Raw genomic sequence first — 141544 nt, forward strand, 5'->3', positions numbered from 1 at the left:
GTTGTCCAGTAGAGTCTGCAGCACAGACACTGTGGCGTTACCTGCAGCACGGACACTGTAGCGTTACCTGCAGCACGGACACTGTGGCGTTACCTGCGGTACAGACACTGTGGCGTTACCTGCGGCACGGACACTGTGGCGTTACCTGCGGTACGGACACTGTGGCGTTACCTGCGGCACGGACACTGTGGCGTTACCTGTGGTACAGACACTGTGGCGTTACCTGTGCCACAGATGCTGTGCAGACTCCTGCAGCATGACAGAAACAGGAGCAGCCTGTTTTCAGGAGCTTCACACCAACTTCCCACTCCTGTGATATTCGTGGAGACCGAAGTGTAACCCTTTACTTAAAGCCTGAGTCTGTTCTTTAGGGTTCAGGTTCCTTTCAGTCAGCTGGTGTTCTGGCTCTCAGGTAACCGAGTGGTTAGGACCATGTTGGATCGGTACTGAAGCGATGGTGCTGTTCTGTGTTCAGTCTGCTCAGAGGTTTCTGAACCAGGAAGAAACCTGGAGTATAACTGTATATGAGTAATGATGAATCCACTGTACACTCCTCTCTTAGCTCTACCACATTAATACATCATCTTTCCATAACACCATTGTTACAATATACATCATGTACACAACAGCATTCATTTACATGCATGTTTTAGCAAACAGCTGTTTTTAGCCGAGGTAAATAAACATGATTTTCTGTTTTTATCTATTTATCAACGTATCCACCATGAAATTATGATTCATTTGAACCAATGAAACCTGTTGTTTTAGCTGGCAGGTAATAAACCGTAACAGCACTGTTAGCACTGTTTGTAGCACACGTTAAAAAAACAGCCATAAGTGCTGCATCACATTGTTATGAGTTCAAATATCACTGAGTGACTTTAAAATAATTTCAAATAATATTTCAGATGTGTTTGTAGCTAACTGGCACCCACAGTTAGCATGCTAATAGGTTAGTTAACAGTTAGCATGTTTTCCTCATGCATTAGCTATTAGCTTAGCATATAATGATAAAAAGGACAGTGCTTTAACATAATGTGGTAAGGATGTCGCCGTGCAGACTGGAAAATGACTGCTTTCTGTCAGTGAGGTCATTACCAACCAATAGGATGTCAACTTCCTCCTTTTCAAAATAAAATGTGTGCATAAAACAGAGAGGGAGAGACACAGGGCTGCTTTCTCTGGAGGGTTACATAAGAGCGAGGACACGTACAGCTTGTTTTTACTGTGAGTTAACGTGGTGAGGGCAGAGATGGGCGTTTTATGACGACCTGTACCTGCAGCAAACACAGTAGGGACCAGACACACCTGTGTCCTCAGGGTCTCAGGTACATTCACAGCTCCCTGGGAGCCTATAAAATACCAACTGTCAGAGAGAATATGTAATGATGCACATGAGGTGAGCTCCATTTTCACACACAGCAGCTGCATGTTTACCCCTCAGCTGTGCAGCACACACACCTCACACACAGTGATGCTGTGAGTCACACAGGCCTGTCTGAGCCGGTCAGTGTGGGGCAGTGAGCACAGGAATAACATGGAGGCAGCACAATGAAACTTCCTCTGAAGGCCTTCCACACAGGAAGTGACAGCCAGAGGCCGCAGCAAGTCATCCAGAGACTTCAGGTGGAAAAGCTGCAGGTGATGCAGAGTGGGCGGGACTGAAGTGACTACCAATGAGAGTGCAGGATGCTGGTGACTGACATGTGACGGGGTGGTAAATACATGAGAGGGTTACCTCAGCAGCTCTTGTGCAGCCTAAAATGCTGAGTGTTCACACAGGTGTGACTGCTGTCAGTTTGGTGGGAGGGGCCTCCTGTCTCTGTGGGGATGATCTGATGTTTCTGTCTGCAGGCGGACCTCCCGTCCCCTCCTGTCCTCTGACAAAACATCGGAAAAGTGTCCAAACTTTTTAAAATCTTTACTTTTACTGCCTCGTCCGTCCCTGAGTCTGTCCCTGAGTCCTTCCTTGAGTCCGTCCCTGAGTCCTTCCCTGAGTCCTTCCCTGAGTCCGTCCCTGAGTCCGTCCCTGAGTCCTTCCCTGAGTCCTTCCCTGAGTCCTTCCCTGAGTCCGTCCCTGAGTCCGTCCCTGGTTTACTCACAAAGAGCTGGTGGGATTTTTCCACGGTCACATGACTTCACCTGAACTTCTGTCACCTCCTTGAGTCTCATTGAGCTGTGTGTTAGCAAACGCCTTCTCTGGGTCACATATAGATTCATTCAGAGCGTTTGCAGACGTATTTCATGAGAACACAAGGTGAAAGTGTCTAAGCCCGTGGTAACCAATGGAACACAGAGCAGAAATGCTCGTTTCTGGGTTTTGGACTCTTTTCTGCAGCCGTTATTTTAAATGCAGGTGAGGTGTCAGTGTTTGCTGGAGGCTTTCTCTCAGGTCTCAGAGTGTGTGTGCACCTTTAAACTCCTCCCCCTCTCTCTGTGTCCTCCTGCAGACCCGGCTAAAAACTCTCCGGCTGACAAGAAGTCCAAGAAGGCAACTCCGACCTCAGAGAGTGAGTTTCCAAAATATGCAGCAACAGCCTCTTTCCTTTTGTCCCAATAAGGAGCTGCAGGCTGGGATCACTGGTTCCCACACACACACACACACACACACACACACACACACACACACACACAGGCTGGTGGTTTCTATTTTAAAGCGTCTCTGTGTATCAGTGGAAACATCAGTTCGTTCATCACTGTCAGGTTATTATTCCTACCTCCAGAACAGTAAACCTTCTGTCTTCATTAACACCACGTTTCCCATCACACACACACACACACACACACACACACACACACACACGCGCACACACACACACAGCCCCCCTCCCCTGTGTGTAAACATTCCCTCAGCCTTTCATGGAAGACGACGTTCTCACTGACGTCACGAACCTCAAACAGGAGAATCTCACCTGTTCCTGAGGATAAAGCTGCCCTGAGTCCCGTCTGCAGGTTTTTGTGCAGGGTCACCTGCGTGTAACATGTGAGGGCAAAGGTCACAACTGTGCATCACTCAGTGCTGCTGATGGTGCAGGAATTAGACCTGGAAGAAGAATCCTGATTAAACAAATCTTTGACTGGTTACAGATTTTTTTCAACACTAGTTTAAATGGAAGGTTTGGATTGGTTTGCAGCTGTCTTCTGATTATTGGGCTGGTGGCTGATTGGTTGGTTGACTCTGATTGGTCAGTCGGTTTGCAGTGTGCAGCATTTGGTGAAAGTTGTGGGAGTGATGGGGGCCAAAGACAGACAGCGATATCAATAACGAGTTTTGAAATTTTAAGAGATTTGAGTGTGTTTGGGATGTGTACTTAGTGTACTTAGTGTGTACTTAGTGTACTTAGTGTAGTTAGTGTGTACTTAGTGTACTTAGTGTGTACTTAGTGTAGTTAGTGTGTACTTAGTGTACTTAGTGTGTACTTAGTGTAGTTAGTGTGGACAAAAAGCCACCAAAGGCAGACTCAGATGTAAACGCTGTCTGCAGGTGTACCACAGGAGGAGGGACACACCTGTGTGTGCGGCCTGTGATGGCGCCCCCTGTCTGTGCTCGTCTGTCTGTGCTCGTCTGTCTGTGCTCGTCTGTCGCTCCCTCAGAGCCGTCATACCTCAGAGAATCTGAGACGCTCACCGAGCAGCAGCTTCATGTTTGTGTCTGCAGTGGAAACTCTGCTCTTATCTTTATGATCGCTCTAAGTCCTCCCTGCTCTGTATGTGTGTGTGTGTGTGTGTGTGTGTGTGTGTGTGTGTCTGTGCCTCAGTGGATGGATGTCCTGTTCTGTCTCATCTCTGAGGTTCTGTTCTGGACTCGGTTCTCCACGTCTGCCTGCAGAAACTCATTTTGCATCCACAAAGCTGAAAAACCGTCTCCATGGCTGCGACCTTTGACCTGGAACTGTTTATTCATCTGTGAGTAGAAATGGTTAGAACTGACTGCTGTTTGTTGTTTGAATATTGAGAGCTTCTCAGACTGAAGCTCGACTGGTTTCAGTCTCGGAGACGCTGCAGAGGTTTAGCTGCAGATGTGAGCTGACCCGTGGAGGAAGGCCGGGGGTGGGGGTGGGGTGATGGTGTTGGGGAGGCGGAGGGGGCGCCGCTCCTCTCCCACACTTCCATTTAAGGCCTGGTTTCTGACTGCCTGCTCCGGCAGACTTTGTTTTACTTCACGGCGCTGATTAAAAGTATGAAAGTGTCGAGTGAAGCGGCTCGCCTTTTAAGAAGCTGTAACCGCTGGGCCTCAGCAGTTACAGACGGGCTGAAGCGCTCACTGTGAGACCGCTGCTCAGCCTCACACTCCCAGCCGCCTCCTCTCTCCATCAACTACCTTCCTTTCCTCTGTGTTAGCTAGCTCGTTAGCCCATAGGTGCTGCAGAGGTGCACCTGTCGCTTTAGTCTGCAGCTGTGAGTGGGCGGGGCAAAACCTTTTTAAGATCTTAAAGGGACATGTGGTCTGGATTTGTCCACAGCCCTTGATGCATGACCCCAACAGGCAGCGACATGGAGGTGAACTGGGGGGAGGGAGGGGGGTATGCAGCTGGAATTCTGGGACAGTGTGTGCAGGAAGTCTGAGGTCTAGAGTGTGTGGTTGTTGTGTACTTTAACAGGTTTCTGAAGTTTGTGACTGACGGAGCAGGGAGCCAATCAGAGTGCAGCTCTGACAGTCAGGTGTACTGAGTGTTGCCGCGTCAGGCCGCTGAGCTCTGCTGAAGCTGCTGATCCAGAGTCTGTGTGCCTGTTCGTCTTTGGGAGCACGTTTGGATCTTCGTGGCTCAGCTGAGGGTTCTGGTTCTGAGGGTTCTGGTTAGAACCCGGTTTGTTAGTCTGTAAGGGAAAGCACCAAAAACACAAAGCAGCCGCAGAAACTAAAACTCAGCTCACTTTGAGTTCCTGCTTTTTTATCCTCAGTTTATGTTTGTCTGGAGTTTTTCTCGGGCTACGTTCACACTGCAGCCTGAAGTGACCCAAATCTGATTTTTTGCCCTTATGTGACCCGTATCCGAACGTTTTATGACAGTCTGAACAACACAGATCCGATTTTTTTCAAATATGACCTGTGTCTGTACGGCCAGGTCCCATTTATCCAACCTGCACGTCACTGATACTCGACAAACGTCAAACGGGAAGAAAAACAAACTCACTTCCATAAACACTGAGCACGCTCACTATGTGTGACGTTATTGCGTCCTCTTTTAGGTTGGTTTGCAGTTCACACACAGATCATATACAAGTCGCATATATTTGGAAATGTGAACAACCACACAAAAAAATCGGATTTCACAAAAAATGGGAACTGGGTCACTTCAGGCTGCAGAGTGAACGTAGCCGTAGTTTCACAGTTTTGTTCCTTTGTGGTTTCCTGAGCGCAGGTTCAGGGCTGCATCCCTCAGAGGCCACACAGGAAGGTGCAGCTTTCATATTTTGGACATGTTTGTATGTTAGTCAGCTGATGGTTCTGGTTCCTGTCAGCCGTCTGCTGATGGAGGCGCATTTTTAAACTGATGCTCAGCTGGAGGAAGCTCTGCAGACTGCACCAAAGAGGCAGAGAAGAAGAAGAAGAAGAAGAACTTGAATTCAAATATTTGGGAATCAGGTTCGTGAATATTTACTGAGGAATGAAACTCAGTGACTCAGTGAGGTGTTCAGTGACCTCTGACCTTTGCTTGGCCTGAAAACAGCACTCTGACCTTGAGCATGAAGGTGGAGCTGCTCTCTGATTGGCTCAGTTTATATCGAATGCATGAGCTTCCTTTCTCCCGAGCTGCCGTCCAGGTGTGCTGAGCCCGCCCTCAGAGGTGGAACAGTGTGTGACAGCATTAATGTGTGTGACAGCATTAATGTGTGTGACAGCATTAATGTGTGTCCTCATGTGAACGTATGAGCTCTGCTAATTATGGACGTGCTCCTGAGTTACCAGCAGACCGAGTTATTTCCTAAAGTGTCCATAAAAAGGCAAAGCGTGCCTCAGAGGCACGTATCCGCTTTCTGTCCAGATAAACGAGCCATCAGGGCAGAGGGGAGGGGTCATTTGAAGCAGCCAATCACAGTGAAGTGTGACTGAGCGTGGTTACACACTCTGAAGGTCGCCTTCAGCTTGTCTCGGCCGTTCGTTAGTCCATGAATGTGTTTTTTAATGTCCTGCAGCAGCACGTCAGGGCCACGGTCAGGGTTCGATTCTGCGGCTCCTCAGAGCGTGTTCAGGGCCGCAGATATGAAAGTTAAATGATGCACGTCAGTCACAGCTGAAGGTTTAATGACCTGCAGGGTTCGGCTCAGCTTTATTGTACCTGACAGGACACACAAAGCCTCCTGCCTCCAAAGCACTTTATTTACGTCCAGCCGACTGTCTTCAGGTTTCATCATCATCATCATAAAACTAAAAAACCATCGAGGGCCTCATTCGTCCTGGAACACCTCGAGAGTCAAAGGAGCGACTGCTCTGACCCTTCTTACTTCAGAGTCGTGTTCCAGCACAGAGACCCACACACAGTGAACACACTCTGACTGTACATGCAACACAGTATTAGCTGCAGTATTCACGCACACACGGGCTTGCTCCTGCTCCATAGAGGGCGCTCTCCAGAATAAAGGCAGCTGTAGAACAAAGATCGCAGTTTTTTGCAGTAAATATTTTTTCTTGTTTTTAATAGAAAAGCTCGAGACAGCAGATTCAGATATTTAACTGTTTTACATGTTTCTGTTGTTGGAAAACACGTTTCTGTGAGCGTCAATGATGTCACAGCACAACGAGATGCTTTACGGCATCCGCCATTTTGAGTTGGGGCGTGAAGCGAGCAGCAGCCTCCTGATAGCTTCAGCTTCATGACTGAGGCAGTGAGTCTATTTCCTGAGTTTCTGTGAGAGCAGAAATAAGTTTGTGGTGGAAATTCTCCTGTTTGTGTTTCTAAGGAAAAACTTCCCAGAGCTGCTGGAAGGACGGCCCTGGCTCTGCGGAGCAGACTCTTCATCGCTTTGGTCTCAGGTGGAAAGTGTTAAACATGTGAGGAGGAAACAAAGAGAGCAGACAACATGAACTGATTCCCTATCAGCGCCTCCCCATCTGCAGCCAGCTGGAGAAAAACAAACTTCAAGAACTATTTCCTGCATCCAGGGGAACTATTTTTAGATTGTCCATGTATGGTCATCAGAGACGCTCTTCTTCTGTCTCACATTCTTCTCCTCCTCCTCCAGCTGCTTCTGTCTGACGCTCTGTGAGGACAAAGTTTCTTACAGTCAAAAAGAAACGCAGCTGATGACAGAAATATTTCAGAGAAGAAGAGAAAGAGTAACGAGCAGCTCAGCAGGGCTGATCTGAGCCTCCTGCAGCGTCCTCACCTACAGCACACCTGTGCATTTAAATGTCACACTCTGCTTCATACAGAGCTGCGTGTTTGTGCACATCTTATTAAATCTGTGATTTTTCTGCACAGACTGCAAACGTCTCACTTCAAATCTGTTCTTTAATCATTCCAGTGATGCTGTTTCCACTTCCTGTGGATGTTTGATGCTGTTCTCACTGGTTCAGGTTTAGTTAATAACAGCATGGCTGTGTGTGTGTGTGAGTGTGCGCTTCTGTCTGAGCAGATGTTTTTGGGGGCCTCTGCTGGGGTTAGGGTTAAAGCTGGTGAAGGTTTGAAGTTCAGGAGGTTTTAAAGGTCCCCGTGGAGGTTGTAGAGGTTCTAAAGAAGCTCCTGAGGACCATGAGGAAGGTTCAGCGGTCTTGAAGGAGTGCTGAGACATTTTGCAGAGATACCAGGAGTGTTTTAAAGGATGTTTAGCAGTCTCAGTGAAGTTTGCCGCCCCCTGGTTTCAGAGAACTTTTTGACTTCGTCAGTGTCTGTGGGGGTCACAGAGGTCTTAACGACATTCCAAAGTAGTCCTGGGAGCTGTTGGAGGGTCTTTGGGTTTTTTAAAGGTGTCAGTGGAGGTTTTAATGTTCCTTGTGAGAGTTTAAAGTTCAGCAGTTTCAGAGGCCTTGAAAGGATGTCTGAACATTTGACAGAGCTCTGTAAAAACTTTCAAAGGATATTTAGTTGCTCTTGTTTCATGGGGTCTAAACAGGTTCTGGCCCAGGTCTCGATTTGTGCATTAAAGCATCATTCATCCCTGGAAGGCTGCAGAGGTCTTCAGAAGGTGTCTGAGGACTCTGGACATTTAGAATAGATCTCTGATAGGTTCCCAGTTTGATGCAGTAGGTCTGATTCTGCTTCATCACTGCAGGAACTTCCAGCCTGTGACTGGCTGATGTCAGGTGTGTGATTCAGGTGTCTGACTTCCTGCTGTGTTTGTCTCCATCAGGTGAAGCCCGAATAAAGAAGCCCACTCCAAAGACTCCGCCCAAACAAGGTGAGACATACTGCAGTGTTTGCCTGTCTGCACATGCTGGAAAAAACACCTGAAAGTACAAATGTTTACTAGGCAGGGAGGGCCTGATGGGACAGGTGCATGATGGGAAGTGATTACAGTCAGTCGGTAATTAATAATGAAAAAAGATCGAGTCAAAGAGACGGCAGAAACTTTAAACCTCACAGGAACAACGCTGTGTTAATCTGAGTGTGATGATGATCAATAATCAACAAAAGACAAAAAAAAAAGCAAAGTCAGAAAGTTTAAAGATCTTTTTTTATCAAGTTCATCTAATGCCTGGCAGACAGCAGGGGGCGCTACAGCTCCTGCTGAAACTCACATTTTTCAATCTTATAAAAATAATAAAGGCTCATGCAGAGACGACTTCTTTTTTTCCTGTCATTGATTATTGATATGTGTGCGCAGCTCTTCCTCCTCAGATACTGCAGTTCCCAGAGGACATGAAGATCCTGGCGGGGGAGAAGGTGGAGATCCTCTGCAAATTCTCGGGAGCGCCACCCATCACCTGCACCTGGCTGAAGTTCAGGAAACCGGTGAGACAGCCACACACACACACACACACACACACACACACACACACACACACACACACACTGATGCTGTGGCAGTAGATCACTGAGATCTTAAAGGGTCTTTAAGCCTCCTCCTGTCTCTGTCCGGTCTCTGGTGCAGATCCAGGAGGGTTCAGGTGACATCTCCATCGAGAGCAGCGACAGCAGCAGCAGACTGACCATCAGCAGCGGGCAGCAGGAACACTGCGGCTGCTACACCATCGAGCTGAAGAACAGCTATGGCCTCCGACAGGCCGCCCTCAACCTCACCATCGTCGGTAAGAAACACCTGCAACACGTGCACTTCCTGAAAAAACAAAGAAGCTGCTGCTCAGATTGATCAGCTACAGAAAAATATTCAGTTTTATGCAGATTTTAATTTAAAAACTTTCAGCTCTTCAGGCTCTAAATGTTCTAGTGTTCACACCAAGGTCAGAATCCAGGCTGAGGGCCACAAAGAGATAGATTCAGTTTAATTCTGTCAGTCATATCTGATAGAACATAAAAACAAACTGAGGTAAAAAAAAAAAAAATCAACTAGCAGAGCTGCGAGCTTCAGTTTGAGAGGCAGCAGAGGGTTCCTGTGAGAATCACTGAGACTCTGACAGCTGCCACCAGTCTGTGATCCTGTAGCCTGCAGGACTCTGTGTACCTGGATCACCTGCAGTTATTTGTCCCCTCCCCTCCTCAGATAAACCCGACCCCCCAGCAAAGGTTCCCGCAGCCTCAGACATCCGGCGGTCCAGCCTGACACTGTCGTGGTACGGGCCAACCTACGATGGTGGCAGCGCCGTGCAGTCCTACAACCTGGAGATCTGGGACTCTGTGGAGCAGCAGTGGAAACACCTGGTGTCCTGCAACAGCACCTCCTACAACGTACAGGTGAGTGCTCCCTGGCAGCACAGCCCTGGAGTTGTTAAATGTGTGTTTAAAGGGTCAATAAAGTGTCCATTTGTTTCTAGAACCTTCTCCCAGAGCGGCAGTACAAGTTTCGTGTCCGGGCAGAGAACATCTATGGAGTCGGAGAACCAAGTGCCGAGTCCGAGCCCGTGACTGTGGGACTGGTGGAGGATGATGGTGAGAAAACACGACTTTCTTCTTTGAGCTGTTTTCACTGGTAATGAATTTATAACAGGCTTCATGAAGTCCTGCAAGTTGCAGGGACCATTCTGCACACATCGCAGTAGGGACTGTTTTCTGTCTACCAAACTGCATCTGCCAAACAAATGACCCTGAAGAAGGAAGTGCATCTATCCACAGAGAGAGGCTCGTGGTGGTTAGAAGCATAAAGATCGTCCTCTTCAGCCGAGCTCTTCTTCTTTTGGTTGGTGGATATAGAAAGAAACAGTTCCTACGTGAAACTGTTCTCAGCAGTGGTGTTTGGATGTTTTTATTAAGTCGGGTGTGATTTCTGAAAAGCTTGCTGAGTTTTTCAGATCAGTGTTTGGTGCTTTGAGCTCAAATCAGGAGCCATTTAAGTCCATTATACTGAGGAGGAGGCAGACATCACCACAGCTGAGATAACTGGGCAGCTCACACCAAAACAAACTGGACTACCCAAACACCAGAGGGATGGAGAACCCTCAGAAGAGTGTTCTCTTCATTTGGTTCTGGATGAATGTTTTAAAGGGAGGACAGTGGGCACTGGGAAGCATACTGCTGCTGCTTTGTAGGATTTGGGAACCTCAGATCCATGCCCAGTGGAACCAGACCTGCTGTACCTAATGAATCTTGTAAGGCTGCCTAAATAATATCATTTACTGGGCAAGTGTATGAGTTCTTATATGCTTTGGATATTGGTGGTGTCACTGCAAACCTCCAGACTGTCTGTACAGAGCCCACTTTGTGTTTATTGGATCTCTTTGAGAGATTTTCCAGATGAACTGAGGAAGATGAAGCCTTGTTGCTCTGTATCAGGGAACCATTTATTCCAGGTTCCGTTAACACAGAGTGGCTGCTTGTTCTGGTCTGTGTCAGTGTGAAGTTTGAACCTGTAAATCTTCCTAAAATCAGTTTGTTTCTCCAAGAATTTGGGAATGCTTATAAACTTGCAAACACCATTTATAAAAGTTTCCATTACTAAAAAGAAAATGAGACTAGATGCTGTACTAGACTTTACAAGTTTTCATTGGTTACTTAAAGACTTTAAGATTTCTTGGTTCTAGTCCAGTAGAGTCCTGGTAGTGTTCTTGAACCAGGCTTCATGGCCATGAGCTGCTGAAATGTGATTTCCACTAAGGCAGAAGGGGTGCCAGTTACCTCAGTGAGACACCAGACTGATGTTTCCAATGGAAGACCTGGTCCACTACCATTCCCACCTTTAACTAAACCAGAACCAACTAAACTACATTCAGTTAAACTGCATCTGGATTATTGTGACTGAACTAACTAGACTAACTGAACTAACTCTGCTCTATCTGACAGCAAACCAAGAGGAGGTAGAGGAGGATGATGAAGGTATGACACTTTGACTTCCTGTATACCTACACTGATGTCAGCTGATTATCCTTCACACAACATTCACACATGCTTCAGACCTCCCATACCTGTGACCTCTGACCTCTGTGTGTCTGTGCATCAGACTCAGAGAAAGAGCCAGACTACAGAGATGTGACAATCAGAGCAGATGTGAAGGTGAAGGACCTGTATGATGTGGAGGAGAGGCTGGGAACGTAAGGCTCCACCCACTCTCACTCCCATTTCCGACAATGCACCTTGACCTTTGTAGAAGTTCTCACACTGTTTTGTTTGCTGGGCAGGGGGAAGTTTGGTCAGGTCTTCAAGCTGGTGGAGAAGTCCACAAAGAAGGTTTGGGCCGGAAAGTTCATCAAAGCGTACTCTGCAAAGGAGAAGGAGAACGTCCGGCAGGAGATCGGCATCATGAACAGCCTCCATCACCCCAAACTGGTCCAGTGTGTCGACGCATTCGAGGGAAAGTCTGACATCGTCATGGTGCTCGAGATGTAAGTGATCTTTTACCTATAACTCCTTACATCACTTCAGGTGGCCGTGAAGAACAAGAGATGAGTTCACTGCTGATGGCTGGAAGGGAGTCAGTGGAAGAACTGATACGCAGACAAAAAACCAGGTCTGGAAACAGAATCGAGTCTATTCGTACTCACACGAGATGTTTTTGCTTCAAAAAATAATAATCAGAAAATAATTTTGTGACCAGCTATGAGAGAATTTGAACTCGTATCTGTTGTTGTACTGTCAGCTGGACTCTTCCATGAGGGTTTAATTTACAATAGCCTTCATAATGTCTGTGGTTTAGTTGTGATAATAACGGGAAACGCTCAGTGTTTATTACAGAATATTTCCTCAGATAAACAATCTAAATGAAGGAAAAAGCAAATATCTGCTGACAGGATCCAAACTGATGGAGAGCAGGAAGAGAAGCATTTACCGTCAGCCTGGTTTTGTTTTTTTACCCGTCCTCTCAGATCTGATAACGTTTTCTCAGCAGCTTCATTACTGCGACAACCATCATCACACTGAAAGGAAACAGAAATGGGCCACATCGCAGAAATATGGTTTCTTCTTCGAAGCTTCATGGCTTCTATAACAGCCCACATGGTGGTGCTATTGATACTGTACTGTTAAAGGCTGTAGACAAAATCATAGAACGCTTTTGGACCAAGTGTCGTAACTCTGGACTTTGCAGTTTTTTAAATAAAGATATTTAGTTTACTGTGATTAAAGAGTATAAAACATCAGAGAAATAAATGATGTCAGCAGTTATAAAGTCAGATTTATATAAAATAACAGTAGTTGGAATTAGATGTGGAGGTGCTTTGGGTTTATTTTAACATCAGTGTTGTTCACAGATGTAAAAATAAGGCATTAGAACCTTCCTGTCTGTTTTACAGTTTAAAACATTCAAATGTTCCTTCTGTTGTTCCTATCGCTGCCTGCAGGGGGCAGAATTTCTGCAGTTTCAGCTATAGTACTGTAGAGAGTGCTGTTGCATCAAAATATACTGCCAATGTAGAATTGCATTAATTAAAGGTTTCAAAGGAGCAATGATCGTGTCATCTGCATATAGAAGAATATTGGAAATAAATGTATTTAGTTTAAGTAAAATTCTTGCACTGAGCATTTTATATAACAACATATGTTCTGTTGTAAATTTAACCAAAGAAGACCTCCGTCCTCATTCTGTCTGCAGGATCTCAGGCGGGGAGTTGTTTGAGCGAATCATCGATGAAGACTTTGAGCTGACGGAGAGAGAGGTGATCAAATATATGCTGCAGATTATCGATGGGGTCAACTTCATCCACAAACAGGGCATCGTGCACCTCGACCTCAAGCCAGAAAACATCATGTGCGTCAATAAGACCGGCAGCAAAATCAAACTCATCGACTTCGGCCTCGCTAGACGGCTAGGTAACCCTTCGTTTTCACTAAATACTTGTTCTAGAAGGGACATAGAAGCAAAAAGCTTTTATTTCCTGGGTCCATTTAGTTCTGTTAAACAGGTGTTTAACTGTGAGTGATAGTCCAGCAGATAAGCAGTCCATCTGTAATCAGATGTTTGTTCCTCCCACAGAAAACGCAGGAACTCTGAAGGTTTTATTTGGGACTCCAGAGTTTGTGGCTCCAGAAGTCATCAACTACGAAGCCATCAGTTACCCCACCGACATGTGGAGTATAGGAGTCATCTGTTATATACTGTGAGTGCTGTAACTGCCTGTTGCAAACTGTGTACAGCTTGCTTTGGCCTGGTTTATTTTGGTTCACTTTGTGCTGGGTTTGTCCTCTCAGGCTGAGCGGTCTGTCTCCCTTTATGGGCGATAACGACAACGAAACTCTGTCCAATGTGACCTCGGCCACCTGGGACTTCGAGGACGAAGCCTTCGATGAAATTTCTGACAATGCCAAAGACTTCATCACCAAGCTGCTGAAAAAAGACATGAAGTAAGACAAAGTGTATCATCCTGTTTTCAGTCCCAGTGAAACTGTTTTAGTAAGTAAACTGTGAGCTGAAAAAATTGAGAATTCAGTAGCTGAAAGTCTTATGCAGGAGTAACTGTGCTAGTATAAATAATGATGAAATCAGTGCATCTGTAGCTCATGAGGACACAGAGTATGTGAAGTATCCCTGATCCATCATCAGAGCTCGGCTGACCTGCGCACAGTGTTTTGAACACCCCTGGCTGAAACAGGACACAAACACCATGAAGGCCAAGAAGCTCTCCAAGGAGAGGATGAAGAAGTACATCCTGAGGAGGAAGTGGCAGGTAAACAACAGCAGAGACAGACAGAGGACAAAAAGTCTCCCTGGATAACAAAGACACATTTATTCAATAATCAAACTCAGTAAAGTTCAGCTTGGTAAATAATTCAGATGAAAGCAGACCTGCATAATGTCTCATTCCTTTTTGCTGTGTAGGGTTGAGGGTTGTTCTCAGACACGGAGATCCTGATCCTTCAGGATCAGTGAGTCAGATTTAGCACTGTGGAAGTGCAGAGGTCTCCACCCACATCAGAGTCCTTCCATTTTCCACCTGTTGCTTTTTTTCTAACCAAAATATTACCAAGTAGCTGTTTTCATTTATTTCACTGGTTGTTGGACTGATATCAGCCGACCTCAGTCACTGCATCTGTCCTCATATTTAAGAAATGCAGGATTGGAATGTATAAACAGTTGTGACCCCTGTGACCCTTCTTCTTCTTCTTCTTGTTAGAAAACAGGTCACGCTGTTCGAGCCATTGGCAGACTGTCATCCATGGCCATGATGGCTGGAGTCAGCGCCAAGAAGGGCTCCCCCACTGAAGGTAGAAAGGCCAGAAAGCAGCATAAGCTCTGTTTTAGTTATTGACAGCCTGTCCGTGGTTACACAGGCCTGCTGATGTCTGCTGTGGGAAAGCTGGTCTCAGCAGCAGAGACCTTCAGGCTGAGGTTCCTGCTCTTCTGTAACATTTATGGATCAGCTGTTTGATGTCTCTGTGTGTGTGTGTGTGTGTGTGTGTGTGTGTGTGTGTGTGTGTGTGTGTGTGTGTGTGTGTGTGTGTGTGTGTGTGTGTGTGTGTGTGTGTGTGTGTGTGTGTGTGTTTTCAGAGGATAACCAGTTCCTGGAGTGTTTAGAGTACGAGCAGAAGACGGAGTGTAAGCCGAGCTTCAGCACTGTCATCAAAGACGTGGAGGTGGTGGAGGGCAGCGCTGCCCGCTTTGACTGCAAGATAGAGGGTATGTGAGATCAATATTTATACCCCAACAAGCTCATGAAAAGACTGATGAGTCAGTTTAACATCAATATTAATCCCTCTTCTTGTAAAAACTGAATAACATTGTGGAGAGTAACAAGAAGAAAATGTGCTGCTGAAACAGGAAAAATAAGATGTAGATTTTAATAAAGAAACAAACGGTTGCTGGCTTCAGGTTATCCTGACCCTGAGGTGGTGTGGTACAAAGATGACCAGCCCATCAAAGAGACCCGACACTTCCAGATCGACTACGACGAGGACGGAAACTGCAGTCTAGTCATTTCAGAGGTCAGAGGTCTGAATTTTAAGCTGCCTTTAAATTTCAGTCTAAGTGGGACTGATTTGAAGGTAGCCAAGTACAGAAACCGTGATTTTGTGCATATGAAGTGTCATGGACTGTCATTATTATATTTCATTATTACAAGATTTTTGATGCATAAATAATTAAATCATCTGCATATAGACTAATATTGAAAATTAAAGTATTTCTATCTGTTCTACATTTCCCAGCATTAAAACTTTGAACTGTCTCTGCTTATAGAATACAGCACAGTAAAAAAACATACTGACATCAGTTTACAATGTAATAAATTCAGGATTTTAATGTATAAACGATGATGTCATCTGCATATTGATGAATCACAATATTCTCGCTTTCTTTTTATTTGTCATGTAAATTATTTTAGAGGACAGATTTATCACCAAGTTCAATCTGATATTTTATCATTTATTATAAAGATAATGTATGAGTCACAGTTCTGGTACAAATCTGCAGGTGTCAGGAGATGATGATGCCAAGTACACAGTGAAGGCTGTTAACAGTCTGGGGGAGGCGACCTGCACTGCTGAGCTGTTAGTGGAGGTGATGGCTGGAGAGGAGGAGGAAGAGGAAGAAGAAGAGGAGGAAGAGTAAAGGAGAGACTGGACTCCCACAGGAAGAGGAGGAGGCGACATTGGGCAATAATCTGTCTTCCTCAACCTATCAGACCTGAGCAGGAAAAATTACCCACAGATAATAAGTAGTGATTGGAGGAGCAGGTGGGGAGAGTTTGCCACACCTGTCCTCACCTTCAGAAGCAGTTTTCCACTCTGATTTAAGGGCTTTTAGCACTTGTGTTTGAAGCGCTGTGCTAGTGCAAAGCTGCAGCCAGGTTAGAAAAATTTTTGTTGTATGTTTCATAAACTGATCAGTGGTGATCTTTAAATTTTTGGAGCCTCCCAGGATCATATTTATTCCAAAATCTGAAAAAAAGAATGAATAAGATGTGATTTAATGTCCTGGTCTGAGCGTTAAAGATATTTAATGATGAATAACCAGCGTGTATTACTTATGTCAGATTACATATTTTCCTGGGGCTAAAGTCAGGATGTTAAATCTGTGTGGATGTGACTTATTGATCCATTTGGGGAAAAATCTGCACCATAATAATACTTTTTATTAAACACTCACAATGTTGATGTTTTACACCCAAAAGTCTTTAATCTTTTTCAAACTGCCCCCTTCAGCCTTGCACCATACACTGGGTTAAAGCCACCTTCAAACCTGCTGAACAGAAGCTCCGCCCCCTCAGCTTACCTACTTTGCATACGTAGGTTTCAACTTTAATTCATTGGTCATTCTAGAAGAAACAAAACTGCTGCGATTTTCTGCCCAGTTTTCAAAATTATTTAAACTCACTGCTGGATTTTTTTTTTTAACCACTAATTGTGCTGTTGAACACACACACACACACACACACACACACACACACACACACACACACACACACACACACACACACAGATTTATGATGGCTGAAACAAACACCTGAAAGTTGTTTTTATCTGAGAACATCAGTGACTGTGTTCACTGGAAAACTCTGCAGATGTTAATATTTAACAGCATAAACTCTGTGGTGTGTTTGATAAATAATATCTGAGAATCTAGGCAGAAAATCTCAGGATTGTGCTTCATTGAAGAGGGTTCAGTCCCAATTATAAACATGCTTATGCTGTATGACCTTACGCTTCCAGAGCTCCTTTTGAAAAGTCTCATGGGAGATGTAGTTCCTGCAGCCGAAGTCAGTCATGAGAGCGTCCTGTATGTGAGACCCACTGTGGGAGTCCAAGTGAGGAAGGCAGAGGTGAGCCAAATACTCACAGAGCTGGGTCACAGTGAAGTGACTTACTGTGAATCAAAGCTCCTGGTAGACGACGACTCGAGTCAGGAAGTAATTTATCGTGTTAGTGCTGAAGCTAACGTGGCCAAAACGACCAGAATGGGTATTAAAGAGGACCTGTCCTGCTTTTCCTTCCACGCTGGCTTCATGCTAGATGAGACACGCATGTACAAACACATCGTGCTTTTTCTGCTGTCTCACTGAGCTAACATCATCTCATCACTCATTTCTTTACACAGCTGCCCTCTACAGGCAAACAGCTCAGCTCACAGGCACTGAGTGCTGCCCCTCTGCAGGCTTCCAGAAATCAGCCAGTCAGAACAAAATGGGCTATTTGGTAGGGGGGGCTTTAAAGAGACAGCACATGAAACAAGAGAGATGCCGGTCTAAATTTTGTTGAATAACAACAGTAAAGACTTTTCTGTCCTGTTCTCCATCCATTTTCTTCTGGGCAGCAATCTAAGCAGAGAAGCTCAGACCTCCCTCTCCCCAGCCACCTCCTCCAGCTCATCCAGGAGGAGACAGAGGTGTTCTCAGGCCAGAGATATAATCGCTCCAGCGTGTCCTGGGTCTGCTCCGGGGCCTCCTCCTGGTAGGAGCTTGGAACACCTCACCCAAGAGGTGCCCAGGAGGCATCCTAGTCAAATGCCTGAACCACCTCAACTGGCTCCTTTCAATGTGGAGGAGCAGCGGCTCTACTCTGAGCCCCTCCTGAATGACTGCACTCCTCACCCTATCTCTAAGGGAGAGGCCAGCCACCCTTCAGAGGAAGCTCATTTCTGCTGCTTGTAGTTGCGATCTTATTCTTTCGGTCACTACCCAAAGCTCGTAACCACAGGTGAGGGTGGGGATGTAGACTGGCTGGTAAATCGAGAGCTTTGCTTTCACAGCAGACTCCGCTCCGATCCATCTGTCGATCTCCCGCTCCCTTCTCCCGTCACTCGTGAACATGACCCCGAGGTACTTGAACTCCTCCACCTCCAATAACTCGTCCCTGAGCCGGAGTGAGGACCATGGCCTCAGACTCAGAGTCTGTTCAGTTGTGAGGGGCTGCACCACGAAGATAAAGAGAGATTATTATGAACTGTGAATCATGCATACAAAGCAGGAAACGAGCAGAATAAGTCCGCTTTAGTATTTGACAGAATCCTTAGATTATTTTTTATTCTTAGAGGTCAGCACAGGTCACCCCCCAGAGGGTTTCTGGGTATTGAAGTCCTTCAGTTGTGTCACCAGACGCCTTAACACTGATGTGTGCAGCTCTGTGAATATGAGGCTGACGATGTGTCCGAGGCGCTGAGGCGTTCAGCGGAGAAACACTCGACTCCTTTCTTCTGTTTGAGCACTTTTCTTTCTTTCTTTTCTATTTGTGACAGCAGGTTTCAACAGGGAAACACCCGGGGGCTAAAATCCACTCCGCCTTACGCTGTGAGCCTTAAAGCATCACTTTGAGCAGCAGTCAGTGATTTTTGTGTTAGTTTTTTTAATCTGTCTGACACACTGAGGGACCGTGAAACTGCTGCGAGCTCCACACAGTCCACAGCGAGCTGACAAACGAAGGGACGATGTCTGAGGATCGTGGTTTCTGTATCCTACACCATAAAATCTTTCTTCACTGCATTCACCTCAAATTAAAATGACATTTTGTCTCACAGCTTCAAGAGAAGATCAAAATAATCTGGCTGGTATCTTTAAAATTACAATCAAAGATTTGTTTCTCTTATTGCTAAAGACGTGATCAGAATTACACTCTGACTTTATCCTGTAAATAAAATATATTTCATATTTTGACTGAATGCAGGGTCTTAAATTATTTAACAGTCACACGATACAGCTCTAAACATTGTGAGCTCAGTCAAAATAATAAAAATAATATAAATATTCCTGGAAATATTCGGTTTCCATCTGCAAACAGTGCTGTTTTCAGACGAGTCTACATCATGGGCGGCTTTAAAGATGGAAATATGTTTTCAGAGATCACAGACACCTTTGAGCGCTTCTCTGTGAGGACTCGAAGCTTCATCTTCTGTCGTGTCAGCAGACGAAGGTCGAGCACGGAGAGGTCTGATGTCGGTCCCTCGGTGTGTCGGCCGCCGAGTTCAGGTGTCGGAGTCGTGACCTTTTGTTGCACATTCCAGCTTTTTGCTCGCGCTCGAATCGGCTTCTTTAAAGCTTTGCGGCCTCATTCGGCTTCAGCCTGAAACCAAAGAAACTCACCGTGTGTTTGTGTGTGATCATCTGCTTTTTGTCTCGATGATGTTTGACCTGCCGAGCCCGTTTGTGTGTTTGTTTTCAGAATGTTTTATTTTTAGATTATTTAATGCACAGATTTATAATGATTATCTTTGGAGCATCTGTCTTCTTGAAGGTGTCGCCAGCACTTAATGTTGTTCACAGTTATTAAACCCAGACCAGCAGTGGACTCACTCTTAGCCCGACGGTTTTTGTATTAGATGTATGTAGATTATATTTCTCTAATTTTTATAAATATATATGGTTTGATGAGCTGCAGATGACATGTATGAGAACACTACAACTGTAGTTACTCACAGATACCAAATAAATTTTTATCACAGAACCAAAGTGTTGCTGTTTGAAGTCTGCATTAAATACATGAACCGTTTATCTACAGGTCTGTAAATTCAACAAACAAATATTAAACTAAAACTTCCAGATTTTTATTCAATAGAACAAAATATGTAGAAAATTAATAGTTATTTCTGACTGTGCTAAAAATACAATTTATTATTCTAAAGCCATTTCTAATAATATGATCTACCACTTACACAATACTGAGAGAAAGCCCCCCCCATTTATTAGTTGGGGGTGGGGGGCTATCCAAACCTACCTGCCCTGTAGGCAGCCTCACTGCCACACTCAGGCCTGATCACAGCAGACCTGCTGAATGAAGAAGTCCCTTAAACAGAAGCTGTTTGACAAAGTGAAGCTGAAAGTTCTCAGAAACACATCATCCACGATCTGAAGAAGCAGCTGAAGAACAAAGTCACGACATCTATCAGTCTGAAAGGGTTACAGAGCCATTTCTGAGGCTTTGGAACTCCAGAGAACCACGGTGGGAGCCGTTATCCACACATGGAAAAAAAACTGGAACAGTGGGAACCTTCCCACGAGCGGCCGGCTACCAAAATTCCTCCAAGAGCATCGAGGACTCATCCAGGAGGTCTCAGAAGAACCCAGAACAACATCTAAAGAAGTGCAGGCCTCACTTGGCTCAGCTAAGGTCAGAGTTCATGATTCAACAATGAGAAAGAAACTGGGCAAAAATGGGGAGAACTCCAAGGAGAAAACCACTGCTGACCAACATGAACACAAAGGCTCATCTCACATCTGGATGATCCCCGAGACTTCTGGGAAAATATTCTGTGGACCGACGAGACAGAAGCTGAACTTTCTGAAAGGTTTGAGTCCAGTTACATCTGCAGAAACTAACACAGGGTTTCATAAAGAACACCAACAGTCAGACGTGGTGGCAGTGTGATGGTCTGGGGCTGATTTGCTGCTTCAGGAACGGCCTGCTGTAATTGATGGAACCATGAATTCTGCCCTCTACCAGAAGTCCTGAAGGAGAACGTCCACCCATCATGTTGGGCCATGAAGCTCACTTGAGTTATGCAGCAGGACAATGATCAGAAACACAGCAGCAGGTCCACCTCTGAGTGGCTCAGAAAACCAAACTGAAGTTTTTCGAGCGGCCAAATCAAATTCTTAAATCAGACTGAGATGATTTGACCTTAAACGGGCCGTTCATGCTGGAAAACCCTGCAATGTGGTTGAATTCAAACAATCCTGCAAAGCAGAGTGGGCCAAAGTTCCTCCACCATGATGCAAAACACTCACTGACAGGTATCACCAACACCTGATTTCAGTTCTTTCTGCCAAGGGTGAAACAACCAGGTATTAGGTTTAGGGGGCAGTTACTTTTTCACACAGGGCAGGTAGGTTTGGAGTTTGTTCATATTTATTTAGAAAAATCAGGAAGGAGGCAGAAACTTTTTCACAGCACTGCACACGACATGCAGTCCTGTGAAAAACTAAGTACACCCTTACTGCTTTCATAGGATTTAAGAGGGTAAGTAGCAAGAGAGCAAGTGTTTCAATATTTGAGTTTTATGGCAGCATCCTCTACTGGTGAATAACAGCATGCCAACCCCCCCCACCACCACCACAACTCTTGTCTGGGACTGTTTTCTGGACTGTCTCAGTCCTTAACAAGGTCTTTAATTTCAAGAGCTACTAAAGAGGAAAACATATTTCCTCTGCATCCAAATTCAAGACAGTCCACATGTAAAAACTTTGATAATCTTAATCATAATAGAGGCTGCCAGGATGATGATACCCTCCAGTCCAGAATGTGCACAAAGGTTTGGGCCAACCTAAAACCAAACAGTCCCTGCAGTAGAAACTGGCCTGAACCCAGACCCAGTCTGTCTGCAGTCAGCTTCAGCTCAGAGCAGCGTTTCCTTTGATGGTGGTAGATTGATGATGACCACAGATGAAGATGTAGTTGAGGCTGCTGAGGATGAATGCAGGTTTGTTTCTGTGCTGTTCATTAATGAGCTTTTAAGAGCAGAACTTGAGATGAAAATGACAAAGATATTCAGTTTCATTTGGTTTACAAATGTTGAACAAATGTTGGTTTAACACAAAGTTCTGAATGAGGCCCTTTTTTAAATGTTCATGCAGTAAGATTGAATTAAAAGAGGACCTAGAACTGAGGCACTCCAAACCTCACTGCACACCACAATAAAAGTGCTGTTTTTGGCTGCCTCAGTTATGTGTTATTATAATTTCTCACTAAACATATTGTTGTTATAGTGAACAGAAAACTAAAACTGTGGAAGATAGAACATTTTACTTACTAAAGTGGAAAAACTAGGAAAATAAAAACTGACTGAAACAATATTGTAAACTTAGAAAACTAAATGTCAGGTTCAGACACAGACCAGCTTTGGATCATCTGTTTAAGACTGGGACATACATGTGACTGTATATACGCTTAATAAAAAAATACACCGAACTTACTCTGAAACCAATTTAAGCTGAACCGATGCTGAACATTTTAAACAAAAACTAAACTGAAATTAAGACAAAAATATATAAAATTTAACATTAAAAATATGTGAAACACATTCAGCAAAAAAACCTTTTGATGCCAAACTGACAGCTCGAGTTTAAACTACGAAAGACTGATGTGTGTGTGTGTGTGTGTGTGTGTGTGTGTGTGTGTGTGTGTGTGTGTGTGTGTGTGTGTGTGTGTGTGTTTTGGCTGCTGGTCAGTGTTTGTCACAGTTAATGAGCTCACCTGAGAGCAGCTCATTAATGGTCTCTCATTAGGAGCAGCAGCTCGTTAGTCCGTCCTCTCAGGACAAACTCCAGCACAAACACTGTTACATCATCACCTGCTGTTTATCAGCTCTTTGACCTCTGACCTTCAGTCTCCTGGGCTCACAGGTACACATGCTGAATCCAATCACACCAAATACAGCAGTATTTCTTCATCTAATGCTTCACAGGTGCTGGTCATAAAATTAGGATATCATGAAAAAGTTGATTTATTTCAGTAAATCCATTCAAAAAGTCAAACTTGTATATTATATTCATTCATTACACACAGACTGATATATTTCAAATGTTTCTTTTAATTTTGATGATTATAACTGACAACTAATGAAAACCCCAAATTCAGTTGCTTACCTGGGCTCTCAGAACACCTGAGCAGTGCCACAGACTGATCGACTTCATGCCACGCTGCATTGCTGCAGTAATCCAGGCCAAAGGAGCCCCAACTAAGTACTGAGTGCAGTACATGCTCATACTTTTCAGTTGGCCAACATTTCTAAAAATCCTTTTTTTGTATTGGTTTTAAGTAATATTCTAATTTTCTGAGATACTGAATTTGGGGTTTTCATTAGTTGTCAGTTATAATCATCAAAATTAAAAGAAACATTTGAAATATATCAGTCTGTGTGTAATGAATGAATATAATATACAAGTTTGACTTTTTGAATGGAATTACTGAAATAAATCAACTTTTTCATTATATTCTGCTTTTATGACCAGCACCTGTAGATTAGTTTCATGAATATGTCTGACTCATAAATCATAAAGTGGATGATTTTGTTTCTGTGTTTCTTCTTCATACAGATGTTACTCAGATATGTTCACAGCTGTCCATCATGTTTGTTGCTCGCTGTCATTATTATAAAATTAAAAGCTGAAGTATTCACTTAATTATTAAAACTCTTTGCTGACATTTGAAATTCAGCTCATGTGATTCCAGTTTCTCTTCATGATCTTTGAACCTTTCTCCACCTCACCTGGACTCCACCTGTTGGTAAACTCAGTAGACCTGATTGGAGCAGAAACTCCTGCCTGAATTTAGCATCCCTGAGGTTGAAGGAACTGCTTACAGTAAATCTGCTGCCCTAAAGATTTCCAGCAGCATGGTGGCCTCCGCCATTCAGAAAAGACAGTTTGAAACAGTCAGTGCTCTTACTTCTCAGCCACACTGAGCGGTTACGGTGAAAAGGTGGTCGGGTACTTTATGGTCATTCTGGCTGAGCTCCAGAGAACCTGTGGGAGAAACTTCACCCCACCAATCTGGGCTCCATATCAGACAGAAGCCTGTACTCAGAGAAAGATACAAGAAAGCACCCGAAGGATTCCCAGATGAAACTGTTTGGCCTCACGTCCCAGTCAGAAGGAAACCCTCACCTGCTCTCTGCCATCTCAACAGTGAAGCAGGATGGTGATAGTGGTTAGGGGTAAAGTACAGAGCGATCCTTACTGGAAACTTCCTCCTCTACACCGAGGACCTCAGTCTGGGTCAGAGCTTCACCTTCTAAGAGATGATGACCCAAAGCCAAAACAAGCTAGAGCCCAGACCTACACCAAGCTGAACATCTCTGTAGAGAGCTGAAAACAGCTGACGGACCTTCAGGGAGTCTGCAGGTCTCCAAAGCTTGTTGCTTCACACTGTTAGCACACTGTAGTCATTGCCATGAATCCTTTAGTTATGCCGACATTTTTCTGGCTGGAAACCTGACTGTGGTGTTCTGATTGATGAGGCCTAATAATTTTAATGATTTTGGTGTAAAAAAAGAAAAAGTCTGCGCTTCACAGACACCCCCCCCCCCCCCCCCCCCCCCATTTGCATTTGAACATTGAGGCTTCAAATGCAAACGATCCAGAAACAACAGGCAATTCAATTCAATTTTATTTATATAGCGCCAAATCACAACAGTCGCCTCAAGGCGCTTTGTATTGTGGGTAAAGACCCTACAATAATACAGAGAAAACCCAACAGTCAAAATGACCCCCTATGAGCAGCACTTGGTGACAGTGGGAAGGAAAAACTCCCTTTAAACAGGAAGAAACCTCCATCAGAACCAGGCTCAGGGAGGGGGGGGGGGCATCTGCTGAGTGGGGGAGAGACAGAGATTAATAATTAATGATTAAATACAGAGTGGGGTATAAACAGAGTGAAAAGGTTTAATAAAAAGAAAGCGTGCATTATGTGAACCCCCCAGCAGCCTAGGCCTATAGCAGCATAACTAAGGGATGGTTCAGGGTCACCTGATCCAGCCCTAACTATAAGCTTTATCATAAAGGAAAGTTTTAAGCCTAATCTTAAAAATAGAGAGGGTGTCTGTCTCCTGAATCCAAGCTGGAAGCTGGTTCCACAGAAGAGGCGCCTGAAAGCTGAAGGCTCTGCCTCCCATTCTACTCTTAAGTATCCTAGGAACCACAAGTAAGCCAGCAGTCTGAGAGCGAAGTGCTCTATTAGGGTGATATGAGACTATGAGGTCTTTGAGATAAGATGGGGCCTGATTATTCAAGACCTTGTATGTGAGGAGAAGAATTTTAAATTCTATTCTAGATTTAACAGGGAGCCAATGAAGAGAAGCCAATATGGGAGAAATCTGCTCTCTCTTTCTAGTCCCTGTCAGTACTCTAGCTGCAGCATTTTGGATCAGCTGAAGGCTTTTCAGGGAGCTTTTAGGACAGCCTGATAATAATGAATTACAATAGTCCACCCTAGAAGTAATAAATGCATGAATTAGCTTTTCAGCATCACTCTGAGAAAGGATGTTTCTAATTTTAGAAATATTGCGCAAATGCAAAACAGCAGTCTTACATATTTGTTTAATATGTGCATTGAAGGACATATCCTGGTCAAAAATGACTCCAAGATTTCTCACAGTGTTACTGGAGCCCAAAGTAATGCCATCCAGAGTAAGTATCTGGTTAGACACCATGTTTCTAAGATTTGTGGGGCCGAGTACAAGAATTTCAGTTTGATCTGAATTTAGAAGCAGGAAATTAGAGGTCATCCAGGCCTTAATATCTTTAAGACATTCCTGCAGTTTAATTAATTGATGTGTGTCATCTGGCTTCATTGATAGGTAAAGCTGAGTATCATCTGCATAACAATGAAAATTGATGCAGTGCTTTCTAATAATACTGCCTAAGGGAAGCATGTATAATGTAAATAAAATTGGTCCTAGTACAGAACCCTGTGGAACTCCATAATTAACCTTAGTGTGTGAAGAAGACTCCCCATTTACATGAACAAATTGGAGTCTATGAGATAAATATGATTCAAACCACTGCAGTGCAGTACCTTTAATACCTATAGCAAGCTCTAATCTCTGTAATAAAATGTTATGGTCAACAGTATCAAAGCTGCACTGAGGTCCAACAGGACAAGAACAGAGATGAGTCCACTGTCAGAGGCTCTAAGAAGATCATTGGTAACCTTCACTAATGCTGTTTCTGTACTGTGATGAATTCTGAAACCTGACTGAAACTCTTCAAATAAACCGTTCCTCTGCAGATGATCAGTTAGCTGTTTTACAACTACTCTTTCAAGAATCTTTGAGAGAAAAGGAAGGTTGGAGATTGGCCTATAATTAGCTAAGACAGCTGGGTCAGTGATGGCTTTTTAAGTAGAGGTTTAATTACAGCCACCTTGAAGGTCTGTGGTATATAGCCTGGGGTTGTTCTTATTTTCTTCAATTAATGATGAATAGTAAGATGTCCTAGCTTTACGGAGGGCTTTTTTTATAGAGCAACAAACTCTTTTTCCAGGCTAAATGAGCATCTTCTAATTTAGTGAGACGCCATTCCCTCTCCAGCTTTCGGGTTATCTGCTTTAAGCTGTGCGTTTGTGAATTATACCACGGAGTCAGGCACTTCTGATTTGAAGCTTTCCTTTTCAGAGGAGCCACAGTATCCAAAGTTATACGCAGTGAGGATGTAAAACTATTGACGAGATAATCGACCTCACTGGGAGCAGAGTTTAGGTAGCTGCTCTGCACTGTGTTGGCACTGAAGAGCATAACAATGAAGGAATTAGATCCTTAAACTTAGTTACTTTCAGAAAGACTTCTACTGTAATAAAACTTATTCCCCACTGCTGTGTAATCCATTAAAGTAAATGTAAATGTTACTAAGAAATGATCAGACAGGAGGGGGCTTTCAGGGAATACTGTTAAGTCTTCAGTTTCTATGCCATATGTTAGGACAAGATCCAGAGTATGATTAAAGTGGTGGGTGGGCTCCTTTACATTTTGAGAGAAGCCAATTGAATCTAACAATAGATTAAATGCAGTGTTGAGGCTGTCATTCTCAGCATCTACATGGATGTTAAAATCACCCACTATAATTATTTTATCTGAACTGAGCACTAAATCAGATAAAAAGTTTGAGAAATCAGACAGAAACTCTGAGTAGGGACCAGGTGGACGATAGATAATAACAAATAAAACATGTTTGTGATTTTCCCAATTAGGATGGACAAGACTAAGAGTCAGGCTTTCAAAAGAATGAAAACTTTGTCTGGGTCTTTGATTAATTATTAAGCTGGAATTGAAGATTGCAGCTAATCCTCCTCCTCGACCTGTGCTTCGAGCATTCTGACAGTTACTGTGACTCGGGGGTGTTGATTCATTTAAACTAACATATTGATCCTGCTGTAACCAGGTTTCTGTAAGGCAGAATAAATCAATACGTTGATCAATTATTAAATCATTTACTAATAGGGACTTGGAAGAGAGAGTCCTAATGTTTAACAATCCACATTTAATTGTTTTATTTTTTGGTGCAGTTGATGAAGCTGTATTATTTATTGTTTTTGAATTTTTATGCTTAAATAGCTTTTTGCTGATTTTAGCTTTGTTTTTTGGTGGTCTGGGAGCAGGCACCGACTCTATGGGGATGGGGTTTTGGGGGGATGGCAGGAGGAGAGAAGCTGCAGAGAGGCGTGTAAGACTGCAACTCTGCTTCCTGGTCTCAACCCTGGGTAGTCAGTTTTTAGGAGGGTTAATAAATTTGGCCAGATTTCTAGAAATGAGAGCTGCTCCATCCAAAGTGGGATGATGCCGTCTCTCCTAACAAGACCAGGTTTTCCCCAGAAACTTTGCCAATTATCTATGAAGCCCACGTCATTTTTTGGACACCACTCAGACAGCCAGCGATTCAAGGAGAACATGCGGCTAAACATGTCGCTCCTGGTCTGATTGGGGAGGGGCCCAGAGAAAACTACAGAGTCCGACATCGTTTTTGCAAAGTTACACACCGAGTCAATATTAATTTTAGTGACCTCCGATTGGCGTAACCGGGTGTCATTACTGCCGACGTGAATAACGATCTTACCAAATCTACGATTAGCCTTAGCCAGCAGTTTCAAATTTCCATGAATGTCGCCTGCTCTGGCCCCTGGAAGACATTTGACTATGGTCGCCGGTGTCTCTAGCTTCACGTTTCTCAAAACAGAGTCGCCAATAACCAGAGTTTGTTCCTCGGCGGGTGTGTCGCCGAGTGGAGAAAAACGGTTAGAGACGTGAACAGGTTGGTGGTGTACCCGGGGCTTCTGCTTAGGACTACGCTTCCTCCTCACCGTCACCCAGCCGGCCTGTTTTCCCTGCTGCTCGGGATCTGCTGGGGGGGAGCTAACGGCGGCTAAGCTACCATGGTCCGCACCCGCTACAGGGGCCTGGCTAGATGTAGGATTTTCCAGGGTGCGGAGCCGAGTCTCCAGTTCAGAAAGCCTGGCCTCCAGAGCTACAAACAGACTACATTTATTACAAGTACCGTTACTGCTAAAGGAGGCCGAGGAGTAACTAAACATGTGACACCCAGAGCAGGAAAGTGCAGGAGAGACAGGAGAAGAAGCCATGCTGGTAGTGAGTCGGCTAAGGGCTAAGCTACTAGCTGAGCTAAGCTAGCGAATTTCTAAAAACAAATAAAGTGAGTAATGTGAATACAGGTGATTCAGCACAGAGTATGCTATTTAAAGTAGGTGAAGATTACACTAAAATATGTTATTATCCAGATAAATCGAGTTATACAGATATAACAGCTAACAGACAGCAAAACACTGTGCTCCGAAACAGGAACAGGAAGTGATACAATACCGCAGTGAGAGCCAACACCAAGTGACAGCCAAGCGGGAGGGCGGGGCCAAGATGGCAGCGTGATAACGCGTAGTTTGTTGAGCTCTCGGCACCAAACTTTAATATAAACTTTCCACATTTGTAAGCAAAGTTTATTCTGAATATACTCCTGCTTGAACTAAGTCTGACAACCTTTGGAGCCTTAAAAATGCCCAAGTCAGCCAGAAAAAGTGATGCCTGCGGTGAGAAACAAAACCAAGCTAGCATCGCAGCTAACGACCACAACTATAATGGCAGCATGGACTGCACGGTGCTTCCGCCGAATGAAGAGGACTTCCCGCCACTGCCGATCACCCCAAGTAAGCCTCCTCCTGCCAAGAAACCCACTCTACTCAAATCCCATGACACAGACGTCTTTGGCTCGGACAATGCTGTCCGCACATTATCAAACCTGATCAACTCCAGAAGCGACGCGCTCGAAAGCTTGGTAGACACCATTCGCACTGAGTTAAAAGTGATGAACGAAAAAATGACTCTAATTGAAAAACGAGTGGAGAAGAATGAGGCGTCAGCTTTGAAATGCTTTATACGCATCGCTGACCTGGAAAGCTATGGCAGGCGGTGGAACCTGAGGCTGCAGGGACTTCCAGAGGACGAAAAGGAAAATGTACGTGCGGAAGTCATCAGTATATGTCAACAGGTGCTTCCATCTGAGAAAGAGAAACTTCTCGACGCCATAGATGTAGCTCATCGGCTGGGGAAAAGGCGCCATGACAACCCGAGGCCTCGTTGTGTTATCATCAGGTTTGTGTCCCGGCGGCACAGGGAGGAGCTGTGGAAAGCAGCGAAGAACAGTGCCTTTCTACAGTCAAGAGGTCTGCGCTTCACGGAGGACCTGACCATGGAAGAAAGGGAGCACAGACAAAAACTGTGGCCCGAGATTAAGAAAGCAAGAGAGGAAGGGAAGACGGCCTACTTCGTTGGGGGGAGAGGTTTTATCAATGGCGCAGAGATACGGCCATAGTGGTGAAGAGAATCTATTTATCCTAAAGAAGTACGGCAGCTGTTTAACCAATTTTGTCAGGCTCATTTTGTTCTTAGGTTCGTCTGCCTGGAGTATAGTTAGCCACCATTTTCTTTAAAAAAAAAATAAATAAAAAAATTAAGAAATAATAACGAGGGGGGATTAGAAGTCGTTAACACTGTTTATTCTATCCCTAATAGAGCTGTGTTTTCTAAAAAGAGGGGCTCTATATACATATTTAACTGTTTAAGGCTTTATTATAAATTTAAGGAACTCAAAAGGAAAATGAAGGTTTCACTGAGTTACTGTTTAATCACTTTTCCTGTTTAGTGTAATATAGCATATTGGTGCTGATCTCAACGTTGCACACTAAAACTACTTAAAGTTTACTCGAAGTTTTTTCTTTGTTTACTATTGCTTTATTCTGTTAAGTCTATCTCTAATATCTCTTAATGCTAGGGGTTTGCGTAACAATGTTAAGCGCAAAGCTTTATTTCTTTTTGCCAAGCAGTTCAGAACAGACCTTGTCTATCTACAAGAATCTCACTCTGTGCCAAATGATACCAACTACTGGAAATCGCAGTGGGGTAACTCCATTTGGCTCTCTCATGGCACAGAGCATTCAGCGGGGGTCACTACATTAAAGAACAGGTTTAATGGGGATGTTTTATGTACTAAGTGTGACCCTGCTGGTCATTTCATTTGCCAAACCATACAATGTAACGACCAGATATACATAATATGCAACATGTATGGGTACAATTCAAGACAGGAAAATAACAATCTCATTGCATCTATAGAGGATATACTGCTAAGCTGTTTATCCAAATTTCCAAATGCTAAGTTACTGTTAGGAGGTGACTTTAATATTGTACTTGATAGTGCCATTGATAAATGGCCTCCAAGGTCAACAAATAGAACAAATACAAATTTCACTGCATTCATGGATAAATTTAATCTTGAAGACATATGGAGAGTAAAATATCCTAATAAAAATGCTTTTACATGGAGCAATAAAACAGGGTCCAAGCAATCTAGAATTGATTTTTGGTTAATTTCCCAGGGTTTTAACAAAAATGACATTGAGGTGGGCATACACCCCACTCCCCTCACAGATCATAAGGCTATATATGTTAAAATAAAATTATCCGTCTCTCAATTAGGTGCTCTCCATTCAGGATACTGGAAACTTAACAGCTCAGTACTAACGAATGAGGTGGTAAAGAGAGAGGTGATGCGTATGATTTCACACTTTTGGTCTAAAGCCAGAAAAGAGGAACAATTTGGCGTCAACTGGGAGCTTCTGAAGTTCGAGCTTGGTACTTTTTTAAGAAAATTCAGCAGTGATTTAGCCAAATCTAGAAAAATTGAGGAGTTAAATGTGGTGTCAAGGATCACTTGTTTGTCTAGTAAAACCCCAGATACATTGTCAGAGGGTGAAAGACTAGAACTCTCAATTCTGCAAACTAAATTAGACACACTGTATAATCTGAAAGCTAAAGGTGCCTTTGTCAGATCTAGAGCAAGATGGCTGGAGGAGGGAGAACAAAATTCTCACTACTTTTTCAATTTAGAGAAACACCACTCCAAGATTAACAGTCTCAATAAGCTAAATGTGAATGGGGTGCTTACAGATGATCATAAGATAATATCCATATACTGTAGTCAATTTTATGCAGAATTATACAGTTCCAAATTTTGCCAGAGGTCGGCTGATGCCTTTCTGAACTCCGTAACAGCTAAAAACATCTCCGAAGATGAGATGGAGCTGTGTGATGATCCTATTAGACTTGAGGAGGTTATAGATGCAATCAATCAACTAAAAAATAATAAGTCACCTGGCACTGATGGTCTGGTCTCAGAATTTTACAAATCTTTCACGGAAGATCTGGCTCCCTTTCTCTTTGAGGTTTATTTGGAAAGTATAGAAAATGAACAACTTCCTCCAACCATGACGCAAGGACTAACAACACTAATTCCCAAATCCAATAAAGACACTTCCCTGATTGATAATTGGCGCCCAATATCATTACTTAATAATGACTATAAAATATTTGCTTTAATTTTTGCAAGAAGATTGAAAATGGTACTGGGCTCAGTAATTGAAGAAACACAGTCAGGTTTTATGTCTAAAAGACACATAACAAACAATATTAGGCTAGTTATGGACATTATAGATTACTCTGATATTCTAGATGATGATGGATTTATTCTGTTCCTAGATTTCTATAAGGCCTTTGACACAGTGGAGCACCAGTTTATCCTACAGTCTTTGCATAAATTTGGCTTTGGTACTTATTTTTCTTCTGCTATAAAGACACTTTATAAGAACAGCAGCAGCTCTATTAAATTACCAAGTGGCACATCCCCCAGATTCAATCTTTCTAGAGGAATAAGACAGGGCTGTCCTGCCTCCCCCTACCTCTTTCTGTTGGTGGCACAGCTTATGGCATATCATATCAAAAATAGTACTGTGGAAGGCATCTCCCTCCTTGGCAGAGAACTAATTTTAACACAACTTGCAGATGACACAACACTCTTTTTGAGAAATGAAGGCCAGATCCCTGTAGCCATTAATGTAATTCAGGAATTTTCAAAGGCATCTGGTTTGTGCCTCAATCTTAATAAATGTGAACTTATGGCTATCAAGAACTGTACAAAACCTGAACTGTATCGCATTCCCCGCGGAAAGCGGGGAGGTATCGCGGTGCGGGTCAAAACTTACCTGAGACTCCTAGGTTTGTCTGTTCATTACCCCCTGGATGGTGGTCTTTGCCGCCTCAAGGCTGTTGGGCTGCCTGTGGATTTCGGGCGTCGCTGGATCAGGCCGATTGTCCCACCTGTCATCCTGGAGACTCGGCGTCCCTCGTCCTGGCGCAGGATGCGGGATCGTGGAGGCGGCGTAAACCATGCTAACCTTCGCCTGTTGAAGCGGGCCCCGGCCTCAGCTAACAAGGATCTGGTCATCCGAATGGCCCTACTAAATGCTAGATCGTTAGCCAACAAAACTTTCCTTCTCAATGACTTTTTCATCGCACAGCAGTTGGATTTTATGTTTGTGACTGAGACGTGGCTTCATGCTGGTGAGTCTGCACCTTTTTCCGAACTTTTACCTCCCGGCTGTTCTTTCTTCAGCTCCCCGCGGATCTCTGGAAAAGGTGGAGGACTTGCTTCAATATTTAAATGCAGTTTTCGCTGTCGTCAGGTCTCGGCAGACCTGTACGCCAGCGTTGAACTGCAGCTGTTGGAGATAAACTCTTCCCCCTCGGTGCTCTGCGCGGTGATTTACCGACCACCGAAGTGCACGAAGGACTTCATCGGTGACTTTGCTGACTTGCTGACGGGTCTCATACTAAAATATGACCGTATTTTAATTGTTGGCGACTTTAATATTCATGTGTGTTGTGAGAGTGGTCCACTGGTTAAAGAATTTGCCTCGCTTATTGACTCTTTTAACTTAACACAACTCGTGTGTGGTCCCACTCATGAAAAAGGTCACACACTGGATCTGGTGCTGTCTTACGGACTTAGAGTCTGCATCACAGGGATACGTGACTGTGGTATATCGGACCATTTTCCTGTTTTATTTACAGCAGCGCTCCCCAGCTCTGGGATAAATAGAGTATCCTCTACACGTCGTGTGCGCTTGGTTAACTCTTCATGCGCTGCTGATTTTGCAGCTGCTTTTAAAAACTCTGACTTAAGCAATTTGGATTTTTGCTTGAGCCTGAATACCGAGGACTTCACTAACTCTTTTATATCTGCTGTACTGGACTGTATTGCCCCTTTTACAACCAAACGCACCAAACCTTCCTCCCAGCCCTGGCTGGATGAGACAACCCGCGCTCTCAGACGTGAGTGCAGACGCGCTGAGAGAAGGTGGAAAAAGGATAAGCTCCATGTCTCCTTAGAGATCCTGCGTAACTGTTTATTGAAATACCAGAAAGCAGTAAAATATGCAAAGTCTGCTTATTTCTCTAACATTGTTTCAAGTAACAGTCACAGGCCTCATTTTCTTTTAGTGTTTTTAATTCACTCGCTGATCCTCGCTGTAATGTGAACCAAGCGAAGGTCTGTCCTGCACTGTGCGAAAACTTTAAGAAATTTTTTGTGGAAAAAATTTCTGCCCTCAGGCCTTCATCACCTCAGGCTGAAACAGACTCATCTGCACCTCCTCCCAGCAGAGCTGTCTTTGAGCAGTTTGAGCCTGTCACACTCTCCACACTAAAGGAGGTGATTCAAAATATGAGACCTGTAAACTCTCCCACAGACTGTGTTCCGTCTCGCCTTTTTAAAGAGGCTTTTGATTCAGTGGGACCAACTATCCTCGCTCTGATTAACAGTGCGCTTGCATCTGGTTGTGTTCCAGCTGCCTTTAAACATGCAGTTGTACAGCCTCTAATCAAGAAGAAGAACCTTGACCCTGATGTTCTTTCAAATTACAGACCAATTTCTAAATTACCATTTTTATCCAAGGTTCTTGAAAAAGTTGTTTTTAAGCAACTTCAAGCATTTTTAAGTGAACATGGAATGTGGGAAAAGTTTCAGTCAGGTTTTAGAATGCGTCACAGCACAGAGACGGCTCTTTTAAGAGTTTTTAACGATCTGCTTTTAACTGTGGACTCTGGTAGTCCTGCAGTTTTAGTACTTCTAGATCTGTCAGCTGCCTTTGACACTGTGGACCACGAGATCCTTCTATCCCGCCTAGAACATGAAATTGGCATTAAAGGCACGGTTCTGACTTGGTTCAGATCATATCTTACTGATAGAAGTTTCTCTGTCCATCTAGGAAACTGTTTTTCTACCACAGCAAAGCTTTCTTGTGGAGTGCCTCAGGGGTCCATTCTGGGCCCAATTCTTTTCTCATTGTATATGTTGCCTCTAGGGTCGATTTTTAGGAAACATAATATTTGTTTCCACTGTTTTGCTGACGACATCCAGGTGTATATGCCCATCAAACTGAACAGCAGAGATCCATGGGAACCCCTGCTGAACTGTCTAAGTGACATTAAGTCCTGGATAAGAAACAATTTCCTAAATCTTAATGAAAGCAAAACCGAGGTCATATGCTTTGGTAAATTTGACCCCTCAAGCTACTCCTCTGGCACTCCGAGTCATTTGGCTCCTCACTGTCGTGATGCTGTGAAAAATCTGGGTGTCATTTTAGATAGTAGTTTTAAAATGGAGAAGCAAGTAAGTGCTGTTACCAAAATCAGTTTTTACCAACTCAGAGTCATTGCCAAGGTAAAACCTTATCTCCCACAGCAGGACCTGGAAAAAGTTATTCATGCTTTTATTACTTCCCGCCTGGACTACTGTAATTCTCTGTACTTTGGCATAGATCAATCATCTGTGCGCCGCCTGCAGGTAGTCCAGAATGCGGCAGCTCGTCTTTTAACCGGTTTAAAAAAGCATGAACACATTACCCCAGTCCTGTCATCCCTTCACTGGCTCCCTGTCCGTTTTAGAATCGATTTTAAGATTTTATTGCTTACTTTTAAAGCCTTAAACGGACTGGCACCTTTGTATCTGTCTGAGCTGCTTCACTGTCACACCCCTGTAAGAGCTCTGAGGTCATCGAACCAGCTGCTCTTACAGAGGCCTAAAACTAGACTAAAACAGAGAGGTGATCGAGCTTTTGCAGCAGCAGCACCAAAGCTATGGAACGATCTACCTCTCCATATCCGCACAGCTCAGACGATACACACATTTAAATCTCTATTAAAAACACATTTCTTTTCCTTGGCATTTGGCTGCAGTGCTACCTCATTTTAGATGATTGTTTTATGGTATTTTATGGTACTTGTTTTAAATGTTTTAATTTTTAATTTTCTTATGTTATTTATTGTTCTTAATGTTTTTATTTATTTATTTTTATTTTATTATTTTATTTATTTATTTATATATTTTTATTTTTATTTAGTATAGTCCTTGGGGTTACAGATCTTGTACAGCACTTTGGTCAATGTCGTTGTTTTAAATGTGCTTTATAAATAAACTTGACTTGACTTGATTCCCATAAAGGAGGAAGTGCAATACTTAGGAATCTCAATAATAAAAGATCAAAACAAAAAAAGCACCGCAAATTTCAACCCAATTATACAGAAAACCCAAAGTAAATTAAATCAGTGGCTCTTACGAGACTTATCACTGAGAGGAAGAGTTTTGCTCAGCAAAGCAGAAGGAATATCTCGGCTAATATATGCAGCCTTGGCTCTGCATCTCTCTGATGAGACCCTAAAAGTTATTGATAAAATGCTCTTTAACTTTGTCTGGAAAAATAGGAATCCCTATTTGAAGAAGTCAGTTGTCATGAATGCATGTGAAAATGGTGGTCTCTATATCCTGGATTTTTACACTTTAAACAATACATTCAAAGTTAATACTTTAAAGCAAATCTTTAGAAACCCAACTTCAATTTGGAATATTATTCCTCTCCATATATTGTCTAAGCTGGGTGGTATTGAGTTTTTTCTTGTTTGTAACTATGACATTGATAAAATCCCTGTTAAGATATCTGCTTTTTATCGCCAGGCCTTTCGCTCATGGTCCCTCATCTACAAGCATAATTTCTCTCCCCACAACTTTCTGATTTGGAATAACAAAGACATCTTATATAAACAGAAATCTCTGTTTTTGGAACACTGGTTTCAGAACAACATCATATGGGTTGACCAGCTATTCAATAGCAAAGGCCTTTTGCTCACCTATGAAGAATTTCTTAGAAAATTTAATATCCCTGTAACTCCTGGAGACTATGCCAGGGTATTTGGAGCCATCCCCTCTGGTGTATGTATGCTTTTTAAGGGCCAAAAGAGACTTGACGTTTATGACCTCACCTGTCTGTCTCCAGCAGACACGCCTGTAGGGAAAATTTGTCTATCTGATCAGCGAAGAAATAACAGAGCTATAAGAACATTATTTCTAGATAACCGCACAACACGACCGGATGTTATTCCATACTGGAATGGGTTTGTGGATGGGATACCATGGAGAAAGGTGTGGCTTCTCCCAAATACATATCTGATTACAAATAAAGTTAAAGAAGTCTCTTTTAAAATTATCCATAAGATATATCCTGCTAAATCTTATGTAAAAAGCAGATTCAAGAAAGATATAGATACTAACTGTAGCTTTTGTGATACATGTCCTGAAACTGTTGTTCACCTGTTTTGGTATTGCCCATTTGTTAATGCATTTTGGCAAGAACTGTGTGACTTTATTCACAGTAACATAGAAAAAAACTTTGTCTTATCGTGGAAGGCAGTACTGTTTGGTCTTGTTAAAAACTGTACACAGAGAAATAACTCTGGCTACTTGATAAACCTTCTGTTGTTAATGTCAAAATATCATATTCATTGTTGCAAATACTCTGGAAGGAAACCACTTTTTATTGCTTTTCACAATGAGGTCAAGCAATACATTCGGACAATCAAAGACTCAGACAAACAAAAGGCACTTCGAACCATTGAGGAATGTACTGCTTTGAATGTTTTCTTATGATCCTGAACCCCCCTAGCATTCTCTTTTCTTTTTTGTTAAGTTAATTATCTCCTTGGACTGTGCAGTATGACTATTGTGTGTAGAATTGTTTTTTCTGATACTTACTGTATGCTATTTCTTTCTGTTTGTATCAGTAAACAGTCCGAATTAAAAAAAAAAAAAAAAAAAAAAAAAAAAAAAAAAAGTGACAGCCAAGCGGAAACAGCTGGGAGAGAAGACACCATGTTTCTAAGATTTGTGGGGCCGAGTACAAGAACTTCAGTTTGATCTGAATTTAGAAGCAGGAAATTAGAGGTCATCCAGGCCTTAATGTCTTTAAGACATTCCTGCAGTTTAACTCATTGATGTGCATCATCTGGCTTCATTGATAGATAAAGCTGAGTATCATCTGCATAACAATGTATGTAAATAAAACTGGTCCTAGTACAGTCCTTTACATGTCGTATCATAATTGTATGTATTTATATAATTTAACCTGTGATGTCTTAATTATTGATGATTTAAATAATCTGAATTTTATTTTGAATAACTTAAAGGATAAAAATATAAAATCTGATAAACAGTGATTTAATCAATAACTGATTCTGATGTTTATGAGTGTTTCTGATTTTAAACATTGAGAATATAAATGTTCATTTAAATTTGGGCATTTTCAGATTGATTTTAATAATTAAAATGTTTCTAAGTTAAACAGTTAATAATTTAAACTGTTTTTAGTGATGACTTATAGTTTGGATTTTTTGGTGGATTTTTACCTTCAAACACATTTAAAGCTGAAACCTTGAAATCCATCCATACAGACATGATTTATAAACACATATTTTTACTTTTGAATCTTTTATTGTATGAAAAATCATTTACCATAAAATGTCATCAAAGATTCAGACCTCCGGACAACTAAATCAGTGACTGTAAGGAGCGGTCTGAGGAGGAGGATGGAGACGATGAAGATGAGGGTGAGTTAATGAGCTCCGCTGAGGCAGAGGCTCATAAAAACAGCTGTAACCCAGCACTGCTCAGCCTGCAGGATCCAGATGTTGTGTGTGTGTTTAATGTTTCAGGCTGTGAGTGCGACACTGATCTAAATGTCTCTGTTCATATTTAAAATTATGATTTAATTCTTAATTTAAACTTTAAAGAATGATGAAACAATGATTTAACAGTTCCCACTTTTAATGTTGATACTTTAAACACTCTGAGGCGATCACATCTGTGCTGATTAAAGTTTCATCATTTAAACTCTGATAATTAACACCATGATTTAAATCACACCTTCAATGTTAAAGTTTTAACACTAATTTAAATCTTGAACTTCATAACTTCTATATTTAATTTAACTTTTCATCATGTTGATACTTTAAAGTGATCATTTTATTATTAATCATCAAAAGTTTGATCATTTACTTTTTAATATGTTGATAATTCAAATATTGATTTAAATGTTTGTATTGTAAGTGTTGATAACTAAAATATTGATTACATATTTTTAACTGATAATTTAAACACTGATTATTCTTTAAATTCTCTCATTTGTATTTTATAAACATTCATAATCCAAACTTTGATCATTTCATTACTTAAGTGTTGATATTAATTACATCATTATATTTAATTTAAATGCTGATATTTTAATAATGATAATTTACATTTTAATGTTTTGAAGAGCAGAAATTTGAGGCTGAAACTTTAAACTGTGAGTTAATCAGTGATGTTTATGTGTTGATGTTTGAACGCTGATTTTAATCACTGATTTAAAGGTTAATTTCAGTTTTGTTTCATGATTATTTAAACGATAACAATGTTCATGTCAAACAGCGCTTTAGATTAAACTGTGTGTTGATTTAAAGGGTTATGATATAAATGCTGATGACTTAAATATTGGTGATGATCGGCTGAAGATTGATGATCTAATTATTTAAATGAATAATACTTTGATGTTTTTATGGTGATTTGATGGTTTGAATTTGTTTGCAGCTGTTCCAGATGTTTCTGTGAGGCCACGCCTCCATCGGGCTGTTGTCTCCCATCATGATGTCAGCAGGGGTAAACGTGACCTCACTGCCCATCCGGGTGACATCACTGACGCTGGATGGCCTGGCCCAGCTGTCCAGTCAGCGGTTCTTCTTTTTCTTCTTCCTGTGCGCCTACCTGTTCATGCTGTGCAGCGACAGCCTGGTGGTCTACGTGATCTGCTCGGAGCGGAGCCTCCACCGGCCCATGTTCGTGTTTGTGGCGGCCCTGCTGGTGAATTCTGTGGCGGGCGGCACGGTGTTTTACCCCAAGCTGCTGGTGGACCTGCTGGGCGGAGGCCGCTCGGTCCAGGTGACTCTGCGTGTGTGTGTGTGTCAGGCCTGGCTGCTGTACTCGGTGGGCACCTCCAGCTTCCTGCTGTTAGGGGCCATGTCCTTTGACCGCTATGTCTCCATCTGCCGCCCGCTGCGTTACACCGCTCTCATGTCTCCCGCCTCGGTGGCGGCGCTGCTGCTGCTCTGCTGGCTGCTGCCCGTCGGGCTGGTGGGCAGCGCGGTGCTGCTGGCAAGCCAGCTGCCGCTCTGCCGCTCGCAGCTCAGCAGACTCTTCTGCGACATCTACAGCCTGGTCAGCCTGAGCTGCGGAGGCCGTGAGACGCTGCTGAGCGAAGCCTACAACCTGTCGATCATCGTAGCGACTGTTCTGCTGCCCTCCGTCTTCGTGCTCTTCTCTTACAGCGCCATCCTCTCCATCTGCCTGCGACGCTCGCGCAGCTTCAGCAGCAAAGCGCTGAGCACGTGCCTGCCACACCTGCTCGTCTTCTGTAACTACAGTGTGAGCTCGGGGGTGGAGGTGCTGCAGCGCCGCCTGCAGGCTGACAACCGGCTCACAGCCTCCGTCCTCACCTCCATCCTCCAGGTGATGATCCCGACGGTGTTCAATCCGGTGGTGTACGGCCTGAAGGTGACTGAGATCAGGGCTCACCTGAGGAGGCTGCTGGGCTTCCAGAGAGCTCATTAACCCACAGAGCCTGATCCTGAGCTCAGGGCTCCATTAGACTCTCCTGCAGTCCTGATTCAGCTGCTCAGGGACACATGAACGCATCACAGAGTTTAAATCTGCTGCTGCTTCAGAGACCATCAGACCTGTGATGGAGGAGCTCAGACCTCCCTTAGAACCCGATTCAATCTGTCCACATGGAAGGAAAATAAAGCCTCTCATTAAATGCAGCGAGCTGCTATAATCACCCAGAACCAGGGGGCCACAGCCAGAGTACTCCTACTGCTGCTCCAGGTAACTGGGGAGTCTCACATCAGGAAAGACATTTGTCATAAATCTTGTCCAAATCAAACACCATAATTATCATAAAGAATGAGATTTCTATACCAGATCTGTCAGGGCCCAGGTTAGCAACAACCACCTCCAGTGGGTGCTGGTGGAAAGTGTGCTGCTAACACAAAGGAAGAGGAGAGGGGGAAGGTGTGTTAGGAGGCAGTGAGAGAGAAGGAAAGGCTCCTGCGTAGGACAGGTAGCTGTCTGATACGATGGAGAGAAGGAAGGTAGATAGACTGTATGTGCAGGAGAAGGGTAATCTTGAAGAGTATGGGAGCCGTGTTGAGGAGGTGAAGACTGTCAGAGAGGATCAGGAGTTAAAGCTGGAAATTGAAGGAGGTGATGCTGAATGTTGTCAGTATGACCCACAGGTTGGAGGTCAGTTAGAAGAGAGGGAGGAAAACTGGAGGAAGCTGGATGAAGTGGTAGAGAGTTTCCTGGGGGGGGGGTGTGTGGAACAACTCACTTATACTGAGTTGAATGTGAGGCAGGAAGGATTAAAGGACTTGTATTGATTGGTTAGGCAGAGAGATTGAGCTGGAAAGGATGCACAGCAGGTTGGGAAAATTAACTAACGAGTGAAGGTGGAAGGAACACTTTGAAAAGCTCATGAATAAAGAGACAGGTGGAGGACAGTTAGTAAGCAGGAAGTGAGGGCAGGTATGAAGAGGATGGAAAGGCAGATGGTCCAGATGACATACCTGTGGAGGTGTGGAGCTGTGAGGAGAGAGGACAGTGGACTTTTTAACCAGATTGTTTAACACGTTCCTGGAGGGTGAGAAGATGCCTGATGGATGGAGAAGATGTGTACTGGTACTGATTTTGAAGAACAAGGCTGATGAACTACAGAAGGATGAAGCTGATCATCCACACCATGAAGATTTGGGAAAGAGCTGTTGAAGCTCGGTTAAGGAGAGAGGTGATGCCGAGAGAGAGCTCTGCAGATGTGATGTTTGTGTTGATGGAGAAGTTAGAGAAGGTCAGCAGGAGCTTCACTGTGTCTGTGGATCCAGAGACAGCAGATGAGAGGCTGCTGAGAGAGGAGCTCAGTAAGAAACTGTAATCTAACTGAATGTTCCTGATTTTTAAATATGTGACATATTAATAAAATGACAAAAACAGTGAATGAACACGTCTAATGTAAAAATATGTGAAAACAAACCTGTGAATAAACATGATTTTAAAATTATTTTTACACCAACGGACTGAAATACAGTTTAACATAATTTCATGAATATGTCGTGTTTATTTAAATTCTAGTTTATTGCTGTAAATACATCTCTAACATCTGATGCACTGACTGTAAAATGGCACAAACATTTTGTATAATTTCTAGGGGTGGGACTTTAACGCGTTAATTTCGGTTAATTAATTACGGGGAAAATAACAAATTAAAATTTTTAACACATTTTAATCGCACTTTGCACCGTGGAACATTTCTCAGTGCACGAGTTCCAGGCATACAGATTATATCGACGCACGATGTCAAAAACTCAGGGGCCGCATCCTTTGAAGGCCGCATCCTTTGAAGGCTGCATCCTTTGAAGGCCGCATCCTGAGCTGTGAATTTGGACACAGCCCGGGTCCTTCACAGCCCACATAGACCGCAAAGACCGGAAGTGAGCGGCTAGCCTTCATATCAGCGTCACCTGCCCTCACCTCTGCGTAGCTCATGTCGCCTAGCAACGTGAGTGCGAAGCACAGCTGTGTAAAAGCAGCTGGTTAAACAGAGAACGAACTTTTGCTCCTTTTTGTGGTTTCATTTTAAGTCTTTAATTCAAAATAAGCTGTTAAAACAAACAGGACAACATCAAGGAATACAGCTGAGAGAATGATTAATTTCCAACTATATTAAGTGAGACATTAATGTTGAATAAAACATTAATTACCCCCCAAGCTCCTCAGCAACTTTTACAGATGCACTGTGGAGAGCATCCTGACAAACTCCATCACGGTGTGGTATGGAAACTGCACCAGTCAGGACAGGAAGGCTCTCCAGCGTGTCATCAAAACAGCACAATTCATCTGTGGAGCTGCCTTCCCATCACTACAGGACACTTATAATACCCGGGTAATAAAGAGGGCACACAACATCATCAAGGGCCGCACCCACCCACAGCACACACTGTTCACACTCCTGCCGTCTGGCAGACGTTACAGGAGCGTAAAAGCAAGAACAACCAGACTGAAAAACAGTTTCTATCCACAGGCCATCAGGCTGCTGAACCACTGACTGATTATCAAACTGTGTATCTGTATATATCTGTATATATTGCACTTGCTTTATTATTTATTTATTTTTATTCTCTACTTTTACTTTCCTAATATACTAGTTCTTAAATTTTATTTTAACTTAGTTGCTTATTTCAATTGTTTGTAAGGCAGTCGCAATAAGAATTTCATTGCTCAGCATAACCACAGTGTTTTGCGGTGTACATGACAATAAACTTCTTGAATCTTGAATCTTGAATAAAACTATCCAGTTATGATGCTGAACTTTAATGTCAGGAGTTTGCTTATCACAGGAGCACTTGTAAGCTTATGTATATTGATTCATTCATCAACCAAACTTAAATTAATATTTATCATGTTAAATATTGAAATGTGATTAAAATGCGATTAATTTCGATTAATTAATTACAAAGCTCCTAATTAATTAGATTATTTTTTTAATCGAGTCCCACCGCTAATAATTTCACATGGATTTGTTCATTAAGTAACAAATACGCTTATGGAAGTCTTCACCACAAAATGGTGGGAAAAAAACTATAATTATTACTATTCCATCCATCCATCCATCTTCTCCTGTTTATCCAGGCCTGGGTCGTGGGGGCAGCAGCCTAAGCAGAGGAACCCAGACCTCCCTCTCCCCAGCCTCCTCCTCCAGTTTATCTGGGGGAACTCGGAGGAGTTCCCAGGTCAGCCGAGAGACATAATCTCATTAGTTCAGGGGGTAGAGCAGGTCACCTGTTAAATGGAAGATTTGTATTCAATCCCTGGCTGCATCAATTAGTTGGGATATTAGTTTTTTGCTTTGTTTGTTTTTCACTGAACAGAAATTTTCTGTTTTATTTATTAGCTGCTGGAATATTTCTCCATTTTTTAAAAAGATTTTTTACCTGAGTTGATTTTAAGAAGTTCGGTCATCTCTGAGTGTGTTCACTCTGAGTGAGGAAAGAAAGCAATCATCGATGGAGCTCTGATCCCAGGATTCACCATGGAAACAGGTAAACACAGAGCAGAGCCTCCACGTCAGTGCTGAGCGTGATGATGTCAGAAACAGGAGGGAGGAGTCATCGTAATCCGCTCAGGCCCTCTGTCATCATCACAGGCTGAATAAAGTTTAAAGTATCATTTCTTTTATGATGTCTGCTGTCATCATTTACCCAGCCTAAACTTTCATCACATGAAGCTGAATCCTAATTTTGATTTTTATCTAATGGCTCAGCTGCAGCCTGAAACATCAGTCAGGTCACTGATGGAGCTGTGACATCAGTGACAGCAGCAGATCTGACCTCAGATCAGTTTATTACTTAATAAAAACTGTTTTGGGTGCAGTTTATGACCATTTTATTGGTTGAATAATGATTGAGTAAAAATGTAATCTATTGATGGGATAGCGACCTCACTTTCTTAAATTGATAACATCATTTCTGCCGTCACTGGATAAAACTGCTTTAATGTTTCCAGTATAAGTATTTCTAATCTGATCTCAGATCAGCTTCACTGAGAGATGACGGCCCTCTGACAGCAGAGATGTTTCACTGAGTTGCTGTTAAAGGTCAGAGGTCAGTCATAGTTTCACGTTAACAGAAATGTCTCAGCTTTTTAGGTTTTAAATATTTCAGTACAGTTTGGGAGGATGAGCCATTTTAATCGAATCCATTTAGTTCAGTCATTTCATTTCAGCCTCATCTTCACTCAAACATGCCCATCATCTCCAGGATCCAGACATGTTTCCATCAGTGAGCTCTTCCAACACGACCAATGATCAATCATTGATCACTGATCAGTGTGTTCTGTGTCTAAAGCTTCATCCAGATCAGTGTGATGTAACAGTGATGCTACAGTAACTACAGTAAATGTTTCAGAGGAACTGCCTGACAGTCAGCTGCAGCTGCCTCATTATAAATCCAGAAACCCGCGTGTCCCTCATGTTAGGGTTAAACTCACAGTTGGAGCTACATCTACTTCCTGGAATACACCCCTGAACGACTTTTACTGCTTTTATTTTACTGTTATTGTTTTTTATGCAGACAGGGGGCGCCGTCTACTCACACGCACTTACCGGAAACCCATTTTGCGCATGCTCAGTCGGATCAGCTGTTGGTCCGTTGCAGTGAGACTCTGGGGCGCTTTTTGTTTATTTGTTTATTTGTTTGTTGTTTTACCCGGTAAACACGATGGCCGGCACAGCGCTCAAGAGACTCATGGCCGAGTACAAACGTGAGTGGCGCGAGCCGCTTTCAGCCAATAGGAGACATTTAAATGTTAGCTAGCAGGCTAAGCTAACAGCTCCGTAGCTCTGCGCCAAACTCCGTTAGAAGTTCCGCCTGTTCGAAGTTTTCTTTCCCTCCGCGGTTATCCTGAAGTCCCCGCAGCACGCAGCGCTCAGCCTGATGGATATGCGGGCAGTGTGGGTCCTCCGGCGGCGGCTGTGTGCGCCTGCACCTCCGACTGCGGCGGATTTCGGAGCTTATATAACGCGTTTGCGGCGCTACCAGAATGTTCCGCGGGGCCGCTCGGATCTAACTTTAAAATCATCCGTAAGTGTCAGAAATGAACTCTAACGGTGGACGCAGGCGGCGCTTCGTTTTTCCGGTCTGAAAGTGATAAATTTGACGGTTTTTAAATGGAGTTTGGTGCACTGAGGGCTAACGATAAGATTAGCCCGAGTCCAGATTCATGTTTAGGTCTGTTATTACTTTAGGGGTGATAATAACGCGAATAATGCACAGATAAACTGATTGATTGATTAGTCTGGTGAATCTGATTGATGCATTGATTCGTATTTGAAGTATTTGGCAGCTGCTCTCTTTTTTTTTTTTTAGTAATTTCTTTAATGTTAAATATCAAATATTTGCTGTGACATATGCCTGCTCACAGAAGAGGTCAAAGGTCACGCCCCTATCTGTATTTATGTTTCAGAGCTGACTCTAAACCCACCTGAGGGCATCGTGGCAGGTGAGACCAGAACCCTTCAGGTGTTCAGAGGACTGAGACGTCCACAGAGCCGAAGACTTTAACCAGTTTGTGTTTGTTGTGCAGGTCCAGTAAACGAGGAGAACTTTTTTGAGTGGGAGGCTCTCATCATGTGAGTACCTCGTCTCTGTGGAAACACACTGTTGATATTTTGTGTGTTTTTATTTGCTCCCGTGCGTCAAACAGAGGGGTAGTGAGGTGTACGCTGTCCTCGCTCGTACCGGGTCGGACTGAGTTTGCCTTCAGAGCTGCTTTGATGTGCTGTGTTCTCCTGCTGGAAGCGGTCATCAGGAGCCATGAGGCCATAAAGGGATGCACAGCAGCAACACTCAGGGAGGCTGTGGAGTTTAAACGATGCTCAGCTGGTACTGAGGGGCCCAAAGTGGGCCAGAAAAATCTCCCCCACACTACCACAGCAGCAGCAGCCTGAACCTGTGCCACGGGGCAGGATGGATCCATGCTTTCATGCTGTTTACTCTAAACTCTGACCCAACCATCTGAATGCTGCAACAGAAACTGAGACTCATCAGACCAGGCAGCTTTTCCAGTCTTCTGTTGTCCAGTTTTCCAGTCTGTGTGAACTGTAGCCTCAGCTTCCTGTTCTCAGCTGACAGGAGGGGCACCTGGTGTGCTCTGCTGCTGCTCTTGTCCATTCAGAAATGCTCGCCACGTTCAAAGTCACTCAGATCACCTTCGTGAGCTCCAACTTTTGTCTCATTCGGCTGTTGCACAGATGAGTTAGCACTTCTGTTGCCAGGATGCGGGATGCTTTTAAAAGTCAGGACCAATAATGAAAGCATCTCCATAACTCCAATAATTATTCTAACTGCATGTTTGTAGTTTGAAAGTTGAATTTTTAAGATTAATCGGAGGACAACAGTCTGCCATGGAGCTGTGCAAGTAATTGAAATTTGATTTCAGTTTCGATGTTGGCTCCAAACGATCACAAAAACAGTGCAATCGACAAAAAAACTATTATTATTAAACTTACTTTGTCACGTTGCTCCATCTGCTCTTAGCCCTGATTTATGCTGCAGCCTTGAGTCTTTGTCTACAGCATCACCTACATAAGTGGCCTGCAACATTGCCGCCATTTATGCTTGTGCAAGTGCATTATGAGTTAATTAGCGATTAATCTATGCTGTAATCTGACCTGCACCTCCCAAGAAATATGTCCCTACCAATCATAGAGCATGACTAGCGAGGGACGGTTCCCTGTTGATGTTCATGTGTGTCCTTAATATTACACACATTTAGCACGTAGTGCTGCTCTCTGAACAGTTGGTTGTTGAATATATTTCTTCTTGTGTCTTTTTTATTTATTTTTTATTTTTTTGTATTTTCAGTGAAAGAAATCAAACACATCTCAACATACAACCATCAACAAAGGAAGCATACCATCCATTGCAAATCAAAGTTTTAAGTCCTGAACTATATTCTTAAAGAAAGTCCATCCGAAGAGGTTTCACGTACTCAGTCCACTTGGTCCAGATTTCATAGAATCTGTCTTTTTGCATCCTGAGGGAGAAAGACAACTTTTCCATGACATATGTATCGTGTAATATGTTTATCCAGTCTTCAATGGTAGGGGGCTCCACTTTCCACCATTTTCTTGTGATAGCTTTCTTACTTGCGACAAGTAGCATATTCAGTAGTCTTTTATCTCCATTGCTCCATTTGGACACAGGTACATCACCCAGGTACATTGTTTCACATTTGAGGGGAATTTTAGCCCCAAATATATTATTAACATGTTCACCTATTTCTTTCCAGTAGCTGGTTATAACCTGACAGTCCCAGAAGATGTGGTAGTGGTTAGCCCCTTTGGTCCCACACTGTCTCCAACATGCGTCTCCGCTACCTAGGTGGCGTTTTTGGATAGGTCTGATAAAATATCTAATTATGTTCCTCCAACTGAATTCTCGCCATGTCATGTGTTAGACCCCGTTGTTGTCCATTGTAGTTGGCATATTTTAGTCCAACTTTCCTTGGAGATAGTCATATTTCCCTCATTCTCCCACTTTTTCTTTATACTTTCAGTGCTGTCATGTTTGCTTTGCTGGATTCCTTTGTATAGCCTAGATATGTTGTTATGTGGTTTGAGCTCACTTAAGAATAGAAATATCTGCAGAAAGCCAGGCTCCGTCTTTTCAAAGATTACTTTCAAGTTATGATTGAAATGGTGTCTCACTTGCAAATATCTATAAAGGTCATTCTGTGCTAAACCATGTTTTTTCTGTAGGGTCTCAAAGCTTGAAAAAACCCCTTTGCGGATGAAAGAGAAATAGGTTGTTAATCCTTTTGGTATCCATCTTTTAAAACCATCGTCCTGTGTATTGGGTGCAAACTCAGAATCGTAAGCACACCACCTCAAAATTTTTGAGAGCTCACCTAGTTTACACTTTTTGACTGATTTATTCCATGAATTTAGTAGGGAGTCAAATATCAGATCCTCCGCAAGCGTTGTGGTCTTTTGCAGTTTGATATCTGTCAATATTGCCATAAGTGGAAATTTTAACACCTTGACTTCTATTTCCTTCCATCCCGTGGAGTAGGAAGGGGAATTCAGACAGACTAGGGGTTTAAGCTGGGCAGCGAGATAGTATTCCTTAAGGCATGGGAGGCCCATACCGCCTTTTTCTTTTAGCAGTTGAAGTGTTTTGTATTTTATCCTTGCCCTTTTATGCTGCCATAAATATTTTGCTATCAACATGTCCCATTCATCAAAATGTTTTGGAGGTATTTTAATTGGTAAGCACTGAAAGAGGTAAAGCATTCAAGGAAGGATATTCATTCTTATGGATTCAACTCGGGAGTATAGATTTAAGAAGGGAACAGAATTCCATCTTTGTAAGTCAGATTTTATTTTGTGGGTCAAGGGTCCGTAATTGGCCTCGAATAATTTAGATAGGTCTTTTGTCAGGATTACTCCTAAGTACTTAATGTGTTTTGAGTCCCACTTCCCATTGTACTTATTCCTTATTTCAGTTGTCGGGTTATAGTTTAGGCTTAATATCTGGGTTTTGTTAATGTTAATTTTGTATCCAGAGAGTGATCCATATTCCTCTAGTCCTGTCATTACGCTGGGGAGTGTCTGGTTGGGCTGTGTTAAATACATCAGCACATCGTCTGCGAACAAGGCCAATTTATGTTCACCTGATGCCATTGTAGCCCCTTTAATATCGGGCCTTTGTCTGATCCATTGAGCCAGTGGCTCTAAGAATAGGGCAAACAGGAGTGGAGAAGCACCGCAGCCTTGTCTTGTTCCTCTCTGTAAGGTAAAAGCATTCGTCAGATCTGCATTTACTTTGGGTTTGCTGGTCAGAGTGGCAAAAGTGTCAACTATGTTGGGGTGGAAGCCGAACTTTGATAAAACTTTATATAAGAACTCCCTGCGTACCGAATCAAAAGCTTTTTCAGCATCCAAGCTCTGGAGTACAATCTCCAGATTGTTTTGTTTAGCGTGTTTCATAATGTGCAGGGTCTTTCAAATATTATCTAGGGTTTGCCTCTGTCTAATAAAGCCTGTCTGGTCAGTATGTATAAGAAAGGTGTCAATTTGGTTACTGTTACTTAGCTGTGGCTGGGAGTAAAGTTTCTGATAGTATTCTTCAAAACACTGTTCTATCTTCTTCTAATTAGCTTTAGCTTCGGCTGTCGGGCGTAATATCTGTGTTTCTCCTCACACCTAGAAATGAACTTCTCAAGGTGATGTATGCCCCCTTTATATAGACACTTTTTAAAGAATACTCGTCCTAGAAATGGGCTTTAAGTAAACTTCGCCAGGATTCTGTCAAGAGCTCAGTCAACGCGCTGCCATTTTGGCGATGTTCCACCGGAAGTCTTCTTGTGTCTTTTGTCGAGTTTTCATTGCACAGTAGTTACTTTTGCACCTTGAATTTTGCACCAGATTGAGTGTGAAAATACTGAAACTAGTTAAAACTAACTGAATTAGAGAAAAAAGTAAAAACAAACTAAAACTAAACTATAATGTAAAATCCAAAACTATTATAACTGAACCACAGTAACTGGAGTCAACAAGCAGATTCACAGTGTGTCTCCAGCTGCTGCAGCTGTAATGAGTGACTGAGACCAGCAGGTGTCGCTGTCCTCACACTGATGTGTGAACCTGTCAGAGAGGCAAACGGCACAATCTTGGAAACACAAAGAATCGGTGCTCGTTCTTCCTGAATTGTGGACACAGATGAAGCTCTGCACGTGACTTATTTCAGCTGTTTGTATTTTTAACACTGGCAGACAATAACGTGTAATCATTTATTAAAGCTGCTGTGGTTTCATGTCATACCATCCACGGATCCTCAGACCCTCCAGCATTTAGAGAAACTCCTTCCAGACCTGCAGTCAGTGCGATGAGACCGAGCTGTGGAGAGCATGTGAAGCAGCAGGAGTGTTTCTCCTTTTACTGCCATAAGCTGCTTTCACAGTGTTAGAACATGATCCTGGGATCAGATGCAGGTCAAAGGAGACCCTTCATCTGTTCTGACTTACTCTGAGCAGCCACTGATCCCACAAAGTTCACCCACAATGCACTTATTTAGGTTTCCTCCTGTGAGATCCAGGGTACCGGGGCTGGATTCTGCAGACGTCAGACTGCTGCAGTTTGTTCAGACTGTGATGGATCACCAGTGATCCTCACAGCTGCTCAGAGAACAAAACCAACGGATCAGGAATGCTGGGAAAAGTAATCACAGAGCTCTGAATCTGGACCCGCCCTGTGTGCTCTGAGGGCCTGTAACCCTGAGACCTCAGCCTGACTGCAGTAGACGTACTGAAGTTATTGTACAGAACACATCAGCATGAACGGGGCGTCAGTGAAGGCAGCAGCTTGAGTCACCGCCATTACCTGTAACTGAGCCTCTTGTTGTTGTGGTTGTTGGCGTGACAGCAGCTTCAGTCTGCCCTTCAATTTAACCTGCAGCTCATTCTCCGTCCAACTGTCCACATACCTGCCGTCCCCCTGACTGATGACATCACCGCAACCACACCCTGTCATTACCTGGGCAGGTCGTCCCTCCTCTGAGCTGCACTTCTAGATGCCGTTTCTTCATGTGAACTCCTGGAAGTGAAGTAGTCTGAGTAGATGTTCATGATCACTGACTCTCTGTTAGCTAATCTTTAAACTGTAAAACGTGCAGGTCACAGTGTGTCCATCACACCTCAGAGTCCGCGTTCCTAAGTCCACGCAGGCTTGGGTGCTAGCTTTCCTGATGTTACTCTGAGCACCTGGTGATGATGACCCTCACAGGGTTATTGAAGCAGAGGGCGTGCTCCTGCAGCTTAGCCACTGAGTTTTCTTAGACTCGCTGACTCGTCATCGATTCAGGAACAAGTTGGTTGGCACGCTCTCACCTCCCTCTGCTGGAGGCTCAGGTGATGATCAGCTGAACTGCAGCGTGTTTCCCCTTTAGAGGCAAACACTGCTCAGCTTTGTCAGTGGACAAAACCAAATACACTCCCAAACAAGCTTTTTGGGGGTTTTGGTGCAGTTACTATTCCCTGTTCCACCATATACAGCACCCTCTGGTGGCTAAGCTCGGCAGTGCACTACAGTACATGTCATCAGTACGCTGTAAAGCTGCAGTAGAACGAGGAGGCCTGTGCTAAAAATCACAGGAGTCTGAATATGAGTAACAGTTATTTTGAACCTCTGGGTGGCCGACTTGTTTTATTCTGTTGTTTGTTAGCAGTCACATATTCTGGTCTGTGATGGATAAAATGATGCGGGACACTCGGTCCAAACCATAAAATTATAGTGTAATTTTAAGGTGTAGAAGCACCACTGTTTAATTCCAGGTGATGAAACCCTTCAAGATTTGATCAAACTGATAAAGGAACGTGCCTCAGACGAGCGTTGATCCTCTGCTGATTGGCAGCACAGATAGCCAATCACAGTGCATGTGTGGTCAGTGATTAGAGTAGCTGATGGTGGAGGAGGTGAAGCTGCAGACAGATGATCAGACAGATGATCAGATCAGCTGACTGACTGACCTCTGTGATGTGCTCAGATATTCAAACATCCTCTTGAACTGTGATGAGTCAGAAGCTCCACGACTGCATAACAATCAAACACATTCTGATACCAACGCCAAGTCCTCACAACTGATACCAATCGATGAGCGAGGCTTCAAACAGCCGCTGCTCATCGACCTGCAGGTGAGAGCAGATAAAGGTGTCAGGAACAAGGATGGCAACCAACAGACTCCAGAACAGCTTCAGTACTGACTAGAACCCGTTCTCCAAGTCTGTACAAAAATTCACTTCACTGTTGGAAAAGTAGAAGATCTAAACGAACCGTTAGGCCTACTCACAGAGTTCTTGAACCTCCTCAAGGAGCTCTCCAGCCAACAAGGATCCACTTTGGCTTTAGTCTTTTGGCACAGTGTTTTTATGGTTGAACTTTGAACCTTTTTCAAGCTTCAAGGTTCTTTTTCACTTCAACGTGTAAGACAAGCTGAGACCAAACAACAGCAACAATAAATAATGAAATAAAGTAAGACAATAAAATGAGTCTAAGTAAACTTCACTGTGAACAGAGTAGCAGCATTTAGGGTGGCATTCACAGCATTAGAGTAAGCTGCATGTTTAATGTCCAGAGTTCCCTTTAAGATCATCATCTGGTCTCATGACTGCTGCGTGGGTATATGTTGTGAATAACACAAGGAAAATACAAGGCTAACTATTGAAGTATATCAGTATTTCCTGTCATCTTGCTTTTATGCTTGTGAAGCCCAAGACCAGGCTCAGACCAGCTCGAGATCAGGCTCAGACCAGCTCGAGATCAGGCTGTGTTCTTTCGATTGTAATAAGTTGGTTCATCTTCAGTTTTCTTCCGAATTGAGAACAAAGTTTGGGGTATTTCAGCAAAAGATTTTTTTGCTTTCCAGCTGGAAATATTTGAATCCCAGTGGAGGTCTGTTAAACTGTGACAACAAACCAGTGAAATGAGATGTACATGCTGCATTTCAGCAGGAGCTCGAAGGCTCATTGGAAAGCAGCTTGTATTAAAAGTTTTCTGAGTCACGAGTATGGCCTCAGTGCCGTCTTGGAGCCGTGAGCTGATGGGCATTATGGAAAAGGCCGGCTGTACGGTGGTGCAGCTGGGATGTCTGGATGTGTCCTGTTTCACGGGCTGTCTGTGTTTACAAACCCAGATTCTTTAAAAAGTTCAGTCATCGTCAGATTTGGTTTCCAGATTTCATTTCCACAAACATGATCTCTTTGGACACATCCAAAGAGATCATGTTTGAGCAGTCTTTGGACACATCCAAAGACTGCTCAAACATGATTGGTCAGTAGGACTACAGACAGAAACCTGCAGGTTTCATATTCATATCCAGATGTGTGTTCATAGAGATCACAGGAACCAAGCCGGCTCTCTGCTCAGGTGAAGTTTGCTGTGAGCCTTTCAAGCTTCAGTTGAGCAGATTCTCCTCAGAGCTCACAGGAACCTCCTGATGGACCGCTATAACTGCATGAAGCACCTTTGATGAGACATGAACCCCACAAAAAGCTGCACTGAGCCAGTTATTAGAGGAGGAAGATAAAAAGTTACAGGATCATTAAATCAGAGGATTTCAGACTGAGGGCAGAGGGACAGGTGTGTACAGGTGTTATGGGTACAGGAACAAAAACAGCTGGAGTTGCAGCAGGGAAACAGATCATGGAGAAGATTAAAACCCTTTAAAAGTCGCCCTGCTGCTCGGATGAAGTAAAGCGCAGATTAACAGAACATTGAGCCGTGTTCTCCGGGTTTTTCAGGTGCAGTTTGGTTCCGTATTCTCTGATTTCACCTGCACTTCCTGTCTGTGTTTCAGGGGTCCTCAGGACACTTGTTTTGAAGGCGGGGTGTTTCCAGCAATCCTCAGCTTCCCCTCCGATTATCCTCTCAGTCCTCCAAAGATGAGGTTCACCTGCGACATGTTTCACCCTAACAGTAAGTCCACCTGAGGCTGGCGCATGCTCCGCCCCCTCACCTGCACACACAGCTTCTGTTCTCACGGGGATTGTAAAGGTTAAAGCTCCGTTCAGACTGCATGTCTGTGTGTAGAGAAGGTGATTTGATGGTGATCCTCTTTCCCTCTCAGTGTTTTAATCCAGTGCAGGTAATTCCAGGTAAATCCATCTTTTTCCCCCAGTGTTTTAATCCTGTTTGGAGCCTCGTTCTCAGATTCTAGTCAAACACTTAAAGCTGAGGCCTACCTCAGGTATACGTATTTACCTGAAGTAAGCAGGTACAGGTATGTGTTTCACACATGGTTTCAGTCTGTTCTGAGAGGGAAACGCTGACACAGCGGTGACTCTTCATCACCTTCACTGCCTGCTGGGGAACAAAACTGCACATCAGTCATGTGACACGAGGCTGCATTGACACATTAACAGGAGAAACCTGCTGAGAGTCAGTTTGACTTCAAAGCCATCATTTGACGCGTCGCTGTGCAGCAGCGCTACACACGCTGCTAGCATGTTGTTAGAGTGCTGTCATTAGTGCACTGAGTCCTGATGTCATAGCAGGGAGACAGTCTGAGCACGCTCTGTCCTGATTAGAGGACAGGCTGCTTGCTGCTGGCCCATCATCATCCTGCACCAGCATGGCCCTGAGCTGAACTTCCTGCTGCAACTGTATCATCTGCTCATCCATCAACAGCCTGCAGCCGCCGCAGATGAAACACACGAAGAAGAAAACATCCAGCGGGCTTGAACCTCCTCAGAGGAGTCAAAAAAAAACGGGCTCAGGTTTCAAAAGAAGAAAAAAAAAATGAGTCAACTTTCTGAGCTGAACACATTCAAGTTCTTCAACTGAAGGTTTACTCAGCATCAGTACTCTGTGTCGCAGCTCGGACAGGTGAGGGCCGGGCAGGTGAGGGCCGGGCAGGTCAGTCTGGGCTTTCAGCCTGTAGCTCAGTGAGAGCATCACTGTGAAACCGAAGGAGGTGCAGTGATGGTTTCTGTCACTTATCTTGTTTCCTGAATTGTTGGAAGCTGAGATTATATTATATGATTATACTGTATGATGATATGAAATCAGATTAATTGCTCGGCTCTCGTATCATGTGTAACAGCAGCTGATAAAAGCTGCAGCTGTCAAAGCAGGAACGACAGCAAGCCGACAGGAAGCACTTTGCACGCTGATAACACGGCGAGATGTTTGATGGAAACTGATAACCGCATGTTTCCTCTGTATGCTTGCCTCACCTGACAGGTAAACATGTTGTTCTTCTGCACCTGTGAGGACTCGACAGCCACCCCTCCCACGCCTGAACAGTCACGCAGCACTTACAACATCCCATTTCCAAACGTGTCCTCACCGCAAGTGTTCAGTAAAGCTTTTACTTTCAGTACATGAACGGGTTTCCTAAAAAAGTCAACATTAAGCCCCCAAAACACCCAGCATATATGTTCAGGTGAATAGAACAGAATAGGTAGGTTGGGTGGATGGATGGATGGGTGGGTGGGTGGGTGGACGTCACTTTTGAAGAACCCTTGTGTCTAAACCTTTAACACAAAAATGTTCAACAGCACAAAAACAGCTGTGAGCAGTGATAATGATCTTCCTCCTCCTCATCTTCCTCCTCAGTCTATCCAGACGGTCGGGTCTGCATCTCCATCCTCCACGCTCCGGGCGATGATCCGATGGGATATGAGAGCAGCGCAGAGAGGTGGAGTCCAGTCCAGAGTGTGGAGAAGATCCTGCTGTCTGTGGTCAGCATGCTGGCAGGTAATCATACACCTGTGTGTGATGTCATCAGGTGTGAACCACACCTTACCTGTTTGTTAACACCTCCTCTGTTTTCCCCTCAGAGCCCAACGATGAGAGTGGCGCAAACGTCGACGCCTCCAAAATGTGGCGGGAGGACCGAGAGCAGTTCAACAAACTCGCCCAGAAGATCGTACGCAAGTCTCTGGGCCTGTAGAGATGATGTCATCAACCATCGGCGTGCGTGCGTGTGTGTGTGTGTGTGTGTGTGTGCGCGTGTGTGTGCAGCAGAAACAATTTGTATAGACACAGAGAGGCTGAGATGGACAGACCAATAAATAAACTGATGGACGGAAGCCAATCAGAGGTTGCAAACCAAACGCTATGTCATCACCAACACGATGACATCATCACCACCTTCACTCTGACTGCAGCAGCAGAAACGACATCACCACCGTACCTCCTCTGTCTCTACAGGAGAATATTTCTCAATAAATTGATAAAAATCTAAATTTAGACTTGTTTTTATGAGATTGGATGAAATCATATTTTCTGCATGAAGTTGTGGGTGCCCCGTGGCGCCCCCTGCTGTGCTGTCAAGGTAGAGCGGGCAGTCGTCTGCGTAGAGGAAGATCCGGTTTGAAGTCCAGGAAGTTTCTCATCATTCCGATCAGTTTTAAGCTTCAGGGAATCAAATGTATCATTTGGGATTGTTTGATGTCTTCAGTCAGACTTGATGATTTGCTGCTTCTATTTCTGTCAGGAGGAACAGAAGCAGATTTCAGGTCAGTTTTCACACGGGCAGCTTGAAGAATGAGGACTGATACCCTTGGTCATGTGATGCTCTTTATTCTCTGTAAAGGCGTGTCAGTGTAACGGGGCTGCTGGTCGGGCGGTCGTCTTCATGCGGCTCCCGTTTCTGTTTGTTCACTGCTGTCGGTGTGAAATCACTTCTGGTCTGACCGTTTGGTAAACGTGGACTCAGATTGGACGTCTGATTGGACAGAAGTTCTGCGGCTTTTCTCAGTGGGACTTCATGCACTTTATCTCTTCCTGAAGAAGGACGTCACAATGTTTTTTGGCCCGTCACACCTGAGTTCACAGGTGGATCATCTAAATGATCTGACAGGATTGTGGAGCTTTAGTTTGAAGTTTCTTTGAATTTGTCTGACTTAACAAAAATAAAAACTACTAAGGGAAGCGTGTGAGCTGGTTACTCATCGACCGTTTGGTGAAAATCGAGTTTATTTCTGAGCTTAAAGGTAAAAGACTGAAACCAGGTCCATATAAATTTATTAAAGCTGTTTTTTCTCTCAGCAGCAGAGACATTTTTATAAATGTGAAGAAAGTTGGAAAGAGGAACAGGTAAAAACAGGTGTACTGATCTACTAAAGCAGCTAAATTACTGTCATCAGAGCAGCAGGTGAACTTTCACAATAGAAACTGAAAACTAGAAGTAAAATCTGGGTTTTTATTCACTCAGAAAAAATGAGTTTCTCTGCTGCTTCAGTTCATGTTCACGTGTCCTTTCTGTGGAATGAAAAACCATCTTTATTCAAATATTAAGGATCCTGCAGTTCCTCTGGTGTCCAGCAGAGGCAGCAGTGAGTCAGCCCCCATAAATTCCCATGTTAAATAAACATGTTTACAGCTGATACACAAACTGCTTTCGTCTCTGTGGACTATTTCCACCTTCATAACAGCTGTACGGGCTGTATAACTTGCCTCTTTAAATAAAATTTTCATTATTTGGGGCGTGGCCTCTCTGACTAACAGGTGGATGGCGACACAGGTGGCTGCTCGCTGTCTGCTAGGCTTCACCTCAGCTACCTGGACCTCTGGACCGTGTTTGTGCTGTTGGAGCCTTTTTCAATGCAATTATCTGACCAATAATATGGCTGCAGTGGCTTCATTGGACTAACAGACCGTCCAGCAACTGAAGGACAAACAACAGAATTTGATGCATCTTAACAAGAAACGTCATTCAGAGCTCAACATCCTCAGTGTCTGACATTACGCTGTGTGATCAGTAACACGTGAAGACTTCATGTGAAGACTGCAGGGCCCAAAGCCTCAAATTCACCTGCTGCCTTTGTGCGGTTTAACGCAGAAAACCTTGAGTGACTCAGGCTCAGCTGCCTGCTGTGGGCTCACATACGTCACATTTCTAAATAAAGTGGCATTTTATCCAAGTACCACTAAAGCACAAACATCTATAAACAGCTGAGATCACATGCAGATTTAAACCTGCGCTTATCCTGGATCCGTTTGTCTTAATTTCACTGTGACTCTGACTCACGGCTCACATCACAAACGTAAGAAGTCTGCAGATAAAAAGGAAGAAAGGAGGGAGCCGGGCGCAGATGAGAGGGGTCGGCGAGGGAGTGACGTGTGATGGCGGCAGCTTCCTGTCTGAACCTGCCTCAGACATAAAGACATGAAAGAAAGGGCAGCATCAGTTACAGAGCGCAGACAGCCCCACAGCTCACACAGGTACTCTGATTACCTGCTGTGTGCTCAGACACCAGCACGCCCTCCCAGCACACTCAGGTGGACCTCTGTCAGCTCCATGTTCTCAGTGGACTCTATTAGAGCAGCTTTGCATGATTCACAGTTCACAATAATCCTTCATCCTAAACTGGGTCTCTGTACTGCGCAGGAGTCTTAGGGCCACATGAGAAAAAAAATTCAAATTGTGCATTTTGAGAATAAAGATTAAAGTTGTTGTTTCAAGTCGAACAACTGCCACACCACGTCTGCTCCAGAATGTGTCGTATTATCAGATAGTGAAACTATACTTTAGAATCAGTTTTAGTAACAAGGAAATGATTTCTCTTTTAGTACACAAACACGATGCAGTGATAAGTATGAGGACGTTAAAGTGATGGTGCAGAAAGCTGCATCTGCTCAGAGGGAAAAACATACAAACTGGCAACGGAGAGACGCGAGGATCTCGATGGTTCGTGCAGTACTGAGGGGACGTGGTGATTCACAAGACACAGTAAGACATCTAGCCGAGGCATTTTGTAGAGGGTACATCAGCTGTTATATGACTTGAAACAACTTTAATCTCCACATTTCGACTTTTTTCTCGAAATTTTGTTTTTATTCGCAAAATGCACAATTTAATCATTTTTTTCCTCAATGTGGCCCCAATACTCCTTCATATGGTACGCACCCTCAGTTCATCTCAGTCTGAAACCAACTATTTTAGCTCCTGTCCCTTTAAAGCTGGGCTCACCAAAAGCCCAGTCTGTGGTTGGCCAACTTCAGGGACCCTGCCGAGGGGCAGCACCCAGTGCTGTGCCTTCTTATGAAGATAAAAGTCATTACAGAACTCGGAGAGCCGCCTGAAGCCTGACAGAGCCTTCAGCTTTCAGGCCCCTCTTCTGTGGAACCAGCTCCCAGCTTGGATTCAGGAGACAGACACCCTCTCTATTTTTAAGATTAGGCTTAAAACTTTCCTTCATGATCAAGCTTATAGTTAGGGCTGGATCAGGTGACCCTGAACCCTCCCTTAGTTATGCTGCTATAGGCCTAGTCTGCTGGGGGGTTCCCATGATGCACTGTTTCTTTTCATTCACCTTATTTACTTTGTTTATACTCCACTCTGCATTTAATCATTAGTTATTATTACTGTCTCTCCCCCCTCAGCAGATGACCCCCCCCCCCCCCCGAGCCTGGTTCTGCTGGAGGTTTCTTCCTGTTAAAGGGAGTTTTTCCTTCACCAAGTGCTGCTCATAGGGGGTCGTTTTGACTGTTGGGATTTCTCTGTATTATTGTAGGGTCTTTACCCACAATACAAAGCGCCTTGAGGTGACTATTTGTTGTGATTTGGTGCTTTAAAATAAAATTGAATTGAACTGAACCTCTGACTCAGACCGTTTTGCACTCAGTGACAGTTCAGATTCCACTGCAGGTCAGCCACAGCTGTGCTGGGATTCTCCCACACTGAGCAGGTCTGAGACAGCGCCTGCTCTCTGGGAGAAAACACTCCAGTGATGTCAGAGGAAAATGGGCAGACTGCTGCAAGCTGATAGGAAGGAAACAGCAACTCAGAAAACGAGTCCTTCCAACGAGGGATGCAGAAGAGCATCTCTGAACCTTGAAGCAGATGGGCTACAGCAGCAGAAGAGCACACCAGGTGCCCCAGGTAAGAACAAGAAACTGAGGCTACAGTTCACACAGACTCAACAACACTGGACAACAGCAGACTGGAAAAACGTCGCCCCGTCAGATGAGGCTCGATTTGCGCAGCGTTCAGATGGTCGATCAGTTCGGATCCATCCTGCTTCATATCAGACGTTCAGCCTGCTTAAACTTCTGAATCATTCATAGTTTGGCCACTGAGCAGATCTGGAACCAGCCTGATTATTTATGGTCAGTAAAGTTAAAACTGACCTTGGATCTGCTGCTAAAGACCCAATCACATCTCAGCAGGTTAGAAAGTCTCCATCAGTGCTAACAACAGGTAATAAAGTTTCTTCTTTTTAATACAAAAAAGCTGTGTGTGTGTGTTTCAGCACAGCTTTGTGGAGTCGTGTGCAGTCAGGTTTCATACAGCATGAGTGCAGACGAGTTTTCTTTAGAAACTCTTTGAGAGATCTTATCAGATCACCACCATCACAGCTAACATTCCTCGGCTCACACACACACACACTCAGACACACACGTTTCTCCTCTGTGTTTCTGAGCGCTCAGGTTCAGGTTCGAGTCTGAAACCTTGTTGACAGTAAACACTTGACTTCTTTAACCCCTCGGCCCCTCCTCTGTGTGTCTGAGGTCCTCACAGGCTGTGAGCTGATGTGTCTCCCTGAGCCGGTGCAGATCAGAGCTCAGAGCAGCTTCGTACCTGCGACCAACAGAAACTGCCACAGAACATTACCTGCTTTCAGTCAGTGATACAGGTAAATGCAGGTGTGTTTAACCCGAATCACGTTTAAAGCAGCCGCGGCCTCCACACTGAGGTTTGAGCCTTGGTGTGTCTCCCTGTGAGGTTCCTCTGGGTTCATTTAGTCCAGAGCAGAGTTAACCGAACCTTTACCTCTGGTGTCAGTGAGGCTTTTGACATTTGACCTGTTACAGTCTCTGCTGCCGCTGTGGTCCTCAGGCACATGTTCAGGCACACCTGTCCTTCAGTGCAGGTGAGCATCTGCTGATGTTTGCTCAGTGATTGCTGAAGGCTGAAACCAGCGTCACACACAGATATTTGCTGTATTTCATCAACAGGGTTTTAATTGTTTACTGATATTTTATAAACCAGTCTGAGAAAACAGGGCGGAGCCAGCTGGAGGAACAGCACTCAAATATTTTTACCTGATGGAAGTACTTCCTAATATGGGTTCAGGTTATAGGTTTTGCATAAACTAATAAAAATAAGCTCCGTGAGTGATTATAATGGTTATTTCCATGCTTCTGTGCTGAGCCTCCTGCAGAGTATTTCTTCACTGTAGTATCAGTACTTGTAGCGGTACTGCACTCAGACGGCGTTACAGGCTGAAGCTGCTGTGGCTCTGGTCACATGGGTGCAGTGATGTGAGCCTGAAAGGTCTCTGTGGGTTCATTCGTGTCTCTGCCTGCTGGATCAGATCCAGGCTCACGTTTAAACTGGGATTACTGGGATTTAAACGTCTCCTACATCAGAACTGCTTTTCATGTCTGAGTAAACTGCACCCCACCCACTCAGAGCAAAGTCTGTGAAAAAACCCAGAAACCCTGATTTTAATTTGACCCTCAAACTCTGACCTCATGCAATGCACGCTGGATCTTCTCCAGAGGGTCCCAGTAACAGGTTTTATAAAACACATGAACACATCTGCATTTGGATTTTAAACATTTTGATCGCTGCTGTGTTGATGTTTTGGAGCCAGGAGTGATCAAACCTGGGAAAGAGGGTGGAGTGCTAAGTTATTACCATATGTTAGCTAGCATGGTGATGCTGCTGCACCCACAGGCTGAATGTGAGCGTCACACAGACACAGGTACCTGCTGATTAAACACAAAGGCACCAATACTGTCCAGAGGTCCAGTTCAGGGGCTCCAGTTAGCTTAGGTGAAGCCTAGCAGACAGCTAGCAACTAAAACCGCCTGTCACCATCCACCTGTCAGTCAGAGAGGCCACGCCCCTAATAATGCAAATTTTAAACAGGTGAGTTATAAACAGCTGACCAAAATAGTTTCTGTATCAGGCTGCAAACAGACAGGTCAGAGTTTCTTCTCTTTGTATTTCTCTTCAATAATCTCAGACTGATCAGGTGACCCTGATGGCAACTGATGATGGTGGACAGGTGGTAGGCGGAGCTATGCGTCACCTGAGGAATTCCTCTCTGGGATTATCCGGTGACCCTGTGCAGGACCCCAGCCCTCAGCTTGGAACCACTGTGCTGAACCATGAGACAAATACTGGAGGAGAGTAAAACTGTGTGTACTTTGTTTAGCTGATAATGTTGCTGAATGCAGTACTTTCAACAGTAACAGAGTATTTATCTGTTTTGTTTTGTTTTTCTTTTATCAACAGACAGATGCATTCTGGGTAATTAAACCCATCTTAAACTCGCCTGTGTGTGTGTGTGTGTGTGTGGCCTCAGGTGTGATGGCAGCTGATGTCAGGGAGCAGGTCAGACAGGTAGGAGGCGGGGCTCTGGCTCACCTGGGGAATTCCTCTGCTCTGATGAGCTGATGCAGATACAGACCTGAGATCAGTCACTTCTTCTTCTCCTCTGTCTTTCATCTCCTCCTCCTCCTGCTGCTGCTTCTCTCGGTCAACATGTTGTGACTCCAACAAATATGAACATCAGAACTGAACTGCTGATTATTTATGTTCATATTTTTATAGTGTTGGGAAAGAAGGCAGCCAATAATCAATCAATCAAACTTTATTTATACAGCACCTGAGTGACAGAGACTGATCTACAGCGAGAGATGCACAAAAGGCCAAAATAAGTAAAATAATTAAAGATTAAATATAAGAAATGATTCTAAAATAAAGTTTTACTATCACCTCCTAGGCTGACCAGTTGACCATCGGCTGGTGTCATACTGGTATGAGCTTGGTGAACAGCTGACAGATGAAGATTAAAAAGCAGAAACAGGAGAAACACTTTTAACCCCATATATTTTGTCCACCAGAGGGCGCTCTGCATCGTCCCTGTAGGCTTCTGTTTCAGCTCGTCTGAAAGGAAACAATATCGGCTGAAATATCAGAATATCGGTTTTTAGATCATCAGCTATCAGCCCCGGTGTTAAAAATCTCAGTGACGATATTTCTGTGATGATAAAATGATGACTTACAAAGACGACGATGGAGATGGAAACACAAACTAACTAACGAGGACGAAAGCCATCAACCAATCACAGAATGAGCCACGAAGCAACTGAAGCGACAGGCTGATGGAGCAGAGACCCCTGAAAACACTCCACCTGCTGCACTTTTAGAAGCCTGCACCTGAGCCTCCACAGCCAATCAGCTCCAACAATCAAACACTTACGCACTGTGTGGTCGCCCACTGGCTTTATGGTTGCCACCAGGAAGTGAGTGAACCTATCAGCTAAAGGTAGCTCCTCCCAGTGGTGGATGCTTGATGTGAAGCTGCTTCATGGTTTCCACCCTGGACCTCCACCCTTTAAAGCCTAAACAAGCCTGCAGCAGTGCAATAAACAGAGGTTCAATCTTTATTAAGCACTCAGCTGTTTCCTCAGGTGGGACTCTGTCCTCCATCCAGGCTCATCCAGCTGTTTTCTGTAGAGCTTCAGGTTTTTTCTTAGGTGGGTTAAAGTGTGTCACAGGTGAAGAGGAGGCAGTGCTCCCTCCCTCTCCAGCTCCTCCCAGTCTTTTATATTTAAATGTGAGCAAGCCCAGCTCACCTGCAGGTAAACTCTCTCTCTCTCAGTGAGACTCACCTGAAGCTGAAAATCACCTCCAGTCGCTGTGCAGACAGCAGCCTCAGAGGGGGAACCGTGTGTGCTGAGAACAGCCTGCTGTGGAACGTCTGCACCTGAAGGACACAAACTGAAGAGCCCACCAACATCATCAGAAGAGCTTCAAAAGTTGGACTGAAGATGATTGTTTGTCTTTAAGGTCTGAATGAACATTTTGGATGTTTGGTGTGAAGTAAAGAAAGAGTTTCTCTGGACTGCTGAAAAAAGAAATGAAGGTCCAGGAAAGATGATCAGGACGGTTTAAAGACAAACTGAGACAAAGACCGAACGTTAGTGAGGCGATCGAACGTGAAACCTGCGAGACTCCGACGACCTCTGAAGACTTCTTTTTAAACAAACTTTGTCCTCAACAAAAAGTCAAACATCTCCAAAAATGTCATGACAAACCAGCAGAAACCTCTTCACAGACTGACCCAGGACTGGAGCCAGACCTCTGACCTCTGACCCAGGTTTGCTTTGATATGATTACTTAGACATGATGTTCCTTTGGTTTCTTTTACTCTCACCAAGCTGCATGAAAATGATCTGACGTGTAAATCTGGACCAAAGAGTTAACTGAACGCAAACCAGTTCAGATGGTTTGAGTTTCAATCGGCAGCTGTTCGCATCTTTAGTTCTTCATTTATCATCATCATCATCATCATTTTCTGTTTTTTTCTGTTTCCAAACAGTCCAAGTCTGATTTGTGAAACATTTGTGCGTTACTGGAATCATTAGTGATCTTGTGTTATTACATTAATGTAGTCTATGTTATTTCTCATGTTTAGCAGTATGGCTAAAAGATTAAATATTTAACTGGTTCAGCTAATAAAACTGTAAACAAACTACAAATACAGCTGGAATAACTGAAATTACGAATAAAGAGAACTATTAGCCATAAAGTAAAGCTAGCAGTTTAGCTTTAAACTGAGCACGAGCTGAAAGCAGAGGACATGAGGCTGAAATGGTGCAGTTACAGATGCTTTGCTAACCGTTATCATGAATGGTTAGCTGAAAGCTGTCTGAACTTGTTCATGAAGAGCTTCTTGAGTCTGTGTGACGGCTCTCTTGAGTTCACCGGGTGGAAGTGTTTGGAAGCACTGATAAAGAACCAAAATCCAGGAGCTTGTTCTTCTCACTGTTCTCCTTTGCACACAGACATTGAATAAGCATCACTCAGGAGATCCTCAGGCCGACAGGAAAATGATGATGCTGAGAGACGCGGGTCAGGAAGCGGGTCGGTGAGCAGGAGTCAAACGCACACTGTTGACGGTGCGCAGGCGTGATGTTGGCGTGTCGCTCCCTGCTGCTCACCTGGGTGCTGCTCGCCGCCAGAGTCCTCAGTCACAGCTGGAGACCCTGTACAGGTACGAGGACTTCACTTTAAAGGGACAGTCCATCTTTTTATTGCACAGTCTCATGCTTCAGATGGAGGTCAGGTTAAAACAAACAAACCTGCCAGTGTGTGTTTAAGAATAATATCAATGAAACGATATAACTGACAGGGCAGTAAATACATCGGATGGTTGCCTACAGCAAAGGAGCCTGTAATGACCAACAGTCTGCTACAAAATGCAAGATAAACATCACGTTTGGATGGTGGGGAAGTGAACCATAACGGTTTACAAATGCCTCTTTGCCCCTGAAGCAGCGCTGGTGTCCAGTCTGTAACCAGTTCCATGTTTTTCCACAAAAATACGTCAGAAAGTGGGACTCAAAGTTGAAACAGCTGACATCAGTGGCTATGGGAGGAGCCATTACTGATTTGCAGGTGCGACTGTGTCCACCGCGAGGCCTCCATAGGTTCACTCTTTAACACTTCATATTGTTCCTTTACCAAACCTGGAGGTTGGTTGTGGCTGAACTGGCTCCACACGGCATCGTAAATATCACGGTATGTTTATAGATCTGCAGCCTCGTTTTGGTTTTGAACACGTGCTGAAGGCTGCCGATGCAGGAAGATCCACCACACAATCATTCCATGGTGTTGCAACTATCATCATGGTTTTTCTCCTTGTAGTTGGATTTTGATGAGACTGAGAGGATTCTGGTATCACGTCAATACAAATAAGGACAAACCACTGAATTCTGCCTCTGATGTTGCTACATTTAGCTTGGTGTTAACTGCAGGCAAATCCAACTTAATACTTAGTTTTCCAAATAGAGTAGAGGTACCATCTCATCTTTCTGAAGTGGTTGTAATTTAGTCACATGTAAGTATTTAGACATTGTTATAGCTGAGAATAGGTCACTGTGAAAAAGAGACTTTTAATTCTGGATGAGATTGGATAAATAAAGGTTTGGTCACGGTTCTTAAATATATTGGCAAACTGGCAGGGATTGTGTTGAAGGCTCTGTTGGATCCAAACATGATGTTTTAATTAATAACTCATTTTCCTGGGTGTTGATGTTGCTGCTCTTCAGATCCTGGACAGGCCCCCAAATATATTGGGGCTGGTGTAGGAATAAGGAAGGTAAAATTATGCTAGATGGAAAAAATGCGGCAATTGTTCAATCAGTCATGACACCTTAAACTGTATCCTTTCCCTTTAAGTGGCTCGAGCTGCTCTCTCTTCTCCAAGTAATCAGCTGAAATCTGGGTCCTTCTGTGGGTTACGCCTCAGGACACAATCTGGTGATTGCTAGCACACCTTGTTATTGTGAAAGCTCTTTGTTAGGTGTTTTTAGGGTATCACTGCATGAAGCTGTTAGCTGGGGACCTTAAAGATGTATCCCACGTCTCTTTCTGTTGTGGTTAAAGTCTTGAGTAAACACGTCTGATGACATTATTGTTGATAATGTTACTGTGTGCCAGAAAGCTGATTTTTTTTTTTTTCTGCAGCTAAAATTCTAAATTTGGTTGCTGACCTTTGTGAACTCTGACCCCTGAACTGCATTCTGTCACTGACTTCACTGATACCAAATGTCCGAGCTCGGTGAAGGTTTGCAGCCCCGACTCTGACGTCTTGGTGTATTTGAGATGTTTCTGCTGCTTTGTGCGTTGGTGTTTTCAGTCTTTGAAATGTGAGATCTGTTTCTGTACCCGTCGGTCCCTCCCTCCATTCATCCTCCATTCATCTTCCATTGATCCGCCACTGCAACAAAACACACAGACGGCCTCAGAGGAGCTTAAAGGGGAATTCCAGCTAAAAACCAGCATTGACCTGATGCTGTCAGTGAGGACACAGACATTTCTGCTCCCTCAGCCGCTCTCCTCACACAAGAACTCAGAAAAAAGATTTTTAATGTTTTAATGATTTTTAAAGAATCGAGCTGCAGCTTTATTCAGCACGACGATCTCATTTCTCAGATTCAGAGCACATCTGCTACAGGTGCTGACAGATGCATGAAGGATCTGCAAGTTTCCTTCAGAATAAAACAACAAACTATGACCCAGCAGACAGGAAGCTGGAAAAGCTTGAGTTTTATTTTTAGATCAGGACCGAGGCCTCTGACAGAGAAACACGTCCACCTCCGAGGGGATAAAAATAGACTGATCTGAGATCATTTACATGTGAGCACTGATACAGATTAACTGCTGACACACTTATCAATCAGAGCTGGAGGAAATTAAGTGATAAGCTCACCTTCACCTGCCTCTGCTTTCATGAAAATCAGCTTTCAGGGATCTGAAATCAGCATCAGGGAGATAATCTGTCTACACCTGCTCGGTCTTTATTTTTAGCTGCGCTGGTCATTGATAATGGGTTCAGACGGATTTGCATGTTCAGTCTAACTCTGCTGTTTAAATCCAGTTCCAGTGAAACATGTTTGTTTTTTATGGGAGATTCGGTGGAGGTCCGGTCAGTGGTGTTCATGCAGCTGGATGATGAGCTGCTTGGTGGTGTCTGTGATGGGAACGGGACCCCAGTGCAGGACTCGGAGGACAAGACTGAACTTAATGCAGTCTTATTGCTGGATCACACATGGAAAATATAATGACTATACACAGCACTGGCAGGAGCCAGAGATACTCTAGCTGGGAAACTAGGAGGAAAGTAGGAAACAACACGGAAGAACACAAAACAAGGGAATGCACAACAAGAGGGGAACCAAAGACGAGGACACAACAAAGAACAGAGGACTCACACAGTGTCTACACACACCAGAGAGCACAGCTGAAACAGTCACCAAAACCAGAGGAATATAAATGTAGAGGAAGAGCTCAGGAGCTACAGTGAGATATCAGACAGGACAGCCTGATTCAGACTTCAGGACTGATGGATGATTAGAGGTTAACAGAACAACAGAAAACATGTTTATTTATTTATTAGGTTTTATTTTATTTATTTCATCATTTTCACGCATTCACTGTTGTTGTGCACTGTTGTTCTAATTATTGTATGTTTGTTTCCCCACAGATCTGCTGCCACTTGACCTGCTATCCAGATCCCTGCCACGCCCAGGACAAGCCACGCCCACTCAGGTAGGACACAGGAAAAAGGTATGAACAGGGAAACGATCACAGAACATAGACTGGTGGATAACCTGATCCATCCACTCCCTCATCAGGTGCAGATGGTTCAATCCAAAGGTTCCAGAGGTCTCCGATTGGCCGGTGCCATGGCAGCACCTCTGAGTTTCCCCGCCTCCCAGATCTTCACCAACTGTGACTACTTCCCCGCTGAGTTCTCATTGGTCACCACAGTGAAGCTTCGCAGACTGAGACAGAAGGTGAATGGAGCAGAACCTGGTCTGGTCTGGGTCAGTGCAGTCCGGTCCGGTCCAATCCGGTCTCAGCTGTTCTTTCTCTCTCTGCTTCCAGACGAATGAGTACATCTTCTCTCTGCTGCGGGAGGGATCTGATTCACTGTTGCTGGGGTTACGTATCTCTCAGAACCGCCTCCACTTCTTGACCACATCCCCCAGTGTTGGTGGGCGGAGCCGGATGAGTTTTAAGGAGGTCAGATTGGACGATAACCGCTGGCACACGGTGGTGCTAGCTGTCACTGGGCCGTTCGCCACACTGACCGTCGACTGTGGACTCCCTCTGGAGCTGTGAGACAGAGATGCTTTCTGACACCACACAGACCAGCAAACACCAGCTCTATGGCATTAACTGGTTTCCTGTCCCCCAGTAAACAGGTCCAGTCCTTCCCCAGCCATCTGAGCACCAGAGGGTCCAGGTTCTTCATCGGCAGCAGGGGCAAGTGGAGGGGACGCTTCTCTGTGAGTCTGTGATCAGGATCAGATCCAGAGCGTCTGTCTGTCCCACTGGTTCATGAGGGTTTGTCTGTCCTTCAGGGTTTACTGCGGCAGCTGGTCCTGCTTCCTGGTTCAGATGCCACGCCCAGACTGTGTCCCGCCACTGATCCCAGTCTGACTGAGCTGTCCATCCCAAAGGTCCTGAAGACCATCCCCTTCCAGCCAGACCAGCAGGGGCCAGTTTACCCCTACGGTGAGGAGAAAAACACAGCAGCTACGGTGGTTCATCTTAGTCCAGCGCCACCTGCAGTTTGGGAGATTAAATGCAGAGCAGGCCTTCAGTGTCACAGCAGCAAATCTCTCACAGAGACATTTACTGCAGTTGCTACTTTACCTCTATATTTAGAGCTGACATTTAGATTTTTCTTAATTACTGGTAATTGGTTATTTGTTAACAATTGCTAAAAAAAAATAAATACAGCTATAAATACGTGTACATGTATAAATAATAAAAAAGGCTGGAGTGGCTCAGGGTTATGTTTCTGCATGAGAAGAACTGGGAAACAAACAGCTGATTCTTTAGGACACATGCGAACCAAACAGGAAGGAGATGTTTTCATGTGAACATATAGATTTAGCCATAATGGCTCATTTTCACCCATTGGTGTTAGCAGGCTGCACAGACCAATAACAGAGCAGCATCTCACTCACCAACACTAACCAAGACAAACAAAGCTGAAACAGGTCAGTGAGGGTAAACACGAGTGATTTCATCTGTCTGTGCTTTTGCAGTTTCCCGGCTCGTAAAGCTAACATTACACAGCGTCTCACCATCTGTGAGCCTTGATCCACCGGCTGCTCCTCAGCAGTCCGGCTGCGGTGGAGCATGCAGCGGTGGTGGCAGTTGTCACAGGTGGACGAGCCATCAGCCGCAGCTACAGTTTAGACTTAGTTTCACTTTGTTTACTGGCTGGTTATATTTAGGCACTAAAATCGACTCTTAAGGTTTATCAAAAGGTTGTAGTTTGGATCAAAACCATAACACACCTCTTTGCACCAACAAAGAGCACCAGCTTGTGTGTCCTATTTTGTCTGATTTGAGCAAAGTGTGTTTAGCTGCTTTTACCACTGAAAGTATCCGAGGACTTCCTCCACCGCTGTGCATGTGTTTGGACTGTAAACCTGTCCTTGTGATGGTATCAGCGATCCAGTAACCTGAGCCTCAGACTGACAGGATGAAAATACCTGTGTGACTGACAGGCAGCTACTGTGTGTGATTGCTGCTTCACACTCACACTCTGTCCTGCTGTTTGATGTTGTTTCCATGACAGTGTGAGGTCAGGTAGAGTCATACAGGTGTGTTTGTGTTATTGTGTCAGAATCAGAACGTCTGAGGTGAAAGAAGCAGTTTATTCTGCGTCTGTTCCTCCTAGAGCTGCAGCCAAAGCATCATGACATCACAGGATATCTCAGGTATGCCTGAGAAATCCATCCATCCATCCATCCATCATCACACTGTAGAATCTCTTCAAATGTGGCACAAATGTTAAACTGTAGATGCTGCACCAATCTGTAACAGGTGAGCGGTGGAAGGAAAGAATTTGACCATTTTTGATTGAATGCTGAATTGGTGACGATAATCTTTGTGCAGAATCAGTCAGACATGGCTGGAAGCCGGTAGTGGACGTCACAGAGCCACAGGATGGTAATTCTAGTTGTTTCTGGGTTTCATTGGCAGACCCTCTAACAACATCCGATACTTTGGTCATTTCCTTTCTCCTGAAGCTTTTCTTTATTGGATGGAGCAGTGTCAGGGACCTGTCCAGTGTAAAATCCACCTGACAGCCAGTGTGTGCTGTAGGAGGCTCCAACCACTCTTACCTGTACTCAGGTGTCAGCAAAGAAAAAGGATGGCTGGATGCTGAGCTAGGCTGAGCGTGTGCTGTCAGTCATGCTCAGAGTTAATGAAGTTCAGCTGATTGAAGCCTCGCGCCGTTCCCTTCAGTCATCCCTACTCTTTATGACTCACAGTTTATATAGACCTGCGTCAGCTCTGTCTGCGGTGTGCTTGATTTACATACCTGAGCGCGCCACACAAATACTCGACTTCTCATTTCAACACATCTCAGTGTGTCTGCTCCCAGAGACAAACAGAGGGAAACACAGCAGAGCTCACGTGGTGTCAGGAGCCTTCAGCTACTCTTAGAATCAGACTCAGGTACGCCTCATTTTTTGGAAATGTGATGGCGGTTTAATCTGGGTCTGGATCTCGCTGCCCCTCAGGTGAAGTTGTCTGATGTGTCACGGAGGACTCATCTCTTGTGGTTACAGAGGAGATGAAAACCTTCGCTTCATTACGTCTGTTTATCTGTCAGACACTTACAGTTTGAATCTAGCTGCTGACAGGAACACAGGGACGTGCTCCCAGAGTCTGTGAAACATCTCCATGGATGAGGGAGTCCTGCTTCTCCTGGGCTGGAGTTAAATCCAGCATGACATACCCAAAGACCGACTCCTGCGCACCCCCACCATATCTGGCTGTAAGTGTGATCCAAGCATCGAAGTCTAAAAACACTCTGGGCCGTGTTTGTGCTGTTGGAGCCTTTCAGAGCATTTTGGGTCATATCCACCTTTTATATGGAGTCTATTATTATTCTCTCTGCTCAGTGTTGGTCTTTGTTTCATTGAAATGAAGGCTGCAGCTCAGGAGGAAACTCTAATGATTTCTGCACATCGAAGTCGGCCTGAGGAGAAGTGAATTCAGTCCAGAACAACAGAAATAAGCAGAAAAATGTGAATTTGATATTTGTCAGCATTTCATAGATCAATCTTGTTTTTAACTGTCTGTTTTGGTGGAAGACATTTCAGTGTGAAGAAGAGCATGTTCCTCACAGACTCCATTAATGTGATGTTTGTGTCACCCCTCCGTGTGCTCCAGCGGAGCCCTCGGTCGCTCCGTCAGACTCAGACATGGGTTCTTGTTGTGTTTCAGAGGCCGAGGCCAGAGTGACTCTGGGAAATCCTCCTTCCTGCTCGAGAGCGGAGCAGGGCCAGCTGTGGTTCAACGCTCAGAGGAAAGCTCTGTTCATCTGCGATGGGCTGAGGTGGAGGACGCTGCTGCAGAGTGAGTCTGAACGTCCTCGCATGGATGCACACTCAGGAAGTACCTCAGGCACCTGCTGTCAGGTGTGACCTGCAGCCCTCTGCAGTCATGTGACTAAAACAGGTCATATTAACAGAGTAAAGGTGTAATTTTACAATAACGGTTCTAAACACGACTTTAAGAGGTTGTTTTAGAGAATCTCATCTTATTAACTCATATACTATAAAGATAAATCTCCAAAAATGAAACCTGAAGAATGAAGCAAGCAAAGCTTCAGCGTATCAGGAGCGAGGCTGCAGGACGAGTCGAGTTCTGAAAAGTTTTAAAGAGCTGATAAAATGTAGCATAAATCATAAATCTCACTGTGATCTTACTGTGACAGTTTACATACACTGTAAACGTGACCTCAGTTTCACAGTTTGTGATGTTTGTGTGCTGATATGCAGCAACTTTAAATTAATGTACAATAATTAATATTTAAAAAGTCTGGATGTTCCTGCCTGCTGTAGAAAGGTTGGCATGCAGAGACATTAGTTATAACCTGTGAAAACCTCTGTGTGGCGCCGTGTGACTCGTTCACGTCAGAGTCTTCAGGCCTCAGTCATCATATTGTTCTAAAGATCTAATAATCAAAAAGTGCAGACATTATTAAACAGCTTAAGCAGCTCATTCCTCACACATGATTTTCCATCAACTCCACCAACAACCTCGACCCGGAGTCGAGGTTGTTGGTGGAGTTGATGGAAAATCGTGTCACGTTGCCCTCGTATGGCAAAGCCTTGTCTGTTTGTCTGTAGCCTAGAAGCCTCAGAGACGCAGTCTTTGTATTACCCGTGTGTGCAGATAAGGAGCGTCTGGATTATGTGGAGGGCTACCAGGACCTCTACACCCGCTCAGAAACCTTCGACGTCGAGATCTTCTCCATCCCGTCTGAAGGACTCTTCATGGCTGCAGCCAACAAGTACTGAAACAGCAGCAGAAACAGGTCTCTGGAGAAGTCTCTGTCCTCTGTCTAACCTCGTGTCTCCTCGGCAGGGACTCTCGGTCCGGCTCGGGAGTCTACAGGTGGACCGATGGCTCCTTCCAGCTCTACCAGAACATCAGCACTCAGGAGGCTCGATCTTGGAAGCACTTCACCATTGATGACAAGGTGAGCGGTTCCACCGGTCGACAACGCCGCCCACGACACCTGTTTGAAGTGCGGTTAGAGGCTGAGAGCAGCGTGTACCCCTGAGGTTCAGTACAATGACAGCAAAGCTCGCCTGGACCCGATGAAGACGCTGGTGTCAGATATACGCTGTGACGCTGTTGACTGTTACCGTAGAGACTAAATGTTAGTTACACATCTTTGCTTTGGGCGAGAATTACTGATGGATAAAATCAAACACAAGTTAGAACCATGGCTGACGTCAGCCAAAATCATTTTGGCGAGAAGAATCCATCGGAGTCCTTCACCTGGACCTCAGTCCACGGGCTGAGAGGCAAACATTCACAAACAGCCAGGAAAGATAACTTAATATTTAAAAAGCACATTTGTTCATTTTTATAATCTTCTACTCAAAGACCTGCTTGTTTTTCTCAGAGTCACTGATAAAAAACACACAGAAAATCCACTTATTGCAAACAGGAAGTAAAATGAAGCTAGCTGAACCGGGTCTGAAAGCAGGTTTTAAAGGTTCGTGGTGCAGCTGGGAGGAGGGGGACGCTTTAAAAGGAGAACAAACACACCTGATTCTCTTTGAACCTTTGTGTTCACATTGTTGGATTTGTTTGCACAGTGTGTAACACACACATGCACGCATAAAGCTCTGCAAGTATTCAGTCCTGTTAATGCAGAGCAGCATGAGAACAATCACTGCAGAGGTCAGAGGTCACTGCAGACCAAACCTTTGGAGCCGCGTGTCAGAAACTTGTGTAAAAGAGGAACGTGAACCCTCAGCGAGCTGCTCGTTAAACTGAGTCACTGTCGTGTTTCCTTCAGGTTTTCCTGGTGGTGGCAGCAAACTTCAGAGAGGCGGGGACTGAGCTGTCAGTCATCTATCGGTGGCATCGGCGGCGGCGGCGCTTCGTCCGTTATCAGACTCTGGAGACTCACACTGCCCTGGACTTTGAGGCTTTTCACATCCATAACCAGAGCTTCCTGGTAGTGGCCAATCACAGACGAGGTAAGCAGGACGTGACAGTGCTGTAATGTAAACTTTTAAATCTGACCAGTTTAAGTTGGGACAGAATCTACTGATGGATCCCTGCTGCTGCAGGAGCGCCACACCCACCCTCATCAATATCAGGATGACCTCAACCTTTAGGCCCACATATTTCCCAGTTCATCAAAATAATGCAAACATAACAAAGAGCGGCGTTCATGGTTTATGTCATCTCAATGAATTCAGCCATCGTCCTTCATCAGGATGTTTTTCACTGTGGATAAAGCAGGTGCACTTTATCAATATCACTTTATTAATATCAGTTTATCGATATCAGATTTATTGAGTCTCTGTAAAATATCCTGCAGCAGGAGCTCGAGGACAGCTGATCTTACTGATGGGGTTAAAGGTTAAAAACGAGGCTTTCTGATGATCAGAAACGCGGTTTCCACCTGACCAAACACGAGCTTTGAAGGGAGGGAGAGCTCGTATCTCCTCGTCAGTTCGTCCTGTGTAAACACTTCAAACACACCGACTCCACATTCATGTGTGCGCTTCCTGTGAAGATAAAGCCCTCCTGAGGCTGAGCTGTGCAGGTGTACTGTGGTTAGATCACACGCCTCTGTGGGCCGTCTCTCGCTGCCGTTTGAGCTCAGATTTTATTATGAAGGATGTGAGATCACAGCACACCAGCGGAATCCATCAAAACATGTTCAACAAAAACGGACCGACTTTTATTCCCTGACTTCATATCTGCAGAATCCATAAAATAAAGAAAACGGGCAGATTACGAAGGAGCTCCTGAGGGGTTAGTGCCCCGCGGTGATTAGCTCATAGCAGGGGTGAAAAACCAGACGGGGGTGTTTGAGAAACTTTTCTAATGAAAATAATCCAACAAGAACCTCTTTAATATTCATATGAATGAGTAAGTGTGTCCAAACCAGTACTGTATTTATCTAAAAATACATTTGTTCTCAGGCTGATGTGTTCTCAGATATGTAGACCCCCCCACCCCAGAGGTGTCCACAGATCACATAAAGGTGGAAAACCTCTGAATCAGAGACCACAGCGATCTGTTACTCTGACGGTTTCTGTTAGACAGCTCTTAGCTGGACCTCCACTCACTGCGCTCACACTCTGTCTGTGAACACTGTCTGTGATACCGGAGGTGCTGAAATCATGTGAATGTGTCCCTGTGTGTCCTCAGCCAGAGACTCCAACCACAACATCCACAGTGTGATCTACAGGTGGAACCCTGACACAAAGGTGCTGCGTGTGATCTTCTTCCTCTCTGTCCTGTTTTGTATCCTTTCCACCATGCATCCTTTCCTTGTTCCCACCTGTCGATCATCTCCATCCCTGTCCTCGTGTCCTCTGTCCTGACCCGCCCTTCCTGTCCTTGTAGTTATTTGAGGTGAACCAGACGCTGCTGACGTCCGGGGCCTACGACTGGGAGTTCTTCACTGTTGGACCGTACCACTTTCTGGTGGTGGCCAACACCTTCGATGGTCGGACCACCACCATCAGCTCCACCATCTACGTCTGGCTGGATGGCTGTTTCCAGACGTTCCAGAGCATCCCGGTCAGTGTTTCTCTGTGTCAGTGTGTGACCTCCATCCAGATGTTTCTCTGTGATGCTCTGACATCATTCTTATGTTACTGCTGTACAGCTGTGCACCTTCCACTTGTTTCCAAAAACAAGCTGTGACCACAGACTGGAGATGAAACATAGGCTTACCTTCCAGGTCTGAAAAGTGACACCAAAGGGGAAGTGCACTCTTTCTAACGTCCAGCAGGGGGCGACTGTTCTGGTTTTTATCTGTGAGAAAATGAGCCTCAGCTCAGCTGCTCTCTGAGCTCAGTGAACTCGTTCCTGAGTTTGTGGCTTTGAGATCTGACTGAATAAAACATGAAGTTTGTTTTGGTCCTGTTAGAGTCACAAAGACAGCACAGCAGGGTCACTGGTGGGTTATGAGCCAATAAGGATGCAGCGTCTGTCAGTGTCACAGTCAGATCTGGTTTTAAAGCAGAAACCTTCAGTCTGAGCAGCGACTTCACTGACCAGCTTTGACGTCATGGTGGCTACGTCCTTCTTTTATATACAGTTTATAGCTAACACTGATGGAGGCGCCACTACTAATCTAATCTAATCTAATCTAAGATCATCAGTTTGCATAAAGCAGGCTGGACTTCTGCTCTGAGGATCGAGGCTGGTTACACAGACAGATCCTGTGGACACCCTGGTCCTCCACCTCCACCCCCCCTACTCCCCCCTCCTCCTCCCCCTCTTCCTCCACTACCTCCACCTCCTCCACCCCCCCCTTCCTCCACTACCTCCACCTCCTCCTCCTCCACCACCTCCTCCTCCACCCCCACCTCCTCCCCCTCCTCCACAGATGTAACTTTATTCAGCCATGTTTATAATCTGCTTGTTGAGTGATGACAGATCAAACCTGCTTCCAGGTCCGAGCGTCTATCGTTTTTTATTTAATGAAAAACTTCCTGCTCTCCGGAGGGTGAACACATGACAGCGCCCCCCTCAGGTCACATGTAGCTGGTTTGGTGGTGGTTACCTGTCCAGGTGAGTCCCAGTAGATTTCGGAACAGACAGACATGATGAAGATGATGAGGATGAGTCAGATGATAACAGCAGCTCGACCACAAATCGCACACTGACTCACAGCCGCTCACTCAGCCGGGCTCTGATTGGTGCAGGTGTGTCTGCAGGTAACCACTGCTGTCCAACCACACTTGATGTTTCTGTGCACAAATTGAGTTTTTTTCCCTTTAATCTAATGGTGTGTTACAGCACACTCGGCTCTGACTCCTTTGGTCAGCTGATCTGAGTCTGCGTGACAGCGGAGCGCCACCTGCTGCCAGCGTTTCTGTTCCCTCACGTTTTGGTCATCGGAGCCTTTTGAGGGGAGGAGTTGATGTTATCCAGCAGGTGATAGGAACGTGTTTGGGATCGGTCACTGCCCAGGAGAAATAAATCCAGGTTTACTTTAGCCATGGTGACCGTACCTGAGTCTGTGCATCACACACAGATACCTGCCCATCAGCCGGCCTCATTTATCAGAGCTTTTTTTCTTGATCTCAGGAGGATCTCTGTTTGGACCTCATTCTGAGCTGTTTTTAACTCCTGATCTCAGAGCTCGGCGCTGCAGCATTTTCATCTTTTTCAGTCTCAATAATTAAAGATAAATATCATATTAAAGTGAACCTTCAGGTGGTGGAGCTGCAGCAGCTGCTCGCCTCCTTCAGTTAGCGGTAAAACATTAATGTGATGACAGATCTGTACATGAAAGCAGATCCATAAAAATCATCTTCACATTGATGAAAATATGTTTTTCATTCTGCTGATGATAAAAAGCACACTGAAGATGAAACACAGGAAACCGGAGCGCTGTAATTAATGAGTGTGTGTGAGGGGCTTTCCAGCTGCACCTGAACAAAGACTTTTATTGCTCCTGAAACCCACAAAAACATGTTAAAGCTTCATGAAACCTCCCGAGCCTGTAATTCAGCTGCTGACAGCCAGCACAGGACACATTAAACTCCTCACACGTCAACACGTCTAATAGAGCCACAAATGGCTCATACAGACCCCGCCAGCCTCCCCTACAGGCTGCAGGAGTCACTGCGCCCAGAGAAGCACGACTGCAGGTTTCAGAAAGCAACCTGCTGTCATACATGCAGGGAAATACAGTAATAAACACAATGACTTCATCTTAAATGGACCGGCTTTCTCCTTATTCCCATCTGACCTGTTTTTGTCTTCGGTCTCATCTCGAGCAGGAAGTGAAACCTCGTATCTGCTGCTGTCGGGGAGGTGACCTCAGCAGAGGACGAACGTCATCTCAGTCTCGAGTGATTCTCAGACCTGTAATTAAAGGTGGTCCACAGAACAGCTTCAGAGCTTGAAATGGGCTGTGGTGGTCTTAACTCAGCATACACGATTCTGCAGGGTTCATATTAAACATGCTTAAAGTTTCTGATAGCGAGGTCAGAGCCCGAAGCTCAGGCTGCTCTGAACACAGCTCACAAACAGTGCTGAGTAATAGATTACACATAACTCATTAGGTTTTAAATAGTAATGCATTACAGTGCATAATTAACAGAGTTTGGATTCCTCCATCAGCTGACGTGGAGCTGTGGATGATTAATGCATCCTGATCATTCTGCAGCTGAAGCTTCCTCTAACATTTCACAGCTGACATACCACACATGCATTCATCTTAGACTTCTTACTGCACAACATCTGCATTATTATCACTTTTCAGCTGCTGTAGCAAGAATTTCACGGCTTTGGGAATAAATGAAGTGGCCTTAAGTAGCTGGAGCTGTTTCCAGGGAGCAGAACAGTTCCTTCAGACTGTTACATCCCGTCTCTGTCTCTGATGGAGACCTCTGTCAGCGGTACCACACCAAAGAACTTCAACACCTCCTCATGGAGCTCACCTGGCTGCTGTGAGCTTTTTAAAGAGGAGCTTGTTATGGTTGTTTTCTCCAAGTCAGCATCACTGCTTCCACTTAGAAGCAGGTTCTTCTTTCACCACCAAGGCAGCTTCCTGCAGTGGGAGCGCCTCGCCCCACAGTGTCCTGTTATCGGACGGTTACCCTTCGTGCCCGAGTTCTCTGAGTGTCCTCTTCTCTCTGCAGACGGTGGGAGCGACGGACTGGGAGACGTTTCAGATCGATGGCAGGTTTTTCCTCGCCGTCGCTAACAGTCAGAAGATCCCTGATCGTGGCCCGAGTCTCTACAGCATCAACTCCACCGTGTACGAACTGAACACGCTCACACAGACCTTCATCCGCTTCCAGGACATCCTCACACACAGGTGACCGACACACCTGAGCTGATCTCTGACACACCTGAGTGCTCAGTTGTCTTCAGATACACTTTCTGCTTTTAACTGGAGATTAAAGGGACAGCACGTAGATTAAAGGTTGAATAACCTTTATTTCACAGTCCTGCGCGAATGGTTCCTGATCATTAAAGGTACTTTATTTTACTTTAAGGCTTCATTTGACCTTTTTTTCGTTAGTTTTCAAAAATATTTTTGTTTAAAAACATATTTCAGTTTTAAACATTTTGTTCAGAATTCAAAGAAAATATTATTTTATGTGTTTATTTAATTCTTTTGGGTTTTTTGGATTATTATCACGTATTCATTATATTCATTAAAAGGACAGCAGGTGGTGCAGTTGTTAGCATGCTGCCTCACAGCAGGAGGTCCTGGGTTTGAATCCACCATCGGGCCTTTCTGTGTGGAGTTTGCATGTTCTCCCCTTGTCTGTGTGGGTTCTCCGGGTTCCTCCCACAGTCCACAGACATGCAGTGAGTGGGGTTAGGCTACCTGGTGGTGTGAATGGTTGTCTGTGTCTCTGTGTTAGCTGGAAACCTGGCCAGGTGTGCCCTTTATTTTTAGTGTCCTACAGAAAGAGTTATTATAAAAATAACGGTTCACAGTAAAAACATAAAAAGCTCTTTAAGCTTTTTCTCCTCCTTGGTGTGCTCAGCGCGGTGGACTGGGAGTTTTTCACCATCGGAGACGAGAAGTTCCTGGTGGTGGCAAACTCTTACGACGGCAGCTCGTACGGCCTGAACAGCGTCGTCTACAGGTGTGTATGCGCTCGCCTGCTCAGGTGTGCTGTGTTTCCTGACCTCAGGTGACCTCTGCGGTTGTTTTCAGGTGGCGGGGTTACGAGGGCTTCGTTCCCGTCCACAGCCTGCCGACGTTCGGCTGCAGAGACTGGGAGCACTTCAGCACCGATGAAGGCTCCTTCCTCATATACTCCAGCGCCACCTCCAGGCTCAGCAAGGTGTTCAGACTGAGGACCTACTGAGTGAAAACGTCCTGCAGCGACCTTCCACTACCTCCCTGTGACCTGCAGACTCCTCTGAGGTCACATGACCATTCACTGGCCTGAACTTCCTCTGAGTTCATCCTGAGGAAGAAGCTCCAGGATTTAAATCCAGCTAAAACTGAAAGGCTAACGTGTATTTATGGAGCACTTTCAGTCATGTTAAGCCGACGAGGACGGTGCCTCTGATCCTTTGAACCACATGATCCATAAACCTCCTGATGAAAATACAAATGAATACAGATCAATCAATCCCGTTTTCAATCAGCTGTTTTCTAAGAGCAGCTCCTGTTTCTCATATAGATGCTAAAATATCACAGAGACGCTGAAGCTTAAAAACAGACCTGTTCTCACTAAGTGCTCGATAAGCACTCTAAACAAAGCCCATCCTCCCCCAGGTGCCCGAGTATTTCCTTACGTGAATACCAACTCTAGTGTTTTCAACAAGGGTGTTGGTGACACGAGTTAAACCGTGAAATGAAGACCCTGGAGATCAGTTGCAGCTTGTTTAATTGTCTTCATAACGTGTGACAGAAAATAACCTTGGTCTCAACACAGAGAGGATTACACAAATAAAGTGCATCAGCTCACTAAAATAACATTTTGGCAAAATAAGCAGTAATATCCAAAGTCATCAGTATGAGCTGTCGAATAATTGCAACTTACAGCGTTCCTGCCTGATAATTCAGCGTGGACGGCATCCGACCGCTTTTCCGTACTGCCTCTCACATGTGGACCTCTTGTTTTCTAGCAAAAAAATGAAAATTTACATAAAGCATGAATTGTTACTCTGAACACATTGTAATCATCCTTAATAACATAGAAATATTTTTAGAATTATTTATTTAAACCTATAAACTTATTTATTCAGAGAAGGCCAACACACCAACATTATCCCACATCTGGGAATGACTTCTGGAAAACATCAGAAATTAAAGAACCAACTTTAAAGCTGCAGAGAAGCTTCGTCTCAGTGAACCTCTGGATCCTCTGTGTGAAGGTGTTATTATAGAAACCAGCCTCGGCATCCGGGAGAGAGCATCAGCTCACAGCTGCTTCATCAGTCCAGATGTTCATCCCTTCAGCTCTCCACATGTTCAGCACCAAGTCTTTATTCTCCTTTAGTTTGTGTATTTTTATGTTTTATTAATTCTGATATTTTTATTCGGGGGATTTTATGCAAATCTATTTATTAAATTTATAATTAATTGTAATTAATTGTATAATTAATAATTAATTAATTAATTTGATATTTGTGGATATTTTTCTCACAGTTGAAGCATTTTGTGTTTTTTTTCTGTGTCTGTTTGATTTCCAGTTATTTATGTTTGAATATGCTGATTGTTGTACAGATGAATCATTTAATAAATCTTTAAGAGTTTTTCTGAAGCTTCAGTTGTTAAAGTCGTTTATATTAATCTAAAAAGCAGCAGATCAGCACGTGAGGAATCACCGTGAGCCCAAAGCTCAGCCTGCTCTGTCATAGAAAGATAGTCCCGCCCACCTCCCCAAACTAACCTTCTGTTTGTGAGCTGCAGCGAATCAGAACAAAGTTGGAAATGTAAAGGGGAAGGAGCTAAAGGGTCCTGTTTCAGGCAAAGGATGATGTGAGGGGTGACTGTGCACCGAGGCCTAGAATCAGATAAAGAAGGATTATTCTGAGCTGTCTCCACTTCTGCTGCAATAAAGTACAATAAAGCTTGTCTGTAATGATTGTAATGATTGTAATGATTGTAGGGTCTTTATCATAATGCACCTTGTGGTGACTGGTTGCTGTGATTTGGTGCTTTATAAATAAAACTGAACTGAACTGAATCAAATGTCCTTTCAGAAGTGTTTCTGTGTCGTGCTGCTTTAACTTCACTTTGGGTGCAAATATTTGACCTCTCTTTATTTATAGCTTTGGTTGCTTAAATTAATTTATAATTCATAAAATGATTACAGATCACATTAGAGAGCAGTACGTAATTACTTAAAATCATCAACAGCTGCAGCATGAAAGAAAAATACACATCAATAACCCAATAATTATGATCCAATAACAGCTTGTGTCATTTTACACAATGAGAATGTTCAGGTAATAAATCTGGATTACACAACATGTGCTCCTTAAGTAGGATTTCAGGCTAATAAATCATGTAATAAATCAGGTGAACATGATTCACATCACTGATTTTTGTCTGATTAAATTCATTTGTTCATGCATCAGGGTGTCTTTGACCTCTGACCTGCAGGATCTCTGTGAGAGCTGAAGCTCCTCAGAGTCTCTGCTCAGACTGTAAACCCGTCCCTGAGTTTGTCTCCTGCAGAGCATCAGATGAAACATGAAGCTTCAGAGCTGCTCACAGCTCAGCTCCTTCACACCAGCTTTCATCCATCCATCCATCCATCCGACATTGATCCTGTGAATGTGTTCCACCTTCATCCACAGCACATTTTGTGTTTATCTTTTTTTGTCCATGTTTTGTACTTTTAGAGCTTTTTCTTTGCATCATGTTTCTGTGTGAACTGACAGGTTTGTATTTCTATAACGTTTTGCTGTTATTAATGTATTTTAAATTTTAAATGCTTCTTCACAGTTTAAATTTTTTGCACAGTTGTTTAGGACATATTTCCGGTTTAAAATTAATCAGAAGTTTTTTTTATGTTTTTATTTTTCTATTTATTTATTTATATTTTCGGCCCCGTTAACAAAAGTAACGTTTTGAGTCCCTAAAGACGGGAGGTACTGGCACATGCGCACTTCGGTTGCGACTCCTAAACACACACCGCCGACTTGTGGCCATGCATGGGAACTACAGCGTTTCAACGTTTTGCGTGAACGGCGATCGTTTTTCTAAGGTTTCCGCGTGAACGCGCTACTTTTGGAAAACGGAAACGGAAAACACCGTTTCCACGGGCTCGTTCTCGTGTAAACGGGGCCGAAAGTTAATAAGCATGATTTTTCGTGTGTGTGGGGGTGGGGGGTGTCCGTTGAAGTGCTGTGATTTTAATAAAGTTTAAAAAAAAAAAAAAAGGAAAAACAACGCCCAACGCGCATGTGACATCATCAGCGCGCGCCAGGCACAAACGTGGGAAGCGTCCACGTGAGCCGGTCAGAGAGAAACGCGATGGCGGCGGATCAGCAGGCAGAGGTGCAGCTCGCGCAGAGGTTAGCCTCCAACGAGAGACCCGTCCGGACCCGAGCCATGAAGAAGCTGCGGAAGTACATCAGCGTGAGGTCACAGCAAGGTGAGCGAGCTCAGCGTTAGCCTAGAGGCTAACGGCAGCCTCCAGGTGAGCCCGGCACGAGGCTCTTTCTGTCTGTCTGTCTGTCTGTCTGTGTGTCTGTGTGTGTGTGTGTGTGTGTGTGTGTGTGTGTCTGTCTGTCTGTCTGTCTGTGTGTGTGTGTCTGTGTGTGTGTGTGTGTCTGTGTGTGTGTGTCTGTGTGTGTGTGTGTGTGTGTGTGTGTATGTGTGTGTGTGTGTGTGTGTGTGTGTGTGTGTGTGTGTCTGTATGTATGTATGTGTGTGTGTGTGTGTCTGTGTGTGTGTGTGTGTGTCTGTGTGTGTGTGTGTGTGTGTGTCTGTGTCTGTGTGTGTGTGTCTCTGTGTGTGTCTCTGTGTGTGTCTCTGTGTGTGTGTCTGTGTGTGTGTGTGTGTGTGTGTGTGTGTGAGTAAAACAGTTGGACGATGACGTGTGTCTGTGTCCAGCTGTGTTCTCAGGTGAGGAGTTGCTCAAACTGTGGAAGGGGCTCTTCTACTGCCTCTGGATGCAGGACAAGCCTCTGCTGCAGGTAACACCCCCCCTCCCCCCTCTGCTCAGGGTCACGTGCTGCTGTGGAACATCTGTGAGGTTCTAATGTTCTGTTGTTCTTTCAGGAGGAGCTCTCCAGGCAGATATCCACCCTGATCCATGGCTTCCACACCACAGAGCAGCGTACGAACACACACACACACGCACACACACCCATCCCTGCTGCACCCTCATGGTGATGGTACTGATGATGATGATGATGGTGGTGGTGATGATGATGATGATGTTGTCTCCTACAGAGCTGTCCTACCTCCAGAGCTTCCTGCAGACGATGAAGAGGGAGTGGACCGGCATTGACCAACTGAGGATGGACAAGTTCTTCCAGGTGAGTTTCACCTGCCGCCACCCAGGAGGTGACGACAGGTGTGACCGTGGTAACGACATCTGAGAGGAGCTGTACTGCCCTCTGGAGCTCTGATCCAGCACTCCCAGCAGGAGAGCTTCCTGTTTTCTTTAGGACACACTCACGCATGTTCACGATGGTCCTCAGGTAGATCAGACCACCTGCACTTCGATAAGATCATCTCCAGGATTTGTTACCAGTATGAGTTTTCCAAAGATTTCCACACGCTTCATTAGCTCCTGATTGGATCTGTGTCATTGCCAACATCTGATTCTGTCGCGGCGTCAGTGACTTCCTCCTGGCGACTGATTCACAGGTCGATCAGTCAGACAGCTGATGGTCAGCTTATGGGTTACATCACAGCTCCTCACCTGTTTTTTTCCACACCTCGGTGTTCCCGTCCTGTGCTGAGTGTCAGGAGTCGACAGCAGCTCGTTGGAGATTTATGCTTTGGCGTGAAATCTGCCCGCTCAGCTGACAGCGGCAGGAACGGACATCTCCGAAAACATCGGAGCACTTTAATAATTAAGCGATATCTTGATAAATACGGAGCCTTCGATCTGGGGCGGGTTTCGTCGCCTGGCTGTGACGTAATCGGCATGAAAATGCGGCCTTGGAAGGATGCAGCCCCTGAACTGGGATACATCCTGAATTCACTGTTGGTGCGGGACTTCCTGGAAGCTGGAGCCTGGGTTTGTCTGCAGAGGCGTGTGCGGGTGGTGTGTTTGTTTTCTGATGATGTTTCCTCTCTCTCTTCCAGCTCGTTCGCTTCATGGTCAGACAGGCGCTGGAGGTGCTGAGGAGGAGGAGCTGGGACAGCAGGTAACGATGAAGCAGCTTTTATGCCTCTTTTCCACCAAAACCCACTCAGCGCAGCTCCGTCTTGTTTTGTTTCCATTACAATTAAGCAGCACCTCAGTGTGGGTGGAGCCGATACAGCTTGGAGACGTCCTGATACATGTTCTTATGTCTCGCCTGACACGAAGCACAGAAGCGTCTGCACCTCCTCGTTCGACCACTCGGTGTGCGTGCCTCCGTTTTGTTGTTGGGTTTTAAAAATGGTGCGGTTGATTTTGGTGAAGGAGTCACTCTCATGACTCAGCCGGTGACGACACTCCCTGGCCAATCAGTGGTATGCTGTTCTGTTCATTTTCTCTGGCTGAGTGGGTACTACAAAAGTGCTGGGTACTAAAAAAGTACCGGGTACTAATGGACAAGCCTAGAAATGGTGCCGAGTTGAGCTGTGCTGAATAGGTGCTAATGGAAAGGAAGCATTGGTCCAGGCTGGTTTGCTCTGACTCTGCAGTGACTGTTTCCTGCTTCCTGTCTCCCCAGCGTGGTGTCCCAGTTCCTGGAGCTGCTGACGGCTCAGCTCCTGCAGAGCGACGACGCGGCGCCGAGCGGCCTGCAGCTCCACGTCCTCGACCTCTACCTGACCGAGCTGGCAACTGTGGGAGCCGCAGAGGTAAAGGAGGAGGGGCATGTGGTGGTGCTTAATGCTGACTGAAGGAGTCTGTGAGGTCACAGTGACATCACTGCAGACCTTTATCACACAAGCCGTTACGGTACAGCAGCTCCAGTGTTTCTGTCGCCTTCCAGCTTAAATTTACTGACTGCTTTGTTTTAAAAACTTCATCTCTGAATAAAAACATTATACATGTATAACATGTATACACAGCTCTGCTGCTTACTTTACAAAAACAGGTCAAATATTAAAATTATATTATTTTTACTCCAGAACACTTCCACCACTTACAACAGACATTTGTTTAGAATACAGTCAAATAAATATTAACACTTTAAAACATATAATTTGATCATTTCTGGAGCAGGCCTTTTCATCAGTCTTCACGATCTCCATGAACAGCATCAGCGTGCCGATGCGATGTTCCCATTCCCGGTGAAAAGGCTCTCGTGTTCCTTCCTGAGTAAAATATTTTAATATCAGTTTTATTGATTTGCACAGGAACAAATGAAACGCCGAAATAAACCAAACATCAGCCGTTAGAGATAATCTGAGTGTATTATATCTGTTTAATTTCCACCCAGCAGTGAATATCAGTGGGAGTTCTGAAAACGATGTGCTGGCAGTCTGGCGTTCTCCCCGCATACAGCGACCGTCGTTCGGCCGACAGCTGCTGTTAGAGCAGCGGAACGGACATCTCCGAAAACGTCGGAGCACATTTGAATTCAATCAATATCTTGATAAACTGAGGAGATATTTGACGTTTACACATCTACATTCTCGCCTGAAAACACTGTAAAAGTCTGTTTTGTGTCACAGAAGCAGTAAAATTTCAAAATTTACTCTCAGTTTTGAGTTTTGTTCGAAATCCATTCTGGGATACTTTGCTGCACCAAGTCCACACAAGTCACCACCAATGCAGACTCGATAAAAGGGGCGGAGCGAGAACACATCCGGGTATTTTGAGCAAGCTTGTCTTAATGCATACTTAGCAGCAGCACATATGTGAAACATTTCAGCAGGAACTGGAGAAACGCTGCCCCCTGCTGGGGCAGAGCAGACTTGTCTTTGCTGAGAACGCAGCCCTGTGCTGCTCTCACTGGTTTAATAATGAGTCTAACAGCAGCTTAATCACAGTAAGTAATCAGGAACGCAGCAGCTGACTGAGAAGCTGTGGTGAGATGGAAACATCTGTAACAGGAACATCTGCTCCTGGACTCCTGCTGTTAGACAGGAAGCAGGAGAGCTCTGACACGTGCGGCTCATTAACGAGTTTCTGTGTTCCCATCAACAGCTCACCGCCGATCAGAACCTGACCTTCGTCGAGCCGTTCTGCAGAACAGCAGCGAGAACCAAAGAGTGAGTCCGTCAGCTCAGACGAGCTCGTTTCAGCTTCAGTTTAAAGGCGTCACAGCAGGATCTGTGGCCCCTCTTTAAAACCTTTCTTCTCTCAACCTTCTCACAACTCCTCCTCCTCCGTCTCTGCAGTCGGACTCTGTTCAGCAGTATCTGCAGCAGCGTCTTCACCACCATCATTGACCAGGCTCCCTTTGCCATCGAGGACCTGATGAAGGAGATGAAGACAGCCGAGGACTCGGACTCGGGACAGGCCTCTGATGAGGACGACGAAGAGTCAGGAGAGGGTGAAACGAGGAAGATGGAAGGAGGGAAGAAGCAGGTCAACGGTGAGTGTGTGCAGAACAACGTGCAGGAAGCTGCAGATCCTGATCTGCTGCACCTTTGTTCCACTTTAACCAGTTAGCTTGAAGTGAAGCCCAGCAGGAGGAGTCAGAGCTTCTCTGACAGCTGCTGCTGTAGGAACCTGCCGGCCTCTGGACCACAGCAGGATCTCATCAAAACCCGATGAGCTTTAACTGGTGCCCTGTGGTCTCCTCAGCTCGTCTCAGATCAAATGAGATCTTCTAAAATCCGCCTCACTGAGGCTTTAAACAAACTCTGATGGAACCTTTTTATTCTTCCAGGAAAAAAATCTGACCAAGAGGAGGAGGAGGAGTTTCTTCACTTGGAGAACTTGGACTCAGATTCACCGTACGATGAAGACGTGGGGCCGGTGCTGCAGGTGACGGCCTGAGCTTCTTTTGTAATTCTTTAAATACTGATCAGTTTTTTTTATGTGTGGATGTTAAAGGGAAGCTGAGGGGTCCTTCTCCACTGCTCTGAGCTTAAGCTGGGGTTAAACCCAGTTTGTTTCCTGCTTCGTTGGTTTGCTGCAGCTGCATCCATCGATGTTCTCTGAGGAACGAGGGGAACACTGATCACCCTCGTTAACTCATTTTCTGCCTCTGAATCTCAGGAGCGAGCTGCTCCGATTCTTTACTTCCTGTCTGACTGCACTTCCTGTCTGTGTAGTTCGATTACTGCGCGCTGGCAGACAAACTGTTGGAGTTCTCCAGTCAGAGCGGCACTCCGGGTCCCAACAGACAGCGACTCTACAAGATCATAAAGATGTGAGTACGAGCGCTGAGGTCAGAGTTCAGGGTCGAGGGTGGAACGGGCGGAGCCTGCAGGGCTGAATGTTTGCAGGGAAGTTCTTCTTCTGCTCGAACCCAAACTAACACTTTTTTTCTTCTGTCCCTGCTCTGGTGGCGCTGACTCTCAGACTGCGGGACCTGAGTGAAGGTACGAGCCCTCCACCACTCCTCCACCTCTGTCATTCACACATCTCCAAACACAGGATTACTTTCTGACCTTTGACCCCATCTGCTCCTCCTCTTAGGGATCTTTCCTCAGGATGAGTACCCGGAGGAGGTCTCCACGGATGAGGACGACGACATGTTCGCCAGCAGGAAGAGGATGAAGCGGCGGAGACGTCACACGGAGGAGGGTGTGGAGGCGGGGCCAGCAGTGAAGAAAGGTAAGGACCTTCATGTCCAGCAGGGGGTGCCGGTGCTGATTATTGAAGCATTGATGGATTTGTTGAGTTGTTGACGTGTTGCTGCAGTTGAATGTAGGGCGGAGCGTCCTGCGAGTGTTTCTGTACGTGCAGCGTTCCCGGTATTCCGCTGAGGTTTAACTGAGCTCAGACCGGGAGCCACAGAGTCATTTAGCTGCACCAGTAAAACCAGCACACAGAAACCAGTTTATGAAGAGCGTCCTCCTCGTGTTTGCGTCTTTGACGCTCTGATGATGCAGATTTAGAACAGGTTTAATCAGAGGCAGCGAACCTTCAGCTCTCTGACTGAACCAAAGTGTTGCTGCTTCGGTTCGCCTCACAGTGGAAACGTCGCTGTCAGCAGTGACGTCATTGTTGTTGGTTTGTCTGGTGGGCGGGACCTGAGTGATGTCAGTGATTCGGAGTTTGCACAGCGACACGTTTGTGAGACGTCAGCTGAACGTCTGCTGGGGGCGGGGCTTGTTTAGCAGAGAGTTTCAGTTGGTTTCCATGGTAACTTTGCTGGGTCGGTGACCCACCTGAGCTGAAACACTTCCTGTTGGTTCTGATGTGAATTTTGTAAACGTCCCTTCATTCAGTCAGACGCCTGTGATGGAGCTGCGGCTCAGGTTCTCGGTTCTCACATATTATATAGATATTAACAGAACCTTGATGTGATCTGGAGGTCGGTCTGCAGCAGGGCTGCAACTAACGACTATTTTGATAGTCGATTAGTCATCGTCATTGAAACGATTAGTCGACTAATCGGATTATGAATCACATAATTATGAAGTGGCACTTATTTAGCTCTCGGCTTTTACATTTAGCATAAGGTTATTTAAAATGTGGTAGTAACACTTCAGATGGATACTTCATTCAGAAAGTTTAATCAGGTTTGCTGCTGATATAAATTTAACGGTCCATTTTTCCAATCATTAAAAAATAAATATTACTTTTTCTTCCCTGTAAAACAAAGTTGGCACAGTTTCACCAGCAGCCGCCATGACTAAACATGGCGCTGAATGCTATTGCACATGTGCGAAGCTCACCAGAGATAGGACAGGAAAACGTCTCACTCTGTTAAAAAAAAAAAAAATCAGTAATAAAAAAAACAAAAAAAGACTTACACAATTAAATTCATCATCAACTATTTTTATTGTCGACAACATCGACTAATCGTTGCAGCCCTAGTCTGGACCTGCAGAGCAAACATGCAGAGCTCCACTCAGTCACAGATTTGCTCCCTGATGTGACGGGCCGATCTCAGCAGTCTGACCCGTGTGGTTTGGCAGGGGCGGGACTCGAGTTTCAGATCGAGCAGAAACGTAACGTGATGGGTTTCAGTGCAGAGTGACGATCTGTGTTTCTGCCTCCTCAGGGAAGAAAAAGGAGGAGGAGGACGCTGCAGACGTGACCGCTGAAAACAAAAAGAAGAAGAAGAAGAAAAAGAAGAAGAAAAAAGAGCAGCCAGAACAGATCCAATCAGCTCACGAAGAAGAAGCAGCACAGGCGCTAAAGGCCACAGACACAGACCACAAGGACCAACCCAAGAAGAAGAATGAGGCTCCTCCCACCTCAGAGCCAGCAGGCGCTCCAATATCAGAGAAGAAGTCGTCCGTGATCGTTGACACAGGAACCTGCGAGGTGTTTGGAAAAAAAGTGACAGCAGCGCCGCCACCTGAGAGCGACGCTACAGCACCTGCAAAGAAGAAGAAGAAGAGGAAGAAGAAGAAAGCCGATGGAAGCGCAGAGCAGATCCAAACAGCTGAAGAAGAAGAAGCAGCAGGAACCATAAAGGTCACAGAGACGGCGCTGCACTCTGAGGCTACAACACAACCTGACCGCCAGGACCAACCAAAGAAGAAGAAACAGAAAAACGCTAAGACTCCTCCCACAGCCGAGCCGGAGCTTTCAGAGAAGAAGAAGAAGAAGAAGAAGTGCGTGGCGGCTGACACAGGAAGCTGTGAGGCAGAAGAAACAATAGCACCACCGGAGGGTGAGGCTGCCATTCCTGCGAAGAAGAAAGAGAAGAAGAAGGTGACAGCTGAGGGAGAGGCACCGGTGAGTGTTGGGAGCTCAGAGACTGATGACACGCCTGCCACAGGAAGTGGTGCTGCAACACCAGCAAAGAAGAAGAGCATCACAGCTGATGAAGAGCAGGCGGCTGAGGCGCCGCAGCTTGCCAAAAAGATGACAAAGAAAAAAGGAAAACAGGAAGCGACAACAAGCCCGACACCTGCTGAAACACCACAGAAGAAGAAAAAGGATCAGCGAGAAGCTCCAGAGGAGGGGGGCCACCAGGAGGCCAATGCTGGGACGACACCAGCGAAGAAGAAGAAAAAGAGCAGGAAGCAGGACGCCGCTCAGCTGGAGGCAGGTGACATGGTGGACTCTAACACAGAAGCTGCCGTGAAGAAGAAGAAGAAGCGGAAGATTCCCGTGGTGTTCGAGTTTGAGGCCGACGAGCTGCAGGCAGCAAACGGCCTCGCAGCAGCAGCAGAAGAAGAGACTGCCGCCAAAAAGCCCAGATGGACAAACGTGAGTGTCCGATAAGGCGAAACTGTCGAGCCGCTGCGAGGTGATCGCTTTCTAACTCGATACTCTGTTTCAGGACGAGACGGCCACGCCCCTGAGCAGCAACACGCCACAGAAGAAGAAGAAGCAGCAGGGCAGTGGAGGGTCACCATCCACCTTCATCATGTTTCAGAGCAAAGCCAAACCGCCGACGCCGCTCTTCTGGAAGATCAAAGGAAACCCGAGCACGCCGGCGAGCGGCAGGAAGGTAAACAGAGGAAACCTCACAGGAAACGCTTCTACTCACCATAACGGCGTGTGATGTCAGAGCTGCTGAAAGGGTTAACAGGGGGGTGAGCCACTCATTCAGTTGCTGATCAGTGGCCTCCAGTTCTAAGCTGAGGTCGCTCAGGCCTCTTTCTCACCAACAGGGTTCCGGAAGCCGGAGCCGTAATTTGAACCGCTCAGCGGGTTTTCCACCGCCGAAGCACTCGGTGCTCGGCCGAAAAACGGGTTCAATTCCGGCCCCGCAAACTAGCTGGTCTGGAACCAGGAACGTGTGCCGAAAGCAGCAGAACATCAAGTTTTCTACCATATTACACGTGTATTACATGAGAAAAGCGAAGCGATTTTCACGGCTGTGAATTAGGTTGGGCTCTAAGGCTGAACTTGCTGCTTTGTATCAGTTCATATCACAGATAAAAGGACACAAAGTGCGTACTTGTCGTCTTGCTCTAATCGCTGTCTGTGTTTCCCTCTGTGCTGCACACAGATGCTGCAGTAGTTTGGTTTGGACCCTAAAACGTATTTGCAGCACAGAAAGGAGAGCGTGTTCTCCCACGTTTGTGCACTTCGGCTTCCGTGTCCAGACGAGGACCCGCCCACACTCATACATAAAGGAGCAGTTCACAGAAACGCGGTGGGAACGCGGGCCCGTTCTTAAGCGGCTTAAGGCTCCGGCTCTGGAACCTCGGCAGTGGGAAAGTAGCAACAGGGAGGCCTGCGGGAACCTGAACAGGAAGTTTTAGGTTCTGGTTCTTTTCAGAATATATATCTAATAGGGCTGCAACGATTAGTTGACACTGTCGACAGTAATCGACAATAAAAATGACGAATTTAATTGTCGATAATAGTCGTTTTCTATTACTGATTTTTTTTTTTTTTTTTTTTTTAACAGAGTGAGACGTCTTCCTGTCTTATCTCTGGTGAGCTTCACACATGTGCAATAGTATTCAGATAGCTAGTTGCAGCCCTAATATCTAATCTTTGTGTAAACAAGATCAATCCAAACTACAGAACATTCAGGAACGTTAGTTTCACGGACTTCTCACAGAACGTGTCTGTGGCTCAGGAGGTGAGAAGGTCTCGGTGGTTCGATCCCAGGCTGCTCCACTGATTCAGCAGAGTGAATGATAGGAAACACTCAGGTGTGTGTGTGTGTGTATGTGTGTGAAATGAGGCTGTATGAAGTTCTCAAGTACATCCCCGTCCATTTACCATCGTTCATATATGAATGTCAGAGCGGGAAAACGATGCTGTTGTAGTGAAATGATTACTGGATTTCATCATCTGCTGTAACGGAATCGTTTTTCTTCCACAGAAGTTTCAAACTCCAAAGTCAGACTCCAAGAAAGTGACCTTTGGCCTCAAGAACAATAAAACAGCTGGTAAGAAACTTATCAGTTTTATATTTATTATAAATATTAAAGGTTTGAGGCTCACCTGATGCTTCAGGTTCACTGAAAAATGTTTTTCTAAAAAGACTCGGTTCAAACAGCTGTCACTGTCATGACATCACTGAAGCTCGCTCGTTATGAACGGCTGAGTGACGCTGTAGAGGGAACATCAAGTTCTTCATGCAGCTCTTTTATGCCAGAGTCTCTGACTGCTGTGTTCCTCGTTTGGTGGGCCGATCAGGGACCGCTCACAGGAAACAGCAAAGAGTGACACTTCAGTTTAAACTTCCAGTTTGAGTCCAGTTCAGCTCTGATTGTTTCCCGCTGCGCTCCTCGAGGCGTTTGCTGTTTAACGTTCTCGAGTTATGACGGAGAACGCGTTCTCACTGTGAACCACAGAATGATTAAAGCATGTGTTTATCTGCTGTTTAAAGAATTATTATTATTATTATTATTATTTGGGCCTGCTGCCATGGTAACAGTATTTTACTGGCCTGTAAAGACGCGGGCTCAAGTTTCAGTTTTTCACAACAAAATCCTGAATAATTAAAGAAGTGACAGAGATGCAGCCGATCGCCTCCGTGACCGGAATCATGACAGAGTTCCTCGTCATGACTTTTCCAGATAAACACCTTCGATTATTAAAGTCTTCATAAAGAAGGTGGTGATGGAGGCGGGTGGTGGTTCTGCAGGTGGTGTTTTGTTGGTGTGCACTCAGAGTTTTAGAACGCAGTGATGTCAGAACTGTCTTCCCTCTGATTGGTGCAGAGTTCAGGAAGACGGATCGCAGCCTGCTGGTGAGTCCGGACGGCTCGTCGCGAGTTCCCTTCGACCCGCAGCAGAAACCCAAGTTTGGTGTGTTGAAGTCTCCGCCCACCCCGCTGAACGCCACCATGAAAAAGACGCCAATACGCAAGAAGAAGGGCGGCGCCCCACAGACCACGCCCACATGTCGACCCGTGGCGTCAGACTTTTTCTGACCGGAGCCGTCAGTGATGGACTGAAAGAAAGTGTTTTTATGTTCAGTAGATTCTGTTTGTATCTCTGAGTGACTCGAATAAAGTTACTCGTTTTTCCACTTACGTTCATCGACTCGTCTCTGCGATCGAAGCAGCTGAGCGAAAACGATTTTAAGGACGAGCTGTTCAGATCCCAGCGTGAAGCCGCGAAGAGCTCCTCAGGAGTCGACCGGCAGAGCTGGCACAAGTACCCTCAGTACTGTAGTACAGCTGTATTCAAAATACTCTGATAAAAGTACTGATCCAAGTGAAAGAGTACGGGCTCTGTAAAAGATGAATGTTCCAGCTGAACCTCATCTACATTACTGTAAAATTATTACATGAAACAAACTTTCAGTCTAATGAATCAGAAACATCATTTTAGAAACAGCTGATTCCTGCTGCCTCCACACCTGCACGCAAAGATGAGGAGAATCGGGTTACAGCGGATTCAGCAGGCGGAGGAACCTGAGATCAGAATCAATAATTTCTCCAGTAGATTTTCTGAGTTTGATCTTTGCTGGTTTCCGTCCCCACACTGACAGGAACTTCATACATACAGCTGGTATGAAGGTGAATCCCCTGAATCAGGCACAGATCCACCATCTGATTTACAGTCTTATACTGAGGACATACTTTACACGTCAGCTTTAAACTTCCAGGTTATCAGAGGTCACGGTTCTTCCCTTTAAATCGAACCTCTGCTTCCTCCTTCTCTGAGCTTCTATCATTCAAACAGCAGCTGGACCTTCAGCTCACACGCTGACAAACTGCACACAAACAGATTGTGTGTTTGCTGATGTTTGTTGGCTCATAGAAATGATGCATTTAAATTACCTGCAGCATGTTACTGCCTTTATGCTTGTTCTGTAGTGTCAGCTGGATGCTGAAGCACCAAAAACAGTTCCAGCCACTTTAAGCCTTCAGTGTGTAAACTCTTTGTAGGGGATAATCCTGAGTGATGGAGGACACACTGTCCTCAGATGTTAGGCCTAAAGCAACGAGTCTGTTTGGAAATATGAGGAGTAGAAAGTACAGATACCTGAAAATTCTACTTAAGGTTTAAGTTAACCTCAATCTCAGCGCTGTTTGGAGACAGGTCAGTCTGATGTGATCAGATAAAACCAGGATTCATCAGAGCAGGTCGCCTTCAATATGTCTCCATGGCAACCAACTAAAATAAAAATGGCACATCAAAGAAGGCGGGAGAACACACACATTTAGAGACACACACACACACACACACACACACAGTCACAGCTGCTGCATCTTCACACTGATGGGTTTTAAACACAGGAAACACCTTTAAGGATCCAGCAGTCATTTCCTGTCCCCATCAAAGAGAAGCAGGAGTGCACAGGTGTGCTGCAGGCTGATGTGAGGGAGGGTGGAGGATGCTCACCTTCATTTGAAGCTCAGTCACTTCTCTGCCTGCTGGAGTTTTGGGAGCACCAGCAAACAAACTGCAGTTTGAATGAAGACGCCTTTGGCTCCTCCCCCTGTGAGTAGCTGGGATCAGATTTCTCTCACAAACAGCTGGGCGGAGTGAAGGAGAGGATGGAGGTGTGCCGCCTGCATCTAACAGTGTGAATATGATAACTGGAACTTTGATTCATATGTGAAAACAGGCAGGTTGGTTCAGGATCAGCAGTTTGGTTGAAGTAGCCTTCAGGGTTTCCTCCACTGTTTGCTGTTCCAGTTCTCCACCAGCCCCAAACCAAGCTGCTTAAAGTTCATATAAAACTCCACCCATTTTCACTTTTAGGCATGAATGTGTGCACACTCACAGATACCTGCTCATTTAAATCCAAATAAAAACCTACTGTGTACCCAAACTGGAGCTCCTCCTTCTTGGTCTGTCAGTCCAATGAAGCCACAGCAGCCATATTATTGGTCAGATAATTGCATTAAAAGGCTCCAACAGCTCAAACACGGTCCAGACGTCCAGTTCAGGGACTCCAGTTAGCTGAGGGGAAGCCTAGCAGATAGCTAGCAGCTACAGCCGCCTGTTCACCATCCACCTGTCAGTCAAAGAGGCCACGCCCCTAATAATGCGAACTTTATTTAAACAGGTGAGTTATAGAAATGCCCTCCCTCATACAGCTGTTATGAAGGGAGAAATTATCCACAGAGACCAAAGCAGTTTCAGTATCAGCTGTAAATATTTATTTATTTATATATTATATATTTATTTAACATGGGAGTCTATGGGGACTGACTCACTGCTGCCTCTGCTGGACACCAGAGGAACTGCAGATTTGATGATTCCTCATTTTCAGCCCTGATCAGAATCAGAATCAGAATCAAAAGGTTTTTATTGCCATATGGGTGAACAGGTTCACAGCATTAGGAAATTGCTGCGGTACTTCGTGCTTACAGAAAAAAACAAATAAGTATAAAAACTATAAGACAATATACAAGTATACAATTGCAAATATACAGAGATAATAGAGCTATAACTATAGCACAATATTACAAAATTACAAAATATACAGTGCAGAGACTAATTAAAAGATAAAGAATGTAGACTATATTCCACTAATATGTACATCAGTGCAAACAGACAGGTGCATAGACATAGGGTCATCAGCGTTTGTGGAGGGTGGTGGTAACAGTCTTAGGGTAATTGTTCATGAGTCCAACAGCAGAGGGGAAGAAACTGTTCTTATGGCGGGAGGTTCTGGTCCGTATGGACCGTAGCCTCCTGCCTGAGGGGAGAGGGTCAAAAAGTCTGTGCCCAGGGTGAGAGTGGTCGGCTGTGATCCGACCTGCACGCCCCAGTGTCCTGGAGGTGTACAGGTCCTGGAGAGATGGGAGGTTACAGCCAATCACCTTCTCAGCAGAGTGCACAACGCGCTGTAGTCTCTGTTTGTCCCTAGTGGTGGCTCCAGCGTACCACACAGTGATGGAGGAGGTGAGGATGGACTCAATGATGGCAGTATAGAACTGCACCATGGTCCTTGCTGGCAAGTTGAATTTCTTCAACTGCCGCAGGAAGTACATCCTCTGCTGGGGCCTTTTTGACTGACAGGGGTGATGGTGGGCTCCCACTTGAGGTCCTGGGTGATGGTAGTTCCCAGGAAGCGAAAAGAGTCCACTGTGGTGATGGGGGTGTCAGTCAGGATGATGGAGGGTAGAGGGGCTGTGTGCTTCCTAAAGTCCACTATAATCTCCACTGTCTTCTGGGCGTTCAGTACCAGGTTATTGTGGCTGCACCAGGACGCCAGACGTTTGACCTCCATCCTGTAGGCCGACTCGTCCCCATCTGAGATGAGTCCGATGAGAGTCATGTCGTCTGCAAACTTAATAAGCTTGACAGACTGGTGGTCAGAGGTGCAGCAGTTGGTATACAGGGAGAAGAGCAGAGGAGAGAGGACACAGCCCTGAGGAGTGCCAGTGCTGATGGTCCGGGAGTCCGAGACATTCTTCCCCAGCCTCACGTGCTGCTTCCTGTTCGTCAGGAGATGAACAGATGGGATCTGGCACGTTCATCTGGGACAGCTTGTCTTGGAGGAGATCAGGGATGATGGTGTTGAAGGCAGAGCTGAAGTCCACAAACAGGATCCTGGCGTAGGTTCCCTGGGAGTCCAGATGCTGTAGGATGAAGTGCAGAGTCAGGTTGATGGCGTCGTCCACAGACCTGTTGGCTCTGTAGGCAAACTGCAGGGGGTCCAGAAGGGGGGCTGTGAGGGACTTGAGGTGGGACAGCACCAGACGCTCAAATGACTTCATGACCACAGAAGTCAGTGCCACAGGTCTGTAGTCATTTAGTCCAGTGATCCTTGGCTTCTTGGGGACAGGAACAATGGTAGCGGTTTTAAAGCAAACAGGCACGTGGCAAGCCTCCAGTGAGGAGTTGAAGATGTTCGTGAACAATGGGGCAAGCTCGTTAGCACAGTGTCTCAGTGTGGCAGGTGAGACACCATCTGGACCTGGAGCTTTGCGAGCTTTGACACTCCTGAACTGCTTTAGCACCTGGTCCTCCTGAATACAAAAGACTGTGGGGGTGGGGGAGGAGGGGGACTCTGGGGTGGGAGTCCTTGATGATGTGGGCTTCTCTGAGGTGTGGGGAGTGGGGGAGGTTGGGGGGTGAATATTTGTGTTGGCTGTATTGTAGTTGGGACTGGTGGAGGTGTGAAGGCTGCTGAACTGACCATCAAAACGACAATAGAACTCGTTCAGTCTATTTGCAGTTTGTAGGTCGTCTGTGGAGTGGGGGGTTTTAGGCTTGTAGTTGGTAATCTGCCTAAAACCTTTCCATACAGAGGCCGCGTCGTTCTCTGAGATCTGCTGCTGTATATTCTCAGAGTGATGTGATCTAGCAGTGGCCACTTCCTTGCTAAACCTGTACTTGGCCTCTTTGTAGCAGTCTTTGTCCCCACTTTTAAAAGCCTCCCTCTTCTCTATCCACAGCTGCTTCAGTTTGGGAGTAAACCAGGGTTTGTCACTGTTATAACTCACCCTGGTGCGTGATGGCACAATGCTGTCCTCGCAGAAGTGGATATACGAGGTTACAGTGTCCGTGTAGTCATCCAGACTGTCACAGGCAGCCCTCATTGAGTCCCAGTCTGTAGTTTCGAAGCATGTGCGGAGCTCCTCCACAGCCTCACGGGTCCACTGCTTTGTTGTCCTCACCACAGGTTTTGAGAGCTTCAGCCTCTGTCTGTACGCGGGGATCAGGTGGATCATGTCGTGGTCAGAGAGGCCGAGTGCAGCGCGGGGCACTGCGTGATAAGCCCCGCTTATCGTGCTGTAGCAGTGGTCTAGTGTCTTCTCCTCTCTGGTCGGACATGTGATATATTGTTTATATTTGGGAAGTTCCTGTCTCAGGCTGGCTTTATTAAAGTCCCCAAGTACGATGATAAGAGAGTCCGGGTATGTCCGCTCCATGCACAGAATCTGCTCTGTGAGCGCGCACTGGGCCTCGTGCACGTCCGCGTCCGGCGGGATGTAAACAGCAGCCAGTATGAATGAAGCGAACTCCCGCGGAGAGTAGAACGGTTTACAGTGAATGAAAAGATATTCCAGTGAGGGAGAGCAGTGCTTAGCAATCACTGTCACATCCGTACACCAGCCACTGTTGATGTAGAAGCAGACTCCTCCACCTGTAGCCTTGCCGGAAAGCGCAGCTTGCCGGTCTGCGCGGAGGAGATGAAATCCCTCCAACTGGAGCGTGCAGTCCGGTATCTCCTCACACAGCCATGACTCCGTGAAGCATAACACACAGGATTTGGAAAAGTCTCTATTCATGCTCCTCATCAGTATCAGTTCGTCCATTTTGTTCCTAAGTGAACGCACGTTGGAGAGGAAAATCCCAGGTAAGGCTGTGCGTAATCCACGTCTCCTTAGCCTCACAAGGACGCCAGCGCGCTTCCCTCTCTTTCGGCGTCTCACTTTCTGGGCCAGAGTGTGTAATAAATCCGCCGCAGATGCGACAAAAACAGGAAATAAATCCGAAGGTGTTGTGGACCTAATGTTGAAAAGCTCTTCTCTGGTGTAAGAATACCCAGAAGAGTGTCCAGACACAGAAATAACGCACAAAAACAAACAAAACAGAGCGCACCGAAGTACCAGGGCATCCATTCGCGGCGCCATCTTGGATAAGAGGGATAAGATGCAGGTGGTTGGTCATGTCTGTTTTGAAAACAGAAAAATACTCAAAAGCTGGACTTCAGTAACTAATCAGTGATGTCCAGGCAAGGGCGTAGGAAGGAGTTTACATATCGGAACAGCCATATTCATGGTAACATTCCCACAGACCGTGGGGACTCCTGCCGCTGTCTCCGGCTCCCAAACACTCGGAGCCATTCAGAGGGGGGCGGGGGGAGTGCAGTGGCATGACCTACGTTGCGCCTTCAAAATAAAAGCACGCGAGTTAAAAAATTTTCTCCTCCACGGTGTAATTTTTGGGTGGGACAAGAAGAAGAAGAAGAAACAGCCTTTATTGTCCCACAGAGGGGAAATTTGGGTGTAACAGCAGCCGCAGTTATTATAAATATAAATAAACATATAATAATTTACACTATTAAGAAAAGAATATATATAAAATCAACAAACAAGATTAACCTTAATACTACTAATAATAACACTATATACAATGTACATGATGTGCCTGTGTGTTGAACCTTAACAGGCCGGACTATTTACAGTATATTATATATTATCCTACATTGTGTAGGTTATTGTGGTTTTTGTTGGGAGCAGTGATGGTTATAAAGTCTTACAGCTGCTGGGAGGAAGGATCTGCGGTAAGGCTCCTTTGTGCATTTAGGATGCAGCAGTCTGTCACTGAAGGAGCTCTCCAGCTCAGCAACAGCTTCATGCATGGGGTGGGAGACCTTGTCCATCAGTGATGTTATTTTGGTCAGAGTCCTTCTGTCTCCCACCACCTGCACTGAGTCGAGAGGACATCTTAGGACAGAGCTGGCTTTCCTGATGAGCTTGTCTATCCTCTTCCTCTCAGCTGTAGATAAGCTGCTGCTCCAACATACTGCTGCATAGAAGATGGCTGATGCCGCTACAGAGTCATAGAAGGTCTTCAGGAGTGTCCCCTGCACTCCAAAAGACCTCAGCCTTCTCAGCAAATTCACCTGTCTTCAATATTGAGGGGGGACACGTCCCCCCGGTTCCTACGCCTATGTGTCCAGGTGTGCATGTCCATCTATTATATACAGTCTACAAAGTGGTCACGGGCACCATGCTGATTCCTACCTGCTTCATCTTCTTTCATGTGTGCAAACAGTAAAGAGGAGCATAGAGGAGCGCCTTTAATGCCCCCCCCCTCTCCCTCTCTCTCTCTCCCTCTCTCTCTCCCTCTCTCCTCTCTCTCCCTCCCTCTCTCTCTCCCTCTCTCTCTCCCTCTCCCTCTCTCTCTCCCTCATCTCTCCCTCTCCCTCTCTCCCTCTCTCTCTCCCTCTCCTCATCCTCTCTCCCTCTCTCTCCCCTCATTCCTCTCTCCCTCTCTCTCCCTCTCTCTCTCCCTCTCTCCCTCTCTTCCTCTCCTCTCCCTCTCTCTCTCCTCTCCTCTCTCTCCCTCTCCTCTCTCCCTCTCTCTCTCCTCTCTCTCCCTCTCTCTCTCCCTCTCTCTCCCTCTCTCTCTCCCTCTCTCTCCCTCTCTCTCCCGCTCTCTCTCCCTCTCTCTCTCCCGCGCCCTCTCCTCTCTGAGCGGAATCTTCGCGCAGACGCACTTCGGCGCTTTTCTCCGGATTTCCCGGGAACAATGGAAAGCCGTCCAGCTGCGCGTGGGTCTGTGTGACAGGTGTGTGTTGCATGCCTGCAGAGTGTGTGTGCAGCCAGCTGAGAGGGGTTGTGTTTGTGAACTCTGCTCCTGTTGCTCCTGCAGGGTGGAGGAGGTCGTCTCGTTCTGACACACGGAACATGTGTGCAGAGCGCTTCATCCCGGTGACAGCGCTCCTCTTCATCAGCGTGGCGCTGCCAGCTGTGCGCGGTGAGTGTGACCGACTCTTCTGCTCCTGATGCTGTGACTGAAGCTTTCTTCATTAACTCTGATGTGTTTGAGGATCTCTCTGAAACATGTGGGGAGATGGAGATGCTCTCACAGGCTGGAGCGTTGGCAGCTTTAACTCTTGGAGTGATTTTGAATTCGAAGGCATGAAATGAGAAATCCTGGGAGCTGAAGACGCTAACACATACACTGCGCGTGTGTTTCAGGCTGCAGGAAAGATCTCAGACTGTGAAGGTTATCAGACAGTCTGAGCGCGCTGGTCAAAGCCAGCCTGACGCCTCTCCCTCCAAGAACTAAATCACTGCATCCTTTGAGCATCTGTTTTACACACACACACACACACACACACACACCCCTCCACAGCAGCTGCGAGGTTAGACAGATGAAGCTCTGCACACTCATGGATAGCCTGTAGGAACATGAGTTCATGTAGCTTCTAATGACAGAGGTGGTTGAGGGTCACGCTCAGCACCTTTGTGTGTCTGAGGTTTGGCCCCATGTTAGCTGGTGCAGCTGTCTGTGTGTGTGCATGTGCTTTGTTTCTTTGTGTTATTGCTTTCATGACTCCGGGTTAAAGATGATGGCCGAGCAGACCATGATTCTGCTGACGGCTCGTTTATGGAGACCTGACGTTATTTGATTGGCTTATTGACCTGCTCTGTCCAAACTGCCTCCATCCTGCATGTCCTAATATCATTTTCATGTTTGGTCATCTTTGGGCGGCTCGGTGGGATTGGGTGGGGTGGGGTGTTGCGAGTCTGGGTCATCAGCACGATCCTCTGATGACTCCAGTGTGGTTCGTACTGGTTTAATCTGGTCTGCCTGTTTTCCAGTTATTAAAAAGCCGACAGCTGATGTGCAGCAGTGTGACTCCCACACACATCCACTGTGATCCAACCGCTGGTACTCAGCTGCAGACCATGTGACGGACTCAGCGGGGACTGAGCTTTTCCTGCAGGGTGCAATTATTCCAGAGCTGCTGGGACAGGCTGTGATAACAAAGCTGCTCCTTTCTCTGCTTCGCTCTCATTAATTATGATTCTCATGTCATTGAATCAAAGCCAGCTGTGCAGTCAGAGAAAGTCATCCTGGACCAAATCCAGCGATGATGAGGAGCAGACTCAGGATCAGCAGGTGGATGTTAGGAAGGTCTCTGCTGTCTAACTGCTGTAAGTCCTAAACCTGGCAGCAGGATCAGCAGATCTGAGAGCAGGCGTCCAGAAATGTGGAGGAAGAGATTTAATGATGCTGTGACTGCTCGTCACTGACCTGCTGTCTCCTCAGACTTCATCAGGTTGACGTGAACTCCTGAGAGGATGGTGTTCCACAGACACGGATGTGCAGGAGGCCGGAGAGGGATGAAAGCAAGGTCCCAGCACACGTGTCCACACTGAGGAGCTGTCCGCTGGCTCTTCTCTCTGTGACTCATCTTGATGGGAAAATAGTCCCGAAGTGAAAGTTGTGCCGTTGTCCTGCTCGACATCACCTGGAAGTCTTTGTTAGACTTTCCAATTTTTAGGTTGGACGTCTTTCCTGGCACAGCTCTGCTCGGGGTTTGTGTCTCATCCTGGTCTCGAACCGGGAATGTTTCATGTGTTAACCACTGGTCCACAGAGCCAACCTACGGTCCCTTCATGGATTAGAATCGAGTGTGCTGGTTCTGTTTGTGGATGTGATTTATATGTAACTGCACTCTGCTGCCAGTGGGACACTCGGATGGACTCGCAGCGCTGCGGGTGCAGGAGATCGCTGCCAGGAAGATTTCTGCATGGATCCCAGCGTGAGGTGAAGAGGAGGAGGCAGAGGCTGGACTCAGCTTCGTCACCTCCTCCACACTGACTGCACCCATAAAGGTGCTGCAGGGTACCGAGGCCAAAACATATAAATCACATTCAGAAACAAGAAGATCATTCATTGATATTTGTCACGCTGTCAGAGACGGTCTCATCCGTGTCTGCAGGGATAAATCCATCCACAGGCTGTCAGGGGGACCCAGCTCCTTTAAATAAGCTGTTCACACACTGGCCACAAAAATGTTTAATACATGAAAAATGTGATTTCAGAGTTTCTGTGGATGCAGCATTCATAGAAACATGGATCTGGGTCAGCTCCATAACAAAAACACGTTGAATAGCTTTTGTTCCTCTGAAGGACGCTGAAATGAATCTTTGTGGAACGACCGGCTGCCACAGCGAGAAAGGAGCAGCGTTGATGTGTTAGATCTCTGATAAATGACTCATTAGCTGTAATAATGTTTGAATGCTGCGCTGCCAGCTACACACCGGCTAATTAACACCAGCTGAAAGCTTTCTGTTGCAGCTTCAAAGGTAAACAGCTGGAATCAGGAGGCGGGAGCACAGGAACATGTCAGTGATAATTGGGCCGATTGTGTGAATGAGGACGGTGTTTGCTGGGAGCTGCTGGACTCAGACTCCAGCCAATTACAGGATCAGCAGGGGAGGGTGGAGCCTGAACATCAGGACCTGGAGGCAGCGTATTAAACATCGACCTGATCAAACTCTGCATTCTTTAAAGCAGGGGTGTCAAACTCCAGGCCTCGAGGGCCGGTGTCCTGCAGGTTTTAGATGTGTCCCTGATCCAACACACCTGAATCAAATGGCTGAATTACCTCCTCAGTATGCAGTCAAGTTCTCCAGAGTCCTGCTAATGACTTCTATATTTGACTCAGGTGTGTTGAAGCAGAGACACATCTAAAACCAGGACACTGGCCCTCGAGGCCTGGAGTTTGAACCTCTGAGCTTGGGCTGAATTTGCTGGGCCGTCCACTCCTTATGACATCACATTAACACACCTGAACGCTCCAGACCTGCAAACTGCCTGACCTCCTGGAGCTCACACTGGCTGATGATCAGTTAATCAATGCATTTGATTAGCGGCACCTGCTGTTTACCTTCATTCTTAACATGGAAGCAGTAAAACTGGCGGTTCATATTTATGAAACTATGACTCTGAATATCCAGCTCTGTTCTCCTCAGAATGGTGAAACATCCTTCCAGGAATTCCTGCATCCAGATCCGGAGTGTTTCAGGGTACCGACCCACGGTCTGGTTCTTTTACCTGCTGCTCAGTACAGCAGGTGCAGCACAGACTTCATCCTTCAGTCTGTGCGTGGCTGATGCTGACAGGAGGTTTGGACACTGGATGGATGGATGTGACGCGTCAGCAGCGTTGAATGGATTCAGTCTGAGGACAGCATGACTGGATTACAGGAGTTCACTCTGATAACGGCCTCACATCGTTTCGTAGCCTTCAGCTGCTCACTGAAGGAGACCAGAGGAGCAGCGTCTCTGTGCAGCTCTGCTCGTTATAAAACTGTGTCGAGGACAGCAGTAATTACGGGATAAATAAAAACGAGCCTTTGTGCTGCAGCATTAATCTGTTGGGTTCATATGGATTTGGGATATTTCGGTCTCCGTGCACAGAGCGTGTGCAGCTTCTGCTGCTGTTAATGAGGAGGAACGAGGAAGAGCACAGAGGAATCCTCTCTGAGACTCGTTAGTGTTTGAGCCTCGGTTAGTTTTTCCTTCCCAGCAGCAGAGAGCAGCCTGACCTTTCAGTTTAGTGTCCCAGGAGGGGAAATCGTTTCTCCTGCAGAGGTCACCCCCCCACAGTGTTCAAAATGAAGCTGTTTATGAAGTTTTCATAACTCCACATAATGCTGCAGTTTAACACACTTTAACGAGTTGGCGTTTAGTCATCGAGCAAAAGGCGTCGTCACCCCTGCCTCTGTGCAGTCGAGGGGTCAGAGGGTCCAGCCTGCTGCAAATGAAGCTCAGCTCATTACTGTGCACCCAAACACGGAGGAGCTTCAGAGGGGACGATCACATGCTAATCAAGAAGTTTGATCCATGAAGTTAATCAGCGACTGAAAATGATAAAAATGAGCACAGATGATATCGAGGGCTTGGAGCCAAAGGGGCAAACACAAACTTTACCATAGTTTGTTCTTACTTTGTTACTGATTTTAATTTTTTAAACATGTTTCTTTTTACAAATTGATGACACAAAGCTTAATGAACAATATTGTCTTTGTTGTAAATCCACTTACACCCTTTTGGCACCAACTTGTGTGCATTCAGATTCAAGTCTTTTGGTTTTTGTTGAATAATTCTATTTCTATTAATATTTCACTTCTGTAATTTTGACAATAGATGGAGCACATCAAGAGTTTTCATTTGATATATATATATATATATATATATATATATATATATATATATATATATATATATATATATATATCCTACCAGGCGGAGGATGAATGGCATAAAAGAAGGATGTAGCCACCATTAGTTTCACCTTCTGAAGCCTCGATGTTGGACGTTGATGATGAATTGTGGGCGTTTGGGAGATCGTGTGTTTCACAGGCATTTGTTGCTGGTTTACAGCTTTGGCTGATTTTCTGGAACTAAAATATTCAGTGAAACAACAAATGGAGCTTTTATTTGCTGTAGGTGGATCCTTCTGTCTGTCTGGGTGCAGACAGACAGAAGGATCCAGACTGCAGAGGTAGAAGGAGCTGCACAGACAGTAATGAACCACAGCAGGCTGTGAGGAGGACGGACTCACAGACGTTCAGCCGAGCTGAATAAACCTGAAGTTCAGCTCGTGGCTGCAGGGCCGTCTGATGGTGACGGGCCGTCGGCTCAGATCACTTTCCTCCTTGTCCTGATAAAGTGACGAGCTGCTGTGTGACATGCACACACACACGTAACAGCTGCTCTGACAGAGTCTGATCAGCAGTCAGGGAGTGAAACACCGAACAAAGACAGTCTGCTGCTGACTCACTGTCATTGTGCGCACAACGAAATGATCGTTACAGATCACTCATCCAGAGACTGGCACTACCATTAGGCAATGTGGTTTAAGTGTCTTGCCCAAGGACACAGCGCAGGGACAGGGGCTCAAACCTGCAACCTTCCGGCTGCAAGGTGAGCACCTACCCACTGCACCACTGCCACTTATGGTGGTGATGGTGATGGTGGCCTTCAGATGTGGTTAAAGGATGAAGGCACAGCAGGAAGTGGTCCCGGAGGACAGCAGACACAGCAGTGAGTCAGTCCCCATAGACTCCCATGTTAAATAAACATGTTGGTCTCTATGGATAATTTCCTCTTCATAACAGCTGTATGTGGGAGGATGTTTCTATAACTCACCTGTTTAAATAACGTTTGCATTATTAGGGTGTGGCCTCTCTGACTGACAGGTGGCTGTTCATTCAAATATCCAAAAAACAAAAACCCTGGTAGCAGCAAAGAACTACCAAAGATGTGATGATGTGATGTCAGTAAATGCAGCAGCGACCTCGGTGGGGTCGAGAACGACTCCTTCTGAGTTCAGTAAATAAAGCGTATTAGTGGCTGCCTGTGGCTGCTTCATTATAAGAAGCTGTGCTATAGTCCAGGCTGAATGATGGAATCGGGCTGCCTGACTTCAACATGACAAACAGGTTTAATGAGCTCGTGTCACAGCACAAAGAAAATGAATGTGACAGAGGCTGAGCTGATGTAACAATGAGCCCCCCCGCTATGCTCTCAGTCCTGTTTGGCTGCATTAAAATTGATTTTTGGACAGAACCAAATAATCAGTGTTGTTTACAGTGAATGAAGGAAATGAAGGAAATGCAGGAAAACGATCCTCCTTAATCCCAGGCTGTCCCCCCGTCACATTTTGAAGACTCACTCTCAGTTTTTAATGTTGTTTTTTGTCCCTGCCTTAAACCTGCATCCTGATACTGCAGGAATCAGTAACCACACCAACCCTTTGTGTACAACACTGCCCCCTGGAGGTGGAAGTTTAGTTACATTTTTACAGAGAGTACCTTTAACTAATGATCAGTGAGAAGCAGGACGTTAAACTGAAGCAGAGACGTGGGTTTGTATCTGATGGGTGTCCGAGAAGCAGCAGGAGTAAAATCAGCTCTAAACAAACTGCTCGCTCTGACTCTTTGTTCGCTGTATCATTAAAACTCAGAGTTTTGTTTCTGGACTTTCTTTATTCCACCTTCGCTGGAACGATCGACGACATAAAGTCGCTCCAGCTGGTTCAGTCTGAAGACTCTGAAGTGATGAAGCGTCTCTCAGTAACTGTGGAGCAGCAGCTGGTGCAGCGACTGTCAGCAGTGAGATGAGAAGGATAATTAGTGTGAGCATCCTGTCACGGTGGCGTCTTATCGGAAACGACCGCTGCTCTGCCAGCCGTGGATGGAATAATGAAAGATGGTATCAAACTTCACCCACGCTCATCGTTTCCTCTCTGTTATTAAAGCACAGGCTGAGCGACCTTACCGCTGCTCTCAGGAGGTTTCTGTGAGGGGACACCAAAAGATCTGCTTCAGAAAAATCACTGAACTGGTCTTCATCATCTTTGATCATTTACAGCTGATTTCCTGTAGGCTGATCATTGTGAACAGGATTGACACCTGCACAGGTAACAGAGCATTGACACCTGCACAGGTAACAGAGCATGAAAGAACAGAGACTAAAACACCTTCTCAGCATTCTGTTTTGGAATATTTCGTGAAAGAAGTGTAGCATAAATGTAAAACATGTACATGACTTTAAACAGTGGTAGGTTATAAACTACACTGTGGTCACATGACCACGCTGAGCTCCTGTGTTCAGGTTCTGTAGCCTCGTTTAGCATTCAGAGCTTGTTATTGGCTGAGGACGGACATTTAAATACACCTTCTGTTTTCTTCGAGGGCTGTTCTCCACCTGCTCTCATTAATCTCAGGATAGTTTCAGTGTTTGAGGGGGGAGAGGGGGGGTAAAAACATAAAGCACTGATCCACCAGTGAGGCTCCCAGGATGGTAAAAACCTTATTTGGTCAAAGAGGGCACAAAGGTTATCACTGCTCTGACCCCAGTGTGAGGAGCAGATACCTGAGTGATGGAGACCTGCTGGACACTTTCAGTCCTGCTGAGCTCGCTCTGAAAAACTCATTAAATGTGTGCAGCTCTGAGTGTTCATTATTTACTGTAGAAGCTGAACAGGAAGTGTGCCTGTGGCTGCAGGTCGAGGTGTTTGCAGCTCCTGTCACGCAGTAACACTTCCCGGTTTTGTGCTCTGAATCAGGCTGAAGGCTGCTGGATCTCCGGCTGACTCCATAGTGTGCTGTCCTGATGTAGCCTTCATAGAAATGATCCCCCCCCCCCAACACACACACACACACACACTCAGGCAGACGCTGCTGTGTTTGTTCTCCAGGGTCTGTTTAATGCTTTAGAACAGAGAGGAGCGTTTTCTTTCTAAAGCATCACATCACAGTCAAAGCTTTGATTTGTAGAAATACATTTTAAAAATCAATACAGTAATTGGCCTTCACACTGCAGCCTTTCTGCAGGGATTTCTGCAGCGAGCAGAAATATTTTTCTGTAAAAGCAAAAAGAGTTCATGTCTGCAGCAGGAAGGTCTGCGTCTCAGTCCCAACATGTGGAGCAAATCCGCTGCTTCAGACCTGCTTTAAAAAGAAACCTCCTTCACTCTGTGGCTCAGCGGCCTGTCGGCTCAACATTACTGTGCTACTTTAAAATCTAAATCACAGAGCGGTGGAGGGACGGCTAACAGAGTAACCAGCTAACAGGTTTATGATGCTGCACACGCTGCTGAGGCACCAACAGAGGACGGAGATGCTTTATGACAGTTCGACCATCAGGCTGCAGTTTTCTGTGATCGACTGTGTCCAGGTCATGATTTGTGCCACAATCAGCTCCCATCTGAGTTCAGCCTCTTCTACCAACAAAGTGCTGTAGATAAGTCTGCAGAAACCCTTTGGAGAGCTCCAAGAGGCTCCAACAGTGTGGAACAAGCAGGGACAAGTCCGCCTTAATAAGCCTGGAGTGAACCGAATCAGACGGTCCTTCACATATATTAGAGTTCTGCAAACAGAAACAGCATCACTAATGTCAGATCGATAAAACAGCCACCTGACCCATGAGTTTATAATGAGGTCATAAACTCAGCAGTAAATAGAATAGAATAGAATGCCTTTATTGTCATTATACAGGATGTACACTGAGATTGGAGGGTCACTCCTGTTCAGTGCCATGTAACAGAAAATCAAACTCTCTAAATATAAAATAGAACTTCTAAAAATATAGAGAAAATAAAACAGAATGTATAAAAATATATATCTATTGTAAAAAAATTAAATAAGTGTATACATATAATAATGAAGATGGTGAATATTGCACTAGTAAATGAATACTGGATATTACCAATATAGGAGTGACAGATATTGTTCAATATGAATAATCTAATATTGCACAGAGATGTGGGTGTTGCACAGTTACAGTGTGAGAGTTCAGGGTGGTGATTGCTCTGGTGAAGAAACTGTTCTGGAGTCTGTTTGTTCTGGCTTTGATGCTCCTGTAGCTCCTGCCAGAGGGCAGCAGGTCAGAGGTCAAAGCCAGGGTGTGAGCTGTCCTTGATGATGTTCCTGCTCTGCTGATGCAGCGGGAGGTGTAGATGTCCATCAGGGAGGGGAGAGGGCAGCCAACGAGTCTCTGTGCTGTCTCGACTACCCTCTGAAGCCTGACCCTGTCTGCCTCAGTGCAGCTGCCGTACCATACTGTGATACAGTACGTCAGCAGGCTCTCAGTGGATGAGCGGTAGAAGGTCAGCAGCAGGTCTGAGTCCAAGTTGTTCTTCCTGAGGACCCTCAGGAAGTGAAGTCGCTGCTGAGCCTTCTTGATAACAGCTGTGATGTGAAACAGGCTGCTGGTCAAGTGCCTGCACGCCAACACACCTGCTACTGATACACATTAAATAATCATAATTTATGCAGGGACAGGACGACCTGCAGGGTCACAGGACCAGCCTCAGCCTGCAGCTCGTAAAGAGAGCAGGAGAGTTTAATGCAGGAGTCGAGCAGACTGAACAAATTTGGTGGATGAAATGAACTCCAGATGTTGGCACATGCTGGGACATGAAATGAGCTGAACACAAACTGATTTTAGCACAATGACAGGAGCACAGGAAAAGCTGTTACAGCCTGAATGCACCTGTCTGGCTCACATATGCTGATTCGTGTCCATGTGCACAAAACAAAGAGCTCACATTTGGAGGCTGGTTATAAACCTGCCTGAGGAGAGTAAATGATGCCGCTGCTGCCTGAGGTCACTACACAGAACTCATGTTTGGGTGGAAAAACTCATTACTGGAGAACAAAGACTGTCCTCCTGCCTCGCTGAGTGATGCTGCAGCATCTTTTCTCTGCTGTTTTCATGCTTTTTTTTTGCCTCTGAAACCTGCACCTGTGAATACAGGAACAGATTAACTACATTTATTATCACATTGCAGAAGAAGTACATATTTATATACTTATATGAGTCACAGTGTGTTTTAACCAGAAAATCCACAGCAAACAAAAGGAAGTAAAATGAAAAGAAGACACTGAATAAATGTGGAGCTGAAACAGAGCAGAGAGACTCGGCCCTCAGAGGAGAAACTTGTAGCTTTCAGACAGAAAATCACATTAAGCTCATCTCTCACCTTCTGTTTGCTCTCTGCAGTCTTTGACAGTCAGCGTTCAGACGCTCTGAATCGGTGCAGCTGCTCCTGAATCTGTTATTTCTCTGCATTTTGAAGCCTTCACGGCTTTCAGGATGTTTCTCAGCCAGCTTTCTCCTCCTCTCCACATTCTTTGCATTTTCTCTCCAAGTTACAAAGTGACTTTTTTATTTAATATTTCGCAGTATGCAATAAAAGAAACGTCTGGCAGTGCAGAGAACTAAAAGGAGAAGACGCTGATGTCTGTATTTACAGTATTTCCTCACCCTGCCCACACAAAGGGAAAGAGTGAAGCTTCCAGCTCCGAACACAAAGCCTGTGTGATGGCTGAGGTTTTGTGGAAAGCGAGCAGGTTGAAGGTGAGAGCTCAGTGCACAGATGTGGATCCAGATGCCCCGACCTTTGATTGTTGTGTGTAGCAGCTTTTCCTGTGTGGTTAAAAAAGCTTTGAAGTATTTTTCTCTCGACGCTCCTCCACGTGCAGGAAAGGTAATGATAAAAATGCAGTAATCACCAATTATCATAAAGGTTTAAGTTTGGATGAACTCCTAGACAGGTGAATACACAGGTGCATCCTGGATCTCTGACCTTTGACCTCTTTTCTCTGCTTCCAGGTCAGGAGATGAGCGAGCCTGATAAGAGCCTTCTCAGCAGCGAGAATGGTGGGATCACCGTGGGAGGGCTCAGGTCCGTCCTGGAAGACGCAGTCTCCCCAGCCTTTGGTGCCACCATCATCATCATCGTCACGGTGATCATGTCCGGCAGTGCATACCTGTGCTTCCTCAAGTACATCTGCAACGGCTGCTGCAAGCCCATGCAGGTGGTGCCCACTGCCGATGTGGACCCCAGCAAAGCGGAGGAGCAGGTGTAGGTGGAGGGAAGCAGGATGGAGCCAGTCCACATCTTCAGAGGCTCGATGAGAAGCTCAGGTGTTTGTTTTCTCTGACTCAAAGGTTGTTCTTCAGTTTTCTGCAGACGAGTTAAAGGGCGATCAGTCCAGACCAGCCAATCAGGGCAGATCAACACGGCCTTTGGTGGTTTGTTGTATCTTTGTGGTTTGTATTTTATGCAGATCAGTCTGAACTTGTGGAACTATGTTTATGGCACTTTGGAAATCACTGTCCTCTCTTAGTGAGCACCTTCAGCAGGTTCAGAGTCACCAGGTAACATAAAAAGCATTTCATTAAGCAGTCTTAGGGAACGGTTCTCCAGGCTTCTCAAAGGACATTCAAAGCTCTTCTTTGGATGTTTCTGCCTTTGGTTCTGTTCTCTGTCAGGATGATCCCACACTGCTGCAGTGATGCTGAGGTTCAGGCTCTGCGAAGGCCGATCCATGACTGATAGTGTTCACCTGTGTGGTTTTATATCCAGTTATTGGTTTACTGCACTGGCAGTGTGTTTGGGATCGTGCTGAAAGATGAAGCTGTTGCCAATCAGATCTTTCTAGATGATGTTTCACGGTGTATCACAGTCTCATGGTACTTTCCTGAGTTCATAATTTGATCAATTTGACGAGATCTCCAACCCTACTGGCTGAAATGCATCCCAAACCGTGACAGAGCCTCCACCATGTTTCACAGAAGGCTGTAGACTCTCACTGTTGGACCTCTCTCCTGACCACCTCTGTACATACTGACGGTAATTTGAGCCACAAATGTCAAATGTAGTTCCATCAGACCTGCTGACACTGATTTTGAATCTACTTCTTGTGTAATGTGGCAGACCTCAGCCTCCCTGTTTCTTCCTTAAGAACAGCTTCCTGACAGCCGCTCTTCCACTGAGACATTTCTGATGAGGCTTCAGTGAACAGTAGGTGGATCAGCTGAAGGTCCAGATGCATCTCTCTGGTCCTGTGTCAGGTCTTTGCTGGATTTTTTTCCTTTTCTTAAGGATGCGACTTTCAGCCAGCCTCTTTGGGCAATGACAGTGAGACCTGGAGAGGCGTGATAGGGTGGAACAACCTGCCCACTCTGAACCAACCCAAATGGTGTTTTATTATTAGACTTCTGAGCAAACCACAGTTTGTCCATAACGAACACCATGTTCAAACATAAGGGTGTCCATAAGTGCCCATGGCACTATGGCACCCTAGGTCACAGGTCGATGATCAATTTTGTAATCGTATCATCAGATCTGCGGCCGTATGTTCTGGACACTCGGGTGAAGAGAGGAACTGAGCTGTCAACTGAATTGGATCAGGTGGTGGGGGAGGATGCTGGACAGACCCAGTGCACCTAAACATATCGGGGGGGTGTGCTGGGAACGCTTGACAGAGGCCTCCAGTCTGTAAGATCTTCACCTCCCACCTTCGGCATTCTGAGGGAAGCTGAAGACATTGAGTCTGAATGAACCATGTTCTGCACCTCCATTGTTGAGGCACAGAGCTGTGGCCGCAAGGTGGTTGGTGCCTGTCATGGTGGTAACCCCTGAACCGGAGATGAAGGGAGCCATCAGGCTGAAGAAGGAGTCCTATCAGGCTTGGTTAGCCTGTGGGACTCCGGAGGCAGTTGATGGGCACCGGCAGGCCAAGCAGAATGCAGCTCGGGCAGTGGCCGAAGCAACGACTCAGATGTGGGAGGAGTTCAGTGGGGCCATAGAAAAAGACTTTCGGACGGCATCGAAGCGATTCTGGTAAACTGTCAGGCGACTCAGGAGGGGAAAGCGGTGCTCCACTCACACGGTTTATAGTGTGGGTGGGGTGCTGCTGACTTCAACTGAGGCTATAGTCGGTCGGTGGAAGGAATACTTCGAGGACCTCCTGAATCCCACTGACATGCCTTCTGTAGTGGAAGCAGAGTCTGGGGATGAGGGAGATGACTTGAACATCACTGAGGGTGAGGTCACTGAGGTGGTTAACCCTATAACCCTGGGCGATCGCTGCTGATGCACCTGTGGCCTTCCCTTACCTGTCGTGAACAGCTGGTTATCACGGAGCGGATCACTGCTGAGACGTCTGATGAAACGCATTTAAATTATCGTAATTACACGACTGAGAAATTCCACTTCACACCCAACATAGGTGAATAGAATAAGATCGTGAATACAAGCGGCAGAAATGAGTTCCTCTAAAGGGTGGCTGGCCTCTCCCTTAGAGATAAGGTGAGGAGTGCGGCCATCCGGGAGGGGCTCAGAGTAGAGCTGCTGCTCCTCCACATCGAGAGGAGCCAGTTGAGGTGGTTCGGGCTTCTTCTGTCCTCCACGCGTCACACCATGCTGAGATATGCTGAGTTTACAGCTAAATATTTATACTGAGTTATCTTTGGCATTTTTCATAGACTCAACTAAAGAAACTGGTTCTTCGACAAGTTGTCTGTTAAATCTGCAGAAAAAATCTGGTTCATCCCTTAATTAGGAGCCTTTTTATGATTGAATGATTCATATGTCAGCGTTCAGTGGTTTAACAATGTTTTTAAAAAGCATTGCTGTGAAAATGGTCAGAAACAAGGACTGGACTGAACATGAATGAAAGCAGCCTTTGAAAGCTGGAGAACTGTTGCTCAAGAGCACTTTAGAAATTACAGGAAAGTCCGACTGCTTGGAAGCAAAATGTAACAAGGAAAAAATGAAAGAATGTGTTAAAAGCTTTTTACTCAACCTAAAAATAAGAAGGTAAAAACTTCAAATCTAAGAATAAAGTTATTATTTTACATGATTTCTGAGACACAGACTGTTCCTGTAACCGTGGGAACGCTCATGTACCTGTTGCTCCTGGTGATTGGACCTTTGTGTACCTGCATGGACAGAAGTCAGTTTCCTGATGAGGGGGGGGGCAGCAGGGACAGGGTGTCGGCTCCTGACTTCCCCTGAAGGAAACATCTCAACAACACGGGACTGCAGGTACTCGATGTGCTCGTCATTTGTGCCGTTAATTGATTTGTGCTGAGTTCTGTATTCTGAAAAATGTGGTTTTAATAAATGGAAACATAAAACCTGAAATAACAGCAACAAATAAACTGCAGGATGGTCTCAGCTGTGTTCACTTCACTGACCCATCACATGCTCTGTTCTAAAAGCTTTATGGAGAACACAGTGCATGCAGATGGTTCCTCATAAACATCGTGTTTCCGGGTTGTATTGATGGTCAGTGATCATCAATAACTCACAAATCACTGATAAGTGCACAGAGAAACACGGCAGTCGTAGCTGTCAGGAGGCGTAATCACTGCAGAGCTCCTCTCACTGTCTGCAGGTATCTCCTGAGAAGGTGAAAACACCTGAACTGCTGTGCTGAGTCCTTAACAAGTCTCACAGTTTCCTTCATCACTGTGGAGACCAAACATATTGATTTGTCCTGTGGAAACAGACGTTCATCCCTGGATGATCTGATTCGGCTCCTCAGCTCGGTGACAGCTGCTTTATTGTTCGGAGACACTGAGCCTCACGGAGCAGGTCTGACACACTGTCCACACATCCATACTGGAATTAGATCATCCCTGCTGTGTCTGAGTCAATGCTCCTCATTGACCACAGGACCACACACACACACACACACACACACACACACACACACACACACACACACACACACACACACACACACACACACACACACACACAGCAGCAGCAGCAGGCTGAGGAACTTTGGTTTGGATCAAATGAAGTTTAGACCATCCTGATCAAACATTCAGCGAGGACTCGAGAGCTTCTGCACTCTTTACAAAGCCCAGGCGTGGGCTGGACTCGACCCTTCGTGTACCGGTTCTTGGCCAAGTTCTGCGTATTGGACACCTCTGGCACACAGACTCATGTGATGGCTCTCCTCACTGCGTCGCTCTGTCTGTATCTGCAGCTCATTAAAGCTCCTCGCCTGCTCTGCATGTCCTGAGTCTGAGCTGCAGCGACTGCAGAGACTGCAGGACGTTTCCTGAGTCTGTGGCTCCTCTCTGCACAACACCACCTGCACCTGTCCTCCTGTGAGAGGATGGACGTGAAGGTTTCATAATGAAGCGTTTCTGAAGAAGCTGCAGCACAAACAGACGTAAAGCAGAGGAAAACGTCAGAGTATTTCTGTGTTTCCTCAGGTTCAGTGCTCATGTCTGTCATGGTGATAAAGGCCTTTCTCCTGCTCCACAGCGGGCATCCAGGAAGGAACCACAGCTTTGACCCAGCCAGGAGAACCAGGAGAACATGGATAAATGAATGCTGAGCTGTGGCTGCTTCCACAGTTCGCCCTCTCCACCTGTCTCCACCCGCCACTGTACACGAAGAATGGCAACCAGTGTTTAGGCGGCCGACCTCGTGACTCAAACAGCAGACCATAAATATCGATGTGACAGTTTTAGCTGTTCGGCAGCCAGTAAAACCATCATCTAATAATAACCTACAAAGATGAAAGCCCTCACCTGCTCCTCTTCTTCCCAGTGGTCACCTGTACCTGCTCATGTGACCTCTGCTCATGTGACCTGAGGAGTGCTGTTCATCACACCTGTGAGTCACTGCATCAGCCCGGCTCAGAGTCTCACTGCAGGACTGAAAGGCCTTTAAAAACTCAGACTCATGGATTTGTATTTTATTTGTTGTAACTATTATAAAATGACTTTTTCTGTTATTAAATGAGAAACTGACACACACACACACACACACACACACACACACACAGATGTATATTTGGAGTGTCTGACGAGTTTAGTCTTGCACAGCTGAGGAACGCCGCCGCTCCGAGCTTCATTTCTCTGTTTCCTGCTCCAACTCAAAGAACCAGGACACGTTTCAGCATAGAAAACTTTTATTGAAAGCGATGACAGAAGGAGGACATGTTTTGAGAGCTTCGTCAGCAGAGACCTTCAGGGTCATCCAGGCCGATCAGGTCCTCAGAGCAGGACTTGGTGAGCGGCCTTTCATCCTCTCTGCTGACAGCTCTCAGAGATGGAGGACGAGCGTGAAAGAGCGGCGAGAGCTGGAAGCAGGAGGAGGTCAGTGGGTGAGGGTCAGACTGACTTCAGACCAGATTATTTTGTTTGGTTTGATGTTTTTAGCCCCTCCCCTCTGCCCTCCAGCTCCCACTTTACTTTCAGGATCCGCAGTCCTCCTGCAGCGCGGCGACCTCCTGCGTCGTGGACGAGTCAATCAGGGCGGGTTCGCTGCTCATCCCGACGTCCTTTTGAGCTGCCGAGACAGAAAGACAGGGAGAAAAGTTTGAACCCAAAGCATCAGTTGAGCTTTTTATTCTCTGAACCTCGACAGCACCTGAACCTGGCCTTTTAAAGCTGATAACCTCAGCAGCAGAAACTCTGCACCAATCTCTCACTTTGGTCCCTCAGCGTGTTTTTGTAGAGCCGTGTTCGACACAAACACCTCAGATGGTCTTCCTCATCCTCAGTGAGGTTTTGTCCCAGAGGACAGGCTAAGGTGTGATGTCAGCTTGCAGACAGGTGATGCACCTGCTCACCTGCAGACTCTGAGCTAAACAATGAGACATTATGATCGCCGTGCATGATGAGAAACGTTTCTATGGTTCAGACTTTTCCACAGAGAGACAAAGAGTCCCTGTTCAGACAATCAGCTCTGCACAGCTGAAAACTGCAGATCCATACAAACTGGCTCCTAACCTTAAAGCTGCCTCACAGGAAAACAGCACAGAAATATTAGATTGTAATAAAGCATGAGGGATTTTTAGTGCAGTGAAGTTTCTTTGCCTTTGCAGACAGAAAGACACTAAAGTCGCGTCAGGAGGCTGAGGGCACCCTGAGGTTGGAGCTCTGTTTGCTTCTGTGGTGCATGAAAGCTTCCTGGTATCTAATAGAAGATCATAATGTGGGTCAAACAGCTTTAAAGCTCCTCGCTCTGCTTCGGTCCTGCTCAGTAGTTTCTGTGTGAATGTACTCATCAGGCTTCCTGTGTCTCAGTCCCGCTGAGGAACCCGAGAGACCACACCTCACCACATCGGTCACACAGGTGGACCACAGAGACGTAGCTGCTGATGGTTCTCACGCTCCATCACAGACTAACTGTTCTTTCTGATCCTCACAGAAACTCCTGTGAACTCATCACAGTGAACTAAAAGTAAGATTTAAAAATATCTGAGTCGCTGAATTTAAAGTGAAACAAATGTAACATTTTATAAAACTAAAGCCAAATAAAAATAAGCAGACGTCTCTAATGTGAGTCTGATGATGCTTCGCTGCATCTGAGTGTTCTCCACCTGCACCTCCTTTCTCACTCTGAGCAGCCTGTCGAGGCTTTCAGCTCTCACAGCACGAAGGTGAGAAGATGCTCATCAGCTGTGCACCGCAGAGCGAGCAGGTACGCACAGGTAAAAACCTCAGAGTTTTACAGTCAGCGGCTGAGCTAACATGTGAAGAAGAAGAGGCTCAAACAGGGTATGGAGGCCCACGAGGGTCCAGATCATGCTGCTGCTTCAGCATCTTTACTGCAGATCACTCTGTGACCCACTAACACCATTACATCATCATCACACACCTCTGAGGTGAGACCAATGAATGATCTTTGTGCAGAGGAACCATATAGCTGCAGGAGCAGTCGAGTGTTAGGAGAGCGTGAAGGCAGAGCTGGTCGTTTACGTCTCCGTGGGACCAAACTCACGTTTTGTCCGGTTGCATCCTGCGGTGGTCGGTTTCTCCGGCTGCTCCTCTCCTCGCACTGCAGCCCGGATCTTCCTCGCCACGTACCTGCAGGCTGTAAAAAGAGCGACATGAACATGAGTGAAGCTCTGATACTAAAACTCTGAACTTCCCTGAGTCTGTTTTGTCTCATTTCATTTTTAATCATATTTGTGGAAATGATTCCAAAGACTCCAGGATTCAGATCTGGATGGACTGAGCTCCACCTCTGGGATATTTCCATGCTGACCTTTAGGGAAACTCTGCCTCTGAAAGAGAGGGACCAGAACAATGAGCTGAACATGCTGCAGAGCTGCTTCATGTCTGAGTCGTCACATCCAGGAACTGCTGTATGACAAACAGCTTTCCCCTGAAACCGGATCATCCTGCAGACTCATGATGTTCCCGCTGAGCCTGTTTGGCTTCCGAGGAATCCAGTGAATGTGAATGAATCACCATCAGTGACTCAGCAGCTGCCACCATCAGTTTCAGCTTCTCTTTGCCCTTCAGCTCGCTTCTTTAAAGCTACAAACTAAATCCCTGTGGACTTCTTTAACCTGACAGGAAAAATGATCCACATGGGAATTATTCCTGCTGGTTTCCTCAGCTGAAGATTCCACATTTAACTTAAAATCAGATTAAATGTTCTAATTAAATGAGGTGAGACTAAATAAAGGCTCTGTAGCAGATCTCAGGGATGTGTTACTGTCACAGCAGAAACTGTGTCATGTTTTAGGCTCCTGAGCTTCAGGTTAGACCAGAGCTGGTCTCTAAAAGCTGCTTTAGAGGACGCTGGAGGCTGATCTGGGTTCATGTGTAAGCTGAGAGATCTTTACTGTCACTGCAACGAGGACAGCCTTCCTCCAGGGGCCGAAATAATAAATACAAGATAGAAATAAGAAACATAAATGAACTAAGTAAGGAACTGGTGTTTACAGTAAGCGGCAGTACAAACGGCAGTAGAAGTGCAGTGAGCTGAAGTGGCTGTGCACAGACTGTAGGCTGTGCTGTGGTTCGTGCTGAGCCGCTGATGAACTGCAGCATTCAGTCTGAATAAGGGTTTTTAATTGATTTGCAGTCTTGCTGCACTCAGTCGTTCCTCCTCGTTTTATTCTAAGAGGACTTTCTCTGTCACAGGCTAACCCAGAGTTCAGAGGTTACAGCTGTGACCCCTGAGCCGCTGGAGTCAGGTTACAGCCTGATCTTCATGTGAGGAGTGTGCGGGACTCACCGCTGATGATCAGTCACACCATCTCTGAGGGATCGCTGGTTTGAGCCTCGGCAGATCGGCAGGTCCGTGTGTGTGTGTGTGTGTGTGTGTGTGTGTGTCAGCGCTCAGCTGATTTCTGAACTCTTCCTCAATAACAAGTTTTCTCCGACACTCCCTTCCTCTGCGCTCAGAGACGAGGAGGAGGAGCCACAGCAGCTGACGTCACTGAAGTTGCGCTTTCAGGAGCAGCAGCGCAGCCGCATCAACCATTTAAACCCATGAACTAAACCTGTCTTTGGTCTCACAGTCAAACTGCTCATGAAGCCGCTGATGAAGAAGAAGAACCGTTTTACAGCAGATCCAAACTTTATTTTTTATATGACGGAGACACTACGGCGTCCTGAGAGGGACAAACACGCGCCGGCCACCTCCTCAGTTCCTGCTGCTGCAGCGATGATCAGAGTCTCTCCTCCTCCTCCTCACACCTGTTAGTGACGTCACAGTCTGAAGCTCAGGTACGCGCTCACACAGATCCTCTGCTTCGAAGCTCGCTTTGAGCGAAAAATATCACGTGACATGACGTCCGGACGGTGTTACAGTGCTTCTTAAGTCCTCTTTACCTTCTGAGCTGACTGGAGTCTGCTCACTTGTATTGATCAAACCTGCTTTTCCTCCAAAAAGCAGAAAGCGCCTCACTGCAGGAGGAAACGGTTCCACATGGGATCTGCGATTGGAAAAACCTGTTTCAGACCTGAACTGGAGGAAAATCTGGTGTCTTCCATCTAAATATTTGATTATCAATAAGATCAAAGAAGTTCATTTTAAGATGATCCATCATTTTATCCCCTCAAGCTTTTCTTCAGCGATACAAGGAGGACACAAACGGATCTCCATGAAGAAGATCTGTCATTGATTCCTGTCCTTTTTTGTGCTTTTATTTCCCAAAACGTTCAACTTTCCCTCCCTCATATAAACATGCTGTTTGGATTCTCCTATCCCACTAATAAATCAAACCAAGTCTATATTATCAACCTAATCTGAGTACTTGCAGGGGCGGATCTACCGGGGTGGCATAGGGTGGCAAATGCCACCCTAAAAGAAAGCCCTGCCACCCCACCTGCCACCCCAGTTAGCAGCAACAAATTAAAAGGCCAATTTGACATTTACGAGCGTGAATCTCCAATGTCCTACTGCATTGAACGCAGCACGAGATTGCGTCAGAGCGGTAAGAGACTGACCTGTTTGGAAAACTGAGTGGCGCGAAGCCAGGGAGGCTGGAGTCGGGAGGAAAGGAGACAGGATGAAAGAGGTAAAAACTGATTATCTATCAAGAAATTAAATTATAATGAAAGCACGGTGGTAGTAGAGTTGCGATGCTGATTATGAGATGAAAAATCAGGTTGAAGAGCATTATTTCGCTATATACATCTAACTATACATCTAATGTTAGCTAGGTCTGACGTTAGTTCTGTTGTTGCTTAGTATATTAAGTTACATATTAATAAGAACAACAAATGACAAAAACTCATATTTTGCTATAAGGTGTATTTAAGAGACATTGCTTAGACTTCTTCAAATGAATATTCATGTTTGCTTAAATATGAATATTTGGGGAAACTTTTAAGTGTGAAAGTGTGATGAGGTGGGACAGAGTTTTTTACATTTATTGCTCAGGTTAAATTCCAGAATTAAACAAATGAACCTAAAAAATACTCTCCCAGCCTAAAATGTTAGTTTGTGTTAACACAGTCTGATGGTTATAGCTAATCAATGATAGTTCCAAATTGATTAGGTTTTTACTAGTTGTTATATGGTATAATTAGTTTAGATGTAATGTGGTGTGAATCTTTCCTCCTCTCATTCTTCTACACGTATCCAAGTCCAGGTGCATGGTGCCAGTGCAGCCAATGCCAGAGAGTTTCCCTAAGACCCCCCAGGAAGGAGCCAGGAGAAGCTTCCACAGTGACTGGTACAGATCTCATCCCTGGATAGCATCGAGGTCTAATGTACATAACAAATGGCTGCAAGTGCAGCGGGAGATGTTTGTTGGTGTACCAAGGGAACTCCAACAGCTAAGTGATACATGTTGGGCCTGTATGCACATAGCATGTCACAATATTATGGATAGGTTGCCTGCAATAGTACATGTGCTTAAAGAGATCGCATCTGAGAACCATCCACAAAGAGCTGTTGAAGCAAGAGGGATATTGGCTCAGATTTATTTTAATTTTGCTGGATCTCTTGTTCTGTTCATAAAGGTTCTGAGTGACGCTAAATTTTTATCAGACATGCTCTTGTTTAAAACTGTTGACTAAACTAATGCTGTTGAACTTATTGAAGCACTTAAAGAGACGCCGGTTCACTCAGTTTTTGGACCCATACCAGGATATTTTTTGAGTTGTTTAGGTTGGTTAAAATAGCAGTTGCTTCACCTGTGAGCAGTGCATCCTGTGAACAAAGTTTTTCATCTCAGGCTCATGAAGACTTATTTGCAGTCTAATATGACAGAAAAGAGACTATCAAGTTTGGCTGTATTCAGGATTGACTCAAAACGCACAATAGCATTAGGCCTAACTGAACTTGTGAAGCGTTTTGCTGAGCAACATAAAAATCACCTCATTCAGCTGTTATAGTGTTGTTCTTATTGTTGTTGTTTTTTAATGTCTCTTTTGTATGTATAGTATAAATCTGTTCAAGCTACTGAGGGACAAATCGTGAGAATATGTGTTGTGAGTAAACAATAAAAGCGATGTGCAGTACCTTATTTGAGTGCCATGACCCATTTATTTCAGTACGGAGACGGTGTATTAATGCTCACCTTAGTACATCTCTGTCCATAAAGCTTCATGGGTAAGTTTTTCTTTGGATAAACTGTTTGCTTTCCCTCTCACACATCTGCCACTCATCACCTGTGTCTTACCTTAATGCCTTTCCTTTGATAATGCCCCACCTACAGTAGTGTTACCATGCTTCTATCTCCTATTAAGTGAGATCACATTATATGGTCACTTATCCCTAATATGAACTGTTTCACATGAAACCTCAAATGCAAGACATTGATTGCATGAGATTAAGTTTGTCTGTATGAGTTTGTAAATGGGAGTCTGTGCCCTTTTTCAGTGTGTACATACTATTTATCATCAAACTGTGATAACTGAATAATTCAGAATATATATGTCTGCCATATGTTGCCACCCCTCAAAAATTCCTGCCCCGCTTTCGCCACCCCATAAATATTTTTCTAGATCCACCCCTGAGTACTTGTAAGATATCAAATAAATGTTCAAATCACAATCCTTAATTTTTAAAGAGGAATTCAAACACTAAAATCCAGTAAAGCCATAAAGATGGCTGATACATGTACTTCTTCATCCTCTCCTTGGAGAGCTTCTTGGCCTTCATGGTGTTGGTGTCCTGTTTCAGCTCTGATGATGGATCAGGGATACTTCACATACTCTGTGTCCTCATGAGCTACAGAGATACTCATGAGATACTCTGACTTCATGATTATTCATATTAGCACAGTTCCTCCTACAATAGTCCCTGATCAGCCCTCAGAGACAGCAGCACGTCATCACTTCGCCGCCACTCACCGTTTGTAGTCATGTCAGGAGGCTGAGGGCGCCCTGAGGTTGGAGCTCTGTTTGCTTCTGTGGTGCATGAAAGCTTCCTGGTATCTAACAGAAGATCATAATGTGGGTCAAACAGCTTTAAAGCTTCTCGCTCTGCTTCGGTCCTGCTCAGTAGTTTCTGTGTGAATGTACTCATCAGGCTTCCTGTGTCTCAGAGGAACCCGAGAGACCACACCTCACCACATCATCACACAGGTAATGTAGCTGCTGATGGTTCTCACGCTCCATCGCTCTCTCTCACACACACAGCTCGAGCATTTATTCTGAGTTTATAGTTTAGACCAAGCTGAAAATAAGAATCTCTCAGAGGTGTGTGTCCTCCTTCACTGTGGCTGTTTCTAAGGTAAGCGGCTGGGGGGGCAGCTGTGTGTGTGTGTGTGTGTGTAAGTGTTGTTCATTCCAGGTTATATTCATTAAAATGTTCAGTCTCAGTTTATAAAAGATGATCTTATTTCCTACATTTGTATTTATTGAGTTTTTAAGCACTGAGTGTTCAGCAGTGACGGCAAAACGAGGCCGGTTACAGCCGGTTACAGCCAGGTGGTGGTGCCAGGTGGTGGTGCATTGAATGTGGTTGTCTGGAATAGAGATATAGAAGAAATAAAAGGGTTATCAAGTTGTCTCGCATCCTGGCTGTTGTGTCCTTGAATACAAAAGAGCAGTACAATACAACAATACAGCCCTGAATCCCTGAAAGCTGGAACCACAGGAAACTGGAAACAGGAATTGGCTCAAAGCTCCAACGCAACCTGAAGCCGTCTCCACAGCAACACCTCGTGGCCCCTCTGCTGCGGTCACACCTTGATGAAGATGCTCAGTCTGAAACCAGACAGAGATCCAACATACGCTTTTCAAATAGTTAGAAAATGTTGGTCAGATCTACGTAGTTTGAACGCTGCCGCCCGCCCGCCAATGCCCGAAGCATCCACTCTGGTTCACGTACCCCACTGCCCTGCATGTGGCCTCGGGCCTGAAGGATCAGTTAAAGGCCTCTTTGAACTCTCTAATTCCCCCTCCGTGCAGGAGCGAGGCCACAGCGTACGGAGGGCCGCAGACCAAGCGCTGTATGGACACAAAACACGGCGACAGCAGAGTTTTCAGGTTTTTGGTGTTCTGTCAAAAAGTGATTTTCAATTTTTTTTTTCCAATGCATTATCTTTGCTTATATCAGTAAACAGACTGCAGTGCACAGAAAAGGCCTAGAGACCAAGTCTCTAATTTGGCAACAACGGTTGCTGGTGTTGCCAAATTAAAAAATTATTATTATTTTTATTTAACCTGCATTTTACCAGGTAAACTGTTTGAGAACCAGGTCTCATTTACAAACGTGACGTGACTGCAGCTTCTACCCTGTGACAGGATTGTTCTTTATGACTCAAAATGAATTTATATCATTCATTCAATTCAGTTTTATTTATATAGCGCCAAATCACAGCACTTTGTGTACATGCAGTTCAGTACACATTCACATTCAAATCAGTTTATTGAACCCTATAAATTTTAATATAAAGGTATATCTGTTAATTACAGGGTGTACAGCTGGGATAGGCTCCAGCCCTCTCGCAACCCTGAACAGGATGAACAGAAGAGAATGGATGGATGGATTTTTATTAGTGCAACAATACAATGTTTTAATCGATAGGAAAGAGTTTATTTGATGCCAAGATTTACAGAATTTCTCAACACCAGGATGTGTTTTTAATACTTCCTATTACATTAAAATAGCAAAGAACCAGGTGAAATTAAATGTCCTGAGAAAGATCAACATTTTCTTTGTACACTTTTGGGGAGGGGTCTGAAAAAGAGTACAATTTGGAAACTGTTGATAATTGTGAATGAGCCCTTAATAGAAAGTATGACTGTGCACTGAGCTCATTAACGCAGGAATGTAGCTGCAGCTTTAAGCTGAGAGGATGCAGAGCCTCAGCCTGGCCTGCTGGAGGCAGCAGTGTGCCGTGGGTCCTCTGAACCTCCCGGAAATGCAGAAGAAAAGCAGCGAGGAAGAAGAACAAGTGGAAAGTGAAAGTGGCGCGAGGCTACGATTCACGCGGGAAACGGCTCTCAGGTGAGCTCCACAGGGCGCGCAGGCGCACAGCTAGGTGCTCTTTACGCGCCGCTTCGTGCCGGATGTTACCCGAAGCTTTAAAGCGGGAACGAGTCACGTCAAGCTTGCAGGCAGTTAGCATTAGCTCCGTTAGCTCGGTCAGCCGTGGACAGGTGCACAGGAGCCACGGACCGACAGGCCTCACCTGATGGACACCAACCGGACGGTGTAACGGAGTGAGGAGCTGCAGGAGGCTGCGGCTGCTAAACAGGGAGCCCGAGCCCAGCCAGGATAAGCGGTGACCCAGGCAGCGGGAAACCCTCAGCCTCTGCAGCTGCTTTACTGTTGTAGTTTCATGTCCTTCATACACTTCTAATCAGACCCGTCGCTATGGGCGGGCCCTAGGGGGCCGTGCCCGCCCACTGATACGCTTGGGCCCGCCCTGGCCCGCCCGCCCACCCAAGCCAAATCACTAATCAAGTTAATAATAGTGGTGCCCCCCTGTTGGATTTCATAAGCCCCCCTTAAGACTGAGATCTGGCGACGGGACTGCTTCTAATCACCATTTTATCATCATCAACGGCTCTGACCGGAGCAGGCGGCTCACAGGGATCAGTAGAGAAAGTCACATGACCCGCAAAACTCCCCTTTTTATACGAACGCCTCAGAGCTGAAGCAGGAAGTTGATAACCGCCGTGGGGATACCCGTCATCTCTGAGCGGGGCTGTAGCTTTGTTGATCCAGCTAACAGAGAGCCTGACTTTGTTGAACTTCATCCTTAGGCACCGCCCCCCGGTCCCGCACAGGCCTGATGCTGCTTCTCACCATTCTTCACAGATACTCATTTAACCTGATTATTTGTGATGAAGGCAGCAAAATCCAGATAAAACTGTTCTGTCAGAAGCTGCAGCCTGTGTAAATGTATTACAAATAAAATCCAGTTATGAAGGTCCTGCTGACTGAGTGGGGATAAACCCAATCAGTCTGCACTGTCTTCATATTTCTGACCATCTGAAAATGTTTTAATGCTTGAATAAAGGTGAAATAAATGACTGACTGGGCTCTGGCTGAAGCTTCACAGCTGGATCCACGCAGGAGCCGTCCTGGCCTCCTCAGGACGCTGCTAACGGTTTGTGTTTGTGTTATAAGGGCGGCTTCATCGAGTCTGAGCAGCTGCTGAGGGACGACTGACTCGCCTGTTGAGACTGCGACTGCAGGAGGAGGAGGATGGCCGGCTTTCTGGATAACTTCCGCTGGCCTGAGTGTGAATGCATCGACTGGGGGGAGAGGAGGAACGCCGTGGCCTCCATCGTGGCCGGAGTTCTGGTTAGTATGATGGAGAGAGAGAAGGAGGAACAGATGAGTGTTTATAAAATCAGAGGCTCTGTCACGTTCTGAGAATCTCTGTTAAAAGGGAGTTTTTCCTTCCCACTGTCACCAAGTGCTTGATCACAGGGGGTCCCTGTATTAGTGTAGGGTCTTTACCTTACAGTATAAAGCTCCTTCAGGCGACTGTTGTGATGTGCTGCTATATAAATAAAATTGAAGTGAAGTGCGATAAAAGCTGACCCACTCGTACACACAGCGTGCATCAGCTGGTCACTTTTGATGATTGCTGGCGTTTGTGAGGGCGCCAGCAATCATCGGTGAGCATAAATCAGGTGTACAAGTGTCGTGATGCCAAAAATGTAGTTTATGGTGGTGAAAATTGTAGTTTCATGATGTGGTTGAAGAAATCCTTCGCCGACAGTCTTAATGTATAACATAAAGTTTATTTACAAAAAGACAATGTCAAAACAGGCGCTTTCCTTTGCGACCTGGGAGAGGGTATGTCTCTAATGGCCCTAGCTCTCAGAACAAAAGGGAGACAGACATTATATAGTGTTAGCAACCCCCACATCCTAACTTCCATATATGGTTATAAAAACAGACTTCAGCCTCCTAACCTACAGCTAAACATATGGACATCTCCTTATATGGCATGCCAGAGAGCTACAAGGACATTCTATGCATTCCTTCTGGCTTGAGGCCAGACCTTAAAGCTCAGGTTACCCTTCTGCACAAACAATAAAGCCTAAAAGAAAGGGACCATATATGCATACACATAGAAAGTTTAACAGAACAATACAGACACTACATAAAGTATTTTCTGAATAACCAGGTATAGCTTATTTCCTGCATGTATGTGAGGTCATTCCTTTTTTAGAGAGAGCAACAAAAGGTTACACTCTCTCATACCATTCACTCCTAAAGCAGCCCTGAACTCAAGGCCATAATCCTAAAGAAGAAAACCTATACATAGATGCAGTTTAACACACAGTTTAACACACAGATCGATCAGACACTACACAAGCTTTCAATCCCAGCTGCAAACAAACAGGATAAAGAGCCAGACTGTAATCAGTGAGGTCTCAGCAGCACCCGCAGGTCTGACATGGAGGGAAAGGTTCAAAGTGCTCTGCAGTCCGAACCTCCCAAAGCTCCGGGCTTCCTGTTTGTCCCAGGAAAATCCCAGAATCTGTTACCCTCAGACCTTACAGTGAATATAATCCAGAGGCTTGGTGTGTGTTAGTCGAACGTCGGCTGTGTCTGTAAAACACACTTCACCCTATTTGTTAACACAGCGTGGCAGCTCAGACCTGATTCAGGGTGTGCAGCTGATCTCTGACACCTTCTCCACTCAGTCAGGTCGCCGCTCTTTGGAAGGATGTCTGTAAAGTCTGTGCTGAAGGAATAAATCCTTCACCTACAGACGAGATGTCGGTTTTCTGGGCAGAAACCTCTCGAGGTAGCATTACAGTGGGTTGTTGTAAAGTGCCATGAAAGAAGTGTTCACTCAGAACTTCAGTGTCAGCACGAAGCAGGTTTGGATGTCTGAGCTCCGATTTTGGAAGGTTAAAGGTGGACGTATCACCGTGTGCTTCCTCTCCTCTTAGTTCTTCACCGGCTGGTGGATCATGATCGATGCAGCTGTGGCGTATTCAACCCAGGAGCAGATGAACCACGCCTTCCACACCTGTGGCGTCTTCTCCACCATTGCTTTCTTCATGTAAGTGTCACGGCCTCTAAAGCTCGCAGAGACGAGGTCATTCGTATGTTCTTCAGATTTATATGGAACAAGAGGAAGTCTGCAGAGATGATGTGGGTCCAGGTCACTTCCCACCTGCCCCCCTCAGAATCAGCTCAATAACTTCAGTGTATTTAGTGAAGTCATGTGAAATGTTGTTTACCTGTGAGGTAGAAAGGGGGCGGGGCTTTTTCCTTCATGTTTGTGCCTCAGAACGTCATAAATACAGGAGATACCCACAGGACTGAAAACACATATCAGCCTCCTCACAACATGACTGAGTCAAGCTAAATAATTCATTCTGATCAGTTTTCTGAAGTCCAACAAGCTGCTAATCAAAGAATTCAAAGTGAATGTCGAGTGCAGTGGTTTCCTCCTGCAGGGAGATTTAATTTCAACCCAGAGTCACTGCTGGTAGCATGAGGTCATACCTGGACCCTACAGAGGCTGCACAGGTAGTCCAGCTCCTCCACGATGGCACATCAATACGTACCATTGCAATAAGGTTTGCTGTGTCTCCCAGCACAGTCTCAGAGCATGGAGGAGATTCCAGCAGACAGGCAGTTACTGTAGGAGAGCTGGACAGGACCGTAGAAGGTCCTTAACCCATCAGCAGGACCAGGATCTGCTCCTTTGTGCAGGAGGAACAGGATGAGCTCTGCAGAGCTACAAAATGACCTCCAGCAGCTGCTGGTGTGAACGTCTCTGACCAAACAATCAGAAACAGACTTCATGAGGGCGGCCTGAGGGCCGAACGTCCTCTAGTGGGCGCTGTGCTCACTGCCCGGCACCGTGGAGCCTGATTGGCAGGTCCACCACTAGTGCTCTGTGCTTTTGACAGATGAGAGCAGGTTCACCCTGAGCACATGTGACAGACCTGAAAGGGTCTGGAGAAGCCGTGGAGAACGTGATGCTGCCTTTAACATCGTCCAGTATGACCAGTTTGGCGGTGGGTCAGTGATGGTCCGAGGAGGCATATCCATGGAGGGACACACAGATCTCTGCAGGCAACAGCACCCCGACTGCCATCAGGTATCAGGATGAAACCCTTGGGTCAGGGAATTGATCCCACTGACTCACCCCCATGCTCACCTGACCTAAATCCAATAAAACACCTCTGGGAAATTTTGTTTCAGTCCATCCAACATCTCCACGCTGCACCTCAAACTATTTAGGAGCTCCGTGATCCCCTGGTCCACATCTGGGAGGAGATCCCCCAGGACACCATCCATCATCTCATTAGGAGCCGTGATGCTGTCAGGCATGCATACAAATGTGGGGGCCACACAAACTACTGAGAGTTCCTGCAGTGAAATTTCAGCTGAATGTTCAGCTGCCGCATCATTTTATCACGTTGATTTTCAGGGTCTTTGAGTTCAGCCTCTGCAGGTTCATCATTTTCATCTCCATCAAACACTGTAGCTGTCATGGCCGGGGAGGAAACAGGCGAGGAATGGCTGACACGAAGGACTCCAGAAGTCAGCGTAACTGAAAAGGGATTTATTTAAGCAGGGGAACAACAAATACAAAAATCTTGGAAGGGAGACGACGGGCAAACACAGGGAACACACGGGCACACAACATCAACGACGCGACAGAGAACAAATGAAAACTGAGGGCTTAAATACACAATGGGTAATCAGGGCAAGAGGAAACAGCAGGGAACAACAGGTGAGGCAAATGAAACTAATCACACGGGGGGAAGCAAAACTAGACACGAAGCAAAGGGAAATCATACTGACAAAATAAAACAGGAAGTGATAAACCAAGGAACACGCAGACGAGTCACAACACGGGGAACAAGACAAACATACTGGGAGGAGAAGCTCAGGAAATAAACTAAACACAAAACGCTGGGCAAACGGCCCAGGACGTGACAGTAGCATCCTTTAGTCCTCACACATCACCCAGACCATACCTGTGTAGAGATCCAGCAGGAGGTTTTTCCATTGAAATCTGTGTTTTCAAAATGTTCCTTTCATCTTTTTATTTATACATATATATATAAAATGTTTTTTTTATGTATAATTTGTTTTGTCATAAACCAAAGAGGAACCAAAATGTCTTATGATGAAAGCAAGAAACCAGCCAGACTGCTGACTCATTTATATAATTATTTTTATCAGTTTGTATGTTTTTACTCACAAACATCATTTTAGAATAGAAAAGAATAGAAAAGCTTTATTGTTGCTGAGAAAACAATGAATAGTTAAATAGACAAAAACTGTCCACATACAAAAAGTCATGTGTGCATTGGGGGGGGGGGGCAATGATTGTCCATCAGGATAGATAATTGTCCATTATTCCCTGATTGTTCATCAGGATGGATGGGCTGGCTGAGGATTGGGGGGGTGCACTAACATACCTTCATGCAGTTAATGAGCTGAGCTCTCTGCACAAAGCAGCTCTAAAAAGGTTTGAAGACACGTTTGCATGTTTGTATCAGTGTATTTACAGTGTGCTTGGAAACGTGTGATGCAGTAAAATGTGAATCAGCAAAGATAAAAGCGTCTGACTCGGACCCAGAAACATCATGTGGTGACTTCCTGTTTGAGAGCTTCACTGACACTGCAGGCACAGACTGATTTAAAGTGTTCACTGATGAGTCTTGAGGATGAATTTCCCCCTCTTTATGTCCCTGTTTGTTCTTTCTCAGGATTAATGCAGTTTCCAATGGCCAGGTGAGAGGGGACACCTATGGAGAAGGCTGCCTGGGCAGGACAGGTGAGTGTTTGTCAGTCCACACCTTTAGGCTGCATGATGCTGCTGTGGAGCTCCTGTGGAGGAGGTGGATGTAAGATGTAAAGAGTCTCCAAACACCTGCCTCAGCTCTTCAGCCTGAGGCAGGTGTTTGGTGAGGTGTTACTCAGTAGCTGACAGCCAGCCTGGCTTCAAGCTGTTTAACACTTTGACTGAGATGAAATCTTTGCAGGCAGCATGAAGGACCTCGTTATCCACCCACACACAAACAGCAGCTTACATGATGTGAGTCAGTGTGAGTGTTTCTCTGATGGGTGCAGTCGGAGCTCTGCAGAGCACACGGATGGTTTCTGCTGTTACCGAGTTTGAAAATGGACCCATCCTTTTTTCCAGCTCCGTGATTTTATTATTGGACTCTGCTGGAGCAGCTTTGCATTAACCTCATAATTAATCCTTACTTTAACCTCGTGAAGTCCCCCTTTGTCCATGAAGGAGAAGATGACTCCAGCTGAGACAGATGGATTTATATGTAAAGAGACGGTGGAGATATTTCACAGACTTGGTGTTAGTTTTGTTTAGCCACGCCCCCTCCTTTTTCTATTTTGGCCTATTTTTAGTAGATTTACTAGACGAAATGTTTCAACTCTGCTCGATTAACAGAAATTAAAATGATGATAATAATCCTTCTTTATGTCATCCTTGGTGTTGCCCCTTAACTTATCCTGTCTGAAACAAGCCATTTAGGTTTAAGACAGCTTCCTTCTGATTGGCTGCCCCTCAAAAACAAAATGTTTGAACAGTAGGGGGACAGGGCTACCCCTCTCTGTGCTTTCATACACATCTGATAGAAAAACTACAGTAGAGATCACCTAAGTTGGATTCAAATGGCCCATGGAATTTTATCCAAAAAAATCCTTCTCATGTGTAACTCGGATAAAATCCATGAAATGAACTGATTTACTGAGTGCAGCAATCCAGACATGACTGTAACAGGAACGAGCCGATGCATGGAGTTTGTCTGATTGTAGATACTGGAATTGGTCATGGCTGCAGCTGAGGAGGGCTTTAGAAATAAACTCATCCAACTTGTGTGACCACATTTAATTGGAAATGTCTGCATGGGACCAGATTTTTCATCCAAGGTTGGCGAAAATCCGGCTTGTATGATTCAGCTTAAATGATTTCTACTGGAATTAATGTTAGGGAAAATCGGGACCTGCAGAAGCTATCCAACTAGAGCGAAAATCCACTTAGGCCATTTCTACTGTATGATAAACTGAATATTTAAAGCAGCCAGCTCACAGATTACTGCACATACACTGAGCTCATTATTAGAACCTTTGGCCATGTTTATTTCAATCATCTACCACTGGAACAGCAGATACATGATGGGAAGTGAGGAGAAGTGGAATAACCAAATACAGAATCTGACTGTATGCTGATGATGTGCTGTTTTAGATCTCAGGTCCATAAAGAGCCAGTATCAGCTTATGTCTGACGTGAATCCTGCTCATTAATCACTTCTGCACAGCTGTCAGCAGTGTGTTTCCAGAGCCTGTATTTTAAAACGCTGCTCACACTCCACACAGAGAGCTCTGAATGTGTCTGTGGTTGCAGGAGCTCGTCTCTGGCTCTTCATCGGCTTCATGATGATGTTCGGCTCACTCATCGCCTCCATCTGGATCCTGTTTGGAGCCTACGTGGTGCCAAGTGAGTCCCAACCCTCCACCATTTTCTCTCCTTAGTCTGTCCCAGCTGGTCTTTTTCACTGTATATGAAAACATGGAAACCTGGAAATGATCAGAAGGCTGCAGGATTTAGAAACACTGAAACACAGAAGTTTGAACTTTAACCCTGGACAGTATCTGCTGCCTGCTGGGGGCCAAAGAAGAGTGTTTTATGGTTTTGAGCTCAGACGTCACTGCGGGCGTTTATCAACTGTAATAAATGGATCCAGTCAGCTGATTTATCTTCACACCTGTTGTTCATTTACTCTGAATCTGTTGAGTTTGGAGTTTTTTTCCTGTGGTTTGATTTCACACAGAAAACTCCAAATAAATCCCAGCAAACCACAATGGGTCACATGACAACATTCAGTCTGCTTATTGGCCAGACTGCCTGGGGCAGAGGTAACACACAGGATGCCTGTGCAACTGAGTGGCTATAGCTTGTGTACCCTGCTGCATCCCAGGATGCACAGCGAGGGAAGGCGTTTAGCTCGAGGTTGGACCTGGAAGTTTAGATTTGATCCTGAAACCAAACAGTCATCAGGGTTTTATATTCAAATTAATTTGTAGCAAAGTTGTAGGTCTTTATCTCGATTTAGTGATTACTCTGATTAAAACCACCAATCAGATTCTTTGTTTTGTCAGAACTGAAGTCTAAAACCTGGAAAAGATGTTTTTTACTGTCACATGTAGCAAACGAACCCATCATGGACGCTCTGCCGGCTGTTTCACTGCTGACGAGTTTCATGCCAAACTGATTGTTACTGCCTGCTTCCTGCTGCTTTCCCTGAGAGCAGTTAAACCTGATGTGATAACATCTCCCTGTGTTCCCTCAGAGAAAGAAGTGGCTCCGGGGCTGGCTGTGTTCTTTCAGAACGCCTTCATCTTTTTTAGGTGAGTTGTAACAAGAAGCTTTGATGTTTGCGGGCCTAGAAAACATTTCATAACCCCCAGTGAAGCTGCAGCAGTTACACAATCAGTGTGTATCTTAACCAGCTTCATGCCAAATATGTGCTTCCTGCAGTGTTGTGACACATTAGTGAAACCTGGCAGTTACATGTTGTTTCCTGTAATGGGTGGGACTGCTGTTGGGGAGCGCCTGTCGGGAAAGCCCACTGTAATTTAACCCCTTCAGGTCTGTTTCTGTCCTACTGACTGATGGAGAAATGAAGCCGCTAATCTGGAACCCAGCAGGACAAGAAGCTCTGTCTCTTAGAGCCACGTAGTGAGACGGTCTGTAAACACGTGTTACGGGGTTTTCCAGATCTAATCAGGCGTTTGGGGGCGGATACATATGTAACCACAATCAGGCCACATTAGTTATGTCTGAGCTGCTTACTGTAACTATCAAAGGTGTGTTTAATACCTTTAGAAAACTTAACTTTCTGTCACAGCCCTGCTCTTTAACTTCTTATTGATGGTGAAGTTTAATTCAATTTTATTTATATAGCACCAAATTACAACAAACAGTCGCCTCAAGGCGCTTTGTATTGTGGGTAAAGACCCTACAATAATACAGAGAAAACCCAATAGTCAAAACGACCCCCTATGAGCAGCACTTGGTGACAGTGGGAAGGAAAATCTCCCTTTAACAGGAAGAAACCTCCAGCAGAACCAGGCTCAGGGAGGGGGGGTCATCTGCTGAGGGGGGAGAGAGATTAATAATAACTAATGATTAAATGCAGAGTGGAGCATAAACAAAGTAAATAAGGTGAATGAGAAGAAACAGTGCATCATGGGAACCCCCCAGCAGCCTAGGCCTATAGCAGCATAACTAAGGGAGGGTTCAGGGTCACCTGATCCAGCCCTAACTATAAGCTTGATCATAAAGGAAAGTTTTAAGCCTAATCTTAAAAATAGAGAGGGTGTCTGTCTCCTGAATCCAAGCTGGAAGCTGGTTCCACAGAAGAGGCGCCTGAAAGCTGAAGGCTCTGCCTCCCATTCTACTCTTAAGTATCCTAGGAACCACAGTAAGCCAGCAGGCTGAGAGAGAAGTGCTCTGTTGGGGTGATATGGGACTATGAGGTCTTTGAGATAAGATGAGGCCTGATTATTGAAGAGAAGATGAGTATCTTCAGCACAGATTTGGGTCCCGTCTGGGCTCTGAGCCGCTCTGATATTTCCTGTTATATTAGCCTAACCACAGCTCTGTAGGCACCAGGTAGAACATCATTATTCTGACAACTAGCCCGACTGCACCAGCCTTTGTCCTTGTTTTTGTCTGGAGATTTAGCGGAGCTGCATGTTTGAGTCAGTAATGTTTTAACTCTTGCTGGTGCTTCAGGGTGTGTTTGATGTTTGGACTGAAGGTCACAGGATGCTCTGCAAACATCAGCATGACCTCCTCTGTGTCCTCTCTCTGCAGCACTCTGATCTACAAGTTTGGCCGGACTGAAGATCTATGGGGTTAAAATGTCTGTGCGCACACACACACACACACACACTGTTTAAATGTTTTGTAATCTGCTGTAAAATCAGATGAATTCACAGTTTTAGTATTTTAGTGTTGCTTTTTAAATAGAGACCCATCAGTGCTGCTCCACACAGACTCACACAGCCTGGTGTAAATACTGTTGAGTTTCCATGTTTCACTTCACTGTGTGTCAGTTTCAGTGTGTTGGTGTAAAATGAGGGAATTCCTGCTCGCCGCTCTTCCTGTAATGGATGTTAAACTTAAAGTGTCACTCTGGGAGATTTCAGCGCCTCACTTCCTGTTTAAATGCTAAAGGTCACGTGTTTGCCTGTAAATACAAGATCTCTGACAGGAAGACGTAAAGAAAGGAGCCGGGAATACCGGCGCCGTTCTGTGGGGGGGGTCACTGTAGAAAACGTGGGTTCGACTGTAAGCGGTCGACCGGGAAGTGAGCACATTAATGTTAGCCACACGTTTGAGACGTTTAAAATACGATTCTTTATCAAGGCGTCGCCGATGGCTCCAAAGTTTTGTTTCTTTACCAGGTAAAATGTTTGAGAACCGTGTACAAACGTGACCTCACATCGGATCGCACTCAGTTTGGTTCCAGCTGATCGGATTGCAGACTGCACTTCCTGTGTCTCCTCCATACAAAAGTCTATTTGTCCAGGTAAATGCTTTTAATGTGACGCTGCAGTGGTTAAATGAAAATCCTCCAGGCTGGCACTTTAAGGGGGAGGGGCTAATTTATTTATACAGCACATTGTAAAAGGACGGTGACAGGGTTGTCTGTCTCAGCCCCGGTCTCAGTCCCACCCTGGTTGGTTTCCTGCTGACGGATCAGTCGTCCTCAGAACTTTACTCCTGTTTGTGCCACAGAAAGTGTCCTGAGGTCAGACGTGTTACGGTCTCAGTGTTTGTCTCGAATCGATCGTGTGAACGCTGTAAACGACTCATCGGGATGCTTTACTCCCACCCGTTTGTATCCTGAAGCTCGGGGCTGCATGGAGCAAAAATCTTTTTTCTGAAATAAAAACTTATATTGTAGTTACTGTGATCTTTGACCCTTTATTGCCAGCGTCTGTACCAAAGCCACAGTGGATCAAACATTTTGAGAGGAAGTCAGGAGGAGGAGGAGGAGGAGCTTTCCGTGACACAGAGGCTTTTAATTAAAATCAAACTCATTAAAAACAATGAAATTTAAAAAAATGGATCCATCAACATTCAACTTGATTTATTCAGAGCTAAATCACAGCAGTTGCCTCAAGGTGCTTCAGATTATAAAGTCCCTACAATAATACAAATGACAAACATGATGGAAGTTTCCAGCAAACATTTACCCACAAACTTTACATCTTACAGCTTAGCACAGCCACAGTAACGCAACACTTCCTGTTTCACAGTGAAACAGGAAGTTCTGGCCATGACCGCACTTAGAACAGCCATAAGACAATGGCACGCTCAGCAGCTGATCTCAGGATCACAGCGCCGTGTCCGGGGACTACAGGTGAAAAGAGCTGGCAGTGCGGCGTCGCGGCCATCGTACAGTCTGAGCCGCTGAACACTCGCTCAGCTCGTTACCTGCCCGCGGGCCCAAAACTCAGCGCAGAAGTGTTCATTACCAACAGGATTCAGTCACACCACGGCCGCACAAAACTTTATTCCTGTTTGTGCCACAGAAAGCTGTGGGCCACTCTCAGTTCCCTGTTTTTACCATTTCCTGTCATCAGACGTCTCTGCAGTGGAAACATTCATGGAGGTCCAATCATTCAGTAATCAGACTTGGTTAATGCTGGGATCGATGCTAAAGTGCAGAGAAGTCGGACTGAGGACAGCAGTGATTAAAACTGGAGGCTCCAGCTGTCCTCATGTTCGTCTGTTACAGAGATGCTGTGTTCAGGTGCATCCAGGTGTTCTGCTGCTTCTGTCACACTCACCTTCCTCCTGTGCCCTCAGTGTTCACTTTGAATCTGCTGCCATTGAGCTCAGAGTTTAAAAATAAAATAAAATAATCCCAATGAGGCGGGGTTAATGATTGGATCACCTGGAGCAGGTGAGTGACTCAGTCATCAGGTGGAGTCATTGAGTGGGCGGTCTCTGACGAGGATGGGAAGCAGCAGCAGAAGGTCAGGGCGATTCTTCTCATCTGGGCTCGTAGGGAGAGACGTGGATGATGTCGCAGGGCTCTTCAGGGGGCTCGCTGATTTGGGGGGTCTCTAGGGACGGAAAATCCAGAAATTCCTGGAGAGAAGAAGACGGAGTTAGCTCAGAGACAGTGAAGACGTGAAGACCATGAGCAGCAGTGCTTACAGGTGTTTGTGCTTCGCTCAGATGAAGAAAGTGTTTTGTATGGGCACTGTATACTAAAGCATGAAGGAGTGAACGCGTGGAGCCGAGGCGTTGAGCATACTCAATAACGTCAGCTCGCACTTCGTTAACACAACAATTACAATATTATCGTAGATATGTCGCACACCCCTAGTGTTGAACGACTAACTGCTGCTGCTTGCACTGGTGCCATGTCATGAGACACACCCACACCTTATGATGTCACCAACTCCACTGGCCAGTTCAATCGCACCAGTCTTTGACACTAAAAGTCTTCTGATCACGATCAGATACCCAAATTGGCTCTTTTACCCACCTCGCTGACACGCTCAGTAAATAGAGCACCCCCTAGTGTCTGTGTGGTGAATGCAGCAGTGTTGGCCCTCACCGGTGGGATATGGTAAGGTAAGCGCAGCCACCGTTTGATTCTCTGACGCTGGAACAGAAGCAGGTATCCGACCGTGGGAATAATGATGGCGAGGGCGACGATGGCGGCGACCACCCCTGCGATCACCGACGTGTGGTTCCAGTGTTCTGAGAAAACAGAAGCAGTGGATTCACCTTCAGCTGATTAATAATCATTAGCAGCCAGCTCGCGCCTTAAAAGGAACATTACACTGAAAACGGGCCCACTGCATGTTTTAAGCCACAGACAGACGTTCAGGGTGATGCTGCAGTAAACTGCTTATGCTCACTGAGGATGTTCAGCAGCTGTGTTCACTTACTGGATGCAGGGATGACAGCACACTGGGTGCAGCTGGGCGGCGCGACAAGTCTGCCATAAACGATGTACTTCACCTGAACGCAGTACTGCTGCCCCTCCTCCAGATCTTCGAAGGTTGTGGAGGCGATGGCATCTTTACTCTCCTGATGAAGACAGCAACACATTTCACACACAAACTGTGGATTAAACCTAAACACACAGTTGGAACTGCAGGCTTCTGTTCACAATATGAAGGAAGACAATATTTGTGGAACAAAGCCTTTGCTTCTGGGCAGCACGGTGGTTAGCACTACTGCCTCACAGCTAGAATGACATCTAGAAGGTCTGGGTTCGATTCCACCTTGATTCTCTCGCTCTCTGTGGAGTTTGCATGTTCTCCCCGTGTCTGCGTGGGTTTCCCCCCCACAGTCCAAAGACATGCTGCTATTGGGGTTAGGTTAATTGGTCACTCTAAATGTGGATGGATCTTTTTCTATTTTCTCACATTACATTTTAATGACATGTTCAACAGCTGGATTATTTATTTTTTAACTTATTGTCAGAGTAGAACAAAGATCCTCAGTCAGGATGTTACAGACCATAAGATGGCAGGCATTCCCACTGAACACCAGCTGATGGAAAACAAACCAACTGTCCAGCTCAACACCATTCATAAGTTAGGCGATTTTATCCCCCAACATTAAAAGACATTTCAGTTTTATTTCTATAGCACCAAATCACACAGTTTAACTCATTGATATGCGTCATCTGGCTTCATTGATAGGTAAAGCTGAGTATCATCTGCATAACAATGAAAATTGATGCAGTGCTTTCTAATAATACTGCCTAAAGGAAGCATGTATAATGTAAATAAAATTGGTCCTAGCACAGAACCCTGTGGAACTCCATAATTAACCTTAGTGTGTGAAGAAGACTCCACATTTACATGAACAAATTGGAGTCTATGAGATAAATATGATTCAAACCACTGCAGTGCAGTACCTTTAATACCTATAGCAAGCTCTAATCTCTGTAATAAAATGTTATGGTCAACAGTATCAAAGCTGCACTGAGGTCCAACAGGACAAGTACAGAGATGAGTCCACTGTCAGAGGCTGTAAGAAGATCATTTGTAACCTTCACTAATGCTGTTTCTGTACTGTGATGAATTCTGAAACCTGACTGAAACTCTTCAAATAAACCGTTCCTCTGCAGATGATCAGTTAGCTGTTTTACAACTACTCTTTCAAGGGCGTCTGAGATCACACATCCTACCACATTAATGGAAGTTCAATGTGAAGACTCAGTGTTATTCGCTGTAAATGCTGCGACGGGTCCAGACTGTTCAATTCAAAGCTATAAAGCTGAAAATGATTTCTGTAATTTAAATATCTGCATGAATGATTTCAGTTGTAAAACATGCAGAGTTAGAGATGTTGGAGCCTTTCAGCCCGTCATCACAGACGGATTTGGACAAACGGTGCAGGTTCACCTCTGTGCACCACCACAGACGGCTTCAATGTGACTGCAGACTTTCAGCTTCAGTTCAGTTTGATTCAGTAATGGATGAGCTGCTGCAGAACTGCAGCTGCATTAATGCACAGCTCATTTCCAGAGGCTCAAAAGTGAACACACTGGCAGAATTTAAATTGAAGGATCGTTTTTGGTGCTGGATGAAAATGTAAAGAAGCTTAGAACCCACGGTTATCACCACGCACTGCTTTTCAGTTCAGTTCCACTGGATTTATATGGCACCAAATCACAACAGCAGTCATCTCAAGGTGCTTTATAATGGAGGACCCTACAATAATGCAGAGATCTTTCTTTCAGGCCTTCACTGGACTCTTCTTTAGCTGCTGCCTGTTTCTGCCTTCAGTTTAGTTCAGCGTTGTCAGAATAACAAGGTCTCATCTGGACATGAAACTGCTGCTCAGCCATTCTGAGCCTCTCAAAATGGGAACTGACGATAAAAATAGCTGTAATTCTGAAACAGTTCATGCAGCACTTCTGTTAATGCCACTGAAGGAAAGCTGAACGTCTGCACATCCTGATCCATTTCATATCCACTGTGGGGGTGCACCGAGGCAAACCACAGAAACACTGTCCCGTATGGCTCCATGCTGGACACTGACAGGTAAATGTGACTTTATTAGCACAGACCCATCTGCTTGGTGTGCTTTTATGATCTATTCTGAGCAGCAGGTGCTGTAACATCAGGTTAGCTTGAAGACAAAGAGTTCGAGGAACACTCGGCTGCACCTGAGCACCGAGCTCACCTTTCCTACAGTGTGAACGTGTTCTCACCTCCAGCTTCTCCCCCGCTTTGCCAAAGTAAACCCTGTGCTTGGCGTGGTCAGCATACTCCTCAGCCAGCTCGTGATTGTCACTCAGGTGTACGGTGAGCAATCCGGGCACTGCCGAAAGGCTGAAGGCAGGTGTGCAGAGGCTACCTGGAAGAGCAGAGCGAGGCGTCAGCACTGCGGGAGGAGCGCTCTGAAACACCAGCAGCTCTGTGGAGCAGACGAGCTCACACGAGGTCTGCGTGGGTGTTTTTAAGCCTCTCTCCCTTCACACTCAGCGTGTGGTTCACACACTGGTTAGTGTGGTTAGCACCTCGAGTCTCACAGCATCGCCTTCACCCACAGACAGGTCTGACACATCTCAGAGGTTTCTCACCATTTCTGCTGCAGGCTTCAACAGGCTCAGATTTCAGCGCCTTCCTCTCAGCGCGCACACGCAGCATCACACAGTTGCTCTCAGGAGGCTCTCCTCTCAGAGTCTGTGTGACAGCCCTCACGTCACAGACGGACGCCGACGTGTTGACACAGTGTGAAAGCATTTCCCATTTAGAGGACTCAAACCTGAGGAAGAGGAGCAGAGAGACAGCAGTCAGCAAAGACGGAGTCGCTCCACAGGACAGCTGCAGGCCGAGCTGTCAGCCAATAAACTGATCAGTCAATGATCTGATCAGTCAATGAACTGATCAGTCAATGATCTGATCAGTCAATGAACTGATCAGTCAATGATCTGATCAGTCAATGATCTGATGCAGTGCTGAAACACTGGGCTCTATGTGGCAGTCAGCCTGCAGCCTTCTGTTATGGTGCATTAACATCTTCACTGCATTTTATTTACATTTTTAATTTATGGTACTTTAATGAGAATTGCACTGAGCTCCATTTTATTTTTACTGTTTATTTCGTTTGTAATTTTTACCATATTAAGGCATCTTGTTTAAGGCCGCCTGTTTTTATGTTTCGGCCACTGTAACACAAATTTACTCTAATGTTTTACTCTGGAACACAAAGTCATTGTTTTTCATTGTAATTCTCACTGAGGGTCTGGGGGGGGGGGGGGGGGGGGGGGGGGGGGGGGGGGGGGGGGGGAGGTCTGTGGACTAGAATTTGTCAGTGAAACTCAACCTCGATCAGCCACCTTCTCTGATTAATGACGACCTCTCTCCTGTGAGGCTGTGACCTTTGGCCACCATCAGGCGCCTGAGAGCATCTCAAACTGTTAGAGAAATGCATGAAGATAAGAGGAAGATCTACCTTAAAGCAGAACACCTTCAGGTCTCACCTGCGGTACTCCACGGTGTAGGTGACTGTCTCTGAGGCTGGATGCCATGTCAGCTGACCCTCCTCCACCTGGATGTTGTGCGGCGGCGGCAGCGGCACCTCAGACACGACTGAGACAGACGAGAAGGGAAAACTAAACGTTAGCATCTCAGGACTGAATCGAACACGTCGACTCCATGACCTCTGACCTCAGACAGACGGCGTGAGCTCAGGGGGTCACGAAGGGTTACAAAACAAGAATGAGGAAAATTAAAACTAATCTGTAAAGTGGAATAATTTAG

The 141544-nt window shown here is 45.4% G+C and overlaps 7 protein-coding genes and 1 long non-coding RNA gene across 8 annotated transcripts in view; 6 read left to right on the forward strand and 2 right to left on the reverse strand.

Moving 5' to 3' along the window:
* mylka (myosin, light chain kinase a) overlaps positions 1-16913 on the forward strand; it is a 57123-nt gene extending 40210 nt beyond the window's left edge. The window contains exons 21-37 of the mRNA XM_030758027.1: positions 2451-2510; positions 8293-8340; positions 8767-8894; positions 9034-9190; positions 9604-9794; positions 9875-9989; positions 11337-11369; positions 11494-11584; positions 11672-11875; positions 13081-13298; positions 13462-13585; positions 13677-13829; positions 14029-14152; positions 14600-14690; positions 14974-15102; positions 15295-15407; positions 15895-16913. Of these exons, the coding sequence (XP_030613887.1) occupies positions 2451-2510; positions 8293-8340; positions 8767-8894; positions 9034-9190; positions 9604-9794; positions 9875-9989; positions 11337-11369; positions 11494-11584; positions 11672-11875; positions 13081-13298; positions 13462-13585; positions 13677-13829; positions 14029-14152; positions 14600-14690; positions 14974-15102; positions 15295-15407; positions 15895-16032 (2117 nt within the window). The 3' untranslated portion in view covers positions 16033-16913. The remainder of the gene's footprint in view (positions 1-2450; positions 2511-8292; positions 8341-8766; positions 8895-9033; positions 9191-9603; positions 9795-9874; positions 9990-11336; positions 11370-11493; positions 11585-11671; positions 11876-13080; positions 13299-13461; positions 13586-13676; positions 13830-14028; positions 14153-14599; positions 14691-14973; positions 15103-15294; positions 15408-15894) is intronic.
* Positions 16914-39250: 22337 nt separating this feature from the next.
* LOC115800154 (olfactory receptor 2C1-like) lies at positions 39251-40273 on the forward strand. Its single transcript, XM_030757412.1, has one exon. The coding sequence runs from the start codon at positions 39251-39253 to the stop codon at positions 40211-40213; it is 963 nt and encodes a 320-aa protein (XP_030613272.1). The 3' UTR covers positions 40214-40273.
* A 4546-nt stretch (positions 40274-44819) lies between these two features.
* ube2g2 (ubiquitin-conjugating enzyme E2G 2 (UBC7 homolog, yeast)) lies at positions 44820-55954 on the forward strand. The gene is made up of 6 exons (XM_030758148.1): positions 44820-44971; positions 45674-45709; positions 45794-45839; positions 53563-53681; positions 55323-55463; positions 55547-55954. The coding sequence occupies exons 1-6, from the start codon at positions 44929-44931 to the stop codon at positions 55657-55659; spliced, it is 498 nt and encodes a 165-aa protein (XP_030614008.1). The 5' UTR covers positions 44820-44928; the 3' UTR covers positions 55660-55954.
* Positions 55955-63736: 7782 nt separating this feature from the next.
* Positions 63737-80320, forward strand: LOC115801042 (thrombospondin-type laminin G domain and EAR repeat-containing protein). Its single transcript, XM_030758741.1, has 16 exons — positions 63737-63829; positions 64518-64726; positions 67721-67785; positions 67872-68033; positions 68125-68357; positions 68438-68528; positions 68604-68757; positions 71497-71628; positions 72451-72568; positions 72643-72757; positions 73589-73772; positions 74959-75017; positions 75157-75333; positions 78414-78592; positions 79275-79376; positions 79448-80320. The coding sequence occupies exons 2-16, from the start codon at positions 64645-64647 to the stop codon at positions 79599-79601; spliced, it is 2007 nt and encodes a 668-aa protein (XP_030614601.1). The 5' UTR covers positions 63737-63829; positions 64518-64644; the 3' UTR covers positions 79602-80320.
* Positions 80321-82456: 2136 nt separating this feature from the next.
* Positions 82457-93380, forward strand: rrp1 (ribosomal RNA processing 1). Its single transcript, XM_030757362.1, has 16 exons — positions 82457-82850; positions 83312-83394; positions 83480-83537; positions 83654-83739; positions 84518-84579; positions 85093-85222; positions 86517-86581; positions 86711-86907; positions 87205-87302; positions 87593-87690; positions 87843-87862; positions 87960-88097; positions 89494-90653; positions 90727-90897; positions 92230-92296; positions 93074-93380. Exons 1-16 carry the CDS (start codon positions 82730-82732, stop codon positions 93283-93285), a joined length of 2766 nt encoding a protein of 921 aa, XP_030613222.1. The 5' UTR covers positions 82457-82729; the 3' UTR covers positions 93286-93380.
* Positions 93381-116009: 22629 nt separating this feature from the next.
* On the reverse strand, positions 116010-119248 carry LOC115800763 (uncharacterized). The gene is made up of 3 exons (XR_004021691.1): positions 119093-119248; positions 117845-117937; positions 116010-116407 (listed from the first exon to the last, which is right to left on the reverse strand). It is a non-coding gene; the product is annotated as an uncharacterized LOC115800763 (long non-coding RNA).
* Positions 119249-124660: 5412 nt separating this feature from the next.
* Positions 124661-135701, forward strand: LOC115800382 (transmembrane protein 50B). Its single transcript, XM_030757702.1, has 7 exons — positions 124661-124768; positions 125897-126073; positions 127684-127796; positions 130471-130538; positions 132132-132224; positions 133078-133135; positions 134607-135701. The coding sequence occupies exons 2-7, from the start codon at positions 125975-125977 to the stop codon at positions 134650-134652; spliced, it is 477 nt and encodes a 158-aa protein (XP_030613562.1). The 5' UTR covers positions 124661-124768; positions 125897-125974; the 3' UTR covers positions 134653-135701.
* Positions 135702-135873: 172 nt separating this feature from the next.
* The window catches only part of ifngr2 (interferon gamma receptor 2), a 6769-nt gene continuing 1098 nt past the window's right edge, over positions 135874-141544 (reverse strand). The window contains exons 2-7 of the mRNA XM_030757701.1: positions 141265-141373; positions 140362-140546; positions 139990-140135; positions 137708-137849; positions 137371-137516; positions 135874-136895 (exon numbers count right to left, since the gene is read on the reverse strand). Coding sequence (XP_030613561.1) covers positions 136797-136895; positions 137371-137516; positions 137708-137849; positions 139990-140135; positions 140362-140546; positions 141265-141373 — 827 coding nt within the window. The 3' untranslated portion in view covers positions 135874-136796. The remainder of the gene's footprint in view (positions 136896-137370; positions 137517-137707; positions 137850-139989; positions 140136-140361; positions 140547-141264; positions 141374-141544) is intronic.

This window comes from Archocentrus centrarchus, chromosome 21 (assembly GCF_007364275.1).
Source record: "Archocentrus centrarchus isolate MPI-CPG fArcCen1 chromosome 21, fArcCen1, whole genome shotgun sequence".
In the NCBI taxonomy this organism is placed as follows: domain Eukaryota; kingdom Metazoa; phylum Chordata; class Actinopteri; order Cichliformes; family Cichlidae; genus Archocentrus; species Archocentrus centrarchus.

What these genes read in the sequence shown, in the direction of transcription:
- LOC115800382 (XM_030757702.1), top strand. Translation starts at nt 125,975, where the DNA reads ATGGCCGGCTTTCTGGATAACTTCCGCTGGCCTGAGTGTGAATGCATC. An exon ending in CCATCGTGGCCGGAGTTCTG is followed by an intron (nt 126,074 to 127,683) that starts GTTAGTATGATG and finishes CTCTCCTCTTAG; the next exon opens with TTCTTCACCGGCTGGTGGAT. An exon ending in AGGCTGCCTGGGCAGGACAG is followed by an intron (nt 130,539 to 132,131) that starts GTGAGTGTTTGT and finishes CTGTGGTTGCAG; the next exon opens with GAGCTCGTCTCTGGCTCTTC.
- LOC115801042 (XM_030758741.1), top strand. Translation starts at nt 64,645, where the DNA reads ATGTTGGCGTGTCGCTCCCTGCTGCTCACCTGGGTGCTGCTCGCCGCC. An exon ending in TGTGGACTCCCTCTGGAGCT is followed by an intron (nt 68,358 to 68,437) that starts GTGAGACAGAGA and finishes CCTGTCCCCCAG; the next exon opens with TAAACAGGTCCAGTCCTTCC. An exon ending in AGTGGCCAATCACAGACGAG is followed by an intron (nt 73,773 to 74,958) that starts GTAAGCAGGACG and finishes GTGTGTCCTCAG; the next exon opens with CCAGAGACTCCAACCACAAC.
- rrp1 (XM_030757362.1), top strand. Translation starts at nt 82,730, where the DNA reads ATGGCGGCGGATCAGCAGGCAGAGGTGCAGCTCGCGCAGAGGTTAGCC. An exon ending in AGGAGGAGCTGGGACAGCAG is followed by an intron (nt 84,580 to 85,092) that starts GTAACGATGAAG and finishes CTGTCTCCCCAG; the next exon opens with CGTGGTGTCCCAGTTCCTGG. An exon ending in GGGGCCAGCAGTGAAGAAAG is followed by an intron (nt 88,098 to 89,493) that starts GTAAGGACCTTC and finishes CTGCCTCCTCAG; the next exon opens with GGAAGAAAAAGGAGGAGGAG.
- LOC115800154 (XM_030757412.1), top strand. Translation starts at nt 39,251, where the DNA reads ATGATGTCAGCAGGGGTAAACGTGACCTCACTGCCCATCCGGGTGACA.
- ube2g2 (XM_030758148.1), top strand. Translation starts at nt 44,929, where the DNA reads ATGGCCGGCACAGCGCTCAAGAGACTCATGGCCGAGTACAAAC. An exon ending in ACCTGAGGGCATCGTGGCAG is followed by an intron (nt 45,710 to 45,793) that starts GTGAGACCAGAA and finishes TTTGTTGTGCAG; the next exon opens with GTCCAGTAAACGAGGAGAAC. An exon ending in TGTGGTCAGCATGCTGGCAG is followed by an intron (nt 55,464 to 55,546) that starts GTAATCATACAC and finishes TTTTCCCCTCAG; the next exon opens with AGCCCAACGATGAGAGTGGC.